This window comes from Pezoporus wallicus, unplaced genomic scaffold (assembly GCF_028554395.1).
Source record: "Pezoporus wallicus isolate ANWC-B61680 ecotype Strahan unplaced genomic scaffold, APGP_CSIRO_Pwel_v1 contig_2771, whole genome shotgun sequence".
Taxonomy (NCBI): Eukaryota; Metazoa; Chordata; class Aves; order Psittaciformes; family Psittacidae; genus Pezoporus; species Pezoporus wallicus.
This window is the reverse complement of record NW_026640005.1, coordinates 121,248-265,426: the sequence shown is the minus strand read 5'-3', so window position 1 is coordinate 265,426 and position 144,179 is coordinate 121,248. Positions and strand designations below refer to the sequence as shown.

General features: G+C 39.2%; 4 protein-coding genes across 5 annotated transcripts; 1 reads left to right on the top strand and 3 right to left on the bottom strand.

The window, feature by feature from the left end:
• Nucleotides 1-54,064: 54,064 nt before the first annotated feature.
• On the bottom strand, nucleotides 54,065-71,783 carry CAAP1 (caspase activity and apoptosis inhibitor 1). The gene is made up of 6 exons (XM_057417049.1): nucleotides 71,558-71,783; nucleotides 70,598-70,798; nucleotides 69,436-69,520; nucleotides 68,336-68,411; nucleotides 59,402-59,472; nucleotides 54,065-54,615 (listed from the first exon to the last, which is right to left on the bottom strand). Exons 1-6 carry the CDS (start codon nucleotides 71,684-71,686, stop codon nucleotides 54,275-54,277), a joined length of 903 nt encoding a protein of 300 aa, XP_057273032.1. The 5' UTR covers nucleotides 71,687-71,783; the 3' UTR covers nucleotides 54,065-54,274.
• A 4,234-nt stretch (nucleotides 71,784-76,017) lies between these two features.
• On the bottom strand, nucleotides 76,018-93,257 carry PLAA (phospholipase A2 activating protein). The gene is made up of 14 exons (XM_057417047.1): nucleotides 93,073-93,257; nucleotides 90,104-90,297; nucleotides 87,837-87,937; nucleotides 87,638-87,758; nucleotides 87,135-87,302; nucleotides 86,020-86,155; nucleotides 85,357-85,526; nucleotides 83,747-83,904; nucleotides 82,613-82,829; nucleotides 81,460-81,528; nucleotides 80,352-80,423; nucleotides 79,654-79,755; nucleotides 78,247-78,411; nucleotides 76,018-76,727 (listed from the first exon to the last, which is right to left on the bottom strand). The coding sequence occupies exons 1-14, from the start codon at nucleotides 93,219-93,221 to the stop codon at nucleotides 76,168-76,170; spliced, it is 2,382 nt and encodes a 793-aa protein (XP_057273030.1). The 5' UTR covers nucleotides 93,222-93,257; the 3' UTR covers nucleotides 76,018-76,167.
• A 322-nt stretch (nucleotides 93,258-93,579) lies between these two features.
• IFT74 (intraflagellar transport 74) lies at nucleotides 93,580-134,320 on the top strand. The gene is made up of 19 exons (XM_057417045.1): nucleotides 93,580-94,400; nucleotides 94,911-95,046; nucleotides 95,565-95,613; nucleotides 96,448-96,546; nucleotides 96,711-96,771; nucleotides 97,777-97,836; nucleotides 98,863-98,924; nucleotides 108,946-109,084; nucleotides 110,070-110,132; nucleotides 110,963-111,106; nucleotides 111,729-111,769; nucleotides 116,894-116,973; nucleotides 120,243-120,296; nucleotides 123,197-123,294; nucleotides 124,291-124,417; nucleotides 127,960-128,123; nucleotides 128,760-128,885; nucleotides 131,316-131,376; nucleotides 133,895-134,320. The coding sequence occupies exons 1-19, from the start codon at nucleotides 94,284-94,286 to the stop codon at nucleotides 134,008-134,010; spliced, it is 1,797 nt and encodes a 598-aa protein (XP_057273028.1). The 5' UTR covers nucleotides 93,580-94,283; the 3' UTR covers nucleotides 134,011-134,320.
• On the bottom strand, nucleotides 100,118-107,386 carry LRRC19 (leucine rich repeat containing 19). Of its 2 annotated transcripts, none has more exons than XM_057417043.1 (5): nucleotides 107,257-107,386; nucleotides 104,285-104,450; nucleotides 102,280-102,790; nucleotides 101,875-102,081; nucleotides 100,118-100,593 (listed from the first exon to the last, which is right to left on the bottom strand). In XM_057417043.1, the coding sequence occupies exons 2-5, from the start codon at nucleotides 104,366-104,368 to the stop codon at nucleotides 100,271-100,273; spliced, it is 1,125 nt and encodes a 374-aa protein (XP_057273026.1). In that variant the 5' UTR covers nucleotides 104,369-104,450; nucleotides 107,257-107,386; the 3' UTR covers nucleotides 100,118-100,270. The 2 variants fall into 2 exon arrangements, with proteins under 2 accessions (XP_057273026.1, XP_057273027.1); XM_057417044.1 differs by having other exon boundaries at nucleotides 104,285-104,377; nucleotides 107,257-107,348.
• Nucleotides 134,321-144,179: the final 9,859 nt, after the last annotated feature.

Here is a 144,179-nt window from a genome sequence, read left to right as displayed (position 1 = left end):
AACGGTCCTACCTGGAGCCTCTGGCAGAAAGCTCCAGGGGAGACTCGAGGTCGACCCCTCGGCTTTTGGAGTCGGGGATACAAAGGATCTGAGGCCAGCCATACCACAACTGAGAAAGAGACACTGGCAGCCTATGAAGGGGTTCGAGCTGCTTCGGAAGTGATTGGCACTGAAGCACAGCTCCTCCTGGCACCCCGGCTGCCCGTGCTGGGCTGGATGTTCAAAGGCAGGCTCTCCTCTACACATCATGCAACTGATGCTACATGGAGTAAATGGGCTGCACTAATTACACAACGAACTCGAATAGGAAATCCCAGTCGCCCAGGCATTCTAGAAGTCATCATGGACTGGCCAGAGGGCAAAGATTTCGGAATGTCACCAGAGGAGGAGGTGGTGCGTGCTGAAGAGGCCCCACCATATAATAAACTGTCAGAAAGTGAAAAGCAGTATGCCTTGTTTACTGATGGCTCTTGCCGTATTGTGGGAAAGCATCGGAGATGGAAGGCAGCTGTATGGAGTCCTGGACGACAAGTTGCAGAAACTGCTGAAGGAGAGGGTGAATCGAGTCAATTTGCCGAGGTGAAAGCCATCCAGCTGGTCCTGGACATTGCTGAACGAGAAAAGTGGCCAGTACTTTATCTCTATACTGACTCATGGATGGTGGCAAATGCCCTGTGGGGGTGGTTGAAGCAATGGAAGCAGAGCAACTGGCAACGCAGAGGTAAACCCATCTGGGCTGCTGCACTGTGGAAAGATATTGCTGCCCGGGTGCAGAACCTGGTGGTGAAGGTACGTCATGTAGATGTCCATGTACCCAAGAGTCGGGCCACTGAGGAACGCCAGAACAACCAACAAGTGGATAAAGCGGCTAAGATTGAAGTGGCTCAGATGGACTTAGATTGGCAACATAAAGGTGAATTATTTTTGGCCCGGTGGGCCCATGACACTTCAGGCCATCAGGGCAGAGATGCAACATACAGATGGGCCCGTGACCGAGGGGTGGACTTAACAATGGACACTATTGCCCAGGTTATTCATGAGTGTGAAACATGTGCTGCAATTAAACAAGCCAAGCGGTTAAAGCCTCTTTGGTATGGAGGACGATGGTTGAAGTATAAATATGGGGAGGCCTGGCAGATTGACTATATCACACTGCCACCAACCCGCCAAGGCAAGCGCCATGTGCTTACCATGGTGGAAGCAACCACCGGGTGGCTGGAAACATACGCTGTGCCCCATGCCACTGCCCGGAACACCATCCTGGGCCTTGAGAAACAGATTTTGTGGCGACACGGCACCCCAGAGAGAATTGAGTCAGACAATGGGACTCATTTCCGGAATAACCTTATAGATATTTGGGCCAAAGAGCATGGCATTGAGTGGGTATATCACATCCCCTACCATGCACCAGCCTCTGGGAAAATCGAACGGTACAATGGGCTGTTAAAAACTACACTGAGAGCGATGGGTGGGGGAACTTTCAAGCATTGGGATACACATTTACCAAAGGCCACCTGGTTGGTCAACACCAGAGGATCTGCCAACAGGGCTGGCCCAGCCCAGTCAGAACTTTTACATATTGTAGAGGGGGACAAAGTTCCCGTGGTGCATATGAAGAATTTGCTGGGGAAGACAGTCTGGGTTATTCCTGCTTCAGGTAAAGGCAAACCCACTCGTGGGACTGCTTTTGCTCAGGGACCTGAATATACTTGGTGGGTAATGCGGGAAGATGGGGAAGTCCGATGTATACCTCAAGGGGATTTGATTTTAGGGGAAAACAGCCAGTGAACTCAATTGTATGCCGTTGCCTGCTGTGTAATGCTTTTATAGCCCATACTAGATGTCTCCAGGTCACCAGCGACTGGCCCTGACTTCCCTCCAGCCATCATCCCAACAGAGAATGAACTTGGAACATCATGGACCGAATGGACTCGGCAGCATTATAGGGATTGGTCCATGCACTAAGAAAATGATTTTTTCCTTTTGGTCTGTATGTATATGGATGTATATATGTGGGAGAGCGATGGTGTATTGAAAATGTGGGATCTGAGCACGACGTGAATGGTATGGAATAAGGGGTGGATAATGTCCTGGGTTCAGCAGTAGCAGTCATGTTTTTTCCTTTGTGTTAACTGGTGCAGTGCTGTGTTTTGACTTCTAGTTTGAGAACAGTGTTGGTGAAGCTGATGTTTTCGGTTGTTGCTAAGTGATGTTTACCCTGACCAAGGACTCTGTGAGGCTCATGCTCTGCCAGGGAGGAGGGGAGGCTGTGAGGAGGCAGAGACGGGGCGCCTGACCCGGGCTAGCCGGGGAGGTATTCCATACCACAGCACGTCATGCCCGGGGTGGGGGGTAACTGGGAGTTACCCGGAAGAACAGGGGCTTCCGGGTGGAACTCACTTTCTTGGCCGGTGGTATCGTATTCTCTTCCCTTGTTATTTTCCCTTATCATTGTTTTAGCTGATAGTAGCGGTGGTGATTTGTTGCTGGACTGTTCTTGTCTCAACCCGTAGGAGTTGCACTCTCTCGATCCTCCTCCCCGTTCCTCCGGGAGCGGGGAAGGGGAGAGCCCCGGTGCGGGGGTGGGGGGAGACGGACACGGACCTTGATTGTTGTCAGCTCGGCACCACTCACTGGGAGTGAGTGAACAAGTTACCTGACTGGGTTTAAACCACGACAACTGCTCTTTCCCTTTGTTATCAGACCAGCTCCACCAGCCCCCACTAGACCTTGCCTACAAACTTGGGTCCCGTGTTCAAGACACCCATACCCCTGGCTATAGCACCACCCTTTAACCATTTATTAACCTGGGCAATCCTCCTAGCTTTTTTAGGTCCTCCCCTGTATCCTGGAGAATTGACAAAAAGACAATCTGAGCTCCAGAACCCCTAAACACCTCTCCCCGGGCTCTGTAGTCCTTTATGTTACCCAGGCTACTGCTATCTATATCCCTAGCACCCACATGTATCACCAGAAGTGGGTAATAGTCAGTGGGACTTACTAGAGCACGCAGCCTCTCTGCAACATCCCCAATCCGTGCCCCTAGTAGGCAGCACACCTCCCTTGAGACCGGGTCAGGCTGACGGATGGGTGCCTCTGTGCCTTTCAAAGTAGAGTTCCCTGCTGCTATGACCCACCTCTTTTTCCTGGCAGCACCAGTAGTGATCTTCTTTACCAGGGCATCAGCCAGCTGCTTCTGCGCCAGTGCGTTTCCTCATTAGCCCGCTGCAGGCCAGCAAAGTGGTTCTGGATGGGGACAACAGATTTAGGAGGAAGCCCCTTGCTTTTAAATGTAGTTTTCCTCCTTTTCTTTGTTGGTTTTTCTTTGTTGTTTTTTTTTTTTTTTTGTCACTATTTCCCAGCTTCCCAGGTTAACGGCCTCCTTCTTTCCTTCACGAGCTAGAGGGGAAGCTTGAGGCCCCTGCACAGTTTGGGCCAGGAGCAAGCATTCCTGCTTCCTCTCAGCTTCCCTGACATCTCCCACCCTATTAACAGCATCCCGCAGCTCAGCCCCTGCTGCAGGAGGACCTCCACCAGGGAGCACCGAGTGCAGCCCTGCCCATTGTGCACCCTCCCCTCACCAGACCAGTGCAGGCACTCTCTACACCCCGAGCTCTGCACTGCAGCCTCCCCTCTCATCGGCTCTGGGTGCCTACGCTGGCCACCGCCCTGGCAGCCAGAGCAGAGCTTCCAGACCGGGCCCTGATCATACGGCAAGTGCTGACCATCCCGCTGGAACTGCTGCACAAACTGCCTCAACCTGATCCGGTCACTCGCGCTCCCTGGGGCAGGTTTTTACCCGCCCAGGGCTGGTGCCGCTGCTTTAGGCTCCGCCCCGTGTGAGTCAGCTGCTCGCTCGCGTCAGCTGAGCTGCCGGCTTCTGGGCAAGTCCTGTTGAGGACTTGAGGCTCCCTCAGTGGGAGGCTCTCGCCGCTCTGAGTTCAGGCTCCTGGACACTGATCTCCTCTCAGCTCCGGTGTTGAAGGCGTCCTCTCTCGAGTTGCTCACCTCAGCAATTCAAACATAGACTTTCAGATTTGTTGTTCTGAAACAAAACAATATAAAACGCCACCCTGTTGATGATAATTTCTGGTGTTCTATACTTCATTGACTGCAACTACTAAATTATGGACAATTAATTATTAACATCAGATTAAATTTTTGATGTATAATATTGTTTGCAAAAAAATGAATGGGTGATGAAGATGAACTTGCTGCTTTAAACTGTGACTGTTCAAGTAGAAAATTTACAATTCAGTATAACTATTTGTGAGAAAACTGACTGAAAAAAATCTCTTTGAAAACAAGTTTAGTAATTTCTGGATTCCTGAACTGGCGACACTTTTAAGGGGTCTTACTGTCACAGGGTTGTTTCCCACCTCCAGCCTTTCCATCTCTCTCAAACTGAGCACTCTAAAAACAAAGATAGGGAGTAAATTAAATTTCATCATCATTGTGAAGGAAATTGGGCTTTTAAACACTGATCTGACAAAAGGATGTCTGAGAAGACATTCATTGTCCTTGTGTTCTGTATAGTGTTGTGTGGATTTCAGAATAAACTTCTGCTCCTTGCCCTTTCCATCACTTTTCTTTTAATGCAACAATCATAATAAACGCAGCAAACACTTTATGTGGGTTCCTGATATATAACATTTAATATCCCACAAACATGTTATCACAAAGCAGTTTATGGAGCAATGCATTTTGTTTTTGAAATGCACTGACTTGTAAGTATACATACCATCCCTATTGTGAAAAGAGCAAGGCTATCATGAATTCTTGTACTACTGGCATTTAAACTGCAGTGATTTACTGAGTGAAATTACATTAGTCAGGCCACTGAGCCCACACTCTTTTCCTTTGTTGAGTTGTCTCATGGGACCTTTCAAATCTTTACATGAACATATCAATAAGAAAGGAGTAAAGAGATTAAAAATATGTCTTTATGTTTCTTCCTTAGAGGTTTCAGCTATTTTCAGAGAAGGGAATAAAAGTCTGTCCTGGGTTCAGCAGTAGCAGTCATTTTTCCCCTTCTTGGTAGCTGATGCAGTGCTGTGTTTTGACTTTCAGCCTGGGAACAGAGCTGATAACAAGGATGTTTTGGTTTGGCCAAGGACTTTGTGAGCCTCATGCTCTGCGAGGGAGGAAGGGAAGCCAGGAAGAAGCAGAGACAGGACACCTGACCCAAACTGACCAAAGAGCTATTCCATACCACAGCACGTCATGCCCAGGATGTAATGGGGAGTTAGGCAGAAGGACTGGGAGACTGCAGGGTTGGAGGAGGTATCGGTCGGTGCTTGGTCGGGCTGAGGGGGGTGAGTTATCGGTCGGCTGGTGCTGAGGTGTTGTATTCTCTTCCCTTGTTATTTCCTTTATTATTGTTATTACTGGTGGTAGCAGTAGTGATCTGTGTTATACCTTAGTTACTAAACTGTTCTTATCTCAACCCGTGGGAGTTGCATTCTTTTCGATTCTCCTCTCTATCCCTCCGGGAGCAGGGGGAGGACAAGAAAGGGGGGGAAGTGAGCGAACGAGTTACCTGACTGGGTTTAAACCACGACAAAGTCTCATACAGTAGATATCTTGCAGAAGGATAGCAAGAGAAGGGAACTCAAACGTCACAAGAGGAAAAAAACATTCATTCTCTTTAACTGATAAATATCCAAAGGTGATTCTGAGTTAATTGTGCAGCAATGATCCTCAGTACCATGCAGGAATTTGTTCTTCATAAGCTTCACAGCAATATGACATAGAAACAATTTTTATTCCAATGCAAATGCTGAATCAGACAAACATGACCCTTTACAAATCATTACGCCTCAATTTCTTTATACTGTATGATGATGTGAACGATTCAATTTTACGTTGTGATTTTGGAGCTAATCTTTGTCTTTGCAGACATGCACAGACACACAAGAGTGTAAGGTTCTTGGAAACCTCTCAGGGATAAAGAAAAGTAAGAGACAAATAATATGAATTTAACACTACAGAACAGACACTATAAAAGTAGCTCTGCCTATCTTCCTCAATTTCCTGCAAATATTCTCCCCCAGACTAATATTCCTTCTCCAACATTAGCAGAAGAGGAAAGCTTATGTGATGTTGACTGCACACAGATATTGAAAGAGAGGAAGAGCATAGCTGGATAGAAATAATGTAAAGAAGTACAGATAAGCAGGCTAGATATCCTAGATTAGAGTTGAGGTTTCAGTGATTTGACTTCAGTTCGACAGTGGCATATTATGCAAACTGTAGAGGAAAATTAGCTTTACTTTGGTGTTTAAACATGAATTTAGCAACAGATCTGCATCCAGATCCCTCAGTTATAAGGAACAAATTCCAAGTGCCAAATGGAAACGAACTGCAGCAAATTTGTATATTTCCAGTTCACATCCATATTCTGTTACCTGTCTCTGTCTCTATTCAAGACTGGCCAATATGGTGAAGATGCAGAACGGGGACGTGCTGAATTTGGCTTTTTATGATAATGACCTCTGCTGATAAGCACCCTGATTCTCTTCTCTGATTATTTCCAAAGGCAATGAACAGGTTCAAAGACTTACATTACTGAACTTTAATTATGAGACTAGTTTGCATACATTTTAAATGTTAATCACTGTTCAGTGAGTTGATGAACTTTGATGGGTCACAACCTACTCACCACTGGAACAGTTTGAAGCTCCCACTGTCCATTGGCATTAATGCCAGAAACCAAACAAGGTAGGACATGTTTGGACATCACAGAATCCTCTTCAGAAATGTAAGTTCATTACAGAGATAAAAGTATTAAGCATGGAATTCAAGCTGATTCAAAAATTGCTTCTTTCTGAACTGTGCCTTCATATCTATGTTTCTTCAGGCATTATCTACTGGCTATAATTTCAGATACTAGTTTCAAAATGGTAAGTTGCAGCAGAACAACTGCACAGAAATTACGTGTATTATGCTATACTTAGAGTGAGTAGCAATGTCCTAAGCAGATACTGAAACTCAAATTATTCAGTAAAACCTGAAGATATTCAGTATCAGAATAACAACAATTCATTTGAGCTTCAGTTGTTCTCCCCTAGTTTTATATTAAAAAAAACAAAATAGCATTTCAAAGGACGTGTTTCTACATTTTGATGCAGCCAGGCTGATGAAGAAGGACAAACACTTGAAAAGCACAGTTACAGAAGGTGCTTGAAGATAGAAATTATTTCTTTAAAGTGTTTAATCATGCTTTCCAAAACCACTTCCTCTGGTGACCTAATCACATAAATCATATTAAAAGGTTACAGATGAAGTTCAATTGCACCAAATTATATGTGATAGATTCTCTGAAATGGATTACTTTCCATTAAAAAGTGAACTCATTCCACTAAACAACCATATTATTTGCATGCTCTCTGGCCTGAAAGCTAATACTCTGTCACATACTCTTGTGGATGGTCTTTTGCCTCCTTAAAACTCTGCTGCATGGGAAAATAGCAACCACTCATGCAGCCACTTTGTTCTAGAAAGTGTACACTTAATTACTGCCTTACTCCATGGAATGAAAATATTACATGTGACTTACGATTTCTGCAGAAATCCGTTGAAACTCTGCCTGTTTTACAGCAGGGGAAACCAATCATTAAGGTACAAATGGAAAGCATGGAGCTAGGAGGTGTCCTACTCATAGACCTATGCCCTGCACTATTTTCTTCCTCCCACCCCGAAAGAGATGTTTCTGTTGCAGACTTCTTACTCTTATGCATCTATTTTGGGTGACATCAATGTGGTTGTTGCATTAAAGTCTGAAGTGCTAAGGTCATCATATTTTCAAGGAACTGGTGAAAGACCACCAGCATAGCATGGTGGCTGTAGAGGATACTAAACAATAGCGCAATAAGAAGTCAGGGAAAACAGTAAGTCAGAGCTGTCAAAGATGTTACACTGCCCCTACATTTAACAACAGCAACAATGTAAGCCTGAAGAAGCTTTCATTGCATACGTCTTAGAAAATACTGGATAGTAGACAAAGGTTTTGGCAGCTGCAGAGTATATGGCAGGCACACAAAAGCTTGGAGATACTGTGTTGTTATGGCAGAAACACATCAGATAGATGGACTTCTAGAACATCATCCCCAAGAATGATGTTGATCTTGATGATTTTGATTATTAAAAACCTTAATATTCTAAAACATACTCTTTGGGTTTAAGGGTCAGCATTCAGTACAAGAAAACTGGACAGGGTTCATATGTCTGATAAATGCTCTAATGTCAGCTTCTCCTTTCATGAGTTAAACAGTATTTTATCAGTTCAGATAAGAACACTTAAAAAAAAAAATCCTTTAAATCTCTGCCTTATGGAAGTCCATGCAACTTTATGTATACAATGTATACACAATGTAAACACACAAGGCCAGTTTAAGACATTGGTGAGACGTGAAGTAATAAAATATAACAAACTTCCCTAAATTTCCACACCATAAATTACATTTTAAAAAGATCCTAGGTCAATCTTCTTGAAAAATGAGTACCAAATAGTTGCAATACATAGGAAAAGAACAACTCACACACCCATAACTCTTTCAGTCTCAATTTTAGCTGAAATTTTTGCTATCCAAACAACACAGAGGAGCTCCAATACCTGTGAAAATCAAGCCAATACACTGACATGCAACCAATTCTCTGCTGGTTGCCTGCTAATTACAAAGTAGTTTCAATAGAATACCATAATCCTTAGCAGTTAATTAGGACTTTATAATATAGCTTTGCTAGCACTACTTGAATTATGAAAGAGGTAAAAGGCTTGTCCCCACAGTAGATAAATACATCATTACAGAGGAAATCATCTTAAGAAATAAAAGAAAAGAAATTTAATTTTTCACCCAGGTAATAAAATTAATACCAAATGCAACAAAGGCGTCCCACATTAATAATATTTTTAAAAGGCATCACGTCTAGCAAGATATTTTGACTGCCCACAGGTAGAAATACACTAGTCTTAAAAAAAAAAAAAAAAAAAAAAAAGAAAGCCTGAGCAGAACAAAAGTGAATTGTGCATCTGAATTTTAGGGTTTGTGTGAATTTGCACATCAGTGTGTATGCAGGTACGCATGGGCCTGGTACTGGTAGGGCTTAGGAAGCCCCTGAGCCAGCACAGAAGCTTCTCGAACGTGCAGGAGCAAGGTCATCAGAAAATGTGGATCTCTTCCATCTCTGCAACTCTCAACTCAGTAGTCTTGCTGATTCCTCAGGGGAAACTGGATCCAGCTATGGGGGTTGCACTGAATTTTTCAAGACAGCTATGAGTGCACAGCATTCCCTGGAAGCCTAACCACTTTGTGGGGGGCAGTTTTTCCTCACACAGAGGAAGAAATCTGCAGTATGACAGGCAATTCCATATTAAGGGGGGGAAGGGAAAAATCTCAGCCCCAAAATAGGCAAAACAGAGATATGAACCAGGTCTCCAAGGCAGTGGTTTAGTCTTGAACTGGCAGGGTTGAGTGTTGAAAAACAGAACTTTGGTAAAATTCCATGTATTTAAAAGATTTTAAAGTCTTAGGGTTTGACAAATGCAGGGGAAAAAAAAAAAAATCAAGATAAAGGTGCCTGGAACAGACTTTTGTTGATGAACTCTGAACATTTTTAAAGTCAAGTGTCTCTCATTCTGTTGTCAGAGCTAATGGATTTTCCAGTCCTTTTATGCTAGTAAAAGTAAGGATTTAATTCACTTTCAATGCAAAACAACCATGCCAGAGAAAGCCAATGTAAGCATGCCTCTGAATAAAGTGGGAAATATGTCTCTCCCTTTTCTGTTCAATGTCTTCCAGCATAACTACAACAAGCAGAGTTAATGGTTTACTATTTCTTTTATACAGATCTGCTTTCTGAGCTCTTTCTGTTTTGTTCTTGCCATTTTCCATGGCATTCTCATATAGGGCTTCCTAAATACCTTCACATATTTTAACAGATAAAGCAGTCAACATCCACTGAAAGCAGTGCTGCTGTTGTGCCCTGCTACAGAGCTACCTTTGCATGTACTGTTGGATGCCTATAGACAGACCTACCTTCTAACATACACTTTAGTACCTCCAGCGATCCACACCATTTTCCAAAACAGTTTCCAATTACAGTAAAACACTTTTGACAGAATTTCTTTATGGGTCTGTTTTGGGTCTCTTTTGGCTGTAGAGGTATAACTTTAAATGTCAAGGCACATACTCAAGTATAAGAAAGCATATGGGAACTGGCGGAAGCATCACTATAAAGCTTATTTCTGGAGACGAGTTTCCTGAAGCATTATGCAAACTGTACACATAAGGCAAGTTTCCTTGGTTATTATGCTTTATAGCAAGAACTTGACCTACTTGAAAGTAGGCAACATGCCATTCAAACAGATGCCTGCGAATGTGGGCAACCAAGAGATCATAAGCAGGTAGGTGCACCATAAGTAGTTAAAAGTAAAATTTGCATCCATTAATATCTCAGCAGCTGAACATCCTGATCTGTATGGTCCCTAACTAAAAGAGGTCCTCCCCACATGTATTTAAGCTGGGATGAATACTCTTAAAGACCAAAGAGCCTTTTCCACGCTCACTTGAGGAAAAGTTTATCCTACATCAGCCATGAAGATCAAGTTGAATATAGGCTCCTATGCCAACAATTCTGTACATACTGACCAAATTAAACCATTGTATTTTCATTTCAGTTTAGCTGAGCAGGCTCCAGAACACCTAACTAGGTTTTTTTTTAGAGTGCACTCTTGGCATATTGTTGGTATTAAAACTGAGCAAAGTGTCAGCATTAATTAACACATGACAGAGAACAGTTCTAGTCCTGCTAGCCAAGAATCTTGGACCCAAACTAGCCAGCTGCAAGCCTCCAAAACATAGTTAAGTGTATCACAGCCAGATGCACTGAATCCTGACCCTACTAAAGCAATATGACATTATGATCATTTCAATAAGCATTGAATTTCTCAGCTGAGTTCAGGTATTTCAAGATTATGTTTGAATCAGGAATTTCTCATATTCAGAGCCTTTCAGGTGCAGCTGAGCAGAGTAGAGATCACTTTTCCTCCCTGGTTGATGAGGCAAGTTTTTTCAGTGGCAATGATAGTGAAAAGCTTTGGACAGAAGGTCACTCTGATCAGGTTGAAAGCTGGTACTGTGAAACAAGTTGTAATACAGAAAGCTGTAAATACTGCATTTGATCCAGCTACAGCTATCTTCATATGAGGTTACAACCCTGATTTTGCCCTTCATTTCAAGTAGAAAAGTTAAAAATATGAGACCATTGTGAGCAGCCAGGCTTCTCTATTGACACTGTGCATCTAGTACCTTTGCATAGCCTTTGCAGACAAACCTGCATTCACATTTCATTTCAGACAAACATGCAGTGATTTTACCCCAAGTGGTGTGGTGTTTAGACCAGTGCTTCTTCCTTTTAGTTGGCTTTGAACGTAATCACAGAGAAAGCAAAAGAGTCTGCAACTTCCAGGAAGCAACACTGCCAACAGCTCACAGAAAGCATGACAGATTAATAGGCAAACCTTCATTTTCAAAATACACCTTAAACAAGCCAATGGGGCAAACACTGACCTTCCCTACCATGTACACTTCCATTATTACTAGTCTCTCCATGGCATTCAGAGCCTCCCTTCACAACTAAAAGCTTTTGAGCTTCCAGAACATTAAAAGAGACAACCTGAAAATTTGGCTAAACATCCTTTTTTCTGAACAGCCTCAGGTTCTTCTATCCCTAATTCAAAGTGATGCAAGCAAATAGTGACAAGTACAATATGTACTCCACACACTTCTCTTAAGGCAATTTTAATGTCAAGAAGGGACAAAACAAATGAATGAATCTCAGAAAAGAGGGTTCAGAGGAGATTAATGGTACCTACAATTTGTGCTATATTATTGCTTTTTTCCATGCTTTCAGTGTAGTTTTTTTGTATGTGTGGTTCAGGCAATAGCTGAAAGATGAGAGACATTAAAAATTCTGGCCTGCTGGATCACTTTTCAGTGCAATTCCCCCTACTCCATTTACATGTGAATAAATTTCTTTGAATATTTGAGAAGTATTTCTCAGCCTCACAAGATCTGCAGAAGTGGCTCAAAGGCTCAAGATTCACATGCACTTAGGCTGAGACACACACGTCTGTGCACTCACATGTCCCAGTCATACAATGGGAGAATGTTAATTCCTCCACCTGTACAGCTCTATCCCTATATCATCAGGTCCTACATTCTAATCTTCCAGTGTAAATGAAACTGTTATCCATTCCGGTGACATCATATTCACATGGAGCAGGAGAGTCAGCTCTAAACAGATTGTGTTTCCTTCAGAAAGAAAGGATGGAGATATTTGTCCTTTGCTCAAGTCCTCATTTACCAGTTTTGCCTGAAGGGGTAATTCTCCAAACCTAACAACCTCAACAGCACTGGCAGCAGAATATTTTCTGATTGTTGGTCCATTGCTACGTTGCCACTTAGGGGTTGAGGAGGGACTGTACCAGGCTTCTGTATGTCAGGCTCAGTGCCCAGAAATGGCCACTGCACACACAAACAGCTCCTCCCATAGCTTACTGCGGCTCTGTACACATTATGATAATCCCACAAAAGGACCAGGGTCCTCTGGGTTTGTCAGACCAAACTGGAATCTTGAAGGCGTTCACGCATATGCAATGTTACTTGTCAATTAGCCATATATGTGCACATTTGGTAGGTCCAGTGATGGAAATGCATGAAGCCTATTACTTTCAAATTAGATATCTGGGACTGATCTTTACACTTTGTGTACAAAACTGCGATGTGCCTATAATCTAAAACCACAAAAGCAACAAAAGCAGTGTAAAAAATTTGGCACAACATGGAAAAGGATTTCTTGGGAGAGCTGTCTGTGGGAAGAAGCATGAGGAAGCATGTAGTATAACAATTCCAAGTTCTGTCAACCCCAGCTTTACAATCCAATGAGCATTTTTGTAGTACATCCTTTCTGCTGCTGTCTTATCTTATGCTTGGCTTGCAAACCCTTCACCACAGATTTTTTTTCTTTTTATTCAGAGTCATCATAACAGCTACCAAAATAAGCACAAAGCTGGCAAGATACTAGTTGTTGTTACACTGAGTGACAATTTGTTGTTAGGTCTAATACATGCTGAGGCTCAAAACAAAGCACATCCCTGTGTGTTACTTCAGTTCTGCACTGTTTCATCGCAACATAAAGTTAGAGTCAGCTTGAAAACACTGGACCCATTTATATCACCTCAGGAAAAGATGTTTAAGACAATGCATCATTCCTTTTCCCAGTGCTGTCTGGCTTGGCAGTTCAGCATGTTGTGTATGATTTTTATTCCCATTTCTCCGTTGTGGTTACATCTGAAACTTTTTTTTTCCTCTGACATGTCTGTCAGCTCTACTTCTCATGCTACAATGCAGCTAAAAGGATATTCACTGCCATGCAGGGGAGCAGCAAAAAAATCTATGTATAACTCACCACAATAGGTCCTAATAAGTCACTAATACATTTAGCAAATTATCATGTTTAACTCTGATTCACAGTAACGCAGGGTAAGGGCACTTAGTACTAATTTGAAGCACTTGACAGACAGAAGGACTGGATCCTATAAGCTTCTTCATCTTACTGCACCAGTCAGGGAGACTTTATGTCATTAAATAGAGTGGGAGATGAACCAGACTCCAAACAACCCTTTCAAAGGTCATCTAGAACTGGAAATGGTTTTCTTCACATCTCTACATCAAACTGTAACCAACTTCAAAAAAAAAAACAAGTTTGCAATACAGTGAAAAGAACTCCACACAACTGAATTTAAATCAAAGGACTATAGCAGCTAAAACATAACCCAGATAACACAGCTTGTTTCAACACTATCCAGAGGCTTTCAACAAGTTATTTGCCTTTTAGAAATACACAGTTTCTAATATCTGAACGTGACAGGTTTTAAATCATTACATGCTGCTTCAGAAACTTTCTACCCAGTCAAGGGTAGTAATTTTATTACAAACAAGTTGTGTGCTTTTCTCATTCCAAAATGTTACATTCTATTACATGTTAAAGAGAAAAAAAGTTAAGAGAGTACCCTGTAGGTATATCCTAGCATCCAAAGAAGAATGTCATGCCAGCTCATTCTTCCTGCTGTTATTAGGTTAGAAGATACCTTCCAGGTGAATGACATCAACCTATAATGATCACATTAAGGCAGAATTCATTAATTAAAAATGAGGTCTGGTTTTATTCACTTCTGGTGTTAGCTGAATAACCTGTGGCATTTCCTTAACAAGAAAAAGGTATTTCTTGCCTTTTCTAGTAAAAGAAGAAAAAATGGGTATGCCATATTCTTATATAATCATAAATCAGAATAGCTCCACTAGTAGCTCCGCTATATCCAGCAGAATATAACTATTTCTAACTGAGAAAAACATGCACTGAAACATAGCATAGCCTTGTATTATCACAGAGTTTCTACCTGCTGAATTTTAAAACCCAAGTAATCTTTTTTTTTTTTTTTTTGTCCTGTGGAAGCCATAACTAATTTTCAACTTGTGATGTTGGAAAATACTTCTCTTACCTACTTTTTTAAAGGCAGGGACCGATTTGCAGATTTGCACAAGATAGGGGTTTCAAATTTTGCCCCTAGTTTTCTTCAGTAAATATTAGTAACTTAAACGTGTTTTCAGACTAATTTTAAACTATATCAACATACGTTTTATCCCACAGAGATCCTGACTTAAAAATATCTATTGGTTCTATAGATAAACAATATTCATAGACAAATTCAAAGTCAATTTCATGTTTAGTTAGTTTCTCTGAAGGAAAGAAGAGCACTGGGTAGAATTGGCAGGTGAGATTCCACTCTTTTTGATGTTAATTCAAAGTAATGCAATGAAACTAATGGCTTTTTTTTTTTTAATTTATAGCAGTATCTATGAAATTAATGTGTGTCTCAAAGAGTTTTACTGTTAGTCTTTCATCAAGACTAAGTACAAATATAAAATAAGATCAAAAATCTCATTGACTGTATTTTCTAACCCAATTAAATAAATAAATAGAGGAAAGCCCACCTCCATAATACAAATTCTGTACCCTGAACCCTAAAGATGTTTCACAATTTTGATTTGATCTCTGTGGCTTAACCTTTCCAGCCATTTTAAACACAGGCTTTGTTACAGTCTCATTTTCCTACAGGTGATGATCACTATTAATCTATTTACCACCTACTTACTTTACATTATTTTACAAAGGCACACTGCTGCCTAGCTGCCTCCTCCAGTAAAATTCAGCTTAAGTATAAGCAGATATAATTGATATTGCAATGAGATGGTTAATAAAAATGGAACATTAGCTTTCATTAGCTTTCATAAAATATGTTTCAGAACCAAATGAAAAGGACTTTTCTGACTGCCTTCCCAATCCTTCAACGGGATTACCCTGGTGCAGGTTTTTGTTTCTTAATAACTTTGGTTATTCTGTCACTAACATATCATCAGTTGGGGGAAAAGAAATCCAACAAAAAACAAAACAAAACCAAAACAAAATCAAACAAAAAACACCAAAAGAAAACAACAACAACAAAAAAAATCCAACCTTCAAACTGGGCCCCTCGGTTCAAGAAGGACAGAGAGCTGCTGGAGAGAGTCCAGTGCAGGGCAACGAGGATGATTAAGGGAGTGGAGCATCTCCCTTATGAGGAAAGACTGAGGGAGCTGGGTCTCTAACAGTTTGGAGAAGAGGAGACTGAGGAGTGACCTTATTAGTGTCTATAAATATATAAAGGGGGAGTGTCACGAGGATGGAGCCAGGCTCTACTCAGTGGCAAACAGTGATAGGACAAGGGGTAATGGGTACAAACTGGAACACAAGAGGTTCCACTTAAACTTGAGAAGAAACTTCTTCTCAGTGAGGGTGACGGAACACTGGAAGAGGCTGCCCAGGGAGGTTGTGGAGTCTCCTTCCCTGGAGACATTCAAAACCCACCTGGACACATTCCTGTGTAACCTTATCTAGGTGTTCCTGCTCCGGCAGGGGGATTGGACTAGATGATCTTTCGAGGTCCCTTCCAATCTCTAGCATACTGTGATACTGTGATACTGGGAATAAAAAAAGAAAAAAAAAAAAAAACAAACCAAAAGAAAGACCCATTAACTTAATTCTACTACTTGACACACAATATCATCTACACTAAGTGAATTGTCTTATATATAGCCACACAGGTAGGAAGGCAGTTAGGTAGGTATACAGATGGATTGATAGATACATACATACGTACATATTCATTTCAACATTTCTATTTTGCAGCAGATCAGATGGAAATTGTCTCTATTCAACAGTTTAATGCAACTTACAGTTTCTCACATAGAAAAACTCATGTAAATGAAAATAAATTGCTTAGTATACCCCACAGAAAAAGCACCTCAGATTATATATCTCATCTAATTCACTAGTCCAAGCAAAGTGCAACATTAGTGTTCAAATCTGGCAGACACTTTGGCGAGGGGATATGAGGTTTTTCACTTTGGTCCCTCACAGCTTGTGTCCTCTGATTATTTTCTAAGTAGAACATTATTACTTCAGAAGGTTTCAGAATAATGTGTTTTAAGAAACTGTGTGCTACTTTACAATACTCAAGACATCACTTTTCTATTAGCTTTCAGCCAGGCCCTTCACACCATTCCTTTTTCTGCTGTTTTAGTCTGTTAAAAGGCTGCCACTACTGAAGGTGAGGGTAGCTATAGATGTTCACTAGATAAGGAAATTAAGTTTTCTAACCTTGAAATTGGGATGGTGCCAAAATAGACCTGACTTTAATGTTCTCTCTCTTTTTCTTTTTTTTTTTTTCATTTTATTTTCTTTTAAACTAGTGGTGCTCTCCCATCCAAAAGGACAAGTTCAATTTCCCTTCCCTTCAGCACTGTTAGCATGGCCCTGAGCAGAATTAATAAATCCACATATAATTTATTAAAGACTTTCACAGTTCTCCACTCAACCAGCTCACATGGCGTTTACTTTAAAAAAATGATTCTGTCACCTGGAATGAGAGGATACAAATAATGGACGAAACGGGATTAGAATGACTGCATTTAATGACTAAACTCCCAAGAAGCTTTACGACAGACATCATAAAAACTGTCATGTTTCAGGACAGCTGAAATAAAGCACTTACATACATGTGGCTGCTATCTTCACCTTCGTTAGTAACATCTCTAAATCAGAAAACCTTCATGAAACAAAGGGTCTGCACCTTGCTGAATCCAGGACATAGCTCTTGAGAGAAACTCACTATGAACCCAAATTTCTTACAGGGGTCAGAAAAGGAGTAGAAGCAAAACCACTATCATATTACTACCTAAGGCTGTATCACAGGTCTATTATGGATATTATTCCTGGGACACACCTTCTTCTGTGGCACTTTAGACCAGCAATGATCTTCATGGAATTAGTCACTTGTTAATATGAGAGGCAGAAGTTTGGTCTCCATTTTATAGGCTCTTACACTGCCAGGAAAAAAAAAAAGTCAGCATGGATTGAATGAAAATTGAAGATAAATATGTAGTAGAATACCTTAATCATAGAATCATGTGATATTCATCCAAGATCACTTTTCCCTTGAGGTAGAATTAAAGGTGTGAAAGGAAGCACTAAAGAAGAGAAAATGCTTTTGGAGAGGTACCCACATAAGAAATTAGCAAATTACCTTGTATTCCAGCTAATTCACAGTGATTATAAGGTTAATTCATTGCTTACTCAGTGGCTGTGTTTCACATTCTGCCTAATGGACCTGCTACATTTGTGCTGCATGCTGTAAAACCAAGAAGCAAAAGGTCTTGCTGCAGAGAAGGCTGGTTGAACAAGAAAAATACCTTGTGGATGTAGCATGGGGGTGGGGGTGCATTCCACCTGCTGGAAGCGTTTTCATCCACAATCAGTTTCGAGATATACATTCTGTCTAGCTGACCTGATTTTAAGTTCAGTGCTATGGAAAACTGGAATAAATTAAATCAAAATATAAGAAAATTATAGAGGTGCTTATTGTGTCCCTGCAACCCAAATGTGTTGAAAACAGACTTCAGGGTTGAATTGGTTTGAATTGGCTTTCAAAAGAATAAAATGCTCACAAAACAGAATGTAAGTGCTAAATAGTGAATGTTTAAGTTTTCTTCTTAAACAACTGAATGAAATGACAGCTACATAATGCCGCTGATGTTTGCTTACACTCCTCAGAGTGAAAGGTAAAATCAGCTTTAACTTCAGATTCCCTGCAATTTCCAGTTAAACACAAGCTTTATGCATCGAGTTAAAAATAGATGCTGTTTTGAACATGTTCATTAAAGCTGTTTATTTGCATATGTGCTTGATCTCTATTTATCATGGAAATTGCAGGAATAAATATATATACATCTTTCTAGAACTTTTTTCTGTTGAGAAATTGCTCTCAGTTCCAAAAGAAATTTTATTATTAGGATTTTTGGAGTTCTTTTGACTATTAGGATTTGGAGAGTTCTGCTATACATGATTTCTTTTAATTAAAAATAATAATCAAGATTCAATCATTCTCTTCTTTTTTATAGGCCAGTAGTGGATGATACTGTCAAGAATCACAGAATCATGAAGTGTCTGAGACTGGGGACACCTCTGGATCTCATCTAGTCCAACTCTTCCAGCTCAGAACACGGTCAGCTACAGCAGGGCATCCAGGATCGTGTAGAGTCAGGTTTTTAATATCTCCAGGGACAGAGATAATTTAATATTATCTTTCTTGGAAACCTTCTCCAGTCTTTGAACACCCTCATAGTAAAAAGTTTTGTATTGTATTTAAATGGGCTTTCTATTATTTAAGTCTCTGTGCATTGCCTCTTGTCCTGTCATTGGGCATGACTGAGAAGAGTCTGGCTCCAAACTCTATGCTCCTCCATCAGATATTTATACAACGGAGAAGACACCCCTGATCTTTCACTTCTGAACAGTCCCAGCTCTTTCAGTCTCTCCTTGCTTTACAGATGCTTCTGTTCCTTCAACATCTTTGCAGCCCTTCTCTGGAGTCATTCCAATATATCTGAGGAGTTGAGACAGGGAGCCAGCACTCCAAAGCATAGAACAAGTATCACCTCCGTTAACATGCTGGCATTAGTCCTCCCAATGCAGCTTAGAATGCTGCTGGATCATGGTCAACTTGGTGTCCACCATAACCTGACCAGGAGCCAGGAATATTTGATGCATTGTTCTTAATTTTATTCCTCTACTCCCTTCTGCTGAAATTATTTTCTCCTCCCCCTATTGTACTTTGAAAAATATATTGAGAGGAAAAAAAAAATTAGTTTGAAACAGAAGAATTTTTATGGAAGAAAGGTTTCTTCATTAATCTAGGCTGATGCAATTAACCCCTTCACTGTCTCAACAAACAAGGCTTCAGACTTCATTTTCTTCACCTGTTGCTGCAGTTCTCCAAGATTAACTAAAATGCCTTTACCTCTCTAAATATTCTTGCTAAGTGTTGAGGGGAAGAATTTAGAAAAAAGCAGATACACAAAGGCAGTATGAAAGCCAAAACAAGTATGTTCACAATTTCTATCAATTATGTGATTTTGTTTTCCCATAAACACATCCTTTCCTACTGTGACACCACAATACATGTCTTGAATTATGGATGAAAAAATTCTCAGGAACTGAGGCTCAATTCACAACAGAAACTTAAAGAAATAGGTTTATAGTCCTGAAACATGAGGCCTGGATTTGCTTCAGCAGTCTTTAAGAAAAACTGCAGAGTTATTTTAGAATTTGATTCCAGTGTCTCTAAGGTTTGAAGAAAGGCAACAAAAAGTTGATATATAGGGTTCTGACTTTGACCTGTGTCTTCTCTCTTCATCTTGCTCCATCATCCCCAACAGGGTTTGTAGGTTTATACTAAAATTAGCATAAATGTACTCATTTATATCATTCTTTGCTGCATGCTCAGCTGTGCCTATCAGCCTAGTAAGAAATTAGGAGGGTTGCAGTACCTTCCATTGCTAGTTTTGAATAGGAACAAAGACAAGACAAGCCATAACATTGATTCATTTAAAAATATGTTGATTATCTTTCTCATTATTTCGCCTACTTATCTCTTTGCCAATACTACTTTCCCAAATACAATTCATGAGAGTTATTGTAACATTTTAAAAACCATATGACAGTTTTTCTACTAACTGAAAAATGGGTTTCATGAGGATTTTTGTAGAGAAATCACCAATCAGAGGCAGAAGTTAATGCACATCTAGTGCACACTATCGACTGCTTTTCAACCTCCATTAATAATAAAAATTAGCTATCTGAACTCAGCAGAAGTGCTAACTAGATTTCAGTACCACGAGTTCTCAATCTGGGTTCAGAACAGCTGCAAACACTTCAGTCACAATTCTTTTGCAAAATATCGGTGGTAGCTGTGAAATGGCAAGTAAGCAAGGGAGTTTATTTTTCTCCCCTGCAAGCCTGAGTGATTCCTGCTAACGCTAATATAGGTATTCCTGTGCCATAATGACTCTATATTCTCCCCAGACTGCAAAACTGACAATCTTATAGCATATCAGTGTGCATAAAGAAGCATAATGAATATTAACTGTGTTTCCCAGTTTCTCTGTGGAAAGCTGGGATGCTGGAGGGTCCTACTCCATTTTAGCTTTTGGGAGGACACTGACAGGGGGGGGTCTGGTTGTGTATGGAGTAATAGCTCTTTTGACATTTGGATGTGGGATTCTGCGTTCTGATATTTCATTTGTGGGCTGCAGTGTCTTCTGGACTGCTTGAGACCTTATCTACACACATTAAAAAATAAAAATAAAGAAAAAATCCCTTTCAAGTTATGAAGTCAAATGGCAGCTTTTTAAGTAACAAATCAGGAAACAGCTCCTTGATGGTGAATGTGAGCAAGAGAGTGGCAGGGGGCGATTTGTAGGTGCATGTGAAAAAGCTCATCTTTTTTGTCACTCTAAAATGAGTGACAATCATCTTATGGGGTATAATTCTCTCTGCTCCTTGTCAAGTTTCTGTACCTCACCTTTCTCTGACACTGGAGGTAGTTATTTATCCAAGGGGTGCAGATAAATCCCACTTCTTAGCACACCAAACCACATATTATGCACATATTCATGTGCATAATACTCTACATCACAAGCCAAAGACAAAGAATAAAAAAAGCCATCATCTGAGGAAGAGATGGAAGAGGAGGATATGGGTTCAGAATTTCAAGAGGGGAAAGTTTGCTCCTGCAAGTTGTTCTCAAAGCAAATCGGTATTTGTAACCTGAAATTCTCTGCAGTTTAAGTATTTAGGCTCAGATTTTCGAAGAAACCTTTGGGTAATCTGGCACTCAAATCCTATGAAGTTGCACATAAGATATCCAATATGTTCTCAACAACTCTCCATGCTATGAGAGATAAGAGATGCTTTTCATGTCTGTAAAAAGAGGCCTAGAGTTCATCATTACTTTTAGCAGAAAACTGAGGGATAAAATCTACATGTATAAATATTACAATCCATGTAGAGGTATGTATCTTCCTAGCATAATGAAGGAAGTTGGAATTCCTAAAAAAGCAGGAGAAAAAGAGGGAATCTGCCCTTTTACATGTGGTCTTCAATGAGCAGCAATTCCAGCAGACAGACAGTTCAATCTGAGGCTATGACAGTCAGAGTTAATGAATCTACAGCTGGTGGAGAGCAGTGCATTCAGGGGCAACCCCCAAGCTCAACCAGACACTGTTGGTGACTTGAATCTGAAAAGTTGTAGCACCTTTCTGTTGATTATTAGTTGTTATGACTTAGCTTGAGGAAGAAAATGTGTTAGAGGTTCTTATAAAGCTGATCTGAAATTGAGTTTAAATTGTTAGATGGCTCCTACTGGGAAGGGCTGAACCATTCATACTCCAAGTGGAGTTTGAAAGGGATTTCTGCCTGGTTGGATAGAGGGCATCTAACAGTGGGTGAAGGATAAGGCTGGTATTAGATGCTGCATGAAAGTCTCTCATGTCCTATCCCTTTGGAAAGTCAGTGCTCAGATTCCTGCCCTACTGTGGGACTTTCCTCCACTACTGGTCCTGCTGGACCCCTGAATCATGGCCTAGAGCTAGCTGTGAGCTGTGTGTAAAACTAAATGCACGGTTCATTTTCTCAACATGTAAAGGACAGGCAGAAGAGAAACTCCTGGGGAAGGGGAGACATTCCATATGTACGTCTGAGAAATAAAAAATATTGGTGGAGTCTGACTGAGTTTGAGTCCCTTTCCATCCCCTATACACAAATAAAAATGAATAAAAAAAAGTGAAAATCAAAAATTCTTATTTGTTAGAGATCAAAATGCTTCTCCCTTCATCCCCCCAAAGCAAGCATAAAACAGCTCTAGAGGCAAGGTCCCTGGAATACTCATTGGACCACCTTTCTAAAGCCACATGACACTGGTAATGTGTGCAGACACACATTTTGCATAAAGTTTTGTCTGCAGTAAAAAAGTGAAAGGTTTATTTCTTGTTTCACTGTGCCCAGGGCTTCACCAAAGAACAAGCTGTGGACAAGAACAGCAGTAACTTTAGATTCCCCCAAAACTGATTTGTCTGCACTCCAGGCCAGCTGAAGTGCAATCAACAGCACTGACCTACAATTGACAATGTCATCATAAACTAACACTGCCAAGCAAAGGAGCCTAATAAAGGTGTGAGGACAAGAGAACAGGAATAGAACAGGAATCAGAAGCATTAAGGAGTGGAAGACAAAAGATCATATTTCATCTTGGTACTACACATCTTATCAATACGAAGAAAGAAGTCATGACGAATCATCCCTCATTTTCCTTGTACACAATTGATGTCTAATGTATTTGGTCACTTATCACCCTCAGTAATGAAGCAGTACAAGAATATACACTCATAACAGTGAATATAATGGCAGGAACACTTTGAGTCTCCTTCTCCATTTTTAAGAATTTTGTGTTATTTGAAAAAGAAAGAAAAAAAGTCTATACTTGTGTTTCACAAAGTTTAAACATGTGACAGGAAGCAACATTTACACATTCTTTCTTCCTTACTCTCCTCCTGATTAGATGCAACTTTTTGGTCATGCCTTCCATGAATTTTTGGTTTTTAGGTATAGATGAAGTGGGTTTGAATAGGACCCATCAAGCTCTGTGACTGCTCTCTGGATCATGTGTTTAGTTCTGTTACTCCTTCCTCTCTAGCTGATACTGTGTGTGTACACCAGCAGCTGAGGGAAAGGGTAGAGCTTGATCCCCATTCACTGTTCACTTTCCACGAGGCAGTGGAGAACAAAATATAGCCTCTTGGAGAGGGAGCCACAGGGCAGGATTTCACAGGAAGAACTATGTTGTGTCTAAACTTTTAAATTCTGCTTTTCCACCCTTAACACCCAGAAATCAGGAGAGGAAACAAAGGTGGGAAAGCCTTGTTTTCTAGTTCTACAGCTACTGATGAAGTTCATGTGTTCTCACTTCACTTAATCTAGTTCATGGGAGCCAATATGATGCCCAGAGAGTTCCTGTTGTGGTTTAAACCCAGTCAGGTAACTCGTTCACTCACTCCTCCCCTCTTCTTTCCCTCCCCCTACTCCCAGAGGGACAGAGAGGAGAATCAAAAAGAATGCAACTCCCACGGGCTGAGATAAGAACAGTTTAGTAACTAAGGTATAACACAAATCACTACTGCTACCACCAGTAATAATAATGATAAAGGAAATAACAAGGGAAGAGAATACGACATCTCACCACCAGCCGACCGATAACTTGCCCCCCCCAGCCCAACCAAGCTCTGATCAATGCCTCCTCCAACCCTGCAGTGAACCAGCCCTTCCGGCTAACTCCCAGTTACCTCCTGGGCATGACGTGCTGTGGTATGGAATACCTCTTTGGTCAGTTTGGGTCAGGTGTCCTGTCTCTGCTTCCTCCCGGCTTCCCCTCCTCCCTGGCAGAGCATGAGGCTCACAAAGTCCTTGGCCAAACCAAAACATCCTTGTTATCGGCTCTGTTCCCAGGCCGAAAGTCAAAACACTGCACTGCACTAGCTACCAAGAAGGAGAAAAATGACTGCTACTGCTGAATCCAGGACAGTTCCCCATAAAAGTCAACTCAGTATAACCATAACATTTGCTTTTATTGAGGACTCATGAGTTAAGATGGGCACTTAAACTATGCTGATATTACAAGTGCCTTGTCTTTACTAGGCACTTGCAGTTATCTTCCATAGGCACTTATAGATCTTCCATAGGTTGCCCTCCAAAGTGCACACCCCTCTTTGGACATGATTTCTTCCAGAGTAGGTGCAGCTTACTCTTAACCATATACTTGGGGCCCAATGGCACCCTTTGCTTTCAGATTTTACATTGCTAAATCATGCTGATATCCTCTGATTGGACAGTCTTTCTCATAGTTACATGCAAAACATCTGAGATATTATTTAATCTCATGTGTGAGCAAGCAGGGAAAAAATGCAGCTATAGGCTGTTCCCTTTCTTCCTTTGATGTTCTAGTCTTGCATCTTTTCAGCTATCGTTAAAACTTCCCTGGTGCTACAGTAAGGACAGAGTCCTGTGATGTAAAATAAAAAAGGAAAAAGAAGGCTTTAATCACATCTGATTCAAGTGCAAGCGTGTAGCTCCCAATACACTCTGGAGATGCAGTGTTTCAATTTGCTGCATGCACGGTCTGATCACAAGCTCAGTAATTGGGAGCAAATGAACTCCCTGTACTCAAGATGTGGCAAGGCAAGGGATATGCTTTCCGGCAGTAGCATCACCTGGGACACCAAATCAGAAAGAAGAAATTAGAGCAGCTCTTTATAATTAATGTTTGCATTAAATCTAGATGCATAAGAGAGAGCTTGCAGCTATATTTTGTTGCACATAATCCTGACAGGACCTGAAGTGTTTGTCCAAATGAAAGGAGAATATACCATTAAAAGGTCACGAAGGAGGCAAGGGAGAGGGAAAGAGAGAGGAATATGATCCTAACATCATTTTGGGTGATACTCCAGCACCTTCATTAACAGCTAAGACCTGATATTGACAGAGACATAGAAACAACTAGAAGACAGGCAATGTTGCACTTCCACAGAACACCTGCTGTACTGTGGTGTGGCTTGATTTGTACTGTATCTTTCATGGTAACTGCAGGGTGCCCCAAAATAACACCAGGGTCCCACTCACTGCAGTGGGATGCCCAAAGAAAGTCTTCCACAGCCCTCTCAAATCGGGCTTGAAAGATACAAAAAGAACCTTTCTGATTCCACTAATTTTCCAGCAGCCAGGACGCAGCTAAGCTCTGGCAGGAGCTGCAGAGACACAGGACAGAGATGGATGTGCAACTGCACACACGCTGCAGAAGGGCTGCTTGGCTTAGTTTACTGCAACCCTTGAACTGGGCTCCCTTTTCCACTCTGTAATTTGTTGTTGCTTTCTTGCTCTGGGAGAAAAAGGTAAAAAGCCGGTGTTTTTCCACTTAAAGAGACGCAGCACAGGAATGGTTAAAGTAAGAAAGCCTGAATGTTTAATCTCCCAGAAACATATGAGAAGAGCAATCAAATCTGCGATAAGTAGCTCCAAATGAGGTATGCCTGATTACTTTAGGCCATGCTGTTTGTCAGTCTTTTAAAATTCAAGTCATTACCAGATGCTGATCTGCTATAATATTGTGATAGTTTATCTGATTACACTTATGTGATTGTGCCATATCTGCTATTTGCCTTCCCATTTTTCCATGTATATTAAATGCAGGTGGTTTTATTATTCAGAGAGCTAGAAAGTGTTGACTGTTCTGAATATAAATGGGGATATTATATCATTACCTTGCTCTGAAAGCAGAGTCATTCAGTGTGTAAATCATATGCAAGGTACCTAGTGGAGGCACTATAAACCATAATGTCTTGAGAGAGAAAGCAATGAGGAAGGGATAAGGAGATAAAAATTTAAGGCATTGTTAAAGAAGGATAATCTTCATAATCCTATTTAGTTCTTTCAAACCACAGTTTTTGTTGATGATATAACCTTTATATTGAAAACTTTTTTTAAGTTTGTTAAGTATCTCTTGGTGAAGTTATTACCACACGGAACATTATCAATAATGGGACTGAATAAAAAAAAACAAGATTACCAACCAACCAAGCATTTTGACTGCTTTCAAGAGGATGCAGAATGGAGCACCACATCTGTGGAAAAGCTCTGTGGACCCTTCCTCTCACCACCACAAGGCTTACTGTGGTTTACAGAGCTTCAGGATTCCCTGGAGGAATGTGCAGGAATCACTTAGAGCACATCTGAGCAGCAGATTAGGGTTAGCAGGGCAAAGGGACTTCGTTTGCAGACACAATTATCTGGAACCCCCCTTTTGGTTGCAAGCAAAATTCCTTGATGATTTTGCTGTGATAAATTAACAGCATGATAAATCCCACTGTGAGGATGCTTTAAAATGTTACTAAATCACAGAAAGGCTGACACTGGAGGCACCTCTGGAGGTCGCATGGCCAAACTCCCTTGCTGAGCCAGAGCAAGTTGCTCAGGGTTTTGGATATCTCCAGAGACGGAGACTCAACAACATCTCCAGGAAGCCTGTTCCTGTGCTCAAAACCCCACACAGTAAAAAAAAGTGTTTACTTACATTTAAATGGACTTTCCTGTCTTTCGGTTTGTACTTATTGCCTCTTGTCCTGTCACTGAGCACTCTAAGGAAAGTCTGGCTCCAACATCTTAACTTCCCCCATGAGGTATTTATAAACAACAATGTGGTCACCCCTGGCATTCTCTTCTCCAGGCTGAACAGTCCCAGCTCTCTCAGCCGGTCCTCACAAGAAAGATGCTCCAGTCCTTTCATCATCTTTGTGGCTTTGCTCTGTACTTGATCTGGTATGTCCACAACTCTCTTTTACCGGGGAGCCCAGGGCTGGGCACAATAACATCTAGAGATGACCATCTACAGATGACAATGCTCTTCTCCTTTGGCTGTTTTAGTGCAATCTCTTGTGATCCTGCTCAGCCTCCAACTGCCTTGACTTAACAGATGCAGGCAAACACTCAACAAAAAAATTACAGCATAAAATGGCTAATAACTCCCCATCCGTGCCTCCAACAGTTCTGCTTGCAGTCAGAAGAGCAACAGAGGTCAGGTCCCCCAAAAAAGCTATAGCACAAAGCAACCCTGCTGCACCTTTGTTTACAGGAAAGATTTCAGAGACCATGACTAGGAGTCCTGAGGGAGATAATGTTGGTCAAGTGGACAATAAATCTAAGTAAAGCAAGATAATCTTATGTAGACACTAAGAGGAGGTAAAGGTAAGCAGGGTGTGTAGAAGGAAGCTGGAGGAAACCTCTATAATTAAAACAAAACAGACATCAACTTATCTGAAAAAGAAGAATGAAAACAGAAAAATTTAAGAGGGAGAGGAAGGGGCAGTCAACACAAGAGCCACAGGTGAACTGCTGAGAGACACAGAAGTTCCAGAAGAAAAATGAGCAAATAAAATAAACGAACATGGGAGAAAGAGCCAGAGCTATTGAAGGTTAGATTAAGCTTGCAGGGGAAAGGGTAAGGGCAACAAAACAAAAGCAAGGATTGGTGAAGGTGGCAGAATTATGAGTAAAGGTGTCTTGTAATCTGAACTGAGAAAAGAGTACATTATTGTCCTGGGACCACAGCATACAGTGTCAAGCTGTCAAGTATGTCTTGTATACAAATGCGCAGGCAGTCCACCTAACCCAGAGGTAAGATAGGCAGAAATGCCCTCCTCTTTAAAATGTACCTTCAGAAAACAGAAACAAAGAAAACTGTGAGGACAAAAAAGATAGACATAGCACTCAAAGTAGTGAACAAACCGTTGCCTTAAATGCCTTTCTCCTGAATCTTCATTGGTTATATCTGCCCAGATGATTTTCAGCACAGTGTAATACCCTAATGACATTGATACACAAGTGTGGGCGCCAAGAAAATTAACCTCCAAGCTTGATGCAATACATATGATTTTATCATGACTATCACAAAACATGTTACTCATGAAGCCTCTGCTGCTGGTGCCATGTGACACAGAAATTCTTGGTTTGAGTTCGTATTTCAAAAGCTGCTTTTTGTCTTCCCATTTGTGGAGAAAAGTCTTCATCAGACCAAAGTTAAAAAAGCAGATAGCAAATAAAAAGTATGCCATGTTTAAAAACATATTTTAAAACTCTTTAAACAAAGTAATTTTCAAGATTCTGGAAATCTTGATTCATCATGCTTGAGCTCAGTTTCACTCCTTAGTCAAATCTCCTGGACAGGAAAGCTAACAAGTGCCATACTGCTTGCCCAGGATGAAAAGCTGTCTTGCCAATCACCATCTCATTTTTATAAATCTGATTAATAGAAAAAAGTTATGCAGAAAGTTCCAAAACTTCAAGAACTAATGGTTAAAAAGCATGGTCTTGGCTCACGCTATAGAGGCTTCTGTGTGCAAAACACTTGTCGTTAAGTGCTAAACTAGGGGATTTCTAGAACTTTTTATTTCCTGGTATTAGAAGTTATAAAGAAAATGGACACTGATCTTGCTCTGCTTTCAGAAAGCAACTGGTTGCACTGGCACAGAGGTTCGTATTTCTGTCTCCTTGGTTCCAGCACCAGACAGAGGACTCAAATAACAAACTGAACTGGTTTTTCCTGTTGACTTCTAAGACAAAGGGATAAAGGGAACGTGGAACCAGATGAACTGTATTGGGATGCTTGTGCAGCTTTCAGTATTTTTGTGAAACCTTACCTCAAAACTCACTTATATTTGTTTGGATAAAAGACAAACATTTACGGAAACTGAATGGCAGAGTCAAAAGTGAAAGACAGTGCTGTAAATTTTCAAAGGCACACAGATATTCAAGGAAATGGAACTATGTCACTCTTGGCTTTATTTAAAGCCTCCCTTGTGTAGTGTTTTACAGGAAAAAATGTTACATCTGTGAAAGCTGCAAATTATATTAAATGTAGGGGAGCTGCAAACTCCAGTTAAATCAGGATAAAGTCTTTTTGAGTGATTAGAAAGACAGATAAAAATAATAGAATGATGCCATTTTCTCAGGAATCTGTTTAGTACAAAGCTCCTCATATGCAGTATTTCCAAGGGTAGTGCACCCAGGATCACAGGCTTTCCTGGTCTGCAAATATGCCACCACAAAAACCTGAGAAGCCACCTCAGTTAATCTAGTCATGGGTGGACTGATATCAGACTCATTGGTGGGAAGAAGACATCTGAGCTCTGTGGGTTTTGCTTTCAACAGTTTTTTTTTCTTAATGTATAAGGACATGGGAAGAGGAAGCTGAACGTGTCTCAAATGACCGTGGTGGGCACACAACAGTTTGTTGATTCTTATCTGTGTTAATACATAATTATTTGCTTTCCCCCTAGTGCTTCTTAAGCATGAGCATGAATAAATGCCATGTGATCATGCTGTTCAGCCAGAAGTCACTGAATAAGGACAATAAAGCAAAGCAGTCAAACAAAGCAAAAATCACAAAACCACCCTTGTCCCCCGTCTGGGGCTAGGGGCTGCTGGTGGTGGGAGAATCAAGGGCTGCCCTGCGGCTGGCAGGGCAGCACGTGGCAGCCAGCACTGTCTCACTACCCTGCACAGGGAGCCCCAAGCATCAGACACCTTCTTGCAACAGGGATGGGAGAGGCACAGCCAGGACATTGGCATATTATGAGGAGTCAGGATCAGTCCCAGTGAGGGGACCCAGGTTCAGGCACAGCTCCAGGACTGGAGCTTGAAATTGATTCATTTGTGAAAATGGTATCAGAAGCAAAAATATCTTGCACGGTTTTTGTCTTTCTCCTGCAATTTTTATATGTTAATCCCCGTAATACTTTTGCTAAAAATATAGTCTGTTTTGATTGCAAATGCTTAAGGAGCATCTCTACAAATCAAGCCTGCAAAGTCATTCAGTGCATCATGCAATGGTACGGTGAAGTCCCTCAGGCATAATGTTACGTGGTCCAGAGTGGTATCCAAGGTACAGAGATGCTTTCCAGTCACACGCTCTAAATTTCCTAAATCCTGTGTTCCGCTGCCCTCGCCAGGAGCAACTGAGAGCTGCTTAGGGCACAGCCTGCATTCGCAGCCGGCAGGCGTTATCCATCCTCTCCTGCTGGGGATGGAGGCTCCGCATCCCTGCAGCCCAGCTGTCCACACTGCTTCTGACACCTCTGAATGCAGTTCAACTCCTGTGAGTCCTGGCCACTCACCTGCACTTCTGCCTGCTTTCTCTTTCCGTTGTTACTTCCATTTCCACTGCTGCCATATTTTGGTTAATGAGAAAGCTCGGTCAGTTTGCTCAAGAGACACCTCCAGACTGCTATGCAAATATTACCAAGACTTGATGTAGCTAATGCATGGGCAGAACTATCATTTTCAAAAATCTTAGTGACCTCAGAGTTTTCATAAAAGTGACTTTGTGGCTTTTATCACTCGGATTACCCTAGCAAGGAATTACTTCAGGAACTTTACCCACAATTTAGGAACTAGGTACATTTCAGAAACAATATGTGCATGTAATAGACTAATAATTATCATAGAATCATAGAATGGGTCAGGTTGGAAAGGACCTTAAAACTCACCTAGTTCCAACCCCCCTGCCACCCACAGGGACACCTTTCACTAGACCAGGTTGTTCAAAGCCCCATCCAACCCGGCCTTGAACACTGAGAAAACCACAACTTGTCTGGGCAACCTGTGCCAGTATCTCACCTCCTAGTACCAAACCTAAATCTATCTTCTCCGAGTTTGAAGCATTTTTCCTTGTCCTATCACTACTTGCTCTTATAAGAAAAGCATTATTTTACCTTCCTTAACTTCTTCCTTTAAAAATTGTCATCAGGTAAGACAGATGAATGTACATGTCCCATGAAGCACATTAATAGAGCTTTGCAGATGTTAGGACACAATATCACGGGCTTTTGTCATTGTAAGGGGTTCCTGCCCCAGATGTCAGGTCTCATTCTTTGCCCTGTGCTGCCCCTCAGTTACACCAAAACAACTGTTCAGTAGCGCTGTACACTGAACAGCACCTGGGTTAGAAGCAACCCTGTCAAAACAGAAAATCTTGTGTACTTCAAAACCGTCTTAGCTCACTGACCAGTTTAGCACATCTGCTGCAGTGTGCTGAGCCTGTCTTTTTGTGGGGTGGGAGGGGCGGTGCTTCAGAGCAGCAGAAGGCCCTTGGCCACTGCTGTGCCCAGGGAGAGGCTACCTGGAGCTTTGCTGCGGGATTATGCCAACCTAGGTCTCTACTGCAGGAGACAAATTAATCTCCTCAGAAAGTCTTCAGCACTGTTTCAAGCTATCATTAGTTCTTAAAAAGTTAGGCAAGCTTAAAATTACTTTATTACTAAAGAAATACAACATGCTTTCCTCATGTCCTCCCATGAAAATGCATAAACAAACTTCATTCCTGCTCTTATTTAGAATTTTTACACTTATAAAGAGAAATCAAAATGCCCTCCAAGTCCCTTACATTACACAAGTAATGCCTTTTCTATTATTCCCTCTCACCCCATTACTACAGCTATAGAGATACTCCTATTAAGCAGCTAGGGAAAAAACCACTAACTCCCTGACCGAAAGGCACAGAATCAGAAGAGAAACCTATTTCTTAAAGAGCCTTTAGTTCAGTCACACTTTAGTGAATCCATTCAGCCTTCATATACACTGTCAGTGTTTCTTCATGGAATGAAAGTATTTAGTTGAGGAAAATACTGATAGCCACTGATTTCATCAGTACCTGCCATGATTTATTTCTGATTTTTCTTCCGAGAATTTCTGTGCAGAAACCTTTTCCATCCAGTACCCCATATGATTTTCCAGTTACTCCTCCTCCAAGGATATTCTTCGTTACCTCCATCTGCTGCTAAAAAAAGAGGCTTCTTATTTATGTACATACATGCATACATGCTGCACATACATGAACACACAGGAAATAGTAGCACTGTACTCTTCCTTCTCTTTATTCACACAGAGACAACCTACTATGTGTGATAAAACCTTAAAAAGCAAACAGTTTTGCTAGCTTTCTGAGTCAGAAAAACTTGCAGTACCTCAACAATAGAAGGCCTAAAACTTGACAAAAGAAATAACCCCTCAATTAAATTTTGCAGTCTGACTAGGATACAAATTTAGGCAGTCTAATAAACTATTTAGAAAGCTGTTTCTCCTTCTTTGCAGATGGCCCATATAAATTGCATCCAGATATGACAGCAGTGCATTCATTAGCAGTGTTAGCAAAATAAATATTTTCACTAACAAAAATACATCAGATAGAAAAAGAAATATTGATTCAGAGCATCATACGGTATAAACAGGCACAACACTGATGAGGAAATTCTTATATTTTTATTTAATAATCTATAAATGCATGTTATCCATACAAGACAGAGACTGATAGCCTGGTCATTTGAAAATACTGGGGCTTACATGGAAGAAGAGGACATGCTGCCTCAGGGTGACATAATACAAATACTCTGCCGTGGAGCATGCAGTCCTTCAAAACAAAGGGTGTGAGCTGCTGTAAACACTCTCCCTCCTTTTCCATTTTTACTTGGAGTAATGTAGACATTCAATAATTAAAAGATTTTTAATGCTATTCATTACTTAGGCACTTCATGATCAGCTCTTCTCTTAGCATGGAACTTTGCACCATCTGGGTACTGAAACATGTTTTGAACACTGTTGAGTCAGATATCTACTGCAGAAAAAAAATTTATACTTGATTTTGAAAAAAACCCTATTGCCTTAAGAACTAACAAAAAATATAATTTTCCAAAAGTTTGTGCATATTGGATTTTGTCAGTTTCATTTTAAGGACAGTGCTACACTGAAACACCCAGAAATTGGATTACCAACTTCATTGAATTTAATAACCTCGGTCACAATCCCAACCAATTCTCTAGATAAAATAATATATGCTTCCTCTTTGTTTTAGTAATATATATATAAAGCACCTGCTCAATAGTTTTTTTCCCCACAGACCAAAAAGTATGTTAACAACCTCTAGCTGATGGCAATAAAACACTTGTTGGCTGTGAAAAACACAAATCCTTTCTGTTCTCATTAGCCAAGGAAAGATTTGGCTCATTAAAACAAGGCTGTACTTCACAAACAGAAAAGGAAGTGAGAAAGGATATGAAAGGAACAGGGTCAGGAGAAGTACCTGGCAGGTAAGGATGCTATTTGTAGTTGTTTTCCACCATATAAGCCTCAGGATTACATGAAGAACTGGCTGTACTTTTAAGGAGAAAAGAGAAATTTCTAGCTCTCTGGGAAGGCAAATAGGGTGGTCTAAGACAGCAGAACACTGCTAGCAGAAATCTTCAGAGGGAGACTGGGACACAACCTAAAACCAGAGAGATAGATGCAAATAGGCATGATAAACAGGTGCAGGAAAAGTGAAATAAAAAAGAAAAACTAATTAGAACATGTGTGCAGAGACAACCACCCTGGGAATGTGCCCAGGTTCAGCCTTCATGAAATTCTTGTTAGTGTTTACTGTAACTGCACATCAGCTCTAGCCTTGGAGGTAAGTCTGCAGGACGAAAATGAATGTGCTGAACCAAAAAGGTTTATACATTATCAGGGTTTCCCATGAAAGAGTGACAGTTTTTCACCATAGATACAACAGAGGTACCTCTACCACTACCAAACACGAGACTGAGAACAGAGCAAGATATCATGTAAGAACAGTGAAGAGGATGTTCGATACCCTTTTTACTGGGAAAATAAAGAGTAAGTTGGGAATCTTTAAGCCTAACTCAGAGCAGCAGCTAAAAATGGCTGGGGAGCTCACATCCTGGGCAGCCATGATTCAGAATGTGGGACACTGGTACAAGAGAAGTTGCCTGAGTATTAAAGATAAGGAACAATCAAGGAGTAGAGAAAGATGTACTCTCTGTTTGGCATGAGTGCTAATGATAATAGAACAGTCATTCTAGTCCTGATGTCCCTTCTAGAGGCACTGGAGTTGGTAGAAAGAAAGATTCACCAAGAATCCCATGCACTTCAGGCAGGATCAGAGCCCTGGCAGTGATGCCAGTGGGTCCAGGGACAGCTCCGAGGAGAAAGTTCTGGGTTCTGGTGGGCACCAAGCTGAGCAGGCCCAGAGAACTTGGAGATAAGGAAAAGCTTTTCCGCCACAAGGGCAGCTGGGCAGTGGAGCTTGGCCAGGGAGGCAGTACCACCTCCCTCCTTGGAGAGTTTCCAGCCCCCATGGGATAAAACCCTGAGCAACCTGGTCTGCCCCTTGCTCTGGGCTGAGCCTCCTCTGGGCAGGGCGTTGGAGGGTAAACTATCCAAAGTCCCTGCTGTCTTGAAGCTCCAATATTCTCAGTTCATGGAAGACACCAGAATGATGAAGAGGATTCTTGGAAGACCTAATTAAAGATGAATTAAGTAACTGGAAATGGTGCAGTGGGGAGGAAGATTTTAAGGATCTCAATCTTTCTACCTTAATAGAAGCAGGTTAGTGGATGCACTGGTCACTGTCCTTAAGTACCACTTAGGAAGCACAAGCCTGATAACAGAGGGCTATTCAGGCTGCCAGGATGAGGTATAACAGGATCTAATGACTGAGACAAAGTCTCAGAAAGAAAAAACATGAATATTTTTTAATTAACATAATTAAGTATTTAATTTATGGAAATCCTCTAGTCTGAACAGAATTTAAGTAGGCTTAATTTATAGTTGTCATTTGGGCCTTTTACTCTAGGAATCTTGAGCACTGAATAACTTTTGTTTTGGGGTTTTGGGGTTTGGTTTTTTTGGTTGGTTTTTTTTTTTCAGAAAAGGAGCAGCACAGAATAGAGTTTTTTCTGACCCCCAAAAATGAAAGATGCGTAAGAACTATTGACTGGGAAGATACAAAAGTAACAAAACAACCTAAGGAGGGAGAGGGACCTAATTCCAAATGGCACAAAAGTATGGAGTTACACAGGTGCCAACTGTAAATTCAACTGAAAATAAAAGAACTTGCACCAGTTCAATTCATTCTGCCTTTCTTGTGATAGCTCTGCAGGGTTAACAAAAACAGAGATCATCAGCAAATCAGATATATCATTTTGCAATGCATACGAAGGAAATTCATGCTAGGAACCATCTTTCTGTGTTGAGAAGGTCTTATGCAGCTTGTATTGTCACCATTACAGGAGTACAATTTATGGTTGTTGTCCAGGCATAACAGCAGCACACACAGCTCTGGATGCACATGCAGAGCAGACCTTTATTGTGTCCTGGACTTAAACCAATGCTGTGCAAGGGCGGACCTGCACTTTACCATTCCAGGACAGCTGAGGCAAAGGTGATTCAGAAGGTTAGATAAATGAGAGAGACAGATAGCAGCCTGTACATGGTTAATATTTATTTGTAAGTAGTACAAAGAAAACAGAAGAGAGAAATAATTAGCTGAAAATGCTTTATACCTACAATACCTGTATACCTGTAGGTATAAAGCATAGGCTTTGGGAGAAACGGCATAATTAATGAGGAATTTGCCCACTGTAGGAGAGGACCAGGTTCAAGATCGTCTTAGGAACCTGAATGTGCATAAGCCCGTGGGTCTGATCCATGGGTCCTGAAGGAGCTGGCAAATGAAGTTGCTAAGCTATTGCCCAACATACTTGAAAAATAACGGCAGTCAGGTGAAGTTTCCGAAGACTGAAAAAAGGGAAATATAACCCCTATATTCAGGAAGGGGAAAATGAAAGACCCAGGGAACTGCCTGGCAGGATCATGGAGCAGATTCTCCTGGAAGGCATGCTAAGGCACATGAAAAACAACAAGGTGCTTGGTGACAGCCAGCATGGCTTCACTAAGGGGAAATCCTGCCTGGCCAATTCGGTGGCCTTCTATGATGGGGCTACAGAACTGATGGACAGGGGTAGAGCAGTTGATAGCATCTGCCTGGACTTGTGTAAAGCGTTTGGCACTGTCCCACACGACATCCTTGTCTCTAAATTGGAGAGACATCAATTTGATGGATGGACCACTCCGTGGATAAAGAACTGGCTGGATGGCTGCATGCAAAGAGTTGTAGTCAATGGCTCAATGTCCAGCTGGAGACCAGTAACGAGTGGTGTCCCTCAGGGGTTGATGCTGGGACCGGTCTTGTTCAACCACTTTGTGACCAACATGGACAGTGGGATTGAGTGCATCCTCAGCAAGTTTGCCTTGGACTAGAGGTGTTGGAACAAGTCTGGAGGAGGGCTATGAGGATGATCAGGGGCTGGAGCACCTCCCGTATGAAGACAGGCTGAGGAAGTTGGGGCTGTTCAGCCTGGAGAAGAGAAGGCTGCGTGGAGACCTCATAGCAGCCTTCCAGTATCTGAAATGGGGCTATAGAGATGCTGAGGAGGGACTCTTCATTAGGGACTGTAATGATAGGACAAGGGGGAATGGGTTTAAACTTAAACAGGGGAAGTTCAGGTTAGATATATGGAAGAAATTCTTTACTGTGAGGGTGGTGAGGCACTAGAACGGGTTGCCCAAAGAATGAAATGCTCCATTCCTGGCAGTGTTCAATGCCAGGTCGGACAGAGCCTTGGGTGACATGGTTTAGTGTGAGGTGTCCCTGCCCATGGCAGGGGGGTTGGAACTGGATGATCTTAAGGTACTTTCCAACCCAAAGCATTCTATGATTCTATGAATTTCAATACTGCATGCTGGTCTGGTGTTGAGCTAGAAGCAGAAGCTACAGTCAGCACCTGTCCCAGTACTGTAGAGATATCAGGAATATGTGGCAGACAGTGAGTTTTTAGTGTGATCAGGTGTCTACCTTCTCATGAAATCAGGTTCACTTTTTTAAAAGACAGAAAATACCTAGCAAATGTTTATCTTTGTATTACAGCTTATGTTGGATGTTGCTTTAGTTACATCAGGGGGTGTTAGTATGGTGAGTGGAGAAAACAGCTCTGACAAGGAAAACTGTAGATCTGATCCAAAAATTCCTAGTAGGCATTCTGGGTTCTGGTGTGAAAAAGTTTGAGGATGCCTTCCAGGCACTGTGAATGCCTTTCATAACACTTAAGCAATGAAGTGGCAAGATTCATTATATCTAAAAACCCTAGTACATTTTAATTCCTTCCTTTTCACTGATGATCTCTGTTTCCTAAATGCTGCATGGATACATAGTGGGACAGAGGTGAGCTGTTGCAGATGCCAGGCAGTACCATGGCAATCACATTACCATGCTGTGCAGACAGTCAGGGTAAGCTTCCTAACAATGAGTCATGCAACAAGTATGATCATCTCTTGAACTGCGTCTATCTCTGCCATAAGCACATTCCTGCAGCTGCTCCAATTATCTTTGATGGAAAAATGTCTTTTGACCAGCTTGGGTCTTCAGACCCAAAATCCTGAAAGGAATTCAGTTAAACAAATGAGGAGAGGATCAGCACAATAAATGCAGTGACTTCTGCAGCCTGAATTACATGCGCAAGTTACAGTAGCCCCATAAATTTCACTCAGGCAGCATAGCTCCAAGCTTATTCTATCATCCTACTATTGCACTATGGGAAGGAAAGGTCAGAAAAGTTGATTTTTAGCTCTTCTGTTTAGTTTCTTGTTTTCCAGGCTTTGTAGCAATGACCTTATGTAAGATTAATAAAACCACACAATACATTAAGCTACTAACTAGAAAATATTCCAAATGGTGCACACTTAAAGATCCAACCAATTTGTTTCGTAAGTGGGTATAACAAGGTAGCAGCAAATTATTTCTGCAAGAACATGGTTTTTATTGTGCTCTTGAATGATGAGTGCTTAGCAGAACTCTGCTAAGATCGAAGACTTTACCCATGATTCAATATTAACCCTTTTTCTGCAAAACTGCAAGGACCTTGCCTATCAGCAGTGTTTTCTTCTGCAAAGTGCACAGACCCACAGCAAGATGCTTTCTTGATAATTGGTTCTACAGGGATTTTTTTTTTTTTTTTTTGTAAGTCAATGAGCATCCCAAGTTTTGTTTAATTGCTGCATTTTTTGTTTAATTGCTATATCTTAATGTGGAGAAGTGTTCTCACAGGAGAATGCATAATTGGTACATAAACTCTGAATAATCCTGAAAGATACAGCAAGGCCATGAGAGGCCCAAAGAAGCTTAAGCAAGCAAGATAAGAAGAAGCTGGAATTCACCGAGTTAATGAGAACTGTGGACTGTTGGCAAGATTTCAAAGTCAAGTTCTCACACCTGTGCTTAACCAATTATATGTTAGTCACTAAGGGTCTTCAAGACATGTATCCAATCATAATATGCCAAATCACTGTAAGTGCATGTAAGAAACAGTATATAAGGAGTTAAGGCTTTGTAATAAATTTGGCAATCGCTTGATCACATTGATCGTCTCTGCATTGTCCGTGACTCCCGCATCAACAAGTGGCGCCCGAACAGGGACCCTCCGATCGGTAACTCGACAAAGACGAGTTTGAAGGTCCGACAAAAAGGAGGGGGCGGAGAGCCAGCTGAAATTCAGCGCTGCCCTGGCGCTGGGAAGTCAGACGTCTGCAAAACTTCAGGAATCTCACCCTGATCAGGTAAGCGGCCGGGGAGGAGATGGGGCACTTGCTATCCAAAGAGGAACAGGCGGTGGTGAAGCTCCTCCAACACATTCTCTCTAAGAGAGGACTGCAATATGATAGCGCCGCCTTACAGAGGCTGTTAAAGTGGTCCCGTGATCGCGAGGTTAGTAAAGGGACCAAAGATGCACAGAAACACTCTACACTTTGGAGATTGGTGTTTGAGACTTTGAAAGAGATGAAATTGGAAAGGGCGGTTGTAGCTTCTGTATTTGCCGCCACAGCTCCAGAAGGGGCTGTCTCCCCTAACCCCCACCATAGTGCTGTGGCTATGACTTTTGCACCTCCTGTGGTACCTGGAACGGCACCGAAAAAAATCAACGCCCCGAGCCGATGAAAGCAAGAGCCAGGTCCGCAGATGGCCACATACCGAACGAGAGACATCTGACAAGAAAGACATAGCTGTGAGAAACGGAGACCCTGAGTTCGACCCAGGATCAGACTTCGAGTCCCCTGGATCCGAGCCAGATTTATATCCTCTGCTTCCAGACTCTGACTCTTTGTCTCCCGGGTAGGGCTGCTCAGCTCATCAGCAACTACTCACTGGCCTTGGAGACGCTCAGCTGCAACAATTGATGAAAAAGCTTGAAGCCCTCGAGACTCGGATTGACACATCTCTATCGGTGCCTCCACCTTATCCTCCGTAAAACCCCTTCCTTAAAGAAGGCAAACGGGGAGGGGGTGGGAGAGGTATCGGGGGGGGCACAAATCCTGCGCACTGTTGGCGCGGGTTAATCAAAGATGCAGTTATTACAGGTGAATTTTTTGCAATGGGGCTCTCTGCACATCCTGTGTTTACTCCACAGCAGGGGGTTAAAGAGTGGGAAGCTTTTGATCTCAAAATAGTTAAGGAGGCCCAACAAGTGGTGACCACGTATGGGTTAAAATCCTCTTATACTCAAGCTGTATATGTTATGATTTTTTTTGCGATTGACAGGAGACTTTAACGATCCCCCTGCTATAATACAAGGCCAGGCATTAGGTTCAGGTTATATGACTAAAACTCCGGGTATTCTGGTCCAGTACAAGGATTTGGAAACCAGCATTTGGAAAGGTCCTGAGGAAGTAAAACTAAGTGGTTGAGGTTATATGTGTGTAAATTACAGATTCCGGTTTGCAGTGGGTGCCAGCTCGATGGGTGAAACCCTGGAAAGAGTCAGCATCGCCCCAGGACACCCCCTTGTCAGTGATTGAATGAATTGAAATTTGAGCTCAGGACATCCGTTTTATGTATGTTTTCAGTCCTTCTTAAAGTGAAGGGAGCAATCTTTTTTACGTTAAAGTGAACAAACAACAAAAAAAAAAACAAAAAACCACCCTCCACCCCACGCCCCCCTCCCCCAAACCTCCAGGGAAGTGAGACCAGCACGGGATACAGTTGTATCGTGTGATTTTCCGGTGGTGGGAAGGTCTCTCTTGTGCTCTTATCAGGGGTATTGGGCATACTGTGATGGACCGTGGACTTGGGAGCCCATATACAACTCATTTAATACAGTTTCTTTGTGATACTCATGTACCAGAAGTTGGTAAATATAAGTATGTCCAGGTTTCTATCGACCTTTGGAGACCTCTGTAGATATTGCTGGCCACTTCTTCCAACATAGGCTGGCCACCTGTGTCGGAATGAGTGTGCATTTTGGTCAGCATAAAAGCCCAAGCCTCATGCGATGTGCGGGAGGCAGAGCCTCTACGGGGACACGCACTAAGGATGAGCCTGCCACCTCGCACTGCAATGATGCTTCTCGGAGCTGGTTTCCTGTTAGTCTCCACAGGGTCCTTGTGCCACGTTCTGTATGTGGGATTGCGTAGTGGGAGTAATGGTTGTCTGGATTTTGTGCTTCAAACATTGTAGTTGTGTGGTGTGTGCTTGTGGGATCCCATACGTGTGTGTGTGTGTGTGTGTGTGTGTGTGTGTGTGCTGAGGGCAGACGGTGTTCTGTGTATTTTTTGTTGTTGGGTTCATGTAAAAGTTTTTAACCGGTAGCAGTTTAACATTTCGGGCAAGAAAGGGTTAATGCAAAAGTGCGGTTGCCGGCAGGTATTTATGGTTGCTGCTGAAGCAGGCAGGCAGCTGTAGCTGCTGCCGAGCAGGCCGGCGTTTGTAGCTGTGCAAAGCAGGCTGAGCGACTTTTGGAAAAAAAAAAAACTGACCTCCTATTCAGCTCCCGGTGCTCCACCGGCAGAACGGCCAGGATGGACGCCAGAGCCGAGGAGTGAAGGGAAAAAAAAAACAAAACAACAACAACAAAAAACAAAACAACAAAACAAAACTCAACCTCTCAGTCTATTGAGGTATTGAGGCAGTTTGTAGAGACACCACAGACAAAGCCTAAAGAGCACCCGCAACACAGTGGGTGCATGGTAGGAGCCTTGCTTAGTATGTTTAAGGTAACCTGGGGGTGAATCCAAGACCTGGAGGAATAGATAGATCGGTTGAAATAAGAACTGCTAACTGAAAAAGCAGAGGGGTAGTGCAAGCACAAGCTTTATGAGCCGTCACCTAAGCAGCATCAGGGTGGAAAAAAAAAAAAAAAAAGAGGCAATGATGCAGCAAACTCCTCGACTGTGAACAATGTGCAGTTTATCCTGTTTGCTTCTCAAGAACTGATAACCTGGGGAGGGGGTATATTTGTGTCCTCCCGCCTACAGGTCCATGGCGACTGCCTGCAAAGTTTGTCAAGCCTTGCCATGAGCTGGACAGACGAATGGAAAAACCTGATGCCTCAGCTACAGGAGCTGACAGCGAATGCCCCAAGCAGAATGAGATAGAGGAAGAGAAAAACGAATGACTGCAAAACATCACTTGGGGGCAACTGAAAAGTAACAGCTTGAATATATGTGTGCTTTTAAAGTAGCTATTCTTAGAGGCTGTGATTTCGTGTATAAAACCACCTGTATTTACTAGCCAGTTGCTAATGAGGAACTACACCTTGTATTGTATAGATTTGTCACTTGTAAAAGAGATGTTAGAGTATGGAAATTTGCAGTAGCTGCTAGAAAATGCTAAGGCAAAAGCCAGAAAGATTCTAATACAATGGTAGTGTTATTAAGCAAGTAATGGAACAAATTAAGAGGGTGGGAGAATTCCACTGGTAAGAAATTTCTTTGGCTAGTCCCTCGCTGCCATCAGCATCTTCAACATGCTGCTGCACCCTGTAATAGTTACTCTGCTAATGTAAATTTGTGTGTGCCTTGCTGTAGTAGCAACTTGTTACTGGATGAAGCAGGTGAAACTCTGCATTGACAACAAGGTGCAAGGACTGAGACTGACAAAATGCCTGCTACCACAATCAAGGGCAAGACTGGGTTGGCCTCTGTGTTTGCCACCAAGAAGAACCTTTAGCTCCGCTGTTGGCTGCAACCCTGCAGGCGTGGAGCGGTGGGGACACATGCCATGCCAGACCTTGATGTGAGGGATGGCCTCCCCTGTTGTCAGAGAGCCATACAGCAGAAAAAAGGGGCAGGCCCAGCAGCCTGTAGCTGGCATATGTTGGAGATTTGATCGAGCCCAAATCCCCTGCTCAAGTAGAGTCACCCAAACCATATATAAAACAAAAAGGGGGAGATGTGGAGACAGTGATCTCACAGGAGAATGGATAATTGGTACATAAACTCTGAAAATCCTGAAAGATACAACAAGGCCATAAGAGGCCCGAAGAAGCCTAAACAAGCAAGATAAGAAGAAGCTGGAATTCACCGAGTTAATGAGAACTGTGGACTGTTGGCAAGCTTTCGAAGTCAAGTTCTCACACCTGTGCTTAACCAATTATATGTTAGTCACTAAGGGTCTTCAAGACATGTATCCAATCATAATATGCCAAATCACTGTAAGTGCATGTAAGAAACAGTATATAAGGAGTTAAGGCTTTGTAATAAATTTGGCAATCGCTTGATCACATTGATCATCTCTACATTGTCCGTGACTCCTGCGTCAACATCTTAACTTATATTAATTCAATGCATTTAAAAGGCTGCTGTGGCTGGAATGGAAAGGAGGTTGTTAGACTACCAAATATTTCTCCTGTAGGCTGACAAAAAGAAGCTGCCTCTTAACCTGGTGGCAATGAAAGACAGCAAATGAATCACTGCTTGAGGAAACCAATTTATTTAGTCACTCTGTGTCACTGTTATTTATTACTTACCAGCATATGCTGTTAGTTCAATTAAACACAAAAACCTGAAGTTCTCTTTCAGCCCTCCCCCCTCCCCAATTTTTAAAAACACACAACAAACAAGAAAAATTACATGAATCTGCAGCACTAAAGCAGAACCCTTTGGGTTTATTGTGCTTCTCTTGTTTTAATTAAGCTTTGTTTATTAAATTTCTGCAGTTGAGGTATGGGGATTATTCATCCTCTTCAGTAGCTAAACATAAAAGTTAGCAAAGAGAGAGAGGACATTATAAAAGTACAGTTTAGAGCTCCCCATAGATATATACATTAAAAAAATGAAATGAAGTAGTGAGACAAAGTGTTGATTACAACATTTTATCAATAAAAATGCAGGGAGCTGCAAACAGCAAACATTTTCTTCCTTTTGCATACTAAAGAATAAGGAATGAAACCTGATTTTCATGTATGGGCATTTATAACATTAGTAGCAAATGTTCATACCATCTCACAATGTAACCATGGATTATGTTGCACAGAATACACAAGAACATTTCAGTACAGCCTTTCCTTCTGCATCCATGTCCTTTGTTTAAGACATGATGAGGATAGATAACAGAATTTTTGTTCCTTATGAGAGCATTCACTGTTCTTTGCTTAAAGGTACAATTAATGTGAAAAGCCTTCCTTATAAATAGAAAGATAAAATATAAAATAAACAACATAAAGATAAACCATACTGGTCCATAGAAAGTTTGGCATTTGGAGGTTTGCTTAATGTGGTAGTCTGAATTGCGATTCTAACCACATTTACAATTTGACTGTGTCAAATACTGGCCACTGATTCCTGACCCTGATTCCAGTTTTCAGTGTTAAGCATGTATGATACCCCAACAGCTTTAGAAGCTGCCATCTTTCATTGGCCACAGCACTCACTTCAGTTAAGATCACTCCCTTTGGCCTGTTGATATTTAGTGAAGAGTACTGTCAATATTACGTGTTTCTGTAGCAAGGCCCAGTGGCTCCCTTTTCTCCTCCTCTGTTGTTTATGGCTTGGCTTCCCATACAAATTTCAGTGTTAATTTAATGCTATGGCAGTGATATAATGTATTTTAAAAACCTGGTCCACTAAAAAGCATTTCAGTCATTCACATCTTTGACATGTTATACTTTTAATGAGACAATGAAAATTTTAGTAACCTTCATTTCTCAGATCTCACACAGACACTGTATTTGCTAAAACACCCCAGCGTAGCAAAAGTAAAGGACTCCTGAGACTGGAATGACCCTAGCCTGCAAACACAGACATGCCTGTAGAGCCTCATCACTCTTGCTACAGATTTACCAACTGGAGTTTTAGTAAAAACATCTACCAATGCCTGCATCAGCTTGTTTCACCAAATGAGTAATTTACAGACAATAAATATCACATGCCAAGACATTTATACAGGAACACTGTCAAGATGATGAAATTGTCACAATGGACTCTTGTGCAAAGCAGGTACAACTATTGTATTTTTGAAAAGAGTATGCAAAATAGTCAGTGAAACAACTGATGAAGCTCTAGTATTATGTGGCCTGACACCAATAATTTGGAATAAAAGACATTTGAACTGCCTAAATTCTACCTAAATCCTGATACCTTATTCTATTAGTGGTTGTAGCTCTTCAGACCCACAAAATACAAAAGAATAGAAAAACCTAGATTGTCTAAACAGGGCCCTGCTATGGTGGATGCTACCTATTCTAACTTCCTGGCAGCAACATTAATAGCTCTACGACATTTTAGTACAAAAATAACTACTATAAGAAACATTTCTTTAAAATACCCTTTTTACACAGTTAAAAAGACGGTAATACTAATAGAGTTGCTTAGATCCACTGAGTATTTAAAAAAGTTAGTAGAAACTGAAGACACAAAGACATTACCTGCCTTTGCAATGGCAGGAGGTCCCTACAGTTAATTTTCCAATACTGCCTCCACTTGAGTTTCAGTGCACCCGAAACATCAGGTATACTGATATCACAGTATCACAGTATGCTAGAGATTGGAAGGGACCTCAAAAGATCATCTAGTCCAATCCCCCTGTCGGAGCAGGAACACCTAGATAAGGTTACACAGGAATGTCTCCAGGGAAGGAAACCCCACAACCTCCCTGGGCAGCCTGTTCCAGTGTTCCGTCACCCTCACTGAGAAGAAGTTTCTTCTCAAGTTTAAGTGGAACCTCTTGTGTTCCAGTTTGTACCCATTACCCCTTGTCCTATCATTGTTTGCCACTGAGTAGAGCCTGGCTCCATCCTCGTGACACTCCCCCTTTATATATTTATAGACACTTAAAAGGTCACCCCTCAGTCTCCTCTTCTCCAAACTATAGAGACCCAGCTCCCTCAGTCTTTCCTCATAAGGGAGATGCTCCACTCCCTTAATCATCTTCGTTGCCCTGCGCTGGACTCTCTCCAGCAGCTCCCTGTCCTTCTTGAACTGAGGGGCCCAGAACTGGACACAATATTCCAGATGCGGTCTCACCAGGGCAGAGTAGAGGGGAAGGAGGACCTCTCTTGACCTACTAACCACCCCCCTTCTAATACACCCCAGGATGCCATTGGCCTTCTTAGCCACAAGGGCACAGTGTTGGCTCATGGTCATCCTGTCGTCCACTAGGACCCCCAGGTCCCTCTCCCCTACACTGCTCTCTACACTGCTCTCTAACAGGTCGTTCCCAAACCTATACTGGAACCTGGGGTTGTTCCTGCCCAAATGCAGGACTCTACACTTTCCCTTGTTATATTTCATCAAGTTATTCCCTGCCCAACTCTCCAGCCTGTCCAGGTCTCGCTGGATGGCAGCACAGCCTTCTGGCGTGTCAGCCACTCCTCCCAGCTTAGTGTCATCAGCAAACTTGCTGATAGTACACTCAATTCCCTCATCTAAATCGTTGATGAATATATTAAATAATACCGGTCCCAGTACTGACCCTTGAGGCACTCCACTAGTTACAGGCCTATGTCTACATCAATGTGCTGATGAGGCCCGGAAAGAAAGTTAATCTCAATTTTGCTTTGGATATAGAACAGACAGCTTCAAAAAAAGGAGTGCCTGTATTTGTAACAAAGAAATCTCACAACCATAGTGATACATGAGTGTTATCTGTAGTGATACAGGAACTGATGCAGCCAAAGAAATAGGATATTAAAGCAGAAGCACTGGGATATGCAGCATAGAGAAATTCCCTGTTATGGAGGAGAAAATGCTACAGCTGCTACATCTTGATAAAGAGCAACCTACCTGTCCCAAATTCCAACAAACTGGGTTATACATCCTAGGTCATCAAGTGCCACATTAGGACTGAAGTAAACACGGTACTGGCCTCAGCCTTTCCACTCATCTCAAGACAAGGAGAGCATCGCTTCACCCTTAAAATTCAACATTTTATCTAAGTATATATACAACGAATTTTCCTTGTTCCTACCTTATATTTGTCTATATTGCAAATCATTCCCCCTTATTCCCCTTTACTATTCTGCTCCCATCTCTGTTTTTATGTAGGAAAAAGTAGTTCTTACAACTTGTTTATACAGTTTGGGTTCTGCTCTGAGCATACAGCACATCGAAACAGACACTGTTGCAACAACACAGCCCCCTAGTGTGGATGCAATTCAGAAGTTTAATTTCTATACAATTGTGAGAAGCTAAGTTTAACCAGACTACACATAGTACAAATTAGAACTACTGCTTAGAAAACTCATACCAGTGATCAGAGTTACGTAGACTAGCAAATTTAATAGCTAAAATTATTTACATGTGGAGCAGATCAGCTACAATTTGTGAGTGGAGATCTGCACCACTCCAGCAAGACAGAAATAAATCATGGACCTTAATTCTGATGCTTCATATCTAATGGACTGGAAAAACCCAGGGTAACTCTTGTGGAAGATAATCCATTTGCAGTGCCATTTTCAGCAGTTGGATTTTCAGCACTTATTCTGTTGTGCTAACACAGCAAATTTAATCAGGATGCTGGTCCAGGTTGGGGGGAACAAATGGCCAGGATTCCCTGCTCAGATGGGATTCTTCTTGTGGCTGTCTACATACCCACATAAACACTAGCTTCACAGCAGTAGTATGGAGGGAGCAGAAAAGGAGGCAGCCTGGAAACAAGTAAGCTAATCAAAATGTATTCATAGCTGCTTGCCAGTATTGGTATCAAGCTTAAATGCCTTTCCCAGCACTCTATTTCTGCCAGTCTTTACAGACAAGTTTCAACATGTTTATACCAAACCAGCTTTTCCAGTCATATCTCATGTCACAGAATCATAGAATCACAGAATAGTTAGGGTTGGAAATGACCTTAAGATCATCCAGTTCCAACCCCCCTGCCAGGGGCAGGGACACCCCACACCAGACCTGTCACCCAAGACTCCATCCAACCTGGCCTCTGTTCCTATGGTGATCTTCACAGTATCACAGTATGTTAGAGATTGGAAGGGACCTCGAAAGATCATCTAGTCCAATCCCCCTGCCGGAGCAGGAACACCTAGATAATGTTACACAGGAATGCGTCCAGGCGGGTTTTGAATGTCTCCAGGGAAGGAGACTCCACAACCTCCCTGGGCAGCCTGTTCCAGTGTTCCGTCACCCTCACTGAGAAGAAGTTTCTTCTCAAGTTTAAGTGGAACCTCTTGTGTTCCAGTTTGTACCCATTACCCCTTGTCCTATCATTGTTTGCCACTGAGTAGAGCCTGGCTCCGTCCTCGTGACACTCCCCCTTTATATATTTATAGACACTGATAAGGTCACCCCTCAGTCTCCTCTTCTCCAAACTATAGAGACCCAGCTCCCTCAGTCTTTCCTCATAAGGGAGATGCTCCACTCCCTTAATCATCTTAGTTGCCCTGCGCTGGACTCTCTCCAGCAGCTCCCTGTCCTTCTTGAACTGAGGGGCCCAGAACTGGACACAATACTCCAGATGCGGTCTCACCAGGGCAGAGTAGAGGGGAAGGAGGACCTCTCTCGACCTACTAACCACCCCCTTCTAATACACCCCAGGATGCCATTGGCCTTCTTAGCCACAAGGGCACAGTGTTGGCTCATGGTCATCCTGTCGTCCACTAGGACCCCCAGGTCCCTCTCCCCTACACTGCTCTCTAACAGGTCATTCCCCAACCTATACTGGAACCTGGGGTTGTTCCTGCCCAGATGCAGGACTCTACACTTTCCCTTGTTATATTTCATCAAGTTACTCCCTGCCCAACTCTCCAGCCTATCCAGGTCTCGCTGGATGGCAGCACAGCCTTCTGGCGTGTCAGCCACTCCTCCCAGCTTAGTGTCATCAGCAAACTTGCTGATAGTACACTCAATTCCCTCATCTAAATCATTGATGAATATATTAAATAATACCGGTCCCAGTACTGACCCTTGAGGCACTCCACTAGTTACAGGCCTCCAACTAGACTCAGCCCCATAGACTACAACTCTCTGGCTTCTCTCCTTCAGCCAGTTCGCAGTCCACCTCACTACCTGATCATCCAGTCCACACTTCCTCATTTTAGCCGTGAGGATGCTGTGGGAGACTGTGTCAAATGCTTTGCTGAAGTCAAGGTAGACCACATCCACCGCTCTGCCATCATCCATCCACTGTGTTATTTCCTCATAAAAGGCTAAGAGATTGGTCAAACATGATTTCCCCCTGGTGAAGCCATGTTGACTGCCCCTCATAACCTTCTTATCCTTGATATGCCTTAAGATGGTACCAAGGATAAGGTGTTCCATCACTTTCCCAGGGATGGAGGTGAGGCTGACCGGCCTATAGTTACCCGGGTCCTCCTTCTTGCCCTTTTTGAAGACTGGAGTGACATTTGCTTTCCTCCAGTCCTCAGGCACCTCTCCCGTTTCCCAAGACTTGGTAAAGATGATGGAGAGTGGTCTAGCAATGACTTCCGCCAGTTCCCTCAGCACCCGCGGGTGCATCCCATCTGGACCCATGGATTTATGGATGTCCAGATTGCTCAACTGATCTCTAACCCATTCCTCATCGACTAAGGCAAACCGCTCCGTCGACCTGACTTCATCTAAGGTCTCAGGGGTACAGGGCTCTTCAGGACTGCCCGCAGCAGAGTAGACAGAGACAAAGAAGGCATTCAGTAACTCTGCCATCTCTTTATCTTCTGTCACCAGGGCACCCATCCCGTTCATCAGTGGGCCTACATTGCCTCTGGTGTTAGTTTTGTCTGCCATGTATTTAAAAAAGCTCTTTTTGCTGTCCTTGACCCTTCTTGCCAGGTTTAATTCAATTTAATCTTATAAGACTTTGTCTGCATTTGTTCCACTCCCAACAGATTTGCCTATGATATAGCCATGCAGAGCTTGCACACAGTATTCCAGGGAAATAAAACTGGTATTTTGTAACTAAGAAAATGGAAATGGAATGCAAGATCACAGATTCAACATTTCATGGTGTAAGATACCCACCTCGATCAACTTTGCAGAACCAATTTGATGCAAAAGTTGAAAATTCAGTTTTGAGTCTGACAATAATCAAGACAGATCCCATCAGGAAAGATGACATTTTCCAAGGTGCTGAAGAAAGCAATGATGCACTGAATGAACTTTCTTTTTTTCTTTTCAGAGATGACTACTTAGGCTGTACAATGTAATAACCATGCAGTATTTACATTTAGGCTTTTGAGAATCAGTTTGATTAACTAGTATGGGGTTAAGTCTTTTTACAAGATTAAGATTTTCATCCAGCTTTCATGTATTCTGCTCACATATTTTAATATTAATGCCCATGAAACATGAGACTTGGGGAAAAAAAATCCAGGTTTTTAACATTTAAATTTGGCCATAAATAAAGTTAACATTGTTTGCTCTCTGTATATGGCAGATTGATTTAGCAATAAACATGAAGGTTTATATTGCTGGGACTAAATTAGATGACTTCATAATCAGCTTTTAATTTGGTGCTTGCGCTCCTAAAGTTACACTGTTGTTCTCTATATTTCTGCATCAACCACTTCATCCCCCTTCCTGGCTAAAACGCCTATTTCACAATTAATCTTCAATTATCTTCTGTGAAAAGGGCACATTTACCAGCATCAGTGATCTCACAAAGCTAAATCAGTGCTAACAATTTTAAGATGGGCATTTAAAATGCCCTACATATAACAAGTTGCTATGCATTCATGTGCACAAAACCTTTTATCGGTTGCTACTTTTTAGGAAAACCTTGACATGCTTTATCTACAGACGAAAACGAAGTAACTTCAGTAAAGACAACTGCTTTTGTAGACTAATACTTTAAAAATAATAGTAGTAACCAAGCAACCATTTACAATCTTTAAAGCCCCCACCACATAAGGAATCGTCTGGTGAAGAGACATAATTGCCCCTTTACAGGGTCCCCGCACTGTGGCTGCTGTTTGTGAAACTGTGCTTCTGCAAACACAGACAAGGCTGCAGGAATGCTACCCAGCTGCCTCAGTGGGTGAGATTCACAACACAGAGCCATGCTGCTCATGTTTAATGCCGCATTTCAAAAGTATCCTGGGAGAACTGCAGCATCTCAAATATCTACACAGATGATTTGATCCCCTATGTTCTACGCCTGCACCTACTTAGAAGCAACCTGAAGTCAGTGATCAAAATTATCATTCACTGTGACTAATAATTACAATAATTTTAAACAGCAAATAATGTATTTTGTAACACAGCTTAAGAAAACTTATGCAAGGCACAAGTCTCATGAGCAAAATCATAGTGTTACAAACAGAACTAATTCTTTACTGAGGAAATGCCTGTGATTTGCCTCTCAAAAGTGGCCTCCTGAATTATTATTCTCCATCAAATCATCATAAAAATAACATTAAAGCATCTGAACAGAAATAATAGATACTTTTGGCTTTCTGGGAAGTCACACCTTTTCATTTACCTAATACAAGCACAGTCATCTCTCCTCCTCAAAAAAAGCACTATGCTTCATCTATAACGACAGACAAAATTCATTCGAATATATTTCTGTTGCAGGCCAGAATATAATCAGGGTCTTTTTCCTCATGCTGACCAACACCAAGTGTATATTTTTTCCCAATAAAGTGGTTGATCAAAACCCCGTAGAATTGTTTTAAAATTTCATAAATAATTCATGACTTCATTTTACATACAAATTGACTCTTCCTTCAAAAGAAAAATTAATTTTATTTTTCCAGGAAAAATCAAAGAGATGTTTAGAAGTGAACAACAAAAAAATTGTTTAACACATTTTAAATATTATGTGTTAATGTAATTCATATGTAATCCATATAAATGGATTTTTTTAACTGTGCAGTAACATAAATCAGTGCAGGAACCCATATAATTTATCTGAGCTGTTTTCAACCTATGCAGCAATGATACAATATCCTACAAATGAATTAGCGCTTGTGTAATCAATCACAATCATATTTTTTATTTTTGTAAACAGCTTAATTTAATTTTCTTGGAATCCTTCTCTTTTCATTTCAAATTTAATTAGGCTGTAATTACAAATCTTCTTTGTCAGATGCACAGCAAACCTGTTTCTTCTTTGTCGCAGTGCTTATTAAAGTTAGCATACACAACTTCTTGATACAGACCTTGAAATAATAACCTTTGAGAGTTCAGCATACTACAAAATGAACTTTTAAAGGTGACCTGGAAAGCCAATAGGTAAACAAAGCTTAGTTCAGAAAGAAATGACACATACCTCCAGCAGCTGGGCAGTGGAAGAGAACTACATTCTAGTTTATCTAGTCTTCCTAGCCGTATTCCCTGATGCCAAATGAATGGTTCTACAACATCCCTGAAGGGACTTTGTATATTTGACTAAGTTATTCTGGTGGCACAGGAAACATATTTTTAATTAAACCTGATTTGCAGCCAGCTTTCCCACGACACCTTTACCAAAGCATGGCTTCTGCATGAAGTAACCTTTTGCACTTCCGTGGTTGGCAAAAATACATGTGAGCCACACAGCAGTATGCAGTCAGTTGGAAATCACCTTGGTGGCTGACGAAACCACAAGTGTTGAGAGTGCCAGCAGCAAAGGAAAGATAGAGGTCTATAAACATTTATTCTTTCTATCAACTGTTACCGTATTGCACATTTTACTTCAGTATTAAGGACTGAATTTTGTTTGTTCCTATTGCTTGGGATTTTGCAAGCCTCATCAATGCTATGGCACACTGTAGAACTGGCAAATGAACACTGACAGGAAAGAAGAGAGGCAGACAATAGGAGATAAGTTTTCCTACTGTTTGCACAGTAGGACTAGGAAACAAACGTCCTTGAGGTGAGATTTTTTGTTTCCATAGCAGGCAAAGTGAAGTGTTCATTGCCTTAAGGAACTAAGCATAGCAGCAATAAAACTTCTTTTTACAGTCAAACACAGTTCCACTAGCCTCTGACTCTACAAATAACAAGACAGCACATCAGGTTTTGCCAGCTGTCTCTCATTACCTGCTTTTGTTTCCCTGTAATCTAATAAATCACAAATTCACCAAACAGCCAAATGAAATTAAGTAGAGACAACATGCACACACAGTTAAGTTACCTTTGGAATTTGATATATATATTCTAACTTACATCCTCCATTTGCTAAAAACAAAAAATGTTTCTGCCATCAGTAACAGAATAGTCAGGAGAAATTCACTCAGGTCACTGCCATAATTTTGCAAATGAACACTGTAATTCTCAGCTATATTTAATACAGGTTTTAGTTTATAATCAAACTTACACTGCACTATTTTTCTATCATTGTACTCACAATAGTGTTGATTCTGGAGGAACTCAGTAAGACGTTAGGAAATATATAAGCTTGCTGCTGAAGACATTGCACTTCATGACCAAAAAAGAAAGGAAAATGGTAGAAAGCAGGTTAAAGGAAAAAAAAAAAGGAAAGGGAAGATAATAAAGGGAGGAAATGAAAAAGACATAATATTTGCATAGAACATCTGGAGTAATATTACAAAATAGCATGTTGAAATTATCTATGGTACTGCTGCTAAGTATCTAATTTACTTTATAGATAACAACAAAGGGAAAATCAGGACTAACAACATATAATAGTTTCACTTAACAAGGACCAGATTCGCAAACTTCATACCTAAGGGGAAAAAAAAATAAAAATCAATCTGTGTGTGTGTACAAAAACAAAACACAAATATTTTAAAAGGAAAAGGGGGAATGGGTTCAAACATAAACAAGGTAGATTTAGGTTAGATATAAAGAAGAAATTCTTCACTGTGAGTGGTGAGGCACTGGCACAGGTTGCCCAAAGAAGTGGTAAATGCTCCAACTCTGGCAGCATTCAAGGTTGGACTGGGCTTAGAGCAACCCAGACTAGTGGAAGTGGAAGGAACCCAACTAGTGCCCACAGCGGGTTGGTTGGAACCAGATGATCTTTAAGGTCCTTTCTAGGCCAAACCATTCTTGCATGCTATGATTCTATGGGTTTAATTAGCAGCCAAGTATAAAACCAGCACTAAATCAAAACAAATTCATAGTTATTTAATTGTAAGAAATCATGGGAGGAAAATTAATCCTATAATACAATTTACAGAGAAATGCCCTTGAAATGGATAAAAGTGGAATAATTTTAAAACCTTATAAAATAAATGTCCTTTCTAAAAAAACATATATACTGAAGTTTGGTGGATTTTCCTATTTACAGGTGACGTAACTGCATCAGTTAAATGTTAAAAACCTCAAGGTCTTCTAAATAGCCTGATTTGCTGTGTTGCCCTAAATATTAAATGAAACAGCAAAAAAAGCTTCACAGTCAAGAAAAAAAACCTCATTTTCTTTATTTCAGTTATGACACAGGACATAAACAGCAGAGTGACAAAATTACATGACAAACAGTATAAAAATCCACTATTTGTCACTTTCAGGCACTTTCATAACTTTAAAAATACCATGGTTCAACTGTGTATTTGAAAAGAAAAAAAAAATCCCTTCCTTCAGGAATTCAACTTCCTAATATTTAAGTATGCTTTTAAGTGAATAATCATTCATTTTTCAAAATACCTATGTTATGATGAGGTGGATGCCAAAGAGAAATAAGTAATCTCAAATCCTTTTACAGACTGCTGAAGGCAGTCACACAATGAAAGACCCCTTAAAAATGTTATTTTTAACGAAGTACATATAAATCAAATTTCTCAAATAGTTGAACAAGTTGTTAATAAACAAAACAGCTGGTAATTTCTAACCATGGGGTTAGAAAGAACTTGATTTTCCTAACCTTTCTGAAAGGCAGCAGGCTCCTGGTATATATACATATATATAGAGCTCTATATTCTGTGACTCCTAGAGGAGACAACCCAACACAAAAAGACCTGATCTCGGTATCTCGGTGAAGCATCAAACTACTCTGTCTGTGCACATCATGGAAGCAGCACACTAAAGGCAATGAAGCCAACTATCAGCAGCTGAAGTCACAGGTCATGATACAGAATAGGTTTTGAATGAGGAATGTCATACTCAACCCAAACATAGGTTAGCACTGAGGATAACAGACATCACATCCATCAAAACAAACACTGAAAATTTAATCTAAACAATCTCAGGGCTGTTTCTTTACATCACCAGCTTTCATCAGAGCCTTAATAGCTCTGGCCCTCATCTCAAGCTCCAGAAGCTCCAGCTGCTGTGCAGATGGCTGAACATCTGATGGAGCAATGGCTAAGGTTGCTGCTTTGGGCTCCTTTGAGCTGGACTCTGCCAACCCCAGTATCTCATTCACGCTTTTTTCAATGTCCTTCTGAAGGTCGTCTAACTGACTGGCTCCACTTCTGACAGGGTTCTCTTGCACATCTGGGCCTTCTTCTTCATTGCATGGGCCTTCTATGTCACTATCATATGCATCTGCATTAATGCTGAGGACATCACTATCTTCTCCCTTGCCTGTAACACAAGCGTAACAATCATACAGCTGCCAAACAGAAACGTTTTTCTTTCAACTTACAGTATCACTTCTGCTTAAAGGGTTTCTCTGCAGATGAAGAGTTGCAAAAAAAGATTCATGAAATGAAGACAACTAATTCCTCCTTTTTTTCTCCTCCAACTTTTAAGACTGATCTAATTTAGACAACTGTTAATGCATTTTTATGCTCATTTAGAAGAACAGGCAGTATAGCAAAGCAGCAGTACCACGAAAATTTATTCCATCCTATGGAGTTACATGATCTATTTTCCCAATTAAAATGTCTTGAGGTTTTTTTATAACAAGGAAGACTCTGCAGTGCAAAACTGATTACTGTTTATCTTTGAAGTAAACTTAGTAAAGTTTTCAAAACGTACTTTTAGAAATGCCACTTTAAAACTATTTCATGTATTTTAAACAGAGTACTCTTTTACAGTAGTAAAACAATCTCCACTTACAATTCAGAATCTCTCAGAAGTCCTTCAGACACTTGACTCAGTAAAAACATGAACACAGTTATGGCATTGACTTTTAATGCTGGGTAAAAGTTGCATTTTATTAAAACATAAAAAAAAATAAAAATAGAGGAGGCAGTGCAACTAAAAAAAGGCAAAACTCTTAAGAGAACCTGAGCAACTGTTCTCATAATTCGGCTAAAGTGAGACTGCTGCTTTTGACACACTGGCTTCAGAAATTATTAGTTCTTCACCAATCATTTAATCTGTGGGAACTTACAGTAGGACTTGATCCTGCTTAAAACAATTTATAGATTAGATGATGGTAAAGTTACTGATTCTAAAGCTTTATAATCAGTTTAGGTAGTATCACTATCTAAAGGTATAGCTGTGTTCCCTCTAATTAACAACAGGGTTCTAGAGCTAAATATCTGTGGGTTTGAAATACATACAATTTCTTACCATAAAGATTCAAAGAAAGTTTACATTCCTTATGAAGACAGGCTGAGAGAGTTGAGCTTGTTCAGCCTGAAGAAGAGAAGGCTTAGGGGAGACCTTAGAGCAGCTTCCAGTACCTGAAGGGGCCGACAAGAAACCTGGAGAGGGACTTTTCACAAGGGCACATAGTGACAGAATAAGGGGGACTGGTTTAAGATGACATTAAATTAGATTAGATATTAAGAAAAAAATTTTTACTCTCAGGGTGATGAGGCACTGGCACAGGCTGCCCACAGAAGTTGTGGTTGCCCCATTCCTGACAGTGTTCAAGGCCAGGTTGGACAGGGCTTGTAGCAACCAGGTCTAGTGGAAGAAGTCCCTGCCCATGGCAGAGGAGCTTGAACTAAATGATCTTTATGGTGTCTTCTAACCCAAACCATTCTGAAAAAGTTACTTTAGTCTATAATGATTCTCTATATATCCAAAATATTCTTTAAGATATATTCAGACAGTATTGCAAACCTGTTCTTAAAATTTTTTTTAATTCTCCTTTGAAAATCTGGGACAGCATGAAGACAAGGGAGCCAAATTCTTCTCAGCACTGCTCACTAACAGGATTAATGGCAATAGGCAAAAATTAAAACACAGGAAATTTCATCTGAACATACTTAACTTTTATACTTTGAGGGTGGTCAAACACCAGTGCAGGTGTCCCAGAGAGGCTGGAGTGTCTCCATCCTTATACATGTTCAAAACTCGACTGCACAGTCCTGATCAACCTGCTCTAGCTGACCTGGCAGAGCAGGAGCATCAGGTTCAATGGTCACAGAACAGTCCCTTCTAGTTTAAGCAATTTTGTGACTGATTCTTAAAATTAGTGTGTTGACATCCGGCTTTAAAAGATTCACTTTAATCGAGCCATTGATTTTTTTTTTTTAACTGTTACTTTCATCAACCCATACCTTTGAGTTCCTGAACCTCAAATTTGCAAGGCAGAAGTACAGATTTACAGGGACTGCTCATCAACAACAAAACAATCTATACACTCAAAATCCAAGCAAGTACTTCCTTTTTTTAAGAGCCTGCAGTCACAATCTGGCTGACATTCAAAGTATGTTAAAAAAAACATTGACAATGCAATCTACCACAGCAGGAACCTATAGTTTTAATACCTATAATTATCTTCCTATCACTGGCTTTTTTGCTCAAGATGGTCACACATGTTTTACTGCTGGAAAACTTCTCAATTTTTTTTCTAATAATTCTCAGTAAGAATGTTCTTTTGACATGAGTTTCAGATACAAGACAAAAAATCCTTTAAAAAGGAATAAAGGATATTAGAAGCAACATTTTTAGAAGTTTTTGGTTTACACTCCTGTTGCACTGCCTTTTATTATACTGAAAATATTTAAAAATGCAACAGAATAAATGTGAGATTTTAAGAAAACACAAATGTGAAGCGTAAAAAGCCTCCCCACCCACAGTGATTTTATTTTTTTCTTGAGTCTTTGTGCAAACCCCTCACATTAGGTGGAAGCTCTTATACAAGAATAACAGTAGAATATGGATTAGAAAAATTAAATTCTTTGTTCCAAATCAGTTTAATCAACCAACCTTAAAAAGAGAGCACTTTTAAAAGAAAGCTTCTAAACAAGGCTTTAGAAAAATACTACTCTCTTTCAAAATATTTTAAAATGCCTTTTGGTACATGCATGCATTTAATTCATTAGCAGTACACAAAAGCCTTAAAAAAGATCTGTTTTTCTTGGGGCTTATGACATTGCTGCTATCCTGAGGGTGTGGAGAAAAAAATAATCAATACTGACTACTAAGAAAGCTATTAATGCACAATTTCTGCTTAAAAAAAAAATAATGAGGGGATGGGAGTGAGAGAGAGAGGCAGGCAAGCAAACTAATTCTTATTTTCTAGTCAAAAAACCTCAAATTGGTTTTATAAGCAACAGTATCATTTTAAAACTAACTCTAAGGATTTTATTGATTCAGGATTAAAGATATTCACATATTCACTCCTGATCACAGGCTACAATTTTTCATGGCATTTCAGTTCCAATTTAGAAATACTGCCTCCAAAAATGTGTAATACTGCACTCATACAAGCTCACTGGCCTACAGATCTGAATTTAGCTGGTAGGCTTTATTACCCTCTTTTGCAGTGTGTTTTTACCCAGTAATAAAGATCATGGTTCATATTTCTCATTATCTTTTTCATTTTGATAAGTTTTCATTTTTTCTTCAGATACAGTTGCAAAATTCTTTTAGCACGCTTAATTCCATTTTTTAGTTTTATTTTATCCACTTTTGCATACCCTCTCATTCTTTTTTTTTCTCCATAGCATAACACACTGCAGCTCAGCAGAATGATTAGAGTTACATTTTTAAATTCATAGGGATGAATTTTGATTCTCAAAAGCTCTTTAAAGCTAACATGTTGAGTGGAGCCACTGTTACAGCCCAAAGACATCATGATACTCTGGTTGATTAAGTCATAAAAAACAACAATGAAGCAATCACCTACAACAGTCATCAACTCCCTTTCATAACAGAAAAGTGAAGAGATCTGCAGCAAATCTGTCAGTTCTTAGGTCAGTCCATATAGTACAACAAGCAACACCTAAAGCATTCCTCACGAAGCCACAACAACCTGCTCCTAAAAATTTTGATGCTTTTGACTCTTTCCTCTTTGTTTAATTCCCCTCACTAACTACTTCAGGAAAAAAAAACCAACATTTTTTATAAAGTTATTCCAAGAGACATCTTGTAGACAACATTCTGAACTGCAAAACTGGAGCTGCAGGAAGCAAATAATGTTAGATCTTTGCAGGAGAGACATATAGCTTAGAAGAATTTGCAAACCTCTTTGACTGGAAAAGCTGTTTCTGATGTTACTGCATATAGCTGGTCTAAATGAAAATAAGCAGACTCAGACAGAACACCTACAATTCTAGCGCTTTGTGCAAGAAAATAATACTGGCAGTCATTACACAGTGATGACTTAATGACTGGAATACAACAAATACTAATGCAGGTTACGAAAACTGTTTCCTGATGCAGCAGGTAATCAAATGTGCACCACTAACCTACCTGGCTTTTGCATTTTCTATTCTTTCAATCACTGTAGTTTCTGAATATCTCACCCACTACATTTTTGCATTTAAAAAGAGAAAATATACAAGACAACGTTCATCCTCAGAGATTCAAAGATTTAAGTGGGCACTTCCCCTGGAACTAACTTCAAGAAAAATGTGTCAGTTATTGGGAGTGGTGGGTATTAAGCACTGTACCATTGGACCTCAGCTCTACAGTCAAAGCAAGCCAGGTACCACATACTAAGACTGACCAAAATTATAAGCAGTCCTTTGGCAAAAAAATTATTATAATGGATTTCTGTGAATATCAAAACAGAGTACTGTCAACTCTCCTATCATCTCAACAGAAAGCAGAACTGACTCTAAAAGAATAGAGCAAATGGTAATAGCATTATTAGCAATTGCCTGTACCAAGAAACTGAAATTACTGAAGTTTCTCTTCAGCTGAAAAACTAGATATGAAGAGCTAAACGAATCTCACAAGAGCCTCAGATATGTTTTAGATGCTAACGTAGCAAATTTTTGAACAGCTGCAATTTGCTTTTAGCCAAAGTTACTACAATGTCTTCTTCAATGTTCCCTTCTCCTTTTCTGAAATTGGTCCCAAGGGAGATGTTGTAACCCCATGCAAACTGATTTCTAAGAAGGTGCTTCTCTTGCAGCTACAGTAGATTGCAGCTACTGTTCAAAAGAGAGCTGTCAGTTATCTGGAATTAGCCCCTGCCCAACAGCAAGAAAACAGATTTTCAGCCTTCTCCACCACATACCTTGTTTCGACTCCTGACTTTCCAGCTTGTCTTCTCTGAGACAGGATGTAGAGTCTATACTGTTGTCCTGTCTGGAAACAAGTAAGAAAATATCTTAATCTATACCTTTTACAATTTAAGAGAACTTTCTACGAAACATTTACTTTAATTGAAGAAATTATGTGGAAATTACGTGAAACTTAATTGGAGAAATTAAAGTAAGTATTTCCACTATGCTCTGGCCTTTCAGAGTAATAATCTTCACCAGTAGTCCCTTAGGAGCTTTTCTCTGAAACTCAGAATAAATAGTCACACAGTTGAATGACTTGAAAAAAAACTATCATTTCAGTTGCATTTATATAGTGCTTACTGTTTTCTTTTGAAATCAAGAAGCTATTTTCATGAAGTTACAATCACCCCACAACCATCCACCTCTCCTACATCACAACCTCACAGTTTCACAAAGGCACACTTTTTAGAAAGAAATGCAACTCAACTGAGATTGTATTCAGTATCTGCATTTCTCTTATTTCTTCTATTTCAGGATTTTTACCCTTGACCTGTAAAGTTTCAACTGCTTTATACAAAATACGAGGAAAAGATACTTCCATGAAGTGTTCATGTCCTTCACACATTCTGCACAGACTAGTTACATAAACTGTGAAAATACTGAGAAATATACAGGAAGGAGGAAGGCAGAAGGAACCAGAATCACAGGACGAGTTCAGTGGCCACATTTAGTGAGCATCTTGACAACTGAACTGCCGATTTCCTACCCTAAATATTGGTGCAGCACTGGTTTCATACATATTAATATGGAATCAATGCAACTATGCTGCAGTAGCTAAACAGCCCTATAAAAAGGAGAGCAGTATTCTGGTAACACAGATGTAAATATAATGACTTAACATTTGGGTTTTTTCCGTAATGACCTGAAGGCTTTTCCTAAAATTGAATACAGATTTTTATTTTTTTTTTTAAGGTGTCCAATCACTGTGTCAGGAGGGAGAACACCAAAACACTTTTAGCCATCCTGGCTTGAGAGAGAGTTATTTTGATTGCTATTTCCCTTTCTGTAGTAGCAAACATTACAAATCAATAGACTGTTCTATTTCTCCCACTTTTTGTGTCCATCGCTACATAAATGTGTATGGCAGCATGGAATAATAAAGGAGAATGTGTAGCACACAGCACCCAGAAAGACTTCTAAATGTTCTGCACCTTAGTAAAGAAAATGTACAGCCTTTTAATTCCTGTTGGAACTTCCATTCCAAGGCAGGGCTGAAGGAGAAAGAATGGATACAACTAGATTCAAATAGCTGTGCTGAGCGGAAAGTTCTGTATGCATGGCTAACCCCTTCAGAAAATTATTTAAACTTTGCCTCTTAACAAGAGAGTTTTCCAATTTGTTTTCTATTCCAGTCATCAGTCTTGTATTACAAAGGCCAGAGGTGTTGCAGGATGGATTACAGCCCTCACTCGTTAGATGTAAAATAAACCCATGAATTCAACAAATAAAATTTGTCTGCTGTATGTGGTATCTGTGTGTGTATGTGTTGAACAAATAAAAAGGTCTGCTGTATGTGGTGGTTTAGACATGTTAGTGAGAGTCTCTCTCCCGCTGTTATGGGGGAAAAGGAACACTGGGCAATCACTGGACTTCAACATGACATCACCATTTTCAAGTTATTAAGTAGATCAGAGGACAGGCTGTGGTAGAAAGTTTTGCTCCAATACACACCCCCATGTGGTCACAGTTAACTAAGACTACTCCAGTTAGCCTGTGCAGCCTATATCAGGGGAAACACCCTCTCAGTACTCAGAGCGCAAGCCACAGCTTACGACCAAGCCTTTGCTGGTCCTCCGCTTTAATACAGTGCTGGACTCCTGGATATTAACATTTCTCTACCCACCTCCACTACTGGGTGGGGTTAGGCCAGCTGCCAGCACAGACCACCAACAAAACCTGTCCATAACGCACTCACAGGAATTTCAGGTTTTGGTCTCTTGTCACTTGCCAAAGCTTATCTCACCCAGTTCTCCATTGTACTGTCTTGTCCATTAGGTTATGCATTTAATGGTGAGGCACCATAAGCACAAAGACCTAGCAAGGAGCCCAAGAAAATGGCAAGCAGAGGACTTTGAGTAACTTCACCAATGTAGAGGGATCACCCTGCCTGAACTGCTCCTAGGGCTGTGAAAGGACAGCAACCAACCCATCCTTCTGGCAATAAAACCTTGTAAGAGCAGTCAGCTAGAGAAATCACTTCATACACTGAAGGGTATTACTGTCTATAGGAGGAAAGGGGTCTTTACAGGATGCTGTGGAAGAGCATTTCAGGATTGCCCAAAACATACTGGCAGATGTCTTTTAAGGGGAGTGTAGAAACATGTAAGGCAGCATAGGATATTTAGAGGAAGAAAAAGGTGAGAAGAGAGAGAGACCATGAAAAAAAAATAAAAAAAGGAAAAAAAGAAAAAATTATAAAGGGCCAGTAGAGCATAAACAGCTTTGTCCTGCCTTCTTACTGAACTCTATCACCATACCATTCTTCCAAATGAGAGGATATTAATCTCTGTATACACGCATGTAGTGTGCCTGCAACTGCAAAGGAGACCATAGATCATAGAGGCCTGCAGAACTGCACTGCCACAAATTAGACAGAATGAAAAATGTGTACGCTTCCTCAAGGAAGTTCAGTGTAATGCATCAGCATGTATGGAGATGCTTGTAATTCACTAACAAACCTCAGGCTAGTCTAGCCAGCAAGTATGAGAGGTCTTGGTGTCAGGCACCACATCCACAACTCCTAACGATTTAGTCACTTGACTTTCAACCAGAATAAGCTGGTGATATACCCTGGTCATCACCAGGAGCAAAAGCAGCTCATGCTGCCCCTACCCTATCCTTCCTCACACAAACACGATTCATAATTTTGAACTGAACATCTGAACACCTCTGCACTGGACAGCACCATGGGAAAGTCAGACTTCAAACAAACAGTATCCAGGCAAGAAACTTGACATCTCTCGTATCACCCTGAGCTCCAATGCCAAATTTCACTAAGGAATTACGATCACTCCTTTGACAGAAGCCTCAGAGCTTCTGAGGTCTAGCATCAGCTGAAATCACCTACACCCATTTTAACAGCTACATAAAAAGAAATTATCAAATAAAGAAAACCCATTCACCAGAACTTGTAAAGTTTCCTCCTGTTGCCTTGACAGCTATCACTGATGGAAATAAATCAATGTTCTCTTTAAAGCAACATATGTCAGCAATTTTTTTTTAAACCAAAAGTACTTCTATAGCACATTTTACTCCTTCCAAATTGATTGGATTCGACTGTTTTTCTTAATTTTCACTACTTCATTTAACAGGCAGGCATTCTGCACCATCTTGTGGCCAAGCAGAAGCATTTCAGTTCAGTTTAGCTTTGGTCTTGTTAACCTTGTTTAGTTTGTTAGTAAAAATACTTTTTGTCCTAATTATCTATATTGCTTATAGGGCTAAGGATGGGTAGCACAACATCATGTCTTCAAACAATGTCAGCAGAAGATGTATTAACCTAAAATTAAGACACGGCACACCAGCATACAAATTTAATACCCTCTTCCATGCCATGATCATAAGTGATCATAGTGATTTGTATCTCTATATTCTTATCAGTCTTTAAATCTACTTCCCCCTCAGGATAACAGTTAAGTTCAAAGTCACTCTTTCAAGAGATAAAAAAAAATAAAATGCTGAGTTTAACAGAAAAACATTTGCACAGTATATTCTCTTCAGCAGAAAGAAGCTAACTACTACACTTCATTGGTGACAAATGCTATGAATATCTATTTGCCCTATGCTAGCTTTTCACATTGATATGCTCCACACTAGTGCAGTGTTCACCTGGGCTCACATACATGGATTCTTTATAGAACCTGTTACTTCCAGAAATCTGCACAGCTGACAAAGAAGTTCAGGTTTGAGGGTAGCTGGGTACAACTCCAGCAGATTATGAAGAGTGAGGTAAAACAGCAGCACAGGTCAGGAAAACGGGTACTGGTCAAAAGAGCAGATAGCTAAGGATTAAAACTGCAACACTGGTTGGTCACTAGGATATCAACCTTCAATAGTAGTAACTGTTGTGAGAGACCAGGAGGAAAAGTTCTGTGACAGAAAAATGTATCTTAATGTACCATGCAAGAAGACAGTCTGACAACATAAGATACAGTCATGCTGTTACAGGGCTTTTAACTGTTGTTAAGAAACATAAGAAAAATCTCTGGAGTGAGCCTTGAGATCAGTATCTCTGCTATTTTTGGCATAAAGGTTATGTACCTTCCTAAACTAAAATTTGTCTTGGCAGTTCCAAGTCTAAAAAAAATTTCTAGTTGAGTCCCAGGTCCTCATAAGCTTCCTGAAAATTTCTAAGGGCCGCTTTCCATGAGAAATGAGAACTAAAAAAAAAAAAAAGAAAAAAGTCCTTAGGAAGCAGTGGTCCTCAGGAAAGGTATCCTAAATGACAGATGCTAATCAGTTTAATGAGCTATGAAAGGTCCATCAGTCTGATTACAGGTGAAGTTTGAAGATACCAGAACACAAGACAGTGAACAGAGGCCAAATGCAGATATATCTGTTCAGTGACTCATGTAGCCTATTGTTCCAGTGATTCCAAACAGTGAAGATAACCAAATTGCCCTAAAGATGCAAATATCAGATGGCAATGGCATGCTGGAACAGCCCAGTACCCAGGAGCAAAACATGTTAAAACAAGGCACACCTTTAAAATACTAACCTTTCTAAAAACAAAACAAGCAATACTGGACTTATGACTGCAAAGCACTAAAAAGCCTAAGAATTCTTGAAAGAGTGAATATTAAATTGCAAATTTTCACACAGTAAAAAAATAAGCACATTAGAGTTTCAAAGCAAAAGATAATTTGCTCACGTTATACACAAGAATATATGATCACTAACAATACCAGCATGCTTGTTCTCTCACTATATGTTTTATTACTACAGCAAATAATTTACTTAGTCTTTCTGTTAGAGGGTATTTCAAGAGTCAATACAGGGAACAGGAAAAAAGGTCTCAAGAGCATGCTAATATCTTTTGAATGAGATGGAAGAATGTCTCCTTCATTTTGTAGGACATGAACTGGCTAACTCTTTTTAATTAATTGTCATTTAGTTTGGAAGCATAGCATACAACAATGCTCTTGGTTTAACAATATTCCACGGCAGACAGTAGCACAGAAACACTAACAAAAATCTGAGAACTGCATAACCAAAAATCTACACAAAGTGAAGCAACAAAGCTATCTATTGTAACAGCAATTTACAGTTATTGGCAAATACTTGCCCTGCTTCTTCAGTTCTCTTGTTGGCTTATTCTAGGATTTCCAGTGTTTAACTCAGGAAGCAGCTAGCGACAAATAACAGAGCAAGTGTTTTACATGCTAATGGAAACGTGAAACTTTTATAGAGCTGAAATTTAGGAATAAGCCTCAGGACTTCCAGTTCTGCTGTCAGAATGAGGATACGTGCAGCAGAAAAAGGCAGGCTTTTTTTTTCAATTTACAATTACAGATGCAATACCATCCAAAACATCACACAAAGATCTGCATTTTGCAATCTTCCCTGCACCTGAAGAAACTAAATCTCTGCTCCTTTTAGATGGTACAGACAGGAAGCTGGTATTTAGAGACAGATAAGTCTCTATGCCAGCAGGACGAGGGATGGTCAAACTACACCCTTCTAAGAAAGCCTGTATTTTTTAATACATTTGTAATTTCTTCAGACGTATTAATTTAAGATTTCTGGATTTCTACTGATATATAGATTGCTGAAGGTACAAGTTCGTTGATTTTTTTTTTTTAGGAACAATAAAAGAATAAAAGAAATAAACCAATGTTTCCAATCAATTAACAAATTTTTTACTTATCATTTGCTTTTCACCTCCCATGTTTACATGTCCATGAAAACAACTAAGACAAGCTTTATTTAAACAAAGAAGCTTTAATGTTGTGTCATTGATAAAATGGAGAAAAAAGTATTCATTTACAAGAAAACAAGTAATGAAGACAAACTAGGAAGAATGAACAGCAAGAATAAAAAAAAAAAGAAACCGCCTTTTTAATTCTGAAAAGTCTTTTTTCTTCCAGGGCAAACAAATTCACCCATTTAAACTCAGGTTACAATTAAAAATGTGACAACGATTACAAACAACCTAAGTTAAGCTTATCAGTACGGTTTTCCCTATTTGTTCACTCTTGCATCTTTAGCTTCCCTGCCTACTGACTGACTTGCTTCTGTTCTGGCTGAAACACAAATTTTCTGAAGTTTTGCAAACTTGCATTTACATTTATTTACACAGAGGTTATGAAAACAGTTAACCTAAATGCCAGAAGATTAGAACTACTTCGTAAAAAGGGCTTGTGGAATTTTACAGTTGTAAAAGCGTAATACTGCTCTACTTACTGAGCACTGTGCTTAATGATTAATATAAACCTTAATTGTCCCCATTTCACCTACTTCTTCCTATTCCTTCATTTCTCTATCATCCAAACAGCTTTGCCATTTTTTTTTTATTGTTAAGGCTAACACAGCTGAACCTATGAGACAAGGCTCTGAGATAGCACCCATCTGTGTAGCAGTACTATTTTTTCACCCACTGCATTTTAAGGGGAAGGAAGTCACAATTCCTACATCAACATATCTTGCCTGACCAGCTTGGTTGGGTCTGAAATATTAATCAGGGTGGAGATAGAGATATAAGAATGAGGGGAACCTCAATGATTCTGTTCATCAAAGGAAGCAATCTGCTCTATAACTTTGATCAATATCTCTCAGCTTTTTACATTTTTTAAACATAATTTCCTATTTTTGCTCTCAGTTACTCCTCACATCTTTCATCAGCAACATAAGGTGACCTAGCTTTGTCACGTTTTGGTTGAAGAACTTGGGTCAGTTTTAATTCTGCTATACCTCAACACAGCTATGAGAAAAGGTAAACACCACCAACTCACTTTGGTTTACTCACTGCTTATACCTGGAATATTATTCATGCAACATAAAACCAGTAGATTCCCAAACTGCAATTTATATCCTATGGATGTGTTTTCCTGGAACTTTCCTACTTGCCACAGGCAATTTAGTATCTTCTGATACCTGCTATTTAAAAAAAAAGTAAATCCCACTTGCTTATTTTTTTTTCAATTCATTAATTGTCAGTAACAATTTCCCCCTTTTAGGCTTTTAGTAGCTCAAATCATTACTATAAAGTAATGCATATAAGCAAGACTTCACTCAATCTACTGTCATAAATACATGTCTCAAGAGTAGTTTTGAAACATCTTCCAGCCATGGAACTATGCAGCCATGGAACTGCCTTTCTGAAATCCAGCAGCACTAATCCTGCCATACCTCTTAAAGGTGAAGAGCATTTAATGTATCTTGCAATAGTAAAGAGCTTGTGAATTAGGCCTTAAAGAAAACATGTTATTTCTCCAAAAATCAAAATCCTGGGGCATTTTTCATGGTTTCCTCAGCCAACAAGTTTGTCTTCTAATTTATTTAGAAATTTACTGGCAAAATATCAGTCATTTAACAGAGACTCCTTTACATAGAGACTTGGTATTTAACATATTTTGTATTTATTTTTTTTTTTAAATACCCAGGCATGGGCGATGTCCAAAGTAAGAAAATTAATCTACATAAACAGGTGTACTGACACCATTCACAGATCATGTAAGCAATAAATAGCAAAAACGGGAATACAGTCACAAATCAGCTCTAAATGGAACACCAGAAGAAATAGTGCCAGGAAGTATCAAAACTATCACACAAGAAAAACTGAAACATAACTTAACTTAGTATCATTCCATTTGCTAGTATATTTGTATGATGAGATGTGATCAAAGAAAAACTACTTCATTCAATAACTTTATAATTTGTTCTTAGTCAAAGACAGGATCAGAAACCAGGTCCCTTAAATCAAAAATACTGACCAGAATGTGAAATATGGATTATTATCACCACCTTTCCTAACCATTTGTTTCTAGTTGGTACACCTAAATGAACCAACTAAACCAGCAACTACAAGGAACTTTAATGTGCCTAACATTGGTATAGTCTTGTATTGTGTCAGAGGTTTATCAAGTTTGTGCACTGAATCAGTGGACCAACTGTAATCAGGTCAGCAATGAAAACGGAAAAGCTTTTTGTCTTTTACAACCCAGTTAGACTCAAAAAATTGTGGGTGTTAACTAGTAACTTTCTTTTTCCCTTCACTACTTCTATAGAAACTGTTGGGATGAGTTCACCTATTCAATAAACTGACTTTGTAATATACTACAGAAGACTTGTTTTCAAATAACAGACAAGTATTTTAAGAAAAGTTTAAAAAGTACTGGCCTTTATGAAACTGACAAATGCCAACCTAAAACCAAGAAACTAGAAGCTTCTGTTCTTGGAACTCTAGACATTCTACAACATCCCTGACTGAGAACATGTTGCTTCAATTGGGTCAGGAATGAAGGAACAGAAGAGTGCATGAGGAGTGATATATCTCAGCTGAATTGAAAATAAACAATTCACCGAATTAAGTGGGAACAGGCTACTTAACCTGCTGTATCTCACTGAAAGAGCATTAACCTAAACCGTATTACTTCACTTCTGCTGCAGGCTAGGAGTGTGCACATGTTCAATTACCACAACTCAGCTAGCGGGCAGTAAAACCACTATGAAACCCAGTTACGTGCTTCAGACAACATTATAAGGTGACAAAGTCACTTTACAATTTAGTCCTTGCTAGCAGTCACAGCTCACTGTCATTCAGCTGAAGTAATTACATAGTCAAGGATATAGTGACCAAGTCTTCCAATGTTATATTTGATCATTTCTCATAAAAAATGACTGCATTGTTCAGGAATCTTAAATTCAATGTTTTGTCTTTTACTCACTGACTGACTGATTCACCTCCAGTGTTGCCTCTTCCATCTGCTTCCTCTTCAGGATCAGAATCAGCTCCAATCTTGCCTAAATAAACACAATGTCAAACATGAAAATTTAAGCAGGTGATATAATTAATGCTATATAGTTAGGCTTACTCTTAACGACTGCAATCAGCAGAAGTTTATTCTCCTCAGTTAAAGCAGATGCTCTAAAATTAGACTTAATCAAAACCAAAAACCTTATTTGTGAGTTTTCTGCTAGCCAGGTGGCTGGCATTTTTCAGTTCTACAGTATTATGAAAATACCCAACAGAATACATGTTACTAGTACAATACTATAGACACTAAAAATAAAGCACAGGAGACAAAAATAATACAAGGTACTCTGCAACATTCAAGATTCAAAGAGTTCCACTTCATTGAGAAGACAGAATATGTTTACAAATAAATGCTACAGCCCTCAAATAACAAGTTCAAGAAGGTACTGAAAAGCTGGAATGTCATATCCTTAATTTAAGTTCATGAACCATTTGTCTCAGCAGAGCAGAGGGATCCACCCATAATCCTTTAACTACACCAAATATCCTAGTACAATTGCTAATGTAACTGAACTGGTATTGCAGTTATGCAGATGTCCCTGCAGGGAATCAGGAAACAATTTAATGTCAGTTTATCTAAATTAATGGATTTCAAACAATACCTCTATACTCCTAGGTTTGTTTGGGTATTTTTTCTTTTTTTTGTTTGTTTTTTTTTTTTTTAATGAGTCAAAAGCTTTGTTCTTCATTTGGGTACTAAAGAAAAGAAGTTTATACTACTATTTTCTGAATGTGTTCTGAATAGCGTCTAAGTCAATGGACAATTTTATTCAAGCTTAAAAGGTCAAAACCAGCATATATACACATACACACCCCCATACATGCTATTAGCAGGTATATATACATAACACTAACATATGTGTGTATACTAATATGTGTAAGTAATAATAAGTAATATATACTTATTAGTGCATATATGTATTTATAAAGTAACTAGAGAGAGAGTGAAAATCCAGTTTAGAAGCAGACTACTTTCTGGGGTACAGTGGCACTTAGAAGTTTCATTCATACCTTCAAGTATCTTCAACAGCTTTTTTTCAGATAACAACTCCAACTGCTCCAAGCAAAGCCTTTTGATTTCATCCATGGAACAGTTCTAAGACAGATAAGACAGACCGCAAACTACTAAAAATTTCTGAGGAAAGAGTAATCATGAATAAAAGAGTAATCATAGTAAGTAGCACTCTGACTGTGTTGAATGAAGACTTAACTCAGAATGCAAGTCCTCTCCCTATTCTGACCTTCATTGACAGAACTGCTGAAGAACACCAGGTAGGCTTTTCAGCTTTGACAACTACCAAAAATAGCGTGTATGCTTTTTTCTGGAATGGTGGTAAGGAGATGAAGCAATACAACAGTATCTGTTACTTGATCTGTGGCGTGGAGTTTTTACTGCAGCTGCAACACTGAACAGTAGAAATATTGGGCCATGTGTCTGAAGCACACAACACCAAACAATTATAGCCGTGTTTGGTCCTAATTCTCCATCACTCGGGAGCAGGTGAATCACATAATTAAGCAACAACATTTTAAAAACTATTAACAAACACCTGCATTGCAGGCGGCACTTCGTCTGCAGCCTCTTCTGTACAGACTAGTAACCTAACCTACTTTTACCAAGTCCTGCCGTTCACAAGACTCAAAGGGCACATGTACTAAGCCAGTAAAACTAGGAACACTACCACTAAAGTCCACAAAAGTTACAACTTCAGAAGCTATTTATCAAGAAGGGGTTTTACTGCCTCATCACAGATTTTAATTTAATGCCATACAAAGAAATTCAGCTGACACAAACAGAAATCAACCTTTCATTAAGAAAACAGCATATCTATTAGTGAACAACACTACTGAATCTTAGTGCACACAATTACGAAATTCCTTTTGCATTTACATAACAAGTAGAGACACAGTATACAAACATGTAGCCCACAGTTCAGCAATGGCTGAGCACTGGAAGAAAGAAGTAAACTGAAATAACTACATCAAATCTTAAGAAAGTCTCGCTTTCAAAGACATAAACAAATGTCAAAGGCATTTGTTTAAGAAACAGACAGGCAGCTTTTAAGCTGGAAATCCACTATATGTGAGAGATGTGTTTTGTTATACAAGCATTCCAGCTTGTAAAAAAAGGTATATAAAAGGTATGTATAAAAGATAAAGAGTATTTCAGCACCTTTAAAATATCAGGGAGCATCTTCTGTAGTTTTTTCTCTCCTATGACACAGAAACACTGTTGAAGCATTTCTTTTTTGTCTGTGATGTAGAAACTGACAGGTTTGAGTGACACACTGAGATCTAATCCTCCTTCTTCTATGTCACTGAGCTGATCAGCTTCTTCCACTTTTTCTCCAGGTGGCACACTGCATTTTGCTTCCTATAATAAAAGAGAACAAGTAGTGTTTCCACCTTTTTTTGTGAACTGCAGAAGAAGGAAACCTACAGCCTCATTCATGCTTGCAACAGTTTTCCCTTCATAAGGTGCATCTTAAGGTGGACTTCTGAACTTCCCTACAGTGTTTTAGCTAGCAAGGTAACTGCATTACAGAAGCTACACTTCTAGTTACTGAAACCATTCTTATGAAAGAGGAACTTTTAAACGCTTAAGGAAGTGAAACATGCTTTTAAACACTCACTGTAAAATATTAGCTGCAAATACCTAGCTGCTGTTTATACGTGAAAGCATGCTTTAAAGCAGCAAAAATCCATTTGTCTGATTTGCTGTACAGTAACATCAGTAATCTCGTAATTTACAGCCAGAAACACGCTTTGACATCCCACACTTCACTGAGGAGGGTGCGTCACGCGAGTGCGTGTCCTGGCGCACCTTCATCTCCTCGGAGAGACCCACACCCAGGGCCGGTCACGGACCAGCCTCACCTCGGAGGCCGCACTGGCATGTCTCTGCTACCGGTCGCGTTCTGCCCGGTGCGGCGCGGGCAGCAGCCGGCCGCAATTGCCGGCCGAGAAGAGGGCACGGTCACTGGCCCACGGTCCCTGTCGTAGCCAAACGGCAGCGACCGCCGGGCGCCACGGAAGGGAGACGGGCGGACGGCAACGGGGAGCGGCCCGAGCTCTCCCAGTCAGAGGCGGAGGATACGCAGCAGCGTTAGGCTGCCCCTCCCTCCTGCACTACCTCTGTGGCGCCGTGGCTAAACTCAGTCCTCCGCCGCTTCCTGTCACCGCTGTCCACCGCGGCTCCCTCGGGGCAGCAGGACCGCGACCGGCGCCGCTTCTTGTCGCGGGAGGACTTCCTGCCCGGCATCCCCCCCTGGGGCCCGCCGACTCCGCATCGACGCGCCGCCACCGGCCCGCCTTCCGGCGGAGCCTTCACAGGCCGCAGCGCCGCGTGCCACGCCCCTTCCGGCGGCCGCTGAGGTGAGCGGGGTCCTGTCTGCAGAGCCCCCGCCGCGACGGGACAGCTGCGGCGAGAGCGGCTCCGCACTGCGCAGGCTTTCCGCTTGCCCGGGTCTGGAGCGGTCTTGGGATCTTTCTGTAATGTTTTTCGGGTAGCGAGGTGGGGGATACAACTGTTCGCAAACGTAGGCAGGCCACCCGTTTACAAAAGTATCTTTGACCCTTCGTAGGGACGGTTTAACCTCCACGGGACCTCCACGGGCTGTAGGGGCTCAGCAGCCTCACCATGAGCTGCACCATGGGCTGCAGCGGAATTTCTGCTCTGGCACCTGGAACACCTCCTGCCCTCCTTCTGCACTGACGTGGATGTCTGCAGGGCTGTTGCTTTCACAGGTTCTCCTCTTTTTGGCTGCAGTTGCCATATACATATATATGTATAAATATATGTATACATATAATAAATATATATAAATATATGTATTTATACATATAAATATACATACAAATATGTATACATACATATGTATAAATACATATATATATTTATACGGTTGCATATGCAAGGCCATGTTGAATGGGGTTTGAGCAACCTGGTCTAGTGGAAGGCATCCCTGCTTGTGACAGAGGGGTTGGAACTAGATGATCTTTAAGGTACCTCCCAACCCAAATCGTTCTGTGATTCTGTGATCTTGCTGCTGTTTAATTTCACAATCTATTCAGCACACATTATTAAAAGATGAGAAATGTCTGCTGTTGCAAGACTTTGGATTTGTTGATACTTTAAAGGAGAGTGAGGAAAAAAAGGGAAAATGATCATAGGATATAGTAAGTGATCAGCTAAGACTGCTTAACTAAATATTTTTAAACAAAGAACTTCACAGAATTGGAACCAGCAGATAGTAACATTTCCTAAATCATTTAGTTACCCCTTTAGTATTGATCTACAGTACTACGCTTCTCTAGTGGATTAATTTAGTGTATTACATCATAGAGGAGAGACTGCATCCAACAATTCATGAATGTATAGTTTAATGCTTTTAATGAAATAGGTTTGCAGACTGAAGTTAGTCTATTTCTGCCTGCAACCTGAGTAGATTTTAAAAGTCTGCTTAAGATCAGACCTTGGGGAGGGCAAGGTCCATCATAATAAACATAATTATGGAAATCTTGCAATTTATATATCCCCAGTTAAGTGTCTGTAGTCTCCATTTGTTTTGGCAAGTACAGCAGCTGGTGTTCACCTAAGTCAGTTTTGATTCCTCATTCAGTTCCCTAGTAAGACATTTCATATTGTATGTTGAGTGATGGTCTAAGCAGATCCCAAGTACTTCCCTTTCATACAACCTAAAGCAGGCCTACTGAGAAAAGTTTAATGTAAAGTGCTACTACATGTTATTTGCTGTTCTATGAGCTTCCATTCTAGCTTGGAAAAAGATGCCAAAATAATGATTATATCATCTACTGAGAAGCTTTGAATTCATAGCAGAAGACGCAGTTTCTCACCAAGGGGCTCTTGAAATCTCTCAAACATACGTTTTACTGTTCTCCTGATGAATCACAGCAGGAGCACTTAGTACACAGAACAAGCTATTTGAGGTTTTAATGCTGTGGACAGAAAGCTGAGTTCTGTGCTAGGCACATAATTGTTTTCAGTGTCCTCAAAATATTCTATACAATGTATACCATGGACCTCTTCTGTGGCACACTTCCTAACCATAGATTTAGTATCCTTCCACCAAAACAGAAATTTCATCCTGGTGGCAACCGTAAGGTCTTCTAGTTGTTAGTGATCTCAGCAGCAGATTGTGTAGTACACATATATATATATATATATGTGTGTGTTCATGTACAAGCATGCTTACCTGTACCACAGAGGAGTTTCAGAACAGTGTAATTTAAAACAAGACCAGTAACAGTTACTTATTTTCAAGGTAATGCTGACAAAAAGAGGACATCTAGTTATACATCTAAAGACAGAAAAAAAAAAGGTACTCTCCTCTGTAAAATACGTGAGGTTCTCCTATTTTTGCATTCAACCTGTGTTAACACATACTGAGTGTTACTAGCTTAGGAAAATCTTCACTGAAAGCTGCACAAACACATGAAAGTGTAAGAACACCACCACACTTCTGTGACAATAAAAAACCTCAGCAAAACAATGAAAAAAAACAAACCAAAAAACCCTGTTGTAAGATGTTACAACATACTGTAAGATCCTGGTGTGTATTGCAACTTTTTTTTTTTTCTTATTACCAGCCTGTGCTGCTACTGCACATCTCTGTGGAGACAGTCTCCAACAGTTCCCATGGGAATGGAATCCAATGACTCCCACTCTCTCCTCAGACAGCGCTAAACCATGGAATGGTCAGGTACCACAGTACCCTGTAGTAGCAGCTGTCCTATTCAAATGTTTCTGGCCTGATTTGTGTATCTTACCTAACACAATGCTGCAATCCCCACATGAAGGATTTGTTGCTGTGCCCCACCATCTCCCTGCAATTTGAAATTAATTTTGTAGTACCTCTTAATGTACCATTTCTTAGAGTTGCCAAAATGTATTTATTAACACAAACACTGATTTTTGGTCTGGGAAAATTCATGACAATTTTCACGTAAAGAGGTAATCTGTAACACAGCAATCCCACAGAAATAAGACCAAAATGTTAGTTGAATATAGATTTCTCAAAATAGCATGTCTACAAACACAGTTGAAAAGCACATTAAAAAGCCCAAGCTTCAAGAACAATTATATAATAGGCAACCAAAATTCAATAGACAGGCACATCATTTCACAGACATGTTTCCTAAAGATAGCCTCTTAGATACTTTCCCAAGAAGAGGCTGATCTATTGTTTAGCACTGTAAATCATGAGTAAGCTTTTGGACTGCCTTACACATGAACCTGTGATGCACTGAATAAGAAAGCCTGTGACTAAAGCTGTAATCAAGACTGTGAGGATATGTATCAGAAAATCTATCAGAATTGTAACACTGCAAGTGTGCAACTAAGCGTCCAAGAAACAAGGTCTGCTGGAAGTAACTCACAGTTCACTGGATGGAGCAAAAAAAAGCTAGAGCTCTTGGTTACACGATCCTTCACACCTAGGCAGACAGGTACTGTGACAAAGAGCTCGTGTGTCTGAAAATCTTGCCAATTTTTTTTCATGTTTTCCACTCTATTAGTCAAATGAAAAATGTAACTTGAACATTGACCATCTTGATTGCATCCTAATTCTAAACCAGTGTAACATTTGTAGGAAATCATATCCCCTTTTGAGCTGAACATCTTGATCTGCTCAAATAGCTGTAAAATGTTATTTTCCCTTTTCACAGTCACCACAGTTACTACGTTAAAGCTACTTCGTAAAACTTGACTTTACATTTGTACAGTTTAGAATAGAGTATTTGAGTTCTAAGGGACCTATTATGATCATCTAGCCAACTGCCTGACCACTTTATAGCTGACCAAAAGTTAATGCTGTTAAAGCTAAAATTGAGGGCATTTTCTAAATGCCCCTTAAACAGGGACAGGCCTGGGGTATCAACCACCTCTAGGAAGTCTCTTCCAGTTTATGCTCTTCAGTATGTTCTCTGCACCTGAATTTCTCTCCCCAAAACTACTTTTTATTTCATTTTAATCACCTGTTATGTAACATGCTTTGGGATGAGATACTCGCTATCAAATGGTGGATTATCCCTGTCATTAGAAATTAAAAGCTATTGTAGAACTTCAAGCCATTTTACAAGCTACAAGATACTCACTTTATCAGTGAAGTGCAACATCTACATGACAATTAAAGATTCCACCCCTCAAAAAGTCACCTAGTTCTAGGTTAAAGAGCCATAAAACAGCTCGGTTTCAAAAGGAAGTGGAAAAAAGCAGATGCAAAATGAGATAAATATCATTTCCTTAGCAGAATATTTGACCAGGGTTAATATTAACCACTGGTAAGTATGTGAAAAGCACTACTGAACAGTTCTCAGAGCCCCGTATCCCCTGACCAAAAAAGAAAAAGAGTCAAGAAAAAGGCTCGTGCGGAAAAGCAGAAATATTCCTGAGGTGAATGCTGGGAGTTAATGGTCACTGAATCACAGCCAGTTCCTACATTGCCATCTAGGTAACCTTTAATTACAAGATTGTCTGACTTCTTGGTGATCTATTTTGATCCGAGCTACATCAAAAGGACTTCCTGTGAAGATCCTATGCACTACAGACCTCAGAAAAGCAGTCAAATGACAAAGAGTGTAAAAAGTTTTATTTGCTCTGTGTCTTGCAACAAACCAAGTGTAATTCATCCCCAGTGTTTTCTCAATTGTAGTTTGTCACAAAATAGGAACAAAAGCATCTTTTTTCTGCATACAGTGTTTCCCAAGTGCGAAGAAAAATAATTATAGCAGATTAAGCACAAACCTACAGCATTCCTTTACTTTAGCTGGCTCTGATACAGAGGCATACTTTTTTACTTGAGAATCAACTCCAAGAGCCTTAGCTAATTGCACAGCATTTGTATCATCACTGATCAGCGTCCCAAGAGCCACAAGCAGTCTAAAAACAGCTTCAAGATCTTGAACAACTTCCATAACTGTGCTGATTACTGATAAACACTGAGCTTTGCCCTCAATGTTATTGTCTTTATGTAAACACACAGCATAGTTCAGTGTCAGTGTGGCAAGTGCAATGTGGATGTTCTTATTGCCTGATTTTGTTTCTATTGCTTGTGTCATTATTTCACCCCTGTGTTCCATCATGAGCTTCTGGCCTGCCTGGCTGACAAAACAATTGCAAAGAGCTCTAAGTGCCAACAGCTGGTTTGCTTGCTTTCCTTTAGGGTTCAGAAATTTAAGGAGGATGGCAAGATGTACGTGATCCTTTTCATTGCAGAAGTTCTCATTCACAGTGGGATGCCTGACAGACAATCTAAGAATGTCTAGGGCTGGAAAGACAATATCTAAGAAACAAAACAAAAAAATGTTTTAGTATTAATATTGCGTTACATATAGGTGTGCTGCTGATTTTCTTTCAGATACAGACTTCCTTAAATCCCTAGCTTTGGGAACAAAAAGCAGTTTCAAGCAGAAAGAAAGCAAGCTGTTTGAAATAAAGAGAAGTGTTGACAAACCTATTTCTAGTAAAACTTCAATTAATCACAAAAAGACCATGGTCTTTAATTTAGGATAAATACAGTGCTTTGCAAAAGTTTTAAAATCCTAAAAACTAATTGATAACACTGAAGGCAAACACAAAATACGGTTAACTAATCCAAAACATCTCTGAAAGCTTCTCAGTGACTTAACACCCCTACATAGGCAGCATCTCCTTTTGTCCTCATTCTGTATCTTGCAGTCTGGTATAACCACAAAACTGCTTACAGAAAGAAAATTGATTAAAAAAGAAAATTAGACCTTCAGCTCTCAGATATAATTTGCAAAGAAAACCAACAACAGTAAAAAGATGTTCTCAGCTGGTCAGCTGGAAATCATTGTAAGGAAGTGGAACTCAGATTTTGTTCCCACCACTTACCCAAATTTCAAATATATCTGCTTCCTGGGTCTGCTGTTGGTATCCTGTGCTTATAACCAAATCAAAGCTGAACCTGCTTAGCTAGCTACTGGGCAGTTTTCCCTGCAGACATGCAGAATCTTGAGATTTAATGCTTTATACTATGCAAAGAGTCTGGAAGGTATGAATATGTTAGCCATCAGCAGCTATGCAAAAACATAGTTTAAGTGATGTTATATAATGTACATGAATTTTTAACAGTAGAATAATTTCCCCATTAATAAATCTTGAACTGCAATTTCAAGAAAGCAGTTCAACTGGATGTTTAGATATCTGTACATGCAATGTATCCATTTTTTCCAAATGTGCCCTTACAATTGAAATAGTCTTTCCAATACATCAGTGCTGACAACTCTATGTTATCAAATGAAATTCTATCACCTTCACTTCTATTCATTCAGAATGTCATTTCACTAATGCAGTTCTGACCATATAACCTAGTTTCTTTTCTACCACATTAAACAGGAGATACTTTTGAGATTTTTTTTTTTTTTAAGTAATTTATCTCCATAAATTTAATCTCTCATTTGATAATTTAGGACTCCAACCTCACATTCTTGTTTTATTTCAAACAAGACTCGGACATCTTTCTCGAGGATGCTCCTGATAATGAAATACCTTATGTTTATATCAACTTTCTGCTTCATGTTTACTATTGTGCCAACAGCAAAAGCTGACCAGTTACCAATTCTGCAATTGGTGCTACCAATTTTGCAATTGGTGCCACTGCACCTGCTACTTATCAGTGCTATTAACATCTGTTTACCATCTTCTGGTTTCTATTTGGGACAGCCCCATTGCAACAGCCAGCAGAGTGGGACTTCTAGTTCATAGTATTGATGTGTTCATAGTATTGATGATCAATTATTGACAAGATGATGGTACAAAAAATAATCATAAGTATCTACCTTCTGGCCAGTTAACTGCTCTCCATAAAGTCTGAAGTTGCTGTGCTGTAGGTGTTTCTACAGAGGTGTTGCATGTTGCAGACAACAACTTTTCTAGGATTATCAAGTCATCTTCTGTAAGCTTATGCTCTTCAGTTGTACTGCTGTTAAGTTCCTTTAATTTGCCTGTAAGAACAGTAGAATAAGCATGGATCTCTGACATTAGAACTTCACAAATTCAGATCTTGAATTACATACTACATAAACATTTTACAAACAAGTTGCAAATACAGTAATTTGGTTTCTTTGGGGGGGGAAGGGGTGTGGGCTAGATCTTTAAACATTACTTCTCCCAGTTCCGTAATTTCCTATTTTTAAGTTTTAATCATCACAATGATTGCAACAATTAAGCCCTCTCTGATATACTGCCAAATATTCAGAATTCACATCTTAGCCTATATACAGGCAAAAATGCAGAATAGAATCACAGTGCTAGTAGTTTTCTTAACTGAAATGTGATTACTTTTTGATCTTTTCCATTTTTAGACAAAAACTGTATATTCTTAGTGTAATCGGTTTCTGTATTTTTATTTAATTGAGGTGCCATAAGCAAAATATGATTGCACCATGTCCTATATTCAGATTTCAAGGCAATTTAAAACAGTATTGGAAAAAATTTTAATATACAACATTTTGCTTGAAATAGATCTTACATTAAACACCTCCCAGTCATGATTCTTCCAGAATTCATGAGGGCCATGTCAGTAAACACACAAGCAGGCAGCACATTAGTACATAGCAGGTATATTATGAATACAAGCTAGTTTTACAAAACCCTTAAATGTACTAAGGCACTCTAAAGAAACATACTGACGTTAACTGGTAATAATAAACACTCAGATTCTGAGACTGAAAACCAAGCCAATAATAGCTTTTATCAAACATGTATAATTTGTAAATACTGTATACTGTTTTCTCTTCCTGTTATGCAGTGTTCCTTTTAAATACAGAAATGAACGCTGCAATCTGTGAAAGTGCAAAATGCCATACTTCGGCACTTCACACATTACATTATATAGCTATCTGGTGAACTATGGGCAAAAATCAGGAAGGAATTGTACAAGACCTGCATACCCAGTAGTTCAAATATACCAGCTTAATAAAAATAGATACCAAACAACAGCAGATATAAGCCAAGGTGGGGAAGATATGATATTCTGAATTAGGCAGAGTTCTTATGAAATTCAGTCATACTCCTAATCCTCCAAATACATGCACCATTCAAGTGATGAATGCAATTTTAAAAGGTCAAAACCAAGAAACAGTAGGAAAGCTATTGGAGTTCAACTAGCTTTTTGAAAAAATCAAAAATGAAGTTAATTCCAAACAGATGAAAAATAAAACCATCACTGGAATTAAAACACTGACCCAGTATCTGTGAAGGGTTGGCCTTGTCAAAGGTGACAGCATCCTTTTTTGGAAAATAAATATTTTCAACTTTAGCTTCAGATGACTGGTAGGCACCCATTCCTACATAAAGAAAACACAAAAAGTTCAACAGTGTACCAAAGCACCTGACAGAGAACAATATCCTATCAGTAAGACCCTCCTCGGAAGAAACACCTTTTAAAAAAATTGAATGCTTATGCAAATAGTTGTCATTCCTTACATTATTTTTCAACAGTTAAAATTTAAAGCAATACTATTACAAATTTTCTTCCCTTGTGTAAAAATTTACTATATGAGTGCAAATTAGTAACAGTGGTTTTTCAATTACATGAACTAAATGCAGAGTCTTTCATAGGAATGGATATTGCACTTAAGACATGAAAATGGCAAGCTTCATTTTAGAGAAAAGATCCCTCCTGCCCCTGAAATCTTATCCTTTGATTACTTTCATAATGAATAGGCAATTTTTTTTCTGCCTATTTCTTCCAATATATATGACCAAGTTATGTCATATGCAATAGTGGCCTGAAATCTCTTTAGAAAAAGAGTAGTAAAAGCAGCTTCAATCTGCTTATTATTTTAAATTAAGTATAAATTTGCATGAATACAGAATCCATGTCAACAGAAAAAAAGCAAAAGATCGCGGATGCTTTTCATTAGCAGGCATCATCTCTTACCTGTATATGGATCAACCCCACCCACTGGAGCTACTTCATTTGATGCTGAGCCAGGAACATAGCGACCAGCACCTGAACAGAAACATCAAGCTTTTTAAACACTACCACTGGTGAAGAGGTAATGTATATTTGTATTTATTTACTACTTTTCAACCATCACTATTAAAGGTGTTATTTTGCATGTTATTTTGCACTAGAGGAGTTAAAACAAGTCTTCATCAATTCCTAAAATTAAGGATTAAATCTAAGCCTATGTGTGAGTGTGGTGCTGGAGGTAACAATGGCATTACAAGCTGAATGACCCACAGCTGGGAGACATTCTGGCATGGTTTATGGCACCCACTGGTGCCAAGGCCCTCATCACAGCAATACCTTATACATGTCAAGCTTCAAAGGGGAGGGCACTGGCTGCCCAGGCCTGGCTTCCCTCTCCAAGGAGAGGTGGACTCTGTGGTACTGAGGCCTCTGGTGAAGGAACTGCAGGGTCTATGCATCTGCAGAGACCACAGCCTGAGCCACACAAAGCCAGGAAGGAAAGACAGATGGGGACCACAGTAGAATAGGAACAGAGAAAGACTGCCAATATGGGGTATCTATAGACTACAGGACATTGTTTGAGGAGCAAGAGCTACTTGTCAAAGATGGGATAAGTCTGACAATGCAGGGCTGGAATGTCTTTTCCAACAGGTTTGCTGAACTAGTAAGGAGGTCATTAAGTTAGCTATGCCAGGGAGGGTGTGAATCTAAAATATAGGGTGGAAACTACAAAAGAAGGAATAATAAGGAAAAGTACTTCTGTGAATATACCCATTCCCATGTTGGCCATGCATATAAGAGTTTGACAAAACACAAGGTTTAAGACCTTACTCGTAGAGGACAGAGTGACATGAGGCAGACCAGATGGCAGAAGGCTGTCCTCTGGCAAACAGATCTGGACATATTTTGACAGTGGCAGGGTCTATGTCCACCTTATCAGTCTGTCCCAAACTACTGCCCCAAACAGAGAACTGTGAGAAACAGTCATCTGGAATCTAAAACTGAATGCAACTGAACACCATAACAAATGTATTTTAAATGCTTGCAAGACAGATTACGAATTTTGCATTACCTGTAAATGGATCTGCCCCAGGTACTGTACTTGATCCAGATGCAGAGCCTGGAACATAACGTCCAGCACCTAGTGAAACAGTAAGAAAAGCAATGACTGCTACACAGTTTGATGTTACTAAAACATCAACAGTTTTCAGACAGAAGCAGCTCAAAAATTCAGCTCGACAAATAAGTCTTACTGTTTATTGTGGTATTATAAGAAATCTGATCCTATCCACATATATGCTCCCTGATTATGAGGAAATTCTCCCTAATTATTTGAGGGTCAGAAATTTGTTTTCTGGAGCATATATATTACACTTTTGGACACAGCCAGATCAAAATATGTAAGTTCAGATGACTGCAGCTCCATGAGTTACATCTGCACCTGGTTTGCCTTTATTCTTATTTCTAGTTCATGAGAAGAAAGGAGATTTAGCTCAATTAGTGTGATGACATTTTATTTCCAACTTCTTTGTGAAACTAGTTGAAACAAGTGGTTTATTTTGTAAATATGATAAGCAGGATATAATTAATTAACATGGTTCAGCTCATCAGTAATTAACTTGTTCTTGCCTGGAAAAGGGTAATTTATGTATTTCACTCAGTTTCAGTTCATTATCTAGCTACATTTTTGTACATTATGAACTGCCTTAACAGCAGCTGGCCACTTCTTGGACTACTATGAAAACTGGTGTTTTCTCCCACTGAAAAAATTAAAAAAAAAAAAAAAAGACTAGACTTAAAAAATACAATTGGCTTGATTACCAATTTTTTCAAGATTTGTTCTGACAAATAACTTCAGAAATTTGTCAGGTTTTCATATTTGCCTTGTCAGATCTATCTGGGCCTTGCTCTCAGTCATCTGAAGACAATGAAGTCCTGTACAAGAAGCCCAAGAGCTATGACGCTGCAGTCTGCCTGGCCAGACAGAGGGGTGGATTGAAAACTGACTGAAGAACAAGGCCCAGTCAGTGGTAAGGAGTGGCACAGTATCCAGCTGGAGGCCAGACACTGGTGATGCACTCTAAGGGTCAGTACTACATCCAGTCTTGTTCAATATCTTCACTAATGATCTGGATGATGGGGCAGCATGCACCCTCAGCAAGTTTGCTGATGACACAAAACCGGGAGAAACGACTGATGTCATCATTCAAATTTAAAATTTTTACCTGTAAATGGATCAGAAAATTCAGAACTTGTACTCAGTGTTTGTCCCTTAGTGTTGTCCATAATAAACTTGGCCACCTGATCCAGAAACATAGGATTTAGATCATTCTTTTGCAGGAAGTTGTATGCAGTCAGCCAAGGATCATCAGTGATGTTATATGGCAGTTTGTAGGAAGGCCCACTTTCATTTACATCAATAGTGAAAACATAGTCATACTCCTTTAAGAAGAATAAGAATAAAAATTAAAACAGAAGTTTGTCAGCAGTTATTACATGAGGATGTATCAAACACAGACCAATAATCAACCAGGGCTAAGCCTGAAAACTTTAACACTGCTACTTGCAAATTGTAGCAATAATACTTGCCTACATGGGCTGCAATTAAAAAGTACTGAAACCACATCCTGTGTTTTGCAGAATTCTCTGTCTCAAGAAGAGCAGAGTAGAACAATATAGCATGATAATGCACATGCAGATATATATTACAAAGTAATAGATACATCAGGTAATTCTCATGAACAGCTCTGCCTGCCTGCAAAGCTATAGGGCAGTTAGATGCCTCATAAAACTTCAGTATTAAAAGCATGCTTCTAATACTTGAAAATAACAAATTCCTAAGATTTCTTTAAAACATATGAGAGAGAAAACTAGTATCTCAAAGGCTTTCCTTCTGTGGTGGCACCAGACAAGTCTTTTCTGTGTATATTTCAGTAAAGGAAACATTTTTCAACTTACCTGTCTTTAGGCTCAAAAGTCACTATAGAAAAGGGGCACAGAAAGCCTGGTGCCTAATACTTTATGTACGCTTTCCATTATAAATTGTACAATTCACTTCTTCTAGAAAGGAAGTTAAAAGTAACTTTTCAGGGTGTTAGCAATGAATGTTAGAGAACTTGGTAATTTCTCTAACAGTTTACCTTTTTCCAAAATAATTCCTCTCCACTGTTTCAGAAGTAACGTATGAAGCAGTACCCAGTTACACCTCTGAGTTTTAACAGATCAAAAAAGACAAAGAAGTACCAACAAATACCTATTTTCTAGATTATATTTCATTTAAGCAAATATGGGAATAATTTTTAATAGGAAATTAGGCATTTTACTTAGGAAGAAATAAAACAATTAAAGTTTGCATGTACCTTTCCTTCAAATAAAATTTTTCCAGACGTTTGTTGTGTGGCTCCAGAAGAACCAACAACATCGCCAATCTTTATCCACCTTCCTTCACTAACACTCCACTGATAAGCTTCTACTTTCCCATTATCTTCAATAAGCCGTGTCTGCCCATCTCTTGTTCCTGTAGACAGAAGCGTTTAAGACTTTGAACACATTCAAGAATATGATCTACTTTAGGAGGTAAAAACGTCTTCAAATACCGCTCAAATCTAAAGATGAAAAGATAGTTCACCGACATTTCAAAACACAACAAAGGAACTAACAAGATACTTGTGGTTTAATCCCAGCTGCTCACTCACTCTCCTCAAGTGGGATAGAGAGAGAATTGGATGATAAAAGTGAGAAAACTTCTAGGTCGAGATGCAATTTAATTGGTAAAGCAAAAGCCATATACACAAGCAAAGCAGAACATGGAATTCATTCACCACTTCCCATGGGCAGGCAGGTGTTCAGCCATCTCCAGGAAAGCAGGGCTCCATCATAAGTAATGGAGACTTGGGAAGACAAAATGCCATTGCTCTGAAATCTATCTCCCCTCCTCCCTTCCTCTTTCTTCCCCCAGCTTTAAATGCTGAGCATGGAATTATATGATAGGGAATATCCCTTAGGCCAGCTGGGGTTAGCTGTCCCATCTGTGTCCCGTTCCCAGCTTCTGGTGTACCCTAAGCCTCCTTGATCGTGGGGTGAGGGGCAGAAAAGGCCTTGACTCTGTATGAGCACTGCTCAGCATCAACGAAAACATCCCCGAATTATCAGCACTGTTTCCAGCTTCTATGGAGAAAATTAACTCTACCCCAGCCAAAACTGGCACAGTACTACATGTCGCAATAGCAAAAACACTGACGTCATTTTACAGTTATTAGTGATGGTATCTGCCACCAAACTAAACTGCAAGAGCAATCCAAGTCAAGCATTTCAAAAGTTTACCTATTTCCCAGGGAAATTATAATTAACAGAAGGGCATCACCCATGATCTAACAAGACAGAAAGCATATGACTAAGACGCCACTTGCTGACCAGAGTCAAGACCTGAGGTCACTGCTTACTCTGCCTTGGGAAAAAGTATTTGTGTATTTAAGAGTAATCTTAGCTACCTGCTTCCAGTGTATTCTCAGTAATCTCCCAACTACCCAGAAAGCATGAACTGAGTCAATCGAGACTGTTTTGCAAACTGAAATCTAAAGCAGAAAATTTGCATTTACTTTCCTTTTAGGAAAAAATTTCCACATTCAGTAGTCCTTTTGCAAATTATGTAACTGCCTCATATACTACTGGCACAGCTGGCATAATGGATCCAAAACATATTGAAGGCATTGCGGCATCCCAAGTTCCACTTTTTTCTAAATTGTCTCATAAAAGAAGTCATTTTTACCGTTTCAGTCTACAAAAATAAAGATGATTAAACTATAGTCTTTCCTCCAAAGAAAGATTGAAAAAATAGAGCAGAATTAAGCTGTTTTCTCCAACAATTCTAATGAAAGTGATCAAAGCCTTAATTTTGGAAACTATGGGAAGTTTTAGTATCTCAGAACCAAGATTTGGAGGCATCTCTAACATAAATATAGGAACTTACCAGGATCCTTGAGATGTTCTCTTCCAGGAAGGTCATCAGCATTAATATCTCCCAAATCACCAGTTTTAGGGTCAATAGATGCTTGAGAAAGCTCATATTCAAAAGCCTGAATCTCCTCAGCACTTGCTGTACGTTCCGAAGACTCTGTAAACACTCTTATAATTCCATCACTGCATGGAGAGAGAAGATTCAAATAAAAATACTATTTTAAATGTCAAAATTAACACATACATTCTAATAGTGACTTTTATGTCTTAAGAAACTACTATTTCTAACCCATCCCAACTGTTTGTATGAAACAAATTAGCTCCAATGTTAAAAACACCCAGAGAAAGACTTAAGCAGGTAACCCTGTCTGCAGTATAATCTAAAAAACAAGGTATGATATACCTATCACAAGGGGTCTTTATAGAGTACTTTTAATTTCATACTCAGTCTATTCATGATTTACCACATGCCTGAAGAACTCACTCTACCTCTGAGATTCACATAAAAAAATGATTTTTTGGATGAAGGATAGCATGTTTAAATTTAATCCCCATACACACTTTGATGGCTGCATTTTAAAATATTAATGAAACTGATATCCACAGTGATGCTTTTGATTTCATCTACGGCTTGCAGATTTAGATCTAAAAAATACAGAAGGTAAAACCCAGATACCTTGCACCAACTACAATGTCACCATTGTCTAGCACACAGCAGCACCATACAGACTGAGCTGGGAGTCTGATTGTTTGAGCACATTCCCCTTTCTTCCAGATTCTAAGAGATCTATCCTCTCCAGTAGTCACAAAACCTGAAAAGAAATAAATTTTTTTAAAGTATATATTTAGTGTACTGTGATACTAGATGCCATTCTGCAACTGGGTATCTAAAGATTAGAACAGTGAAGGACCTATCTACAGTCTTCTTCAACTGCAAAAAGAGAGCTAAAAGGAAGCCACCTCATAGTTGTCTTCTCAAAAAATAATGAAGTGCACACCTTGCTGCCCAAGCAGCCAAACAGGGAATGAAATTATGATCAGGACAAACAAGATTACTTCATCCTTTCAAAAATTTAAATAGAGAATTTTGAAAAATTTTGTAACCATCACTGTTTTATCTTGCACTGTACTTGCATAATTTAGCATTTGTTTTAAATTCAGGTTTTTGCAAGGTAGGCCCACTTTTTCAGGAAACATGCAGTAATAATAAAGCACTCTCAGAAGTCTATAAACTCCTCGGTGAAGAATGATAAGGCATAGGGGATTTACTACATGCACATCCACCAATATGCACGCACTTTCCTTGTTCAAAAGCCAACCCATACATCACACAAAGCTCACCGACTTTGCATTTCTTCTGCAACTGCCAGCTACAGTTAGCTCTGAACTTCTAAAGCTCTAACTCTGAAAACAAACACAACTAAGCCCTACATATAAAATTCTTAACTTAAACTATTTATAATGTACTTCAAGAACAGGTGACAAACTGGATGATAGTTTTGCCTATCACTTGGCTGAAGTTTCCCTTAAGCCTTATAATTTGGCCTAACCCAGGACCTTTCATCTCACCTACTACCAGAGCAATTCTGCCAGGGGTGCGATCTGGAGTCAATCATAGTCTTTTTTTCAATTATTTACGATTAAATTTTAATTAATTGGAAATAATTGTAAATAAAGAAGTAAACACTACCCAAGTTCTTTAGTTGTGGCAGCTCTGCAGAACTACAGAATGCCTACTCTGTCATTTCATTTTGGAAGAATTTTGGATTCTAGTCACAAAAATAATCCTACCTTTACACTGAGGGAAGACAGAGATGCTGTATATATAATTTGTATGTCCATAATACACATTCAGACACGCGCCAGATATCTGCCATCTTCGAACAGTAGCATCATTAGCACAGGAAAGGAATTCCATTTCACTGAGAATAGCTAAACCTCTCACACAATCTTCATGTCCTTTACAAAATAAAAGGAAAACTTTTAATGCATCTTGTCTTTCCATTAGCAGCAGTATACCATTTCTGTTTAGCTCACATCTAAATCCTGACAATCTTCATTGTGGGAGCAGTTAAAAAAAAAAAAGAAAAAAGAAAAAGAAAGAAAACAATTAATTGCTCATTATTCTCTGGAAAAAAAAATTATTTCTTTTAAAAGTGATGCGATTTCTGGCCATACAAATGAAGGGTCTTTAAAAATCCTGCCTGAACGTTGTTCAATCTATCTACAGTTTTGTCAGATTTTTTAAATTAGCATTTGACCCTGATGAAATTACCAACTGCAGCAACGCTTACCAGTGAATGTTCTTTCACATCTGCCTGCCTTCCACAGTTTAATGGTTTTGTCAGCTGAACCAGTCAACATTAATCCCTGTTCAGGCAGTATTATCACTGCCCATATTGCAGCTGTGTGACCCTGCAAAATGACATTGTTAGACTTGTCAGAATCAAATTCAGAGTACTTACTTTATCTTCATGTAGAGGAACTTCATACCTGTAATGTCATCATACATCTGTCATTCAACCAGACCTTGGCCGTTGTATCCCATGATCCACTTAATAACGTGCCAAATTTCCCAGATGAAAGGCTGCAAACTGGAATGAAGATTAGAATTAGCACTGACAAGTACATTGTCGCCAATCGCATACCAGCAATTTAAAAAGATTTATTTAAGGACATTTACTTGGTGTTAGTAGCATATTTAGTCTTGAGGAGTAGAATTGTAGTTGCATTGCAACCTAGGAAGCAGGTGCTTAAGAATCTGTTCACTTTAGATTACAAAATTTCACATCTTTTACCCGTTCATATTGTTAAATTTCTCTTATTATTAGATCTCCTCAGACTATGATATTTTGAAAAGCAAGTTAGATAACTAGTCAAGAAACAGAATTAATGCAAAGGTTTAGCTTTAAGATTACAGAGAAAGACAAGATTTCATAAACATGATGAATTAATTTATGTCCTTCCTCAAAAAAAGCAAGATCTCTTACAAAAAATACTTAGCTCATCCCCTTGGAAGGCAAAATACTACTACCAAGAAACTGCGGCAACATTTAAAGACTTTGCAAAAAGTTAATCTGCAAATGCTCCAGTAATACGTAAGTGTAAAAATGAAGTGATAATATGGCTTCCTAATAAGTTTACAAAAAGAGTTAAGTCATAGAGTACTCTGTACACCTAACTGTTCATTGAAGGAAAGTATGGCCTTACGTTTCTTCCTTCTCTGACTCCACACTGAGAACTGGACAGTATTCTACACTGCCACTTGTCAAGAGTACCTTGTCATTTTTCCTCCCACTTTGAAACACTCAATTTTACAATTAATGTAATTTTACATTACTGTAAAAATTGCTACAAATACTTCGTTTGTAGTGGAATCTATACCATGCCTAAAATACCTCATTGCATTTTTTTTTTTTTTTTCCCCAGCTCTGGAGGTAATGTGTCACAGTATTTTAAACATCCATCCTATGTTTCTCATAAAGTACACAAGCTATTCCACGGCTCCTTACACAATGACATTATTCTCTCAGAATAGGTTTATAATACAAAAATAATACACATATAATAAAATATAATACAGGAGGTTTATAATACAAAAATACATTTTAAGTGCTCTTTGAAAGTCCAGGGTATTTTTGAACTAGGCTCCACAGCCACTCAATAACACAAATGGGAAAAAAATAAAACAAAAAACCCCTCAAAATCTCCAAGACTCTTTTTTGACACCTAATAATTAAATGATAAGACAGTTCAAACGTCTGTTAAATATTAGATCAGCTCACAAAATGCAAAACTTGGTATGCTAATATGAAAATTGCTGAATCTTCTTTTATATAGCTCAAAAGAAGGTATACAAAGTTGGTTTAATACGTCACATGTTGTACTGACCTGACTAAAGAGAGACGAAATTTCTGCAGTGAGCTTTTATTCGTTACTATGTATTTAAAGCATCAATTAATATTAGATCCCTGTCTAGGTTAAAAAAATGGGCAGAGAAATCTTTTATTTTAGAAGATACTTAGGAATCTGACTTTTTCTACTTCTATCAACTTTGACATAAAAATTAAGCTTAATAAATGGAGAGCTAAATTAGCTGCTCTTCATTTAACCATTTTAAATTAAATGCTCTTAACTGCTAAATTGCTTCTTAAAACATGCAACTCTAAGCAAAAAGGTTATTCTATTGTAGGCATATAGTTTAAAAAATGGGACTTATGTCATGTAAACATAGAGTTAAAAAATGGAACTTTGTTACTATGGAAAAGCCTGAACAAATACAAGGGCCTCCTAAAATTTCAGGATGACCCAAGAACAACAGTACTGACTAATGAAAAGAGCTCACAGCAGGGGAGAAGGCTTTGGCCTTGCACAGATTGTTTAAGAAACAGGGCTAATATATCTCTAAACAGGAAAGACTCCTTAAAGACTGTTTCATCCTCAAAACACAGATATCAACAATGAACAAACATCTCAGCTATGCCTGTGAACTGGCTATCACACACCAGGTGACAGACTGTGTTTTCAAGACAATTCTGTAAACTGCCATTTAAAAGCTCAAGCATTCATCAGTGAAACTCAGAAGTCCTTCCAATGAACTGTCACTGCATGAACTGTGATTATAAAATACTATTTGCAGAGGCAATAATTAAGTAGTTTTCTGTGCTAAACATTAATCAAAATTGAGTTAACTTCATTTCTTCTGTAACAAATTATGCTAGCTTTTATGCAACAAACTCCAAAATAAAATTACTACATACCTGTGTTCTTATGACCCTTAAGGATGTAAAGAGGAGCTGGGTTGTCAATTGTGAAAATGCAAATATTATGATCATTGCCACCAGTTGCAATCAGTCCACGAGGATAGAGTTCACTTGGAGGTATGATGCATACGCAGGATACAAAATTTGAGTGGCCACTCATACAGTGGATTTCAGTAAACCCCCTGTTAAGACTAAACATAAGTCATAATCAGTTCAGAGTCATAACAGAAACAGCACTTATTTGAGGCACTGAGTAACAGCAGATGTTTTATACTCCAACTCTTGAATTAATAACTATGCTTTCACTGCACTGAATAAAAACTCTGGATGACTTAGAAAGAATGAAAAGCTTAAGAGAAAAGTTATATCCCAGCATTCCACCCATTATGCAATATTTAAAGCTTCCATGGCAGGCCTGGAAGGACTTAGTTTTGGTTGTCTTTGCTCACTGGCAAAACCTATGTTCAATTTGATAAGAAGTAGTTACAGTTTGCCTTTTGAAATCTATTGCTGTCTCAAGCCTTAACTATGTATCCCAACATAGCCTAAAATATGAGAGTACCTAAACGAAGGAACTTTACTGCCTGCCAAATCATTGGCACTTAATTAGGAGCATGGTAGGTGTTTAATAATTAAATAGATTATAACTGATTCAAGCACCACTCATCTCTTCATCATGGTCCATCTTCAACAGTTATAGTACTAACTGGAAAAAGCTACTTATTCCCACACAATAACTGTGTGAACTGCAGTGGGGTTTGCTTGTTTGTGGTTTTTTTTTTTTCCTTTGTTTGTTTCTTCCTTCCCCTCACACATCCCCCTCCAAAAAGAAAACAAAACCATCAAACAACATATATCATATCAGACTGTAATGTTTGAAATGCTTGGAATATGCACAGAAATCATGATACTCTTTTAAATTCTAAAATTTCTCTGCTGAAGGCACAGAGAACAAATGAAGGTAACTTCCTGTAAAACAAAAATAACACACAGCAGTCTGTTTACTGACTGAACTCTGCCTAACTGTAATCCCAGAGTCTTCAGAGAGATAATAACCACCAATGCTATGACTCTGTGTAAGTTACTCATGTCTTCCTCACACAGCCATCAAAAATTATGGGTTGGAATTAGACCTCCTTTCCTGCAGTAAGTTTCCAAGCAATTTAACAAGTTCTTCCCCTTGCGAGGACACACTTAATGAGATTAGTGTTCCTCTCCCTCAACTCCAGAGCTACATTTGAACACATACGTTCAGATGCATTTGCCTATTATCTCTGTTTCACTGGAAGCTTTCAGAGATATTAGTTATTTAGGTTAAATAAGTAAGTTTTAAATAGTTTGAGTCACTTGGAGTTCTGGTATTGTGTGGTTTAGTATGCTGTTTGCTTAGCATGAACAGCTAGATTTACTAAAGCCTTGGGCCATAAGCTTTGGGCTTTTCCCCAGATATGCTTCTGGTTGAAATACAGTTAGTTTTCTTAGTAATCTAGTATAGTGCTGGTTTTTGTGCTTAGTATGGGAAGAATGCACACTGAAATTTTAGTTGTTGCCAAGTAATTTTTATCCTAGGCCTAGGACTTTTTTTTTTTAGTGCTCCATGCTCCAGAAGGTGCACAACAAGCACAGACCAGAAGACAAGAAGGCTGCCACATCAGCAGAAGTTGCAACTCAAAAAATAAGAACAGTTAACAGCCTGCATGTATGAAGGCAGAGACAGAGTCCTGTAAAGTGTTAGGAGACCCCAGACAAAAACAAAAACTCACAACTGGACTACAAAGGCACGTGAGGAGTGGGTGCACAGATCATAAGGATCTAATTGCCCAGGGATTTCTTTGCTCAGGTCCCTCTTCAGAGGCACCAGCACGGAGCTGTACCACTTTATTAAATTATTTCTCACTAGAATCGAAAAGCTGACACTCTGCAGCAGGAAACCTTGCAGTGAGCCTGAAGGATGGGGAGGGTTCGGGTGTGGTGAGCAAGGAGTTGGAAGGGCCATCCATGACTCAGAGGGACTCTGGTCCCAGCAGTAAAGCCTCGGTTGGTGTGTGTGCAACTCCTTGAATGGTGTGTGAGTGCTCAGGTAGCAGCTTCTCCACTAACAGGACAGCAGTGGAACATCCATGTCTAGCAAATTCAGACTGCAGTTCACAATTCGGAATTATAGACTAGTAAGGAGAAATGTCCCGTGTTCAGTGCCCTACACATCCCCATATCCTATTAACACTTCTTAGCAGTGCCTCTTCTGGTCACAGTGATATCCTGAAAAATTCACTGAGTGAATTCAAGAAGACAAATCCCGTAGGAGACAACCCTGCACAACATGAAAATAGGAGAAGCTAATGTTGGGTGTTGTTTTGTGGGTTGTTTTGTTTTTTTTTTTTTCCTCTTCCAGTATTCCTGTTTGTATATTTAAATCTTCTGTGCAGGTCATGATTCACATTCTTTTCTATGTCCAAAGTCTGCTCAGCAAGAGCTAGAAAAGGGACTTTAAAAAATACTCAAAGCATACTGCCTTACTGTCAAAAATGCAACATTGCTACTTAGCAGGATTACTTTGGCACTGAATACCAAGAGGTGGAAACAACATAAATACCACGCGGAGAAAAGACGCACAGATTCACGGACATCACTGGCGCCTGCAAAGCAGCTAAACACACCGACACTCACTTAACTGCCTGAGCATCCCCGACCTTCTCCCAAAGCAGGCGTGCGAGCGGCAAAGCTGCGGCCACTCACAAACCCATCGGGAAGTCTCCGACGAACATGCTTCCACCACCGCCGCCACAGGCACACGCCGCCGCCACAGCCCCGCCGACCCCGCCGGGTCGCAGGAGCGGGCAAGACCCTGGGGCAGTAAGTGGGCTCCCAAAGCCGCACGTCCGCTCTCTTCCTTCCGCATAGCACAACCCGCAGCGGCCGCCCAGAGTCGGTGCCTCAGTGGACAAGGGCCGCGGCCCGGCACTCACCCGTCAAGAGCCCAGAGCCGCGCAGTCCGGTCCCGGGAGACGGACACGAAACCGCCCGGCGGAAACAGGCTGCGGGTCAGACCCCGCACGTCCTGCCCGTGCCCTAGCAGGGAGCAGCGAAGCCGGTACACGCCACCATTGCCCGCCATGGCCGGAGGCAGCCGAGGCGTTCTGACACAGCAACCACCCCCACTGACGGAAAACACCGGGCGCCGCGCCGGAAGAAGTATCAGTAGGCACGACAGAGACAGGCGAGGAGACTCCATGTCCCTGCAGGCAGCGCGACCCAGCGCCGGGACACAGCACTGCGCTTTCTTCTCGAGGCATTCTGGGAGCTGTAGTCCTGCGAACTGCAAGCCGGCGTAGGCCGGGGTGAGCTCTCTAAATCTCGCGATATCTCTGGCGCGGCGCCGCTTGGTTGTGGAGTTGCTGCGATACCAGCGGTGTGGTGTGTGGAGAGTTCATGGCGACCCGGGACTCCGGTGAGAGGAGGGGGTCCAGGCCCGCCTGGGGCTCCGCGGGGTTCTGTAGCTCCAGAAGCCCTCAGCGCGCCTGGGGGAGGGTCTTTGTCGACCCGGGGGACCTGCGGCACTTCTGCCCTTTTAGGTCACGGCCAGTAGTAACACCATCTCACAGGCCCGTCTGATCCACTGCCTGACAGCCTCAGCCATTCAAGAGCAGTTTCTATGTACTATGGCCGTGGCGTTGCTCCTCAGGGGCTGGTGAAAGCTGCTACGATTTGTCAGGGGGTGTGTGTTCTGGGTTTGTGTTGGTGGCTGGTGATGCCTGAAGGACTGTCCCCAGATAACCCAGATGGGTATTGACAACAGCTGTTCACTTCCAGTTTATTTCATGAGAGACTTGCATTCTGTGGGCAGATGCCGAAACAATAAGTGCAACAAGAATTAGGAGGAGTCATCTGTTTTAACAGTACCACCTGAGGACTGAGTAAGCACTTGGGACTGAAAAGGCACTGCTGTCTCTCCTTACTCATTGATCTTCTGTGGTCCCTTCTGAGCACTGTCTGTCTCGTACCATGCTTTTCCAGTAATGAAGTGCTTTGCAGATTTTTAAAGAAAATTAAGCTCCTTTTGACAGGGGGAAGAATTAAGCTTTATAGAGTTGATGCATGATATTTTTAAAAAACCTTGTGCAAAATAAAGGAGTATTTCTGTCCATTGTTCCAGAAAGAAGTTCAAAAAGAAATAAATATGGCCAGCAGTCACAGACCTCCAATAGCTCGTCCTTCTTCAAGAGCAGGAATAGGGTTGACCACAAGGCCTTCCACTTCATCAAGGACTGCATCAGCAACCAGAATAGGAACAGGGGTATGTTAAAAAAAAAAAAAACAAACAAAACTTGATATATTTAGATTTTTATCATTTTGATAGGGTTTTTTGTTTGTTTGTTTGTTTGTTTGCTTTGTTGTGTTTTGTTTTTGTTTTATTTTTAGTACTGTGACTGGAGTGATAGTTTCTCAGGAAGAATTTTTAAGATTTAAGTTTTGTAGAGAGTTTTTGGTTTTGTTTCTTTTCTCAATTTTGCCTGAAAGGAGTCAAGAGAACTCTTGCATCAAAAGTTCAGCTGGGAGACCTTAATAGCATTAATGTTGCTGACAGAGGGAACAATGAAAAGTTGTTCAAAAGTAATTTCTTACCCTTTTGCAGCAGACATTTGACTAATGCTTTGTCTGAGATGTAAATATTAGAAGATTCTTACAGGAATAGTATAGAGACTAACTGAAGTTTTCAGTTGCTTTGACAGTTGCATAAGGATAATAAAGTCATAATTCAGTGTTGGGAGGTTTGTAGTTTGGTTATTTGGTCCTTTTTTTATAGATGCCTCCTAGTACATCAAGACCTGTTTCTCGTGGTGGCCTTTCAGCTACTGGAGGAGTCTTATCATCTCAGATTAAAGTTGCAGACCGTCCAGTGACTCAACATGGTTTAAGTGGAATGAAAACTGCAATGAAAGGTATTTTTTTACTGAAAGTAGCTATCAAGGTGTCTGCAGACATTTTAAAGGAATATGTAGGTTTCTAAAGGCAACTTTTTCATTCCTGTACAAAGTGCCAAGTAAATAGCTGTGAATGATAGGAGTACGAGAAAGGAAAGGAAGATTAAAACATCCCTGTTATTTTCTTTGCTCTTGGCAATCATAGATGACAAAGGCTTTTCTGTGCCTGAGCTGTCTTTAAAAATCATTCAGAAGCATAGAAGAAGACAGATTATGTCTTCTTTCATCACTGCAGAATAATTAAAATACTGTGTTATGTAGTAACTATTAGTACAGCTAAAAAAGTAATGTTTATCTTTGCAACAATGTGAAATTAATTTCTGCTTTGATTTGTTATAATGAGGTACTATCTTTTTAAGAACTCTGAGAAGATGGCAGTTCTCTGCCTCTAAATTCTGCAAAAAAAATTTCATAATTTACACTTCATCAACATTAATTGTTTTCTAACAAAATGTCATCTTACTGTCCTTTGTCAGGTCCTCAGAGACAGATAATGGATAAAACATATTACCTGGGTCTGCTGAGGTATGTCTTAAAAGCACATTAAAACTGCAGGAGGTTTAATGCTCTGTTCACTTTCTGACATGAAATTTATTGTGCTTAACAGGAGCATGGGATAAGTGGTGTTCATTTACAATAAAATCTGTTCTCTTATAAGAGGTATGGTCATTGTGTAGGAGGGAGGAAATTTTATGCTTATGTTCAAGTCCAAGTGGATGCCTTTGACATTTTGTGATCAGACTTGCTAAATCGTATGCACTCCCACAGCGTTAGTAAAAAAGGATCAGTGATTTTGAGCTTCCACCTGTAATGCTTGATAGGTCTGATAGCTGCATTTGGAAGAAGTCACATCACAAACTAAGCATTTTGTAGTGTACATTTCAGGTGGTTTACTTGGATAATACATTGAGCTAATGCTAACAAAGTCAAGGCCTCGCAGAAACTGTACTGTATACAAGGCTATTTTGTCAGTTGATCATATTGCAGTATTGAATGATCAGTCCTAAAATACATAATTTTACATATGGATGATATCCATACTCTGTGAAATACTATGATATATACCATGATACTGTGGTCTTTTTACCTGTCCATTTGAGAATAATTTACATTTCACCAGCAGGGACACAGCTAATTAAAGTCTTTTATTTCATATCCAGGTTTTCTAACAGCTACTTACTAACTTATCTGCTAGAAACAGTCGTATTTTTTGCTCACTTCCACAGCTCTTCTTTGAAATATTGATTTGAAACATCATGCAGTGTGAGAAAGACATACTGATTGCACAGCTAGAGTAAAACACAGTTTCTATTCTGTGTTTTAGTTGTACATTCCAGTATTTTGCTTTTTTTTTTGCAGAAGCAAAACAAGTGAACTAACAACAGAAATTAACAAGCTGCAGGAAGAAGTAGAAATGTACAAGCAAGAGAAAACTGTCTACTTGTCATATGAAAAAAGGTGAGATGTTGCAGCTAATGCAGTGCTAACTTTCTCAGTAACAAAACTATTCTCAGGTATTGTGCTGCCTTCAAGAAACCACTAAGTAATATCTTTTTTTTTTTCTTTTCATTATTTTATTTTTATACGTACAAGTCTGAAGTTTGATTTTGTTTTATATTTAGGGCAGAGGCTCTAGCTGGAGAAATCAAAGAATTTCAAGGTCAGCTAGCAGACTACAACATGGTATGCTGCTATCAACTTATGATACTGAATGCTCTCCCTATCTTGTTTGCTTTGTATTGCTTCAGCATCTTTTTTATTAACTTTTCTCTGTAAAAATACATTGCTTAGTACCACCTCAGTATTAATAAGAAAATACACTCATTAATTCTGCCTCAATAATTTCAGTTATTGGAAAGTGAAACTGTGGAAACTAAAGAAATCATAAAAGAAAAAAAAGTGTACTATACATTAGGAGAAGCAGTTGCATATGGATTTAAGAAATTACTGCAGCATAGCGTTTGTGGGTTATGTACAGCTACATATAATGACAATAATTTCTGAAAATTTGGAGTACTGTGTACAGTTCTGGTGTCCTCAACTAAGACGAACATGGAGCTGTTAGAACAAGTCCAGAAGATGGCCACAAGGATGATAAGGGGGCTGGAGCACCTCCCATATGAAGACAGGCTGAGAAAGTTGGGGCTGTTTAGCTGCCTGGAGACCTCATAGCAGCCTTCCAGTATCTGAAGGGAGCCTACAGGGGTGCCAGAGAGGGACTCTTCATTAGGGCCTGTAGCAATAGGGCAAGGGGGAATGGGTTTAAACTTAGAGGGGAAGTTCAGTATAGATATAAGGAAGAAGTTCTTTACTGTGAGGGTGGTGAGGCACTGGAATGGCTTGTCCAAGGAAGTGATAGATGTTCCATCTCTGTCAGTGTTCAAGGCCAGGTTGGACGAGGCCTTGGGCAACATGGTGTACTCTGAGGCATCCCTGCTCATGGGTAGGGGCTTGGACCTAGATAATCTTAAGGTCCTTTCCAACCCTAACCATTCTATGAATCTGAGATTTTAAAACTGCATGTAATCTATTCAAATTCCCACATCATTTTTTTTCCATTTGCAATAACACAAAATTGTTGTGTTTTCGTAAGTGCTTTGTGAGTGACTACTTACTTGTCTGATTTTTTTGTGTGTAATTTAAAACAAAAGGAGAGCATTAATAGGTTGGAATTCTGTCTCATTTCAGGTTGTGGATATACTTAATACTAGTACAGATATGGCAGAAGTGATTCACGATTACAATATGGTAAGAAATAGGATATAAGCTATGTTTGAAGGGTGAAATGGTGTGTTACATTCTTGGAACTTTGAATGTACAATGTATCTAAAAGGCATAGCACTAATTTAAAACTTACCCATTTTTCCAATTTAAATAAACCATGGGCAACATGTTTGCAGTGAGTCGGTTGTCTGAAGTGTTGCATTAACAGGCCCATGATATTTTTCTGTGGTTTAGATTTGAGAAGGATGTTGTCCCAACCCAAATTTTGAGTGTTAAGATATATTCTTTATTTGACTTGGGAACATGGAACACTACTAGTCTTATGAAAGGCAAATTCATTAGACTGCACTGCCTTGTAAAGCTGCCCGGTCTTCTGGAAAGATAGTTATATTGTTTCTTCAGCCTTTTAAATTACTCCCATGTTATAAATATTAAATATTTATTAAATAATAAATATAACCACAAAATCAATGAGCTCTCATTTGCCTTTCTTTATTTTCTAATACAGATAGAGTGTTCCTCTAAGTCTTAAGACACAAGTGGCATTAAGCATGTTCCATTTCTTAGGATAACTTTGTCCATAAGCAAAAGAAACTAGTTTGATTTTAGAATACGTTATTTTGGTCAAAACAACATTCCCCCCCTGCATTTGATTGCACAATAAAGTCACAATGTCTGTGTCATAAAGAAAAGAATGCTTTGCAAGTGTTACATTTTCATCATGCCTGTAGACTTAAACAGTATTTTACTAAATGTTGCAGGAATAGATCCCACAGTAAGTGACTTGATTTGTAACAAACTTGATTAGATTTTTTAAACATAGAGATGCCTTTTTACTTCCTTTGGTTTCCAGTAGAAGACTGTACTTTCAGATGGCCTTTGCTCAGTATCAACTGTGAAAACCCTCTGGAGCAGGTGGCCTCTGCTGCTCCTTCCTCTAATGCATTCTGAGCTGCTTCTTCTCTTCCAAAGTAAACTTTTCAAATTTATATATAGAACATGTATCTTTATTACTGTATATTATATCAGATTTTTTTTTTTTTTTTTAAGTTAAAGGTTCAGAATGACCAAGACACTCAGAGTGTGGATAAAATTTTCACAGAAAGACAAACGTGAGTACATGAAGTGTATGTTTCTCCAAAGCTGTTAAAATCATAACCAAACTTGGCAAAATTGAGGTGGTATCTGATTCAGAAGTTCCTTAACGATTCCATGTATGCCACATGTGATAACTGAGCAATTTCAGGATGGTATAGTAGTGCCATACCGCAGCTGGGTTCCTAGCTTTAAACTCTTCTGATTAACTGCTTGGAGGAGATACTTACTATGTCATCCAGGAGGACTTAAGCGGCAGTGGAGATTCCTGTCTTTGGGGAACCTGAGTTTTGTGAGTTGTGTTGTGGAATCCAGAGTGGAAAAAGTAAGCAGAAATGGGAACTATCACTGAGTTTCCTGTGTTAGGTGGGGACTTGTGGAGAGGAAGATGACAGCAATATGCTTGCAGTAACAATTCGTACACCATGAGAATGGCTTGTGTAGTTATAGGCTGAGAGGGAGAGTTTCTGAGATGTTTAATTTAGGAACCAGAGATGTGCGGGAGAAAGAGATATCTTGCTTGTTGCAAGCAAGAGCAATCTCAATTATAAGATTCTATGTATAGATAAGCACTTTTAAAAAACAATTTGCCTTGTAATAGTAGGTCACTTTTCAATAGAATTGCAGTTTTCAGCAGCTCACAAATGTGTCTATTTTATCCCTGAATGCATTTTTAAGTGTTAAGGAAATAAGTATAAAAAGAAGAAATTAGGTTCAGTAGCAAACTAAGGAGTAAAGACATCGGGTATACAGTAATGATAACTTGTTGTTGTAGTGTATGTAGGCTCACTTAAGGGAATGGAGCAGTTGGTCTTTCTTGCTCTGCTAATTTGGGTAAAAAGGAAAAGGAAAAAGAAAACAACCCAACAAATGCTCTGTTCTTTTGATAGCTTTGGTTTAGCTTAATAGCCTGCTGAGCTGGGACACCACTGATTTGGATTCAGCCCCTAGTCTGGCTGTGATCTGCTCCAGCATTTTAGAGAAATTATTTTTCCTTTCTGGACTTACTCACAATTAAAGCATTAGTGATTATGCCAACTTTACAAGCTACTTTGTAAAGAGTTCATATTAAGCAATATACAGTAAGCTCTCTCCCTGCCGTAAGTAACCAATTAGGATTTTATGAAAGGTGGATTCTGAGTACTTTTTGCATGTCTTGAACTACTTATTGTGGCACTGAGGCATGCACATCACCACATTTTTTTTAACTTCATGATTCATGCAGCAAACCTTGTTATGAATTTGTCAAGATGAGAGGAGATGGACTGCTTAACCTCCTTTTGTATTGTACATAAGTCGCATAATACGGAAGTACAAGCGTACTACAGTTTTGAGAAATCAGTTCTTCATCCTTAAGACATTATTAACTCTCCTCAGTTGCATAAGTATCAGTGTATTTATTCTCAATAAATCCATCTTCCCCAGGCACACATGTATGAATTTTCTCAAGGGAAATTGGATCTTCATTGTTTGTATCCAATAATGTAGGAAAAGAACTCATGTCAGCTGAGAATTCCTGTTCAAACATCTCTGAGTCATTTTCTTCTAGATGACGGTGACTGTAGCTTATCAAATAGCGATACCATGTTGGGCATTTTGCAGCCATAAAAATCAGGAGTGTAATGCTTAGGACAAACCCTAGGACACCTGCTAGGAAGGTCCAGCTTTTGCCAGGAAGTGGTAACTCTTTAAAACAAACAGGAAAAAAGGAAGAATCATCCTCATGAGGAATGCCAGCAAGAACTCTAGTATGAATTTTTTCATAGTTAAATTGGGAACTCGCAAAATAAACAATCATAGAGGAATTACTGAGTGTATCCAAAGCTTTAGTAGAGTTTTATTGTTATGTTCTTGAGGAATTAGCCACATCACCTGACCAAAACATGCATGTGCATCTTATATTTCTTAGCAATATATATCCACCATGCATATTTATAAAAAACAATAGCTTCAAAGTTGGAAAAAATTCTGGGGGCATATAAACTAAAAAATGATATTTTTCCAAAATTTAAATTCCAAGATTAGGTTTTTGAAAAAAAAAAACAAACAAAACAAAACCAGACAAACCCAAACAGTAATTGACTTCAAATTCTATTTCGCAGGCTTAAATTTCTGTTTGGTGATGATGTCTGCAGCCTAAAATATTACATCTTTTGTTTGGCTATTGTACTTCTTTTAAAATAAAAATTTCAATAGACTGTAGTTTCCAGGAGTCTTTATTTAGAATCTGGTTTTGTGTGCTGGCCCCTGTCCTAAAATAGAATCTAGCTGTTATGGTAAAAGAAGTGTATAGCAGTGGCTGTGTACTGTTTGCGTATGTATCTGGAAAATGTATCTTCTGCTTTAGTCAGAAGCAAGAAGTAAAAAACATTACAGTATGGAGAGTGGAAATTTGCATGTGAGAAAGAAGAAAGTGACTTGACCAAAAGAAAAGCTAAAATATTACAGTGATGATAGAATTACCCTCAAAATGGGTAGAAAATTAAGGAGACTGAAATTTTGAAAGAATATGGGATGGGCACATCTGTCTCCTTTACACTGTACACAGTTGAAGGCAGGAGTAAAATTATTGCTCACTATTGCTCACTATTTCACATTTAAGAAGACAGCTGCTTCTAGAAAGCAGTGATTTTGGAAGAAGTAACTGAAATTTTTAAAAGATCCTTCCCCAGTTCTGCTAGGTAGATATGGGCAATTACCTGAATTTCAAGACTTTGAAATGTCATCGTCAGTTTGTAGTGTCATTTGAGAATTCAGATGTGGTTTATCAGTTTTGAACACTTACTCCGTAGAGCTTAGCATTCACTATAGTCTGTATGCAGTCTACCAAAACCTGGAAATATGCCTGTTCCATAATCACAGCTTTTATGGAAGAATTATAGTGTATGAGGTGTACAAATGGTATGAAATTATGGAATAGCAAATCCAACATCTTATAAGCAATAATGTGGAACATCAGTATATTACCTGCATGCGTCCCATTGTTTTCAGTGATGTTTGGAGTCCGAGCTGTTAGGAAGGCGCTACTTTTAAGCTTAATGGCAGAAGCGGAAGTTACAGTGTTTTCTAAAGGAGCTTGTTCAGTTTTGCAGTCAGCTGGTTGAATAGCTACTGTTTTGATGGAGCATTTTTCCTTGGTATTTGGGAACGTACATACAGTGTTGTTTTCATTTTCTGTGGATGCGAGCAGTGGAAAGGCTATGAGATATTATTAATTAATTGGCACTCTGATCTAAAAAAAGTCATAGGTAAGCTAATGTATTATTGCAAAAAGCTAATAAGCTGATAGTGGATATTATCCAGATCAGTAAAAAATAAGATAAGGCTGTTTAATATAAAAAAGTATGAAATGTTGCTCTAACCAAAACTTACCCTTTGTCACATTGGAGGCAGTTAGCCATATCTGTAAATCAAGGAGGTCACAGGAGCAGGTCCAGGGGTTTCCAGCTAAAACTATTTTAATCAATTTAAAGGGTGATTTTATATGAAAATATTTCAGAGGGTTATACTGTAGATTTAAAGCTGTCAGACTTTTTAGACAAGTAAATGTATAAGGATCTAGTTGAGTAATCATGTTATAGGATAGATTCAACACTGACAGTTGATTTAATCCTGCAAATGCTGTCTTATGAACTGTGCTAATACGGTTGCTGCTGATATCCAGAATTACCAGTTTTGTCAGATTGCAGAAGCTATTGTTATACAGTACAATAATCATGTTTTCATTCAGGTAAAGTTCAATGAGTTTAATAAAACTTTGAAGAATCTCTTTGTCGATATCTTTTAAAGTGATTTTATTATTTTTGAGGCTTAATATAGTAACATTTTGGGAAAGGTTACTGGGTATATTAGAGAGGTTCTTTCCAGATGCCTCACAAGTGACCTGTTGAAAAAAAGACAACAATTAAATACTATAGGGAAGTCCATTGAAGATGTCTCAGTGATGACTATTGAGGGCACAAAAAATCTTTCTTGTATTTTTTAATGCCAGCACTTTAAAAGTTCTAATGCTCTTCATGCAATTTTATTTATATTTTTCTTAATTCACCCATGGTCTGGTGATAGAGGGGAATGAATGCTCCTAATATAGAGACCTGAAGTTTCAGATCACTTAGTGCTCGAGCTCTGTTTGGCATGCAAGGCTTTTTATATGATGATTATTCAAACTATTTGGCAAATATTCAAATGGTTTCGCATAGTATTTTGGAGTTAGTAGGGCTCTCTGTTTTAGGACTCTATGTGAAGATTGGCTAAGTAGGAAAAGGATTCATTTCCCACACAATCTGGAAAGAAGGTGTCAGGAAGTGGATCCACGGCTGAAAATTAATTCAAATATGCCTTTTCTAATGTATTGTTTTATTTTAAAAACAGCTGTGTTTACTTTTAAAAACATGTTTGGAGTAGACCTTCAACAAAACATTTAATTTGATTTTTGTTGGATTTTTTTTTTTTATTATAACAATTTTGGTTTTCTGGCTTTAAGTTTAGCATAGCTGCAGTCTTTTCAGGTTTGAGAGTGTTAACTATACCTTAAAGGACGGCTGTTTGCTGACAAGAGTAGATTTCTTTATATGTACATGCATGCATCACTGTAAGCTATAGTTTAGTGTCAAGATACTTGAACTGGGTTTAAATGAGATTCTTAGTCTTGCAAACTGACTAGTTGTGTTACTCCTCTTCCTAACTAAGTAGCTTACGTTCAGCTTGCTACTGCTGTGACCAGATTGAGTATAGCTAGATAGCTGGTTTAAAAACAAATGTAGTGGAGTGCCTTTTCTACACTGTATATACCCAGTAAATGGTTTTTTTATTCTTTATCTTTGTCCCAAAGATTAACAGACAGTAGATATAGTACTGACCCAGTGGGCAGTGAGTCAGAGCAGGTAGTGCAATACCAATTTTATTACTTGACTGTTAATCTAAGTTTTCTTCCTTCCCCTCCATTCTCTAGTAAATACAAAATCCATTACATTAATCTCTGGAAGAAAAAACCTTTTAAAATTTCTTACATACATTTTGAGCTGACTTGGTCAAATACTAACTTGGTAAATCTCTCAAACTTGAGCAGTTTTTGGCCTTGTCCAAATAACTGTTGCTTTTTAGGTCTATTCCAAAATAATGTAAAGGTAAAGGAGGCACTCCTGTTGTCAGCAAAGAGATGGCTGGTATACAAATCCATCTCAAATATGTTTCAGTGTTATTCACCCACTGAAAATGACTGCCAGCAGCTAGTTGTCCATTTCACAGAAAGCCATGTAATCTTACTTGCCTCTACGTGCTTCTTCAGTAATTCTATGTTTACAAGGTGGCTTTTAAAAATGCCTTTAGCTTCTAGTGTAACTTTGAAAAATAAGGGTAATTTACATATAAAACTTACAGTTTGAGAAGTAAAGTTGCAGTCAGCAGAGACAGGATTCAAAAACAGTGTTCCAGCACAGATCACAAGCCAAGAGAGTGTCATGTTTAGAGCCTAGTAAAAAGCAACACTTTTATATGCCAGTATGAGAATACCGCTGACTTCTGCAGTGGTTTCTACAGTGGTTCTGTAGTTGAACAAATTAATAGGTGTAGTTATTTCAATGATAATTTAATCAATTTTCTTCTACACAAATACAATGAAATGCGAAATTAAGAGGAAGAACATAGGTTATTAGAATTAATGCATTCAGCTTTCACTTTTTTGAGCTAAACCTAAAATCCAGTGAGCAGAATGTACCAGCAAATAGAAGAGGGATTTACTAGACAGCAGTTTCTTATATGGGTAAAATGAATAGCCATGGATGTACTTATTAATTCCCTGTTAAAACAGTTGCAGGTACTGGAAGACACTGATAGGAGCATACTGCAGAAAGTATTCAGGCTTGTGTGCTCTCCTGAAATAATTTCTTACATTGCCACTGACAGAGGTAGAATACTGTACTAGATGGATTGTTGGTTTATTCAATTCTTATGTAAGTTATTTTTTGTGATTCTTTTACTTAGAAGATTGATCTTCTAATATTTTTATTATCTATAATATAGCATATTATAAGATGTAAACCAGGTCTTCTGATTATTATAAAGGTACAGTTGTTGCTCTGACCTTTGGAACTAAGTAAACATTGTTCAGTCTTGGTCCTGGGGGTTTTGTATGAATTTGAGCCTTACTGTTTTCAGAGTCAGGAAAGCTTTTCTGACCAGTGGTATTCACTGCAACATTAACGTCTCTTAGAGAAAGTGTCACTCATCCATCTCCTTTGAATCAGGCATTATTTGCAAGATCTCATACAATCATAGAATAGCTGGTTGGAGGGGACCTCAGGGATCATCTAGTCCAACCATTCTAGGCAAAGCATGACCTGGACTACATGTTCCAGCACCCTGTCCAGCCAAATCTTAAAAACATCCAGCACCAGGGAGACCACCAGTTCCCTGGGGAGATTAATCTCCAATTTTCACAATTGTTCTCATTGTGAAAAAATTCCCTCATGTCCAATGGGAATCTTCCCAGGAGTAACTTGTGCCCATTACTCCTTGTCTTTTCCATGTGACTCCTTGTAAAAAGGGAGTCTCCGTCTTCGTTGTAGGCACCCTTTAAATACTGAGACATGGTGATAAGGTCTTCCCTGAGCCTTCCTTTCTCCAGGCTGAGCAAAACTAATTCTATCAGCCATTCCTCATACTACAGGCTTCCCAGTCCTTTGATCGTCTTTGTGGCCCTTCTTTGGACCCTCTCTAGCCTGCCTATATCCTTTTTGCATAGCGAGGACCAAATGCCTGTTGTATTTTTAGCTGTAGGGAGTATCACTGAATTTGACAGAGAAGAGTGGGGAAAATTATGTAAGGAAGCTCAATTGCATGAACGATGCTAAACCTAGGCAGCCAGTCAGATTAAAAAAACTCCACAAATGTTTAAAAAGAGTGCCAGGAGGCCTTTGCCAGTCAGCATGGAGTACATGAGGGCACAGAACAACTTGTTCAAGTGTAATTGATTGCTTGGGGTGTCTATGGACTGACCTCAGTCACCTAGCTGAATCAGCCTGGAAACCTACTAACTTCTTGGAAATAAGAAAATAAAAGCCATTTACGCTGCTCTTATCCATTGTGTGTTTCTACTGCTGTTGGAAATCTACATTAAATACAAAAAGAATTCATAAACCATTTTGTTAGACATTGTCAGTGGCACAAACAAGGGGTACTAGCAGGAGCAGCCATGTTGGTATCACAAAATTACAGAATCAACTATGCTGGGAAAAACCTGTAAGATCGTCAAGTCCAACCATTATGTTCTATATTACGTGTTGTTCTTGTCAGTGATGGTGCTGGTAAACTGAGTAATTCATTTTTTGGGACAGTTTGTATATTACTAGTAGAAACCATTTTGCAGTTTGAGAACTCCCAGTATAGACTGTGTTAACAGTCAGATCTTGTTGTATACTTGAACCTTAAAGATCCTGCTTCCAAGATTTTCAGAAAGAGAGTGGCCTTAACCAGGCAATATAGAAATAGAAATTAATAATATTGTTGTAGTTTGCAGATTTCAAGAAAAGTATTGTCTCTAATACAGTGAGAAAAATATATTAAAATATTGTTTTGTATTAAAATATTATTTTAAAATTAGTCTGTAAGTTGGTAACAATCAAGTTGAAAATGAAAGTAATTTTTAAAGTTTTTCAAAACTTCAAGGAAAAAGTTAAAAATATCTGAATTAAGGAGATGCCATTAATTTAAAAAATCCCTTTCTTGTTTGAAACTTCACTCTGCATAAAAATTTGCTCTACATATGTCTAAAGCATAGTTCCTATTTTTTACTTTAGTTTCTAATGACAAGTTAGGGGTTTTTTTACAAGTTTGATTTCCTGTATTGTATGTGTGGGGAACCTGTGGAAGAGCAGTAAAAGAAAAAGGAAGTATCTGTAATTTTAATTGCAATTTAGCTTTTTCCTTAAACCAAACTCCAGGAATTGCCGTTTAAAATAATTACTTTGGAAAGAAACTGAGCCTGGCAGTACCTTTGTAATACCTTGTAATTAAAAACATTTTCTTAAAAGTTTTCCTCTGAGAACTTTTTAAGATGTTATTGTTTGATAGTAATATAATTCCTATTGGTTTTCTTGCATTTTTAAAGAAAAAGATTCTGGGAGATAGTGAAGTTTATGTAATCAGATAGTCTGTTTTCCAGAGAAGACACAGTCTATTCCCTGGCTTTCTACTGAAGTACAATTTACTCAGCAACTTACCATGTCCAAGGTTCATAGTAATTCCTGAACTTTTAATGTATCTCAAGATGTATTTTTTTCCACTCTAGCAATAAAGTTATACTAATAAATCTTTGCCTACATTTTCAAAAAGATGTGGCAAGTGTCTTACCTTTCTGTTGCTTTTTAGAGCAGCATATGTGCACAAGAGCAGATTTTTCAATGCACTGACAAGAAATAATATGATGCAACAGCACTTTGTTTTTGTTCAACCTTTGTACCTGATGAATAAGCAGGCAGTGAAAAAAAAATAATAAACCTAGAAGATCCTTAGGAAAAGATTGACTAAGTTGAGCAACTTCTTATAATCATCTTGGATTTAATTGGATCTGCAGCCAATAGGAAAGTCTAATAGTAGTATGCTCAGGTGTCAAGTTCCAGATCATATGGAAGGTACTGAGTTGAAATGCCACAGGGAATTTACAAGCAAGTTTTGTTATAATCAGTTAAAGATATGCTGGAGACAGCGAAATACTTGCATTTTTTTTTTTATGTGATCAGTCATCAAATGAAGAAAATGTCAAGATATTTGCATACTGAAGTAAGGATTTCTAGTTGTTAAATTGGTGTTAATTCTTGTAGTTTGGAAAAACATCAGAAGAGCTGGAGGGTGTGATGCATAAACTTCATTGTTTGCACAGAATTACAAGCACTTAAGGACACGTGTCTGTTTCATTTATTTTCTACTAATTTCTAAGAAATTCCTGGAGGCTAATCAATTAAGAAGATAGCTAAAGGAAATTTACAGAAAATCCTGAGACTAAGAAGTGTGTACCTTCACAGTTCGTGAAGGATTATTTCAACTGTGTGCTTGTTTCCAAGTGATTTCTACAACTAAGAATGGCAAAATCAGCTGGATACGTGCCTTTGGGATTTAGAATCATAGAATAGTTAGGGTTGGAAAGGGCCTTAAGATCATCTAGGTCCAACCCCCCTGCCATGGGCAGGTACACCTCACACTGAACCATGTCACCCAAGGCTCTGTCTGACTGGGCCTTGAACAATACCAGGGATGGAGCAGCTTCCTTGGGCAACCTGTTCCATTGTCTCACCACCCTCACAGTAAAGAACTTCTTCCTTATATCTAACTTGAACTTCCCTTCTTTAAGTTTGAACCCATTACCCATTGTCCTATCGCTACAATCCCTGATGAAGAGTCCTTCTCCAGCATCCCTATAGGCCCCTTTCAGGTACTGGAAGGCTGCTATGAGGTCTCCACGCAGCCTTCTCTTCTTCAGGCTGAACAGCTCCAACTTTGTCAGCCTGTCTTCATACGGGAGGTGCTCCAGCCCCTGATCATCCTCATGGCCGTCCTCTGGACTTGCTCCAACAGTTCCATGTCCTTCTTACGTTGAGGACACCAGAACTGCACACAGTACTCCAAGTGGGTTTCACGAGAGCAGAGTAGAGGGGCAGAATCGCCTCCTTCGACCTGCTGCTCACACTGCTTTTGATGCAGTCCACTTTTTTTTCTTTTCCTTCTATTTTTCATTAACTCTTCCCAAGTTGCAAGATGCAAAAAGTTTTAAACTGGCTAACCAACAGTTATCAGATCAATGACTGCAGCCAAGAATGCCCTTAGGCTTGAAATATGATGCATAATTTCAGGGTAAGTGAGCACTGAAAAATTCATAGAAGCAGAGTAGAGCTGATGTTGGAATGGGCTTCTGAAATCATCTAGTCCAGCGCTACTGCTCCTAGAGTAAGCTGTCAGTGAAGCTGGAGGAATACCAGAGTTTGAAATAGGTTCTTAAAACACACATCAACTAGTAAAAGTTACAACTCCAATCTATTTTTACAGCACAGAAAAGTTAATTCAGACTGTAGAAGAAGATATTGAACGTGAAAAGGTTGTAGCAGAAGACATAATAAAAGACATGTCAAAGGAAAATCAAGCTAAATATATGGAGATGAAGGCTGCAAATGAAAAACTCTCTCAGGTTGGTTGGTCTCGTACTTACATAAAATGTTTCTCAGCCTGGCTCTATTGGTTCCGGGTACAAATTATTAAAGAGCTTAAGAACAGAGTAATGCAATAAAAAAGTTTGCTGGTATCTTAATTAATTGTAGAATTGCCTTAAAAATAAATAGAGCAATTGACTAAAACAAAATACTTTGTCTTTTTATATATCTTTTATAGAAAACAAATGATGCTCATTATTTTCCTTTTAAATTTGGGGACTGATTTTAAAAGTTACTGTAGTGCTTAAATGTTTCATCATGTGTAAAAAGCAAGCAAAAGGGAAGAACAACCTCACCAATTGTTGTAGTTCACTTCTGTAGAAAGTTTTCTTCTGTGCGAAAGTGAATCTTTTTTTTGTTATTCTTGTACATCTCAGTATATCAGAAAAATGAACTGGGCTTTGTAAAATTTTTCTGACTTCACGAATTGTATTAGCAAAAGCAGTAAGATTTCTAGGTTCTTTGGGATCATCTAGCTTCAGGCACACAGTCTTAGGAAGTTCCTCTGTATAGTGTATACAGTGATAGGAATTTTTTGAAGCCTGTGCTTCCCAGGTATCTTAGGATGAGCTAAATCATCAATTAGGGCCTGTCTCTTTCTGGACTGTAAAGAAACTGAGGTGGCTAGTTCAGATTTTAAAATCTAGTTTTAAACTTCTAATGCAGAAATGACAAATTCCACCCTCAGTACTAAATTTTACACAAAATAGTGGTAAAAGGGTACACACGTTTTTCATCATAGTCTAACTGCAAATAATACTAACAGTTTATTGAAAAAGCTGGATGCTGAAAGTAGGTGGATATTGTATCTGAGTCACTTGGAGAAGCTGGACACAGTCTTTTAAAATTTTTAGAGCAGCAATAAGATGTTTTACAGTATTTTATTAATAATAAGTTTCAGAACAAAAACGTTGCCAAGTAGCAATTTTTATGTGAATTTTGCAATTTTTTTTTTCTTTTTAGGAATTGGTTGTTCAGCAACAGGAATTGGATGCACTAAATATAAAGGAGGAGGCTCTAAGAGCTGTATGTATGATAACAAGTGGTCTCTGTACCAGTCTTTGCTAAACTCTAGTGTAAAAAATAATGCAGAAATTATGGGTGGAAATTTCCATGTTTTGGGTAAAAATTGTTTCTGTGGAAGCCAAGCATTAAATTTTTACGGCAATAGTGAGGTGTGTGACTTTTGATTAATTTGGAGTTGCTCTGTAAAGATAAACAAGACATTATCATTCACATCCTTCTTAAGGATTTGTGAGACCTGGTTTTTCAATGTATTTTCAGCTTTCAGGTTGTGTGAGAATGATTTTCTTCTTCCACGTTCCATTTTAAAAGCAGCTAGTACTTGAAACACAAAGTGGTACTCGCCAAGATATTTTTTATCCCACATGCATACATAAACACTTCTAATACACTGCCATATTGCTAGGTGGAGTATAATTTTCTTGTACTGGGTCTTCCATGGATAAAAGGGTCTGTCAGCTGAAACATACAGTCATGTATATATATTCAGAAAGTATAAATTTCAGAAACTACTAGACATTTTTCCAGTCCTTTTGAAAACTGTATATGGTTTGTAATCCCATAGAAATGATGAGGTAGTTAACCTACTCAGAAAATTGGCTTGAGGATAGGCTTACATAAAGAAGAAGTAGCTGACTGAGTAATTCCATTCCAAAAATACCATATTGAGAATATGGATAATAAAGTTTATTGTTTAGACTGTCTCTGTACTGTTTATAATAAATAAGCTTCAGTTTCAATATATAGGTAAGTGCTGCTTAACTAAAGCATAATTTCTGCAATGCTGTCTTGACATCTGAAAATAGCTAGTAGGTGTTTGCTTTTCCCAACAGGAAATAGAACACTCCCAGGTGAAAAAGGAGGCTGTGCAGATGTATGAAAAGCTCCATGAGCTCGAGGAACGTCGAGACCAAATGATTGCTGAGGATAAGAATATGGAATCTCCACAGGAGGAAAGAGAAAGGTTACTAAAACAGGCAAGAATATAAAATGATATCGTGTAAAATATTCTCTGACTCAGTATTTTAAGGGATGATAATATTTTAAAATACTTTGGTTTGAATCTTGCCTTTATTTGTTCTTTAAGCAGCAGAAACCATCTGAAATTAAAAACAATGAATTGGCTGGATGGGATGTTTCAGGTTCAGACAGAATAAAATTGGCACAGTCATCAGTCATGTTGTTACGGGAAAATTGATCCTACTGAACACTTCCATAACATAATTCCAGACAGTATCCTTGTGGGGTACTAAGCAGATACACTAATCCAGGAGCAATTTAATTAGTTTCCAAGCATCTATGCTGTGTTGTGTAACTTCCCATATATACTGTACAGATTATTGGACTGAATAACACTGGTGTGCCTGATTTTTCATTATGTACTTAGAAAGCAGGAGAAAGTTTGGAAGAAGTAACGCTTAAATCATATCACTTCTATTCAGTGAGGAGTCATTGTTGGACAGTGTGGCAGCATGTTTGTGATTTCATATATTGAGTCTCTATTCCCTGTGTACTGAATTAAGAAATCTCTTTTTTTGTTTTCCTTTTTTCATTTGTAGATTTTGTTTCATATGTTAAAATTGTTACAATTTTTTATAGGTTAAGGATGACAGTCAAGAAATAGCGAGTATGGACAGACAGTGAGTAATCCCATTATACTGTTGCTACAAATTACATTTAGAGTCTAAAGACACATAGCTGAATTCCATTGTATGTTTCTATGGACTTTTAGAACATCACCACATTTTCCAGCCTCTGCTAATGTTTATCCTTCCACAGAGAATAGAAAATACTCTTCTATTTCAGCTAAACAACTTCTGTGGTGGTAGGACACCTATTTCTGTATAGTAAGATACCTCCTACCCTTATGAACATGCCTTAAGAATATAAATTGTAAAATCGTAGAATCATAGAATCATAGAATAGTTAGGGTTAGAAAGGACCTTAAGATAATCTAGGTCCAAGCCCCCTGCTATGGGCTGGGACACCTCACACTAAACCATGCCACCCAAGGCCTCGTCCAACCTGGCCTTGAACACTCCCAGGAATGGAGCATTCACAATCTCCCTCGGCAACCCATTCCAGTTCCTCACCACCCCCACAGTAAAGAAATTCTTCCTTATCTCCAATCTAAACCTCCCCTGTTTAAGTTTGAACCTGTTACCCCTTGTCCTGCCACTACAGTCCCTGATGAAGAGTCCCTCCCCAGCATTCCTATAGGCCGCCTTCAGATACTGGAAGGCTGCTAATGAGGTCTCCACGCAGCTGTCTCTTCTCCAGGCTGAACAGCCCCAACTTTCTCAGCTTGTCTTCATATGGGAGGTGCTCCAGTCCCCTGATCATCCTCATGGCCATCCTCTGGACTTGTTCCAACTGTGTTCCTTGTCCTTTTTATGTTGAGGACACCAGAACTGCACACAATACTCCAAGTAAGGTCTCACAAGAGCAGAGTAAAGGGGCAGGATCACCTCCTTCTACCTGCTGGTCACGCTGCTTTTGATGCAGCCCAGGATATGGTTGCTTTTCTGGGCTGTGAGCGCACGCTGCCAGCTCATGTTCATTTTCTCATCGACTGGCACTCCAAGTCCTTCTCCGCAGGGCTGCTCTGAATCTCTTCTCTGCCCAACCTGTAGCTGTACCTGTGATTGCTCCGACCCAGGTGTAGGACCTTGCATTTGGCATGGTTAAACTTCATAAGGTGGGCATCAGCCCACCTCACAAGCATGTCAGGGTCCCTCTGGATGGCATTCCTTCCCTCCAGTGGATCAACCAAACCACACAGCTTGGTGTCATCAGCAAACTTGCTGAGGGCACACTCAATCCCACTGTCCATGTCAGCGACAAAGATGTTGAACAACACCAATCCCAACACCGATCCCTGAGGGACACCACTTGTTACTGGTCTCCAGCTGGACACTGAGCCATTGACCACAACTCTGCATGCAGCCATCCAGTCAGTTCTTTATCCACTGAGTGGTCCACCTATCAAACTGATGTCTTTCCAATTTAGAGACAAGGATGTTGTGTGGGCCCAAGGTCTTCATTGTCACAGTCCCTGCATCTACCTTCCAAGACTTGAGTGGTGTGGTCAGAGCATTTGCTAGTGAAGGTCAAGGCAAAAAAGTCATTCAGAACCTCAGCCTTCTCCAAATCCAGGGTAGCCAGTTCTCCTGATAGCTTCCAGAGAGGGCCCACGTTGTCCTTAGTCTGTCTTTTATTTGCAGTGTACCTATAGAATCCCTTCCTGTTATCTTTCACATCCCTAGCCAAGTTTAATTCTAACTGGGCCTTAGCTTTCCTAACCTGGTCCCTAGCTTCCCGAACAACATCCCTGTATTCTTCCCAGGCCACCTGTCCTTGCCTCCACCTTTTATAAGCCTCTTTTTTTCCTTCAAATTTTCTTCAGCATCTCCTTATCCATCCAAGGAGGTCTCCTGGCCCTCCTGCTGCACTTCCTTCTAGTTGGGATGCAACACTCCTGAACTTGTAGTAGGTGATCCTTGAATATCAACCAAGAGTCTTGGCCCCCCCTGCCCTCTAGGGCTATATCCCATGGAACCTTACTAAGCAGCTTCCTGAAGAGGCCAAAGTCTGCTCTTTTGAAGTCCAGAGCAGTGAGCTTGCTGCACGCTTTTCTCACTGTCCTGAGGATCTCGAATTCAACCATCTCACGATCACTGCATCCAAGGCTGCCCTGGAGCGTCACACTTCCAACCAGCCCTTCCCTGTTGGTGTGCACAAGGTCAAGCATGGCACCTCTCCTTGTCGGCTCTTCTATTACTTGCAGAAGGAAGTTGTCTTCCACACAGTCGGGGAACCTCCTGGATTGCTTGTGCCAGGCTGTACCATCCCTCCAACAGATACCAGGGTGGTTGAAGTCCCTCATGAGAGCAAGGGCCTGTGAGCGTGAGGCTTTTCCTATCTGTCTATAGAGTGCTTCATCCACAGATTCCTCTTGATCAGGTGGTCTGTAACAGATCCCCACAATAATGTCTCTCATCTCTGTGCTCCCTTTAATCCTGACCCGCAAACTCTCTATTAACTGCTCATCTGTCCCCAGACAGAGTTACATAGTCTTCAGTCTATCCCTAACATAAATAGCAACTCCCTCTCCCCGCCCGCTAGGCTTGTCTTTTCTAAGGAGCCTGTAACCTTCCATTCCAACACTCCAGTCATAGGAGCCATCCCACCATGTTTCTGTGATGCCTATTATATCATATCCCCAAAGATGCACACACATCTCTTAATTCCTCTTGTTTGTTCTCCATGCTACAGGCATTTGTATAGAGGCACCTGAGCTAAGCTCCAGATGAGGCTGGGTCATTGGCTGGAGCAGCTGGAATATCTCTACATTGCTCCAAGCATTTATTATAGGTGCTGGCAACTGACTGGGAGTGCTGGGATGGAATGATGCCCCCCTCCCCCAGCACATCTAGTTTAAAGCTTCCTTGACCAGTCTGGCAAGCCTCCTACCAAAACTGCACGCGAGCAGCTCCACCAGCCCCCAGTAGACCTGGCCTCCTAAATTGAATCCCATGTTCAAGATAACCAGACCCCTGACTATGGCACAACCCTTTTAACCATTTATTAACCTGGCCAATCCTCCTAGCTTTTTTTAGGTCCTCCCCTGTATCCTGGAGAATTGACAAAAAGACAATCTGAGCTCCAGAGCCCCAGACACCTCTCCCCGGGTGCCGTAGTCCTTCTTTATGTTCTCTAGGCTACTGCTGTCTATATCCCTAGCACCCACATGTATCACTAGAAGTGGGTAATAGTCAGTGGGACTTACTAGAGCAGGCAGCCTCTCTGCAACATCCCCAATCCGTGCCCCTACTAGGCAGCACACCTCCCTTGAGACCGGGTCAGGCTGACGGATGGGTGCCTCTGTGCCTTTCAAAGTAGAGTTCCCTACTACTATGACCCGCCTCTTTTTCCTGGCAGCACCAGTAGTGATCTTACCCGTTCATCAGCCGGTTGTTTCTGGTGTGAGTTTGTTTCCTCATTAGCCCCCTGCAGGACAGCAAAGCAGTTCTGGGTGGGGACAACAGATTTAGGAGGAAGCCCCTTGCTTTTAAATGTAGTTTTCCTCCTTTTCTTTGTTGGTTTTTGGATTTGTTTTTTTTTTTTTTTTTGTTACTGTTTCCCAGCTCCCCGGGTTAACGGCCTCCTTCTTTCCTTCGTGAGCTACAGTGGACGCTTGAGGCCCCTGCACAGTCTGGGCCTGGGGAAAGCATTCCTGCTTCCTCTCAGCTTCCCTGACATCTCCCACCCTATTAACAGCATCCCGCAGCTCAGCCCCTGCTGCAGGAGGACCTCCACCAGGGAGCACCGAGTGCAGCCCTGCCCATTGTGCACCCTCCCCTCACCAGACCAGTGCAGGCACTCTCTACACCCCGAGCTCTGCACTGCAGCCTCCCCTCTCATCGGCTCTGGGTGCCTACGCTGGCCACCGCCCTGGCAGCCAGAGCAGAGCTTCCAGACCGGGCCCTGATCATACGGCAAGTGCTGACCATCCCGCTGGAACTGCTGCACAAACTGCCTCAACCTGACCCGGTCACTCGCGCTCCCTGGGGCAGGTTTTTACCCGCCCAGGGCTGGTGCCGCGGCTTTAGGCTCCGCCCCGTGTGAGTCAGCTGCTCGCTCGCGTCAGCTGAGCTGCCGGCTTCTGGGCAAGTACTGTTGAGGACTTGAGGCTTCCTCGGTGGCTCTCGCCGCTCTGAATTAAGGCTCCTGGACGCTGAGCTACCCCCCTCTCAGGTGTTGGAGGCATCCTCTGTGGAGCTACTCACTTCAGCAATTGGTAATAAATGGGTAATAGCATTGTCATAAACTTATTTAATGCTGGAGAAGACATTCATCCATGACAGCTACTCATCTGGGACATCTATGAAGTTGAGCTTACATTATGCTGTAGTAACATTTTGAAGAGTTTATTTGTTATGTGTTCTTAAAACCTAAAAGTTACAAAGTTGCTTACAGAAAATTCCATTCCTAAGAGTAACGGGGAATTGCTTCTTGATTCTTGGGTATTCAACCTTCCTGAAGATTTGCTAGGAACTCTGGAAGATGTTACAATAAATAGTAACGTATTGCCAGGTAGGAGTGAAAACAGTACAATGTTTTTGTGAATCTTGCTCATGTGATCTCTTGCCCTTTACAGAAACAATGAAATAATTCCTGAAATCTCCTAGAAACAATTTTAAATTCTTTAAAGCAGTACTCCCAACTGTAATCATTCATTAATTTTTAATACATTAACACCTTTGAGTGGATAATAATGCAAGTTAAGAGTTTTTTTTTTTTAAGAAACACTGTCAGAGAATTATATTTGAGAATTTACAAAGCTTTTTTAGGGTGATTATGTAATATTTTGGTTTACTTGGCAATATCTGAATGGATTTTAGTGAACACATGAGTAATTTTCAGGAATACAGCTCCTGGCTGCATTTTATGAATTACGTTGTACCTCTGCAAAGTGGTATAGCAGACAACAGAGGGACCAATTGAGTAAGTTAAAACTCCTGAGGACTCAAAAAAGAAAAATTACAATAAACAGTAGCAGTGCTTCCATTTAATAGATATGGGGACTTATGTGACAGGTGGTTTATGTAAATCTTTTATAATAACAGAAATCCTGATATATTTTTTGTTTTCATAAACTTAGGTTTGCTATTTTTATTCTTGATTTTTCTCTCCACTTTTGTGTAAAAAAGCAAGTATTTTACAGCACATTTTTAACCATGGATTTCGTTATCCATTTTCAGGCTGGCAGAAGTAAAAGAAAAAACAAACCACTTTAAAAAGGTCATTCAACGACTTGATACAGACCTGGAGAATTATGAAGGTAATATGGCTAGAGTTTTAGCAGCCTATGCAGAGCTGCATCTGTATTATAACACATATTGTTATGGACATTTGCTGCTTGCAACTTTTGGGCTTAACCAAATGTCTATTATTGACCATTAGAAGAAGGTTTTCTGTTCAGGGGTGCACACTTGTTTCAGATATGAGAAATGGGGAGTACCCACCTTTAGTGGGTGGTTCATCAAGTTTATATTAAGTAGTAAAAATACCATATAAAATAATAGTACAGCTGTCTGGTTTTCTGTCCCGGTTTTATTTTTAGGACTACTTGAGGAATAGGAGTTTCTCTTGATGGCAGCATTGCAGAACCAGCTCAGCTTTAGAACAGCTTTTATTTAACCTTTTATATGATCTGATGTACTGTCAGCAAATGTGGAATTGAGGATGTTTAATAATAATGTATAAAGTAGACAGAATTTGGTACTGTTTTTATCTGTCTTTCAAAGTCCTTGTGTTGATTTTTACAAGAGTTTGTAGAAATAGTACAGAGCTTAGAAATAGTATTTCCTTAGAAACTTAGCCTCCAGCAGACACCTGCTATAGTACATTGGGCTAGTTTAGGATGGGATTTGTCCTAGCATTGCACATATGGTTCTGATGTAACCACAGTTGAGTGCAGGCCCTCAATAGCTGTGGAAGATTCTCCTTAAAATGGTAATTGATCCCATGGAAAACCTTCTTATAAGGAATCTTGATTAGATAGGAGTTGCATAAATATATACATACATTCTGGAAAATTTTTTAACAAGTTATTTAAATTCTGTAGGACAGTTGACTTAATGTGTTTGTGTCTTTTTTACTTTATACTTTTTCTCAGGTAATCAGGATAAAACTTAGCTGTAATTTTTTTGAAGGTGAAGAAATATTTCTAAAATTGATCCTATACAAATGTTAGATACATCTGTTTCTCATCTTTTGCATCACAAAATATCTCATGTTTCTCCAGATATTTCATTATTTCTGTGCAAATAATTCATTAAGACTGTCTTACTAGCTATTTCCAGATAATGTCGTTGCCAACTTTACTATTCTGCTTTAATTCTTCCTTTTTGTTTGGCTTGCAACTCTTTTTTTTGTATGTTTGGAGAAATGCAGAAGGTAAGAAGTGAGTTGCTTTTTTGCATTTTATAATAACTTTTACAGACACTATCATTCATTGCTGGACTGCATGTCTTTATTTTAGGAAAAGACTTCTGTTAAAGAAGTGTTAAAAGCATATGTAGGAGAAAGCCCATGCTTTCTTTCAACAATCAGGAACAGACAGGATATTCAAAAATATAGTTAACTTGTGGTATAAGAGAGGGAATTGTACCTATTGATATAACATAGAGGAGATAAAGAAGTTATTCATAAGGAATTGCTTTAAGACACAGAAATCCTGACTCCCAGTGTCCTTTTCTCTAGTGAGTAGAGAAAGAATCCCAGAGAGCCATTCATACTTCTGCTCTAAATCAGCACTTTGGTGTGTCTTTGAGATTCCTGTCCTCCCTCCCTCCCACCATCCCCAATCAACTTACTTCAGCCAACTTAAATACTGGCTCAGTATTTAAGCTGTTTATTACAAAGCATTCCCAAAGCTTGAGCTCTTTAAGTTTTTCAGTTAAATTTAAGGTAAAATAGCCATAAAATAATTACAACTAAGGATTTTTTGAATGTTTCAGGGTAAACATTTCAGTGCTAGGAACATTTTTAAGCAGGAAAACCGAAATAAAAAGACCATTAATAGAAATAACTATTTTTAGTTTTCACTTAAGAAAATCTAAATAAGGAAAAAAAATCACTCATTTATATGTTCTATATATTAGCAGCTACCATTAACAAAAATTATCAGAGGGCCAGACCACCTCTCCCATGAGGAAAGGCTGATAGAGTTGAGGTTGTTCAGCCTAAAGAAAACTCCCGGGAAACCATATTAGTGGCCTTTTGGTATTTAAAAGGGGCCTATAAAAAGATGGGGAAGAGACTTTAGTAGAGTCCCTTGCAACAGGATGAGGGGTGATGGTTTTAAACTAAAAGAGGGGAGATTCAGGCTGGATGTCAGGAAGAAATTCTTTACAATGAGGGTGGTAAAATACTGGCACGGGTTGCTCAGAGAGGTGGTGGATGTGCCATCCCTGAAGACATTCAAGGCCAGCCTGGATGTGGTTCTGGGCAACCTGATCTAGTTGAAGATGTCCCTGCTCATTGCAGGGGGGTTGGACTAGATAATGTTTGAGGATGCCAAACTATCGTGTGATTCTGTGATCCGGTAACTGATCAGTCAAAATCAACATTAATTCATAATGGAATAGACTTAACACTTCAGAAATTGCAAGAGAGGCTAAGACATTAATGTAATAATGTTGTATTTTAACAAAAACTTATCTGTAAATTTTAAAGGTTGTGGGGTTTTTTTTTTTCTTTAAATACTTGGCAGATCATGTAGCTCTCTGTTTCATGGTTCACAATAACTAGACTTTTTAAGAGTAGAACAGACTGAGTTATTTAGTGTTGGGGACTTGCCTTGCAAAATGAAAGAGAGAGTCCAGCAACGAATAAAGCCACAGCTGCAAGGAAGTCAAAGCAGAATCACAGTCCCCTAGGGACCCATGGGTGTTCTTATTGTTTGTATATATGAGATAGAAAGGAAAGCATGGGGTATGCCAGTAAAAAGACCTAGAGAGATTTGCTTGCTCAGTTATATCTGTGTCCACTTCATTATTTTTCCTTATATTCTTTAAAGTTACAAGATTATGCTGACAACTTATCAATGACAAAAACTCAAACAATTAAAAATCTAGCTCTTTGAAATTTAAATTATTCCTGGAGGCTGAATTGTGTAATCTTCTTGAAATTTGTAACATATCAGATCTCGCACTTTAATAATGCAGTTTAATTAAGAGTTATTTGTAGTCAGTATTTTGGTGCCCATATATACAAAAACATTTATCTTTTCTTGAAATTCACCTGACATCAGAAAAATCTTGTTCCTTTGTTCAAAGCAAGTATTTATCCCACTTTTTTTTATAAAAAAATGCTAGCCTCTAAAAGGTTCTAAAAACTGCATTGAGAATGATTTATTAATCTATTTTTCTTAATATAAAAATATGTATGGCATAGTCATTTGAAGTGATTACATTAAATGACATGGGGTGAGTCCTGTAGTTTCTAGGCATGTAGAATCTGAATTTTTAAAACTGACATTTTGCCTTCCTAAAGGAATCCAGGACTGAGACAAATAAAGTTAAATCCATGTTACATCCCTTTCAGGAGAAGAAAATTGGAGATACAAAGAGCTGAAGAAGAGGGAAGAAAGCATGGACAGTAAGTTGTCTAATATACTTCAATTAGGCCTAATTCCAGCAAAATACAGATTTCCTTGTATTAATTTAGAGCTGGAAAGAACCAGTGCCCTGATCTTTGCATAAAATTTCTGTGATCTGCCTCAAGACAAGATAATTGCTATCTTAGGACTTATAGGACAGTTACAAACATTTGGAGCATCATTCAAGGCTTTTCATCAAACATTAAAGGTCTTAGGAATACAGCTTTATTGTATGAAAACAAGACTGAAATGAATTTTTAAATTAATTTAAATAAAAGACATATGCAGCCAGCTGTTCAGGTCTGATTAAAAGCAGAAGTTAAAAATGGAAAAGCATAGACATCATATAATTCTTTAAAATTAAGGCTTCTCATATCTGTTTATTCAAAATAAATGCTACTAAAGCTTTCTTCCACAAGACAAACAAGGTCAATCAGACAGCTGTGATAAAATGGAGAGTTGCTTGCAGAAAAACGATGAGATGAGATGTAAGTATGGACCTTGCTTGATGTTTCTAAATAAATTCAAAGGAGGTTTGAAAAAAAAACAACCCCAAAAACCAAACAATAAAACAAACAGTTAAAAAGGTCCAAAATGCCAAAGGTTAAAAACACTAGTCAAGACATACAGGTATGATTCTTAGGTCTTAATTCCACTCAGGCTCAGTTTTACAGAATTATATATTTGTGGATGTAAAGTAATTTAGTTTTGTTCTCACGAATATGTGAGAATGCTTTTCTTTCATGAAGGCACTTTTATTTCACTCCTCTGCCTTACCTACCTATGTGTTTTGGAAGATTCAATATCCTCATTGTCTGCAGCTTCCTTTGAAGTAAATAAATAGGCTTATCAAGATATTGCAGCCAACTTATTTAAGACCTGTTTGCTAAGATGCATCAAAGTCCATGGCATCATCTGTTATGTAAAAAGAAGTGGCTCAGTCCCCCAGAAGAGGCAGACATTAATGAAGCCTTTCTCACCACTAGAGCACTAAGCACTAAATAGTTAAATGTTACTGAAAGTTTTGAGGTAGGTTGTTTGAATGATTCCCTTTGTAAAAACTGCCTACATAATTATTTAAACAAAAAAAAAGAAGAGCTCAAATGTTTTAAACACAAAACATTAAACAAAAATTTCAGTACTATTGCTTCTTTACTACCTTTCCCTTAGTTCTGTTGTGCTGAGATATTCCTGTCTGTATTTCACAACAGATGGTATGAAATACTCAGTAAGTGCCCTTTGAGAAAGGAGCTCTTTTTGGAGCTGACGCTGTTGTCCCTCTTATTAAAGTATAGTTGTCCTATCTTTAAGATCGAACAAGACAAATTCATTCTGAAAGAAAAGAACATCACAGAAAATAGCTTCATTTGTAGCCTGGGTACTGGAGAAACAGGCCTGACAATGGTCTTATTCAGCACTTGGGAAGTGACTAGCCTCTTTCAATTGCCAGCTTTTACACTTTGGTTTTAACTCTGTTCCTGGTTACTAGTTCACAGCAGTGTTGGGAAAAGGTATACCTTTTTACATTTTTGACAAGTACTGTTCTCTACAGCTACTAGTCAGCATCAGCTGGACCAAAACTTTATTTCAACTTTCCGAGCCAACTGAATCTGCATCAGAACTGGTCATTTTTAGTAATCAGCTGTGCACATTACAGATGTGTTTTCTAATGCACATAATTAAACTTCTAAGAATTCCTAGTATCTTTGATCCTGAAATCTCTGCCTCAGAGATAGTCTTTGTAGTGTCTTAGTATTGTCCACTGGCTCCAATAGTGCAGATTTTCCACTTTACAAGTTTTAGAAGCTGTACTCTGTGAAGCATCTCTCTTAACTCTTTCATGGGCAGTGTTGCAGATGATGTCAGATATTACAGTAGTTTTCTTATCCAGGAATGTTTTATTAGTAAAGAATTTTAAAATCAGATGTTTATTAAAACCCGTGGATGCTCTGAAATCCAGAATTCTCTAGTCAGTCTTCATCCCTTCAGGATTTGTCAGTATTTCCATTAAGTAGATCCTCTTATAATCTTTCCTCATTCTTGAATTTGCTATTATCTAATCCTTCTTGCTCAAACAAGCACTTCTCTTTTTCATCTAGCTAGAAAGTTTGCAAACTCTTATATTTACTGAGGGCTTCTGTGTATGTAAGCCATGTTTTAGGAGGAGACCCGAAAGAGGGACGATCATAACTTGTAGCCCTGGATGGCGTCTTGTTAGACCTATAACTTTCATGTGATGTGGCCAGCACCCTTTTTTCAATATGTCTGTCATCAGAAGTACATTGTAGTATGCCCAGGACACACATACAGAGGGTATACCACCATTACAAGTGTCTTACCAGATTCAGTTGGACACTTACTAGAATGAACATAAATTAGCGAGGTAGCAAAGGGACATCATATGTAAAGAAAAAGATACCAGGTGAATATTGGTCTCAGGCCCTTAGCAATGTCTGGCATTTAGTCCACCCCATTAGAGATAATCAAGTCCCTAGTGAAGTACCTGTTCCCTTTATATAGTAGCCCATTTTGGTAGCCCTCAGAAGAATTAAGACCAACAGCTGCTGGGACAAGCATTTAAAAAGCTGTCAGAAATTATCGTAATGAAACTCCTTATGCATTGGGTAGCAACCCTCACCTAAACAGTATCCAAGAAGGTGATTACGTCATATCATTAATCTGTCAAACATGCGTCTCTGCAAAAATTGTCCTCTTTTTCATTCTAACCCGTAAGTTGACATATTTCAAGGACTCTATCACCTGTGTCTTAACTAAATAATTTATCTTAAAGTAACCTGTCTGAAACTGTAGAGCTTAGAAAGTTTTGGCTGGAAACTACAAGGACTTATGCTATACCCACACAGCAGCAGGTTTCTTTATAATGTTTGTTGATCTCTAGATTTTTTTGAGACTTTTGAAGAGGTGAAGAATCAGGAATTGGAACGAAAAGCCCAAATAGAAGCCAACATTGTTGCACTCCTGGAGCACTCAAGCAGGGTAAGCCTATTTTTCTCTTCCTGTGGTAAGCTAGGAATTTAAAAGGACAGAACAGGAGCATGTTTGGTTTAAGAAGGGTGATAGTTTTTATGTATTATCCATCCAATATCTGCATTGCAATCTCGTAAGAGAATTAAACACTAAATCATGTACAGCTGTAGTTAAAAAAACAAAGCAAGTCCACAAAAAACAAAACCAAGGCATATTTGATTAATTTAACTTTATTTCTGGGAAGAGACTTTTGTATATTAGATAACACTTGCCACCAGAGTAAAAGAAAGATGTGCATAATTGCTGTAACTCATCATCACTGCTATAATCAACTTTATTCCATTCATTATAAACATTTCAGAATATTGCAAATAAAACTACTGCAATATTTTGTTTATGTAAGGTCTGCAAATATCAGTTCATGGGTATTCTGTCACTACTGTTAAGTAATTGGCAGTGTTCCAATACCCTGCTGTGTAATATTTAATGTAAACACTTTAGAAATTGTTCCCATTTGCCGTCTGCTATTTTTTTTTTTGCACTTTCAAAATGTTTGTTCTTGCAACATTTTTAATTCCCATAGATTTTTTTTTGATCTTACAGAAATCTTTCATCTGAGTAATAGTTTGATTATATCTCCACTTTTTTGTCTTCTAAAACTTTTTCAGTATGGTATTCCATAGGTATATTTTAGGCAATGACAGTTTAGTAGGGATTAATAATGGCAACACAGTATACCTTTGTTGCATTTTTATGGCATATACTTGCTGAATTTCTGTTTCATCTTCACTGGCCTGTCAGTACATCTTTTATCAAAAGTTGGCAGAATGAAAATTGGTCACATTTAAGTCCCTTCAGAGTATTTCCAGTATTTTCAGTCTTTGCAGAAGAAAAGCCCCATAACAGACAATGTACAGAGACAGGAGAGTTTTTTTACTAGTCCAGTTACCATTTGTTGTTTCAAAGATGCATCATATTCTCATTATTTTTATTGGTAACACACAGAATGTGAATCGTATGAAACAAATTTCATCTGTTACCAATCAAGAACTGAAGATTATGCAGGAAGACCTCACTTTTAAATCAAATGAAATGCAGAAATCACAGAGCACTGCTAAGAATCTGATTACAGGTAAGATCACCAATTAATTTTCAAATTAATTCCTTAAAAAAATTAAAATTACCTGAATTGTTATATTAGTCATAAGTACAAGATCAGTGATCTCCAAATACCAAAATACAGTGGCAAGTTAATAAATTCAAACTCTTGTGGGTTACAAGTTCTTTATATTCCTTAGGAGTATTTAGCTTGCTATTATGATGCTTCTTTGCACAGATATACATTAAATATATGTATTTTAATAAAGGGGTACAAAGTTCTTTGATCTAGAAGTTTGACTTTATTAATATTCACCTTGAATATAAGCAGTTTTCATTGTCTTAAAATAGTGTTTAATAAATTGAAGTAGAGACTTCCTTCAGTTATCTAACCATGTATTATTTGTAAATGCAGTTCTCAGAATCACTTAGTTATGGTTTTGTGCTTTTCTAAAAGGGAACGTACCATGAAAGAATAATTTCCAACAATAGTGAATAGCTCTCAAACTATCAGGCTTTGATTTTGCAGAGTGGATATTAATTTTTACTTCATTTTGGAACTACTGAAGTAGGTAAGTGTAAGAATCTGTGGAATCTTGCCTGTAATTTAAAAAAACTTACAGTATTGTTCTTTCATTTCCATGGCAAGTTCTATTTAGTTCTTTTTTTCATTGTTTACAGTGAAATTGTTCTTATAATTCTAAGTCTTCGCCAATATCATTATTGGTTCAGCAAGCCTTTCCTTGTTTGGCTAAAAAGAAGGGGCAGGAATTAAGAACCATAAATCATTTTGATAGAAGGCTATTACATGCTCTACTTGGTAGAAATTTTCAAAGTAGGAGCCTGTGTTGTAACTTCAAGTAGTTATGTGCGATTAAGTTGTTATACACACAGTGTTACAGAAATAGATTTTTCTGTTGTGTGTTTTAACATGTAGTATTTGCTTGTCTGCAAGTACTCCTTTTGCCATTCTAGCATGGCTTAAAAGCTGGGCCATACATTGCATGTTCAAATCTGACTTTTTATTCTTTCATTTAAGCATTGTTTCTTATTATTTTACAATATAAGGATATTCTGGAAGCACATATCACTATAGAGACATGTTGAAAGGAAGTTACAATACATAATTTTCAGTAGGACATTTATATGACTCTTAAGTAAATTCCTGAAAGCAAGGAGTTGCAAATACTATATTAAGCAATATAAGATTCTTGAAAATATACAATGAATATTCAATTTGCACAGTTTAGATTCTTCCTAATCCTTGAATTATAGCATAGTCATCTTCAGGATTCTTTTGTTGTGTTTAAACAAATTACATTGCTGTAAAAATGTCTACCAGCAGAACCCTTAAGAAAAGAAAAAAAAAAAAGAGGAAAAAAGAAAAGGAAACCATGAAGAGTAAACAAAAGTGCTGATAGCATAGTTTCCCAAAAGCATTTCCCTGGGTCACTGTAGTTTGGTCTGGGAGTTTGCTACTGTGTACACACTGCTTGCTAGACACTGCAGCTTCATGGTGTATCAGAAGGAACTGGGCTGCATCCTCTTCCTGTCTCTTCCCGTAGAGAAGTTTCGAATTTTTTTAGTTTTGAGGTTTTTTTTTTCATTTAGGTTGTTGCTGGATCACTCCTTCCAGTTTCTTCCCTTTTCACCAGAAAACATGAATGGATAGGAATGGCCCATTGCTGTCTCAACATAGTTTTTACCAGTATATAGATAAAACAGTCATAAGAATCCTTTCTGGCATTTTGCCATTTATATTGTTATGACTCTTCACATGTAAAAAAAAATCCCAATTAGTCAACTATGTATAATTTTAAAATAAAAAGTAAATATATCAGAACAGCTATATGGAGAGTGAAAATACTGTGATTATGCCTAAATAAATGCATAAGAAAATCAGAAGTTGTTTTCTGCTATTTCTCTCCAATTTGAATTATTATTATTTTATAAATTTTTTTTTAACTGGTTTTAATGTTAAATTCTTGAGTTATTAAGGTCCTTAAGCATTTCTCTGTCTTTAAACCACAGTGGCAGAAACAAAATAAGGAACAAAAGAAGCAGAGCTGTGGTCTGTACAGTTGTGGTTTAGGATCTGACACTGACAATAGCAGGAGCTTCAAAGTGAAGCTATAGGCAGCTACAAAATACTTTAGACACGGGGAAGGTGTTTTCTTAAGTGCTTTAAGGTGGATTCATACTCTACACAAAAGTCTTGACTTGTCTTGTTATTTTGAAGTTCCTCAAGAAATCATCAAAGCACTCTGTAATAAGCCAGAAATGCTAATTAAAACAAATATTTCACTCTAAAAAAATAGTATATGGCATAAATACATAAGAGAAGAAATGAGTATCAAAAGCTTGCTATGACAGAGTTTTGATCACATGAGATTTTCCAAGATAATTTCACTAAGGAAACCATACCCACAGTTTTTGGAAAAATGAACTCACCCTCTATTACATATGCATGTCCACTCCCTACTGCCGTAAAGATCTATACTGCCTTGGTAAAGTTGGAGGAAAGAAATCCTACCCTTTTTCCAGGAGATCAGCATAAACCTAAGTCTGTGAGCAAAATATGCAGTCTATTTTGATAGAAGTTCCTTTATGGTGTCCGTTCCTCCCAGTAGCCCACTTTGCCTAAAATTTTAGAATACAGGAAAAACCCTGCATTATTTGTGTCATTCTTCTGAGTTAGACACTGCTCTGAAGCGTAAGGTTGTGTACCCATATGTTTAAGTGTTCAGGAAAATGAAGAAAAGACAATGACAAGGCTACAGGTCAGAAAACCCGTCTAGCCACATCTAGTTTTTCCACACTTGGGGTGGATAACTTACCCCAAAACTGGGTAAAACTTGAACTGGATCAAAGTGTATTTTTTTTTATTTTGTGTATCTTTGTTGTGCCCTTTCTTGAGCATCTCATGACTGAACAGTTTCAGTATTTCCATTTCTTTTCATATAAGCATCCATATTTCTAACTCCTTTAATTATCTATATCTCTTTTGTTTGTTTTTAATGGATTGTCAGAAGTAAACACTGTATATTGTAGCACATGCTCATTTTATAAGCTATGACAGTACTTATTCTGTGGATATTTTCCTGTACAGAGTGAATTCTTAAAGCAAATTTGGCTATTTACTGTCATAGAACTCTCTTATGATAAACAAGCAAAATGAATAAAACCAACGTAAATAACAAATAAATAAATAAGTTTGTCTGCATTATTGCAGTCAACTTTTTGTAAGGTATCACCACTGCTTAAGCATCGCCACCGTTCACAGCCTTGTTGCTGTAAACAACATTAGAAATACGACACTGCATGCAGAAAATCACTTTTTCAATACTCTTCACTTACTGAGTATAATACACTAATTGTAATATAGGAGTCTGGCTTACGGGATGATTTTGAAGATCATTTTTTTTTCCTTTCACATTAACACTCCCATGCATATCAAAATCAGAAAGATAAGCAGGAGCTGTTTGTGTTGCTTAGATATAGAATAAATCTTTATATAGTAGACAGTGTATCATGAAATAAAATGCTGTGTTAATTGATTGTGTACTTGTGATCTAGAAAGCCAGAAACTGCAGATGGACCTACAGAAGATGGAACTCTTGGAGGGCAAGATGGTTGATGAACTAGCTTCTCTTCAAGACAAAATAGAACAAACAAAAATGGATTTGAAGGTCTATAATAATTTGCCAGCTCTGAAAGCATCAGGAGAAGAGAAGAAACAGGTAATGAAAAGAATGAATCCTTTCATATGCAGACTTTTTGTGCTTTTGAGCACCTAGTGGAGGGGAATCCAGGTCTATGATTGGGGATCCTGACTGATGCCTGAAAATGGGGCTTGCACTCCAGAGCAAATGAATCCAGATGCTTTTCTGCTTATACATATGACTAGGTATTTGTAGCAGGCTATCAACTGGATACCTTTTGATAATTTCTTTCTACAAAATTTCTCATTTAGTGATTCATCTAAACTTTTCTGCTGTAACTTATGTCCACCCATAAGTTTGAATTTAGCAATCATGGAATCAAAACACTAAAGAAAAATTATTCTGCATGTATTTTCTCTAAGACAGACTCCATCTAAAGCACTTCCTGCTTTGCAGGTGATAAATTTCCTACAAATTCTTAACATTAGCTTTCCTGCTAGTGCTACAAGCCTCCAACTTGGTTACAGCCATTGAATAATGTTTTTAGGATAGAACCTGCATGCTAAAGCATTATGTGCTCTTTAAGCTTATGATTGTGTTCTGAAAGGAAGAAAAAGTAGCATCTTGAAAGCTAAACTAGACTCATTTGTCTTTAACCCAAAGCAAATTAACTCATCCGTTAACTGGTTTATGTTTTCTTTTTTTCCCAACTAGAGACTCCAGGATGACAAGGAAAAATTAACAAAACGAACCCATGCTTTCAAGAAAATAATGGAACACTTGAATACAGAGTATGAGACAGTAAAGAGAGAGCTGCAAGAGAATGAGACACATTCTCAGGTATAGATCAAGCTACATACTATCTCTTCAGTTGTTTCCATTGTAGTTTCAGTTTTCTCATGCACATGAAGCATTGTATTGACAGAATCCATTTATCCCTTCTCAGGGAGTTCAAAATTATGTGCTGTAAATGTGTAGCCCTGTTTTCTGTTTTCAAACAAAAGTTAATATCTTGCCAATAAATTGCTCATAAGCTTTGGATTTCAAAGTCACTAGCAGAGGTCTCTCTGAGCTTAAAAATTGGGTGAATCTTGAACTGTTTGTATTAATCTTGCTCAGAACTCTTCCCCTTTTGCCTTTCCTCTGCTTGAGGAGTTTTGAGGACCAGCTTAAGAAATTACAAGAAAAAAGAGTCACTGGTAGTCAGATAAGATCCCTTTTGCTTTTAAAGTTATTGTGTCAGTAAGCTTTTTCTTGCAACTTGTAACATTAATTCCATTTCAGTTTTCCCAATCCTTCTGCTCCTTGCAGAACATTGAATTTTTAGGGTTTGATGAGTCTTCTTAAACCCAAGGAACTTTGGTATATGAGTGTATTTACTTTTACATTTCCAAAGTGAATCAGGAAAGATGATGTTTGTAAAATCTTAAGCAGCTTTTTTTCTTCCATTATAAACACCCCAAAATCACTGTCATTTTGGCAACAAAGCTTTAATGGCATATAGGTTTGAATGCACAGAAAGAAAATGGACAACATCAAAATAAACTGAAAAAATGGAAATTGATTATTTTCTCTTCATTTCACAGATTTTAATTGTTTCAGGATGTTGAAGTCTTTGTCTTTAGAGCTGTTATTTTTTTCTGATTCAGTTAAAAGTTGAAAGAGATATTTGTACATGTTTAATTTAACTTTCTTCTGGAGTGAGTTTTATGGAGCAGATGAGAGGGCATAGCTCTAAATGAGGAGGTATATGTATGGATTCATAGCATATGATTATTGTGGGCTAACTCTAAAGTGATAAATCCCCAAAGCTACATGCCAAAGTCCGCAAGACTTCAGTTATTGTTTATGTTTTATGCCAAAATCAGATTCTTATTCCTAGAGGTTATGCAAATCAGACCTGGATACCCAGCCAGTGTTAAGATATGCATAATGATGCAAAAATTTTGTATAAAATAGCATTATAATGTACAGCATTTCTTTAGTTCATTAAGCTGTGGCAGTTCTATTTCAATGGGTGCAAAAAGGATTTGTTTCTTTGCTTTTTATGTCATGAGAGAAAAAGTCATGAGGGTGCATAAATATAAAATGGCTGACTAGTTGACATTCGTCAAGCATTTTGAAGTACAAATAGCATTTGCATCTCTTGAGGGTTTGGGCAATTTTGTAAGCAGTCGACTGTATGAGCTGTGGCCTTCAAGGAGTTACTACAAAAATGCACTGAATATTTCCTTTTATATATATCAGACAGGCTACTATACTGGCTGTACTGCATGTACCAGTGTCTACAAAGACAGCAATAAATATTATATTTGATCAGAAATACCATATCTTGGAAATAAATGACTGGCATGTTTCAGTGAACAAATACACTAGGTAACTTATTCTTCACTGAAAGATTTTTGTATAATATAGGAATTATTTTCGTATAAACTTCTAGCTTAAAAATAAGCTTTTAAGTAAAATCTTACTATATTTTACTAATTTATTACCTTAGTTTCCACTGAAAATTTAGTCTCAAAATGATTTTCAGGTTTTGCATTTAAAAATAACATCTGCATATCTTGAAATGCAGAACCTTGAACAGTAGTATCAGAAAAACAAATATAAAATTGTACTGTAAGGAAGCAGCCATCGATATAATGTCCGCATTAGTTTCCTGTTGATGCTGAAAGTATTGAAGAAGTGCCAGCACTTAACCCACACTCCTACAATCTTCTTGCTGCAGCTCTGTTCTTATCACAGCTTCTGGCATCAGACAGGAAACTAAACTATGGAAGTAAGGAAGTTTCTTCTGTATAGCTGAAAGTCCAAGACAGTGTCAGGAAATATTGTATCTTTGGTGATTTTAGATCTTACTGATTTTAAAAAGAGATCATTTAAATGATATGAACTATAATGAGAATTAGTATCTCTCTGCAGTGTTTACCTTTTTACTTCTCACTTGCTTACACATTTCCTTATACGACAAGTCTTGAATTCTCAGGTGACTTTTTTTCCACCTACAACTGCAGGTAAATGCAGTGCTTTTATATAAATAGAAGTATGAAGTGCTAAATTATATATAGGTTAATCATTGGCAGTTTTAAAACAATTTTGCTATTGTTTCTCATTTCTGTGTTTTGGGTTTTTTTTTGTGAAATAGCTTTGATCTTATCAGGTGATAGGGTACAGGGTGTTCATATAACCTAGTTTTTTTCGGAGATTCTTTGTATAAAGTACGTATGTAATAATAATAGTTTTCATTTTTTGTTCTTTTTATGTTTTCAGCTTATAAATTTGGAGAGGAAGTGGCAACACCATGAGCAAAATAACTTTATGATGAAGGAATGTATCCTTTTCTTTAAGAAATACAGTAAAATTCATGCAGTGTATTAATTGAGGAAGAAGTCTGTTTCCTCCAGCAGAATAAGGCAGGATGGAATTGGCAGCAGAAGACAGGGGAGGAGGGGAAAGGAGATGCTTTGCAAATGTCTGTTTAGCTGATAGATATTGTATATAGCAAAACTTTCATGTGTTATCTGAAACAATTCTAAAGCAAGAGATTGGTCTTGCAGTCTGGAGTTTTCCTGTTGGATCAGTCTTGCATTAACTTTCATACAAATATCATCCTATCATCTGTCCAGTGTTATCTGAAATCACGCAGCAAGTGTAGCATTGTTGGAAAATCTGTGTAGTATGGTGACTTTACGTGGTAATTTGCAATCTTATAACACCATGACATCAGTTATGAAAAAGTAAACAAAAAAATTCTGAGCATTTGCTCTATTTCTTATCAAATAAAAGAGGAATTGCATATTAGAGGGGAAAATTAGACAAATATTGTAAGATACGACAAGAGGTGCTTTTGCTGCAAAATGGGCTGGGATGGGGGAAGTGCACTGTAGCTTTCTCATTATGCGTTGCTTATTGAAAACTTGCATTCCATTAATCATAGAATCATAGAACAGTTTGGGTTGGAATGGACCTTAAAGATCATCTAATTCCAACCCCCTTCCTTCCACTAGACCGACCTTCTGCTAGGTTGCTCAAAGCCCTGTCCAGCCTGGCCTTTAACACTTCCAGTGATGAGGCATATAAGACCTTCTAAACCATCAGCAAAAGCTTGTTTTTCATAAGGTAGTTTTTGAAATTAGCAAAAGCACTGAATTATTTGTAATTAGAAATGATGGTTCTCATCTTGTATTATTCTCCGTAGTTACTGAAGAGATCTGAGTAGGGTATAGTTACACTTTTATTTTATATTTTAGGGACTTCAAATTCACTGCAATACGTTAACTTCTGTAAAATGATTCAGGTAACAAAAAATCTATAATCTCAAAGGTGCATATAACCCACAGTTATATGATTTTTACAGTATAAATATAGTTGGTAAAAGCAACAGCAAAACTGGACCACACCATCAAGTGTTGGGTGTTGAACAGTGTACATGACTACATGTCTCAGCAAATGGCACAAGAATATATTTCGGGCAACTCAGTATCAGCCTGGTCATCAGGGAAATAACAATAATAGTACAGGATATGCGTATAGCATTATCTTTTTCATATTCCAGATATCCCACTTCTCGTATCTGATAAGTGCTGTGAAAAAAATAAGAAAAAAATCTTGGACAATGTAAGGTAATTAGCACCTCATCTATGAAGAAGACTCTACAGGAATATCTTACTAAGGCAAAAATCTTAGATCCTATATTTTCTAACACAAAAAACTAAAACAAACCAAGAAAAAAAAGGTTTATATTAAAAGCACCTCCTTACTTGCTACAGTGTATTGCCTATCCAAATGTGAACCCCTTTGCAGAGTAAGTGACACAACTGAATCTATGGCTGTAAATAGCTGAGTGACTTCACCCTGTGGAGAAGGGCTTGGGGGTGCTGGTCTATGAGAAACTGAACATGAGCTGGCAGTGTGTGCTTGCAGCCCAGAAGGGCAACCGTGTCCTGGGCTGCATCAAAAGGAGCATGACCAGCAGGTAGAAGGAGGTGATCCTGCCTCTCTACTCTGCTCTCATGAGACCTCACTTGGAGTATTGTGTGCAGTTCTGGTGTCCTCAACATAAAAAGGACATGGAACTGTTGGAATAAGTCCAGAGAAGGGCCACGAGGATGATCAGGGGCTTGGAGCCCCTCCTGTACGAAGACAGGCCAAGAAAGTTGGGGCTGTTCAGCCTGGAGAAGAGAAGGCTGTGTGGAGACCTCATAGCAGCCTTCCAGTATCTGAAAGGGTCCTATAAGGATGCTGGGGAGGGACTCTTCATTAGGGACTGTAGTGATAGGACAAGGGGTAACGGGTTAAAACTTAAACAGGAGAAGTTTAGATTGGATATAAGGAAGAAGTTCTTTACTGTGTGGGTGGTGAGGCACTGGAATGGGTTGCCCATGGAGGTTGTGAATGCTCCATTCCTGGGAGTGTTCAAGGCCATGTTGGACAGAGCCTTCGGTGACATGGTTCAGTGGGAGGTGTCCCTGCCCATGGCACAGGGGTTGGACCTAGATGATCTTAAGGCCCTTTCCAGCCCTAAGCTTTCTGTGATTCTATGACCTGAAATGATTTTCTTTGCAGTGTTACAATGAGAAGAGGCTTCCACAAGTGACCTATTGCCTATATACATGAAAATAAAACTGACTCAGGCAATGTACTCTTTTTTTATTCTTTTACAATGCTTGGCATGAGATTGCAGCTAGTAAATTGGTGTAAATCTTTTAGACCCAGTTTGAGGTTTTTCCATTATTTGCACCCCTTGACAGTTTTCACAGAAGGAAACTTACTGTATTGTGGTTTCCTTATGGTCCCTAATTATCCTAATATTTATACTGGCAGCTTGTTTCCTTAGTTCTTTTAATCAGTCATAGCAACAAAAAGTCAGGAGAGTGACTACCAGCCAATAATGAAGAACGTGAGAAAGCTGGTCACAGAATACAACAAAGCTCTCATAGAAGCTTTACAGAACACCAAGAACTGAATCCAGGCACTTCCTTCCTGCCCCAGGGGACCAACAATGAAAGATGTCCACAGGCCGCATGGAAAACTAGATGCTGAACTCATTCACTCACCACTATGGCAACAGACTCTTAAAAGTAGTTCTTTCAGGTTTTTAGAAGTCACAGTTTTTAATACTATTCCTCTTTTGCAACAGTTAGTTAAAATTTTAGAAATTAACTTCTGAGTTTTATAAACTTGTAGAAATTAAAAAGAAATACTGCGCAATGAGTGTAAAATCATCACAATATTTTACTGAGGCCCATTGCTGGATTGAAATGTGAAACTTTAGCCTGCTTGCACTCTAGTTGTCTTGTAGGCCTATCGCTGCCAAACATAACAGGAGTTTTTTCCTTGAATAAGGATTACCTGGCAGGCTGTCATACACATTATCTTAAATGAAATGTATAATAAGATTAATGGTAATATAACATCCCTATTTAAACAGCAACTTATGACAAAGAAGGAAAGCACCTAAGGAGGACAAGCATCCTTTTGAGTCAGAATTGCTTTATACTATAAATGTCTTATAATAAAATAGTCTTACAATAAAAGCAAATGTACTTTATGTATTAGAAAATTTTCATTTCCCAATAGAGAACTGATTAACTTCTTTATATTTTTTTAATATGAGAACAATTCACTTTTTTCATGCAAAGTGAAGCGTAACTATTACTGATCTTGTACAGAGCATTTGACTTTTGTAGTATTCACCAATAAAAGAAATAACAGGGAAAATTATTTGTATTTTCTGCAATTTTTTTTTTTCCCTCAGGTTTCAAGCTGCAGTGTCATGCACAACCTCTACTTTGAAAAAATACTTAGATCCAACATCATAGAAGAAAACCAGGACTGATGCAGAAATAACAATGTGTTTTTCAGAACTTTCAGAAAACATTTACATAAAACAAAATTTCCATGTGGGTATTTCCTGCACATTCTACATGTAATTAAAAACTCCCTATTGATAATTTTTTCCACCTTATATGTTGTAACCCTAGTCCCAGTCAAAGAGAAAAAAAAAAAGCACAATTGACTGTAGATAGGAATCTTAGCCAGACAGTAATCCAGCCTTTTTAAAAAATAATGACAAGGAGCAGGGTCTGGATTTGTAATTGTTCCACTCTCTTAGAAAAGTTTTCCAAAAAAGCAGTAGACTGTATGCTTCACTTCATAGAACTGGGGTAGACCAAGAATTAGAAAATGTGCTGAGTCGATTAAAATAGAAGTTCTGTATTTATGTCACTGAGTTTCTCAAATCTGTGATTGTCATTGGGAGTATAAAGAGTTATGTAAAGCAAAAATATTTAAGATTCTCACAGAGAAGAACATGTTTCCAAATTCAGCACAGTAAATGCTGTTGCTCTGTATATGTGTGTCTGTATAATATTTAGAGATAATAGAACAGGATTTCTATAAACCAAGGACTGTTATCTAGGGGAAATTTCCACTAATGTCTCTTCCTTCCTGTCAAAGTTTCAGCTATTGCAGAGAGAGCCCATTATTTGCTGAGATAAAGTTGAAGTCTAATATTCTCACCAACCGAATCATCAGAGATGATCTGAATTCCACTTCTGCTACAATAACACATTTTAATGAACAATGGAAAAAAAGCTGCAGACTGAGTAAACAGACTGCTTTAAATTTGCTTCCACTCAGGGCAGGGGATAGTTTTATTCTTTGGTAGTGATTCTGTAAAATAGCAGGGCAGAGTTTACAGATTTTTGTGGTGTTCCCAGGAGATGCTTGTCATAGAAGTCCTCTCTCCAGCATGATGTTTTTGTGCTGTTCAGGGATCTCCAGGTTACCTGTTCCTGTCTCAGAATCTTGTCAATTGTTCTGACTTTTAACAGTTCATCCTGATGGCCCTGGATTATGGTCATAGTACCCGTAGCTGAAAAGAACTGTATGGATTCTAAACGCTGAGGTACACAGCAGGCATTTTATCTCTCTCAAGGACATTAACAACTTATTCCCAGAAGTGAGCTGAGTAAATTGTATCCATATCTAGCTCTCAACATCTCAGTGAAAATAACTTGTGTTTAAGAAAATATAAAAAGAGGTAATCTTCTTATATTTTCTTAAACACAAGCTTAAGTACCAGACACATGGCATTTTTTCACCAAAGTTCTTGTGTGTATCAAGACAGTTACTCAGTTACACAGGTCTCTCTCTCCAGGCAATCTTTTATCCATTTTATGTGATGACTTCAAACTGAGAAGACATTAAGTGGCAACATCTATGAGGTGAAGAAATCTAAAACCTTTTCTGCTCACCTCTCTCACCAAGGCTGATTAGACCACACAGTGAGCCCCAAGACAATTTTCAGTCCACCTCACTGTCCACTTACTTAGCCTGTACTTTGTCAGCTTATCTATAAGGATCTGATGGAAAACCATGTCAAACACCTTGCTGATGTTGAGGTAAACACCTACACCTCTCTCCTTGCTCACTGAGTTAGTTACCTCATTGTGGATGGCTATTAGGCTGATTAAGCACCATTTCCCCTTCATGAATCCATGCTGCCTGCTCACAATCACCTTCCGATCCTTCATGTGTTTGGAAATGGTTTCCAGCATAAGTTGCTCCATTCTCAGGGATTGAGGTGAGGCTGACCAGCCTGTAGTTACCTGTCTTGCTCTTTCTCTTCCTGAAGATAGTCATGACATTTGCTTCTTTTCAGTCTCCGGAACCCCTCTTATCACCATGAAAAAACAATAAGCAAGCATGGCCTCACAATGCCATCAGCCAGCTTCTGCACATGTGTGTGCATCCTTACAAGCCCTACAGATTTATGCATAGTTTGTTTAAAAGTTGCCTCACTTAGTCATCCTCCAGAAAGATGCTACTGAGGCATTAGAATACCAGGTTTGGCAGTGTCTGTGAATCCAAATCCCACTTCACTGTCACACTGCACAGAAACAAGCGTTTCAATTTTAAAATCTTCAACCAAATGGTCTGTTGTTTCTATGTTTGCTCTTTGCATGTTGAGCATAGGAATGAGTGTCATTCTTCCCAGCTCATGATGGGATGATACTGCACCAACCTTGTTCCCCTATTCAGAGATATCGTGCATCCAGGCTAGCTGTGGTGTTGCTGCAAGCATGAGGTAGTCGTCTTGTTGGTCTTCTTGCTTCATCTTATTTCCATTGCTTTTCATTGTGATCAAAAAAAAAAAGGGTATTTTTCTGTCAAAATGAGTTGATTTTTTTCTCCTTCTGTTAATGAGCTTTAGAAGTCAACATTCTGCATTCCTATGTGAAATTCCAGGTGAGCAGAATACTGAGGTTCTTTTTTAGTTCTTTCTGCCTGACATTATTTAATGTTTCTTAGTGCTGGTGTGGTCTGTTTCACAGCTGGAGGAGTAAGTTTCCAAAGTGAGTGGTTGTAAAGTCTGGTTTTTTAAGTCTATTTTTCTGCTGCAAGTGTAAGACAAAAATACAAGGCATAAGACGGATCTTATGATGAGATACTAGCCATAAAATACCTTCGTTTGAGGAGAAAGATGTTAAAATGCTTACTTTATAACAACTGTTCTGCAAAGTATCTGCTTTGTGTGAACTCCTTGGAAACATGTCTCAGTGATAAAGCATCTTGGTGATGTGGATGTGGCAATTGTTTGAAGTGAAAAAAACCCCTCAGATTCTAAGATCACAAAATTGGCATTCACTTAAACACATACAGAGTGCTGAATGCTAGCTGAGTGCTGTACGTATTTTAGATGATAATTCGGCCAAAGCAATACTGTGGAGTGCACATTAATCTCTTCAGAGGGGAACTGAATTACTCCCAAGCCAGTGTCATCTTTCTCTTTTTTTTGGTTAAGAGGAAGGAAGCCTTTAAGCATTTCGTAACTGCAGAGATGTTCTGAATTCAAAATCCCAGCTTTGATCAATCATTCATTGGCATTGGCAGAAGTTTGAAGCAGAGGAAGAAATGTTCCGTTCGCTGGTTTGCAGTGTTCTCCTCTCAGGAAGGAGGACTGGCTGGTCAATATGCCAGATGTGTGAAATGGAGGAAGTCTCCCACATCTTAAAGAAAAAAACAAAAAAAAAAGAGCCAGAAATGTAAAATGATCCACTCATTTCCTCTTGTAAAGCTAATTCCTTGAAAGCTACAAAGTGGCTGGGCTTGATTCACTCAGCACTGGTATCTTTGGATCAGGCCCAAGAGTTCTGCTGTGCAGCAAGGGATGAGTAAGGTACAAGACACTGGTCTCCAAAATACATCACAAATTTGCCCATGAATACTATTTCAAGTGGGGTGAGAAGGACTCACCATCTCTGAAAATTAGAAAATTAAAATAATTATTATAGCAGAAATTATCAGTAGTATCAGTCACCCCAAGAGTTATGCATGAAAGAAAAAATTCCAAATAAAGCCTTCAAATCTTCTGTATCCTTCCTGTTCCTTCTTCCAAATTAAATGAAGTGCTTAGTGGCTTGGACTTGTGTTCACATTTTTTAGGATAATTCAGCTGAAAATTACTGAAGTTCTTTATCTATATGCAAATCTACATTTTAACTCCTCACCTTGAGATACACGTTTCTCTTTCACGCTTCCATATTTAAAGAATTGCAAAAAATTGTATTGATCAAACACTAAAGTATTCCATTTAGAAATCTTTCTCTCACAGGGAAAATAAGAAAACTGAAGGTAAAGCTGGAGCATTCAAGAGAAGGAACAGTTACACTGCAGCTCACCAACAGTGCACATGTAGCTCTCCTAAATCAGTACAAGATTTTAGCCAATCCCAGTGTGACATCAATTTAGAAGCAGAGCAAAGTAGACAGCAAATTTATCAGTAAGTTGTACTTGATGAATGCTGATTGTAGTTAAATAAAATTAAATGATGCAGTCATCAAATAAAAATGACCATTAGAATCACATTAACAGTGTGAGATTAATTCAGTGGCAGATAGTTGGTCCAGTAAACAGGATTTTAAAAATGATTTTTGTTAACTTAAATGGATGAAAACACTAACCCTGAATGGATGAAAACAGTAACCCTGAGATCTAATGAACACAACACATTTCCTGGTCCTTGGAAGCAATAGTCAAATCTGCAAACCTCACGTTCAATAAGTGGCTTACACAATTAGTCTTTCTCTCTCCAAACTGCTCAGATAAGAAATCTACCTCATTAATGCTAGGCTACTTCAGGCAGTCATATCTTTACTGTGGTGCATCATTTGGGGTGATTCAATGTCAGTATCATGAAGACATTTAGATATACAGTTAAATATACTGTTAAATATATATTTGGATATACAGTTAAGCATTTATGTTAAACATAAATACAAAGACTCATTTGTCCTTCAAAATATATTATTGTAGAAAGAATAAGTAGAAAAGCAGTAACAGAGCAGAGGAGAAAAATCATAAGCTCTGTAGCTTTTGTATGAGCTCTGCTTATCTCCTGCTGAGTGACACCTCTTCAGGCTGGAAAATCTCATCTCCAGGCTTCTTTTGACTTTGGTGCAGCAAATTAACATCAGTTACATCTGTGCTCCCATAGCCTGGTCCTGAACCTGGTCTTGGCAGAGAAACAAAAGCTTGATTTGGAGTCAATTTAGCACATAGTCAGAATCACCTCTTTTATCAGATCTTTTAAAAACTAGAGTGGATGTGCTCAAAAGCAGGAAAACAATGCGCTCAAAAAGCAATGACAACAAGGATGCAGTTTTGTTGTTTTCATAACAAAAACTAAGTGGGATATAACTAGACTGCTCACTCTTACTCATGTGATTTCATATATGTGTTTGACATCATCAGGGGCCATCACCATTGCTGACTCATAGCTTCACTTCCCATGCTTGCTTTCTCCGTGTACTTTTTTAAAAAGTCTCTTTTGTCAACAATGAATTGGGAAACATAATTTTTTTGTTGTGCTGACAACAGGCCTTTGTAAAATCTACGTAAAGCCTATTTCAGCAAAATGCAAGTGACTCGCAAATTAAAAGTTTCCAGAGGAGAGACTTTAGTCAAACAGCCTGATGCCCTTCACAATGGCTTTACTGATACAGAGGCCCTAAAGTACTCCTCTGTTGTTTCATCAGCTGAACTTTCCAGTTGAGAGAAACCTGAGATTTCCATGACATCCTGTGTTTAATTCTGCTGTAGTAAATTCCCTTTTATTTCACTGGCTAGGAAGACAGAAAATCAACAGCTGTCTTTGGCTAAGGCTGTTCTGTTGACTGCTCAATACTCAGCCATTTTCCAGGCAATGGTCTCCTGAAAATCCAAGAGAAGCTCCTTTAGGAGAAGAAAACAAAAACTCTGAGCAAAAAAACCCGATGATATCTATGTTTGCAATCCTGACTTACCTTTTGAATATGCTTATGCAGGAGAGGCAGCAGAAAAAGCAAAAAGTAACTGCACCTCCACAGTGTGCCAAATGCAAGAGAATGAGCTACAACAAAAAACAGATTCTACTGCCTTTTCTACCTCACCTTAAAGTTTCTCACAACCACTCCTCTATACTGTCCTTTCCCTGTTATTACAACTTATCTTTAGCTATGTACCACAGAAACCTTTATCTACCCCCAGTTTCTACACTGCCACTGCACCTTGTAGGGATGGTCCTCCACCTGACCACTTTGACCAGCCACTGCACCTGCACTCTGCCTGGCCACCTGGATCCTATCTCTCGCTTCCAGGTAAAACAGACGGCTTAGGGGCTGCAGCTGGCCTCAGTGGCATAGGCTGTTCTGTAGGGAAGTGTCCTGGGTTCAGTAGTAGCAGTGATGTTTCTCCTTTCGTGGTAGCTGGTGCAGTGCTGTGTTTCGACTTCCAGCCTGGGAACAGTGCTGGTGATACCGATGTTTTCGGTTGTTGCTAAGTGATGTTTACCCTGACCAAGGACTTTGTGAGGCTCATGCTCTGCCAGGGAGGAGGGGAAGCCGGGAGGAAGCAGAGACAGGACACCTGACCCAGGCTAGCCAAAGAGGTATTCCATACCACAGCACGTCATGCCCAGGGTGCGGGGTAACTGGGAGTTACCCGTAAGGACACGGGCTTCCAGGTGGGACTCATTTCTTGGCTGGTGGTATTGTATTCTCTTCCCTTGTTATTTTCCCTTATCATTGTTGTCGTTGGTGGTAGCGGTGGTGATTTGTGTTGTACATTGGTTGCTGGACTGTTCTTGTCTCAACCCGTGGGAGTTGCACTCTTTCGATCCTCCTCCCCATTCCTCCTGGAGTGGGGAAGGGGAGAGCCCTGGGGGGAGGGCTCAATTGCTCTCAGCCCGGCACCACTCACTGAGAGTGAGTGAACAAGCTGTCTGGCTAGGGTTTAAACCACAACAGGGAGAACAGGATCTGTTTAAGAAAAGAAGCTTAAACTCTCTTATTTATGACCCTCTGCTTCACATTACCTGATTGTGGTGAGTAATAATTCCTAAAGTTCCTTTTCCACCACACATTAACATCATGTCAAGGCCAAAGTAATGGCTTGTTTCCAAAAGGCATAATACAGCCAGACGCTGCAAGAGGATATGTGCTTTCTGCTAACACATCTACCTGATTAAAGAAGTGCAGAGTGGCATTGTTTCTTTTTCCTCCTCACATATTTCCATGTGCTGCAGCATGTATGAATGGATTGAGACAAGCGTGCTGCTTATCTAAAGAGGAAAGCCTGGTGTCAGGAGTTCAGGGCACTTGACATATCATAAAATTAGGCTTTCAGCAAACAGAGTTATGAAAAGCCATGTTTAACACTAGGATTGTGTTTATGTGTTGAAAGACGATTTATTTCCTTGTTGTAACTAATTTAAAAACTCACGCATACCATTGTGATGGGCATTAAATTAGATGTGAATGCTGACATGTGTTAATCAGCAGTTAACCACCCACAAAAAACATGTTCCTGCAGGGAACACTTTAGAAATCACACAGGGGTTGGACAGCCTTTCTGCGCCCTTCAAGTACCTGTGGAAAAGACAAAGGGTGTAGTCTGTGGGGCCCAAATATCCTCATGAGGGTGGGCCATAGGCTTGTTCATTGGCCAGCCCAGTAGTCAAGAGTCTCTGCTAGCTCCATGAGCAATAAAAGCTAGAATAACTTGGTATCATATTTTATTTTTTCTCTCTTTCAGCTCAGTTTCTTTCATCAGCAACCTGGTTTTGCCAGAAGGCCATTTCCAATTCTTTTTCTCTTTCATAGTCAATGGAGGCTGAGATTTAGGATCCTCTTTTTTGTTGATCTGTCAACATAAACTGGGGAATAGATAGCAAGAGGTGGACGCATGCACAGGGTCTTGTTATGATATCATTGCTGCTTTGTAGAAAGGATAGACAATTTTATTGCACTTCTGTGTTGTTCAGTAATCAGAAGGATAATCAGATCATAAAAGTTTTAGTTCATAGGACAGAAAATTGGTATGACCTACTTTTAGGAAGACTTATCGTCTAATAGCACAGAATCATAGAATGGTTTGGGTTGGAAGGGACTTTAAAGATTATCTAGCTCCAACCCACCTGCCACGGGCACAGACACCTTCTACTACACCAGGCTGATCCAAACTCGTGCAACCTGGCCTTGAACACTGCCAGGGAAGTGGCATCCACAACTATAATGATGAAAATATGGAAGGTAAGGCTGGCAGACCCTTAAATATGAGTAAGAATACGCTGGAACAGTGAAATCCTTTAATTTCTACAGTCTAGCAAAAGCTTGTGTGATTAAGTTTGACATCAGTGGAAGCAATAATCAAACTGTGGCACTTAAAAACTTCCTATATAGAAACAGAGCTTACCCACTTATTACACATAAACAAGTACTTAAATGTTTGCTAAATCACAGATGCTATTATATGTTTCTTCAACGTGAAATCATATAATGAAACACAAAACAAATACATGAGCCTCCTGAGGCTGGTATCCTACCTAAATTCTGACCTGGGTAAGTATGTTTCCTATTCTCTAGCTTCAGCAAGTGTTTGCAGCCTTCTTGTGTTTGTGGAGTATTGCATATTCAGGCTGTTTGCTCTCATTCTGGAGATAGCTATCTTGTCATGGCAGATGACAAGATGATTCTTCAAAAATAATGAATAACTGACCTGGCCAATTATGCATACTGCAAAATCGGTATCAGAGCAGCAGTCCGTAAGCATTGCTTTGCATTTAGGTGCATTAAGAATAGAGATATGATGATGACCGGTTTATGCCCTGGGGAGTGAGATTTAAGTGAAAAGTTTATAAACCTTCCTAAGCTCACAGTAACAATCTGGAGAACCACAGCCTTGACTGAAATTGCTTAAGCCCCTGCCTCCAGCAAATCAAAAGATATTGAAAAGAAAATTAAAAATAGGTCGTTAGAAATAGGTTAAATGAGCAACAGAACAAAGTTATCCATTAGGTAGGAATTATGATAGTACTTAGTGTAATACAGTAAGTATTCTGCTAAAGTGCAACTGGAGTGTGGTTAATCACTGCCTTTCCATGCCTAAGAGCAGAAGAAAATGTTCACAAAATCGAAGACGGAGAAAAGTCCAGGTTGGACAGAGACTTGAGTGACATGGTTTAGTGTGAGGCGTCCCTGCCCATGGCAGGGGGGCTGGAACTAGATGATCTTAAGGTCCTTTCCAAACCTAAGTATTCTATGATTCTGTGTGTATTTTGGTCTGGAACCAGATCAAGTAAATATTTTATATTCTGCCTTCTGTAAGCCTCAAAGTGAAATTTTAGTAATGTTTTGACAACACATTGTGTTTTTGCACTGAGAGGGTATTTTCAGTTTAAGTTCCTAGGTGGTTTGGCTTTCAGTTTTGTTTTGCTAAGGAAATAAATCAAAGTATGGTCAACCCACACCCTATTTCCAAATGATGCTGAACAGTCACTTTTCTATACTTCTGTAAAAGTCACTCTGGGTGTTAGCATCTTGGCAGAACTACAGGACTTTCAAATGCTACATTGTCACATTGTCATGTGTTATATTTAGCCAACGGGTAAATAGGATTGCCCTTTATTTGCAATGCTGTTTGAATAGTGGAGTGCTGCCTTTCCATTTTTTTTTCTTTCCCTTTTTTTTTCTTTCCCTTTTTTTTTTTAATTTTTTTCTTTTATTTTTTTTCTTTGGTGGTTTTCTTTGTATTTTCCCCTTATGTTTTGTTTTAGCTTCTGAGTTTTGAGACCCCTGCTAAGCAATGTGGACA

Excerpts from the sequence above, each read along its gene's own strand:
- CAAP1 (XM_057417049.1), bottom strand. The coding sequence starts at position 71,686 with ATGCCGGGCAGGAAGTCCTCCCGCGACAAGAAGCGGCGCCGGTCGCGG. Across the intron at positions 70,799-71,557 it reads TTAGCCACGGCGCCACAGAG|GAAGCAAAATGCAGTGTGCC; the intron begins GTAGTGCAGGAG and ends CTTTTATTATAG. Across the intron at positions 69,521-70,597 it reads TGCTCCCTGATATTTTAAAG|AACTGTTCCATGGATGAAAT; the intron begins GTGCTGAAATAC and ends TATCTGTCTTAG.
- IFT74 (XM_057417045.1), top strand. The coding sequence starts at position 94,284 with ATGGCCAGCAGTCACAGACCTCCAATAGCTCGTCCTTCTTCAAGAGCA. Across the intron at positions 111,107-111,728 it reads GAGAAAGGTTACTAAAACAG|GTTAAGGATGACAGTCAAGA; the intron begins GCAAGAATATAA and ends AATTTTTTATAG. Across the intron at positions 128,886-131,315 it reads AGAATGAGACACATTCTCAG|CTTATAAATTTGGAGAGGAA; the intron begins GTATAGATCAAG and ends TTATGTTTTCAG.
- LRRC19 (XM_057417043.1), bottom strand. The coding sequence starts at position 104,368 with ATGACACTCTCTTGGCTTGTGATCTGTGCTGGAACACTGTTTTTGAAT. Across the intron at positions 102,791-104,284 it reads GCAACTTTACTTCTCAAACT|GTCACTTGTGAGGCATCTGG; the intron begins GTAAGTTTTATA and ends TTTTTTCAACAG. Across the intron at positions 102,082-102,279 it reads TGCCTCCAATGTGACAAAGG|AAAATGAAAACAACACTGTA; the intron begins GTAAGTTTTGGT and ends TCGCATCCACAG.
- PLAA (XM_057417047.1), bottom strand. The coding sequence starts at position 93,221 with ATGGCGGGCAATGGTGGCGTGTACCGGCTTCGCTGCTCCCTGCTAGGG. Across the intron at positions 90,298-93,072 it reads CGGCTCTGGGCTCTTGACGG|TCTTAACAGGGGGTTTACTG; the intron begins GTGAGTGCCGGG and ends ACTTATGTTTAG. Across the intron at positions 87,303-87,637 it reads ATGTGAAAGAACATTCACTG|GACATGAAGATTGTGTGAGA; the intron begins GTAAGCGTTGCT and ends TATTTTGTAAAG.